The sequence below is a fragment of the Corvus hawaiiensis genome, chromosome 8 (genome assembly GCF_020740725.1).
Source record: "Corvus hawaiiensis isolate bCorHaw1 chromosome 8, bCorHaw1.pri.cur, whole genome shotgun sequence".
Lineage (NCBI taxonomy): Eukaryota > Metazoa > Chordata > Aves > Passeriformes > Corvidae > Corvus > Corvus hawaiiensis.
The window spans coordinates 15,851,641-15,964,333 of NC_063220.1; the positions used below are offsets into that span (position 1 = coordinate 15,851,641).

Sequence of the window (112,693 nt, forward strand, 5' to 3'; positions counted from 1 at the left end):
AGGATTTAGCCCGTCCCCAAATCAGCTGAAATTTACCATTCTTCATATTTGGCCAGGTTTTGTGTGTGTTTGTTTGTTTGCTTTGTGGACACAGAGTAAACCATGCTGTGACACACTGTGGCAAACATCCTGGAGGGAGCACAAAACAGACCAGCCAGCACCACAAGGAAGCTGAAGGCTCCTACAGCGGCAAGATGAACAGGAGTCAACAATATGCCTTGGCTGGCAGCATTTGGCCTGTGTTAACAGAGCCATAGCAAAAGTAGTTGTTATTATTACCATTTACTTACCATTTGTTGAACCGTATCTAGAATACTGCATCCGGTTTTAGGATACCCTCCTGCCCCCAGTACAACAAGGACATTGACTAATTGGAGCAAATCCACCAGAGGGCCACCAAGATGGTTAGAGACTGGATCACGTGCCTTTTGAAGAGAAGCTGAGTGATCTGGGCTTGTTCATCCCAGAGAAGATACAGCTCCAGAAGGACTTTGTAGTAGCCTTCCCTAACCTAAAAGCAAGTGCAGTGCTTTACACATCTCTGCTCTACCTCTGTACATGTAAATCCCAACAGATGAAACAAGTTTACCAAGTCCTCTGAATAGAGGACAATAATTTTAGTTACTTTCACTAGTAGCAATTGGCTGTTCATTAGCAAGAAACTGCAGCTGTGAAGTTTGGGCTGCTACCAAGATGGAATCACACTAGTCAAGTACTTAAACAAGAAGCACCACAAAGATAAGTGTCCCTGTCCCACGTCTGCAGACAGTTCTCCTCCTGGGCCACCCCTAGCAGACAAAGGCATTAACTTTGTGGTACTCTGCCTGGGCTGGCTCCTAATTGGCAACCCTAGATATTATATTGAAAAAAAATAATTCTGTGATGGACCTTAAGTTTGAAACGAAAAGGAACAGGCCACTTTGCCCTACTTAAATTCTGTGAATATAAGTAAATCAAAACATGTTTGACAGGAACAACAGCATATTCCTAACTGCTCTCCCTCCATCCCTGAGCTAACTGCACAACAAATAACCTTTACTAAATTCCAGTCAAATGAGCTGAAGCCTTCCAAGCAGGAAGTACATTTGCTTTAGATGCAAAATTCCTCCCATCTTTCTAGTTACTGACAACCATGAGTGTGACTTACAGAAAAGAACAACCCTCCAGTACAAATTATATCCACCAACATTCTTCCACTTCTACGAATGTTTCCTTCATTCAACACATTATCAAAAACATATACATTTACCCTAATGCCAAATAAACATTTATGGGTGCACATTTTTATAATAGCTTCCCAGAAGATGGGAAAATACTTAAAGCCAAGTTGTTCATTAAAATGCTTCATGAAAAGCATGTATCACTCAGGCCCGAGCATTCTCAGATGTTTTCTGTCTTAATAGCCATATTAAAAACTAAAGTCAACAGTTCCAAAGGATATTTACCAGCTCAGTTCAAATCTATTAATCACATTTCAGTAGCTATCTGGGAATTCAAATCCCCAGACAACTTTGAAAATCTTACCCACAGAGTACCTTTAGCATTCAATGCAGGATTTACAAATACAACCCCAGAGTACTTTCTGTAGGAGACTTCCTTCATTAATCCTTCTGAAGTGTTAAGACTTTTTACTAACATGGTGCATTTCATCTACAACCATGCTGCAAAAGAGCTCTGTGAGCAATTACTGTGCTGTCTTCAGGGTGATTCATTCCCTTTAATTAAATGCACTTGAAATATTACTGCTATGAATGTCATCAGATACAGTCTTTGTTTGAAAATAAGATCAAGAAGGACAGAACAAAAGCAGAGCTAACTTTCTCAGCCCCAAGAAACTCAGGAACTAAGTTTTGACTTTTTTTTTTTTTTTAAATAATTCTCAGTTCTACAAAACTGAGATTCTCTTACATTTTAATTCCAAAAAAGAAGTTCTTCAAAAAGTCTTTTAAGGAATTACCATGTCTTTATTCAGATGAGAAGCCAAGGACCAACAAAACAAAAGCAAGAACCAATAAACAAAACCCACAATTAACATAGCAATTGAGCCATTATTTAAATATTTCTTTCAGTGCTATGTCACCCCAGAATTTAGCTTCCATCCCGGGTGCTGCTTTTGTGTTGTTTTATCTCATTCTGTCAGTCAAGATAAATCCAAACTTCAGAGATGTATCATATGACAAGGGGCACATAAGTAGAACAGTGTGTCAGTCTTTAGAAACTTGTTCTCTGTGGCTGATGTACCATTAAAACTAAGAACAGTACACCAGAAACAGATCCTTTTACACTAGGAGGGGTAAACAGGTTCTAATATGGTTTCCAGGATCAGAGCATTTGCTGTACTTGGCAATTACTTCCAAGTTCTTAATTTGTATTTTAGAAGTCACATTTCTTTTTCCACAGGCCAAGAAGAACCACCAGAAGAAAACCAGGGGAGGAAAAAGCAGCTTAAACACAAATACATGCATCAACTCCTGAGATAGATTTAACCGCCCAGTAACTACAAAGAGAAGCCAGCTCACCCACCATGTCTGAAACTGTGTTAGGACTATAACCTGTGAATTACAGGTCCATAAATTGTAAGACTTCTGCAGCATCCTCTTTAGAAGATTCCACAAAAATATTACAGGGATTTTAGTCCAGATTTCACAGGCTACATTCTAGCCTGTTTTGGATGTAGTTCAGGGTAATAATTTTTCTTGGTGAGTTCCAAGAATAACGGTGTTTCTTGCTACTTGGCCCCTTTTCAAAGCACAGACAGCAGCTCTCACAGCCAATTCCATTCCCCCCTGAGACACACATATTTGCTTAGGTGAACCAGGGTCATTTACAGAAAGAGGATACCAATTTCAAAATGGTTCCACAATATTTAATTCTGCTGTTTTCTCTGGTTCTACATACTATGCATACTTCACGCTTTCAGTTTCCTGCTAATGGAAATATAACCATTGCCACTGAAAGTCATGTTTAATATCCTCTGTTTATTCTAAGGACTCACTGAGTTATTTTTGTTCCATCCTGACTTACATACAGGGGACTAAGGTAGGAATACTTAAAGCACTGTACACAGCCTTGACCATTAAAAGTAGATAAAATCTGGACCGGCTAAAAAACTCCAATGGTTAGTACATTTAGGATTGATTATAAGGCATGCAAAGAAGCTGTATTAACCTAGTCTCATTACAGTGCTACTGCATGCTACTCATTACAGTGCTACAGAATGCTACTCCCATTCCCATTCAAACCCCAAAACTGTGATCTTGCAAACTCTGAACTCTGAAAACAATCAGCCTCAGTTAGGCACTCCACGACTGTTCTCAAATCTTCCAGGTGGGGCTAAGGCATAAACTGAGGTCATAGAATACCAAGTTGGAAGGGGAGCTCCACCACCATCCATCTCATCCAAACTTTCTTGGCAAAAGTAGGATGTCCCAGCACCCTATCCCACTGAATCTTAAAAGTGTCCAACACTGGGGAATCCATCACTTCCCTGAGGAGATTATTCCAGTGGCTGATTGTTAACAGCTGATAGGATGCAAGCTTCCTGCAGATAACCCAGCTGTACTTAAGTGCTTTGGCTTTTTCAATAGGATGATTTTCTGAATGTCTCCAAGGTTAGAAAAATGCATGCCAGGAGCAAGCCTGGCCTTGGGCAGGATGATGAAGCTCTTTCCAAACTTATCTTTTCATTGCATGAAAAGCAAAAGATATAACGGTTCACAAGATCAACAACTCAATTAACATAGATTGTAATGTGAACTAGGAAAAAGAATCTGAAATTGGGAGTTCCACAGCTTACTCCACTTTGCAGAGTGGCAAGTAACAATGACATCATTGTTTTTCTTGATTATATATACATTAAATAGTTCTCAGAGTACATAGCCTTACGAGGATGGTGTTTCCTATCCAAGTCAATCAAGCATATATTAGAAATAAGCCATCAAGTATCAGTATTTTTTTCCCTGCTTAACAGTTCAGCACCAGACTAATCCACACAGTGTTTAAAAGCTCTAGAGGGAGGCAGCACTGCTAATAGCAATAAGAGAAGGAACATCACTTCCCTGTTTGGTCCCACTGTAACAGGTTTTAGCATGCGGGTGTTTATTAGCCTTCTCTTCATGCAGGCAACACATTTTTGAAGGCCATAAAGATGTTATAAAAGACAGTGTCTCCATTCGGAATTTGTTTTTGAGATTTATCCTTGAAACATAGAGTTTCATATCACGTTCTTCAAGGATAAACAATTTAAAAACAATGTATCTGCAAATATAAAAATTAGCTTGAGCATGCACTTACCTATAAAGTAATGTATAGAAATAAGACAAAAACCCATTGGACAAGGAAAATGCTGATTTGTCAATAGTCCATAGATCTCAGACAGCTAATCTAAATAGTTAAAATGTTTTTGCAATTAGGCACAAAAAAAATACTTTTCTTGCTTTTTCCTTCAGAAAACTATGTAGCATTTTATAGCAACATCTGTCATAAATGGAAACTGTCCAAAAACGTGTCCTCAAAAACAAAAGCTTTCACCTATAAGCACGTCTCCTCAGATGAAAGGGACCGCTGTGGTCCATAGGATTACCCATTAGACACTCATGTTGAAAGGAACTGGCTTTTACAGTTCCCACTACAGAGTCATTAAACTGGTTATGTCAAAAAGTTGGTTTCCATTTTCTTAATTAAAAGGAAAAATTCATGTCTGAGCAAAGGTAGAAACAAAAAATTAAATATACTCCCTCAACAAAAATTGCACCCAAAGCATTTCTTCTCCATCGCTTTGCATCACCTGTTGTACCAGGTTTTATATTCTCATTAACTAGTTGTTTCAATATTTATAAATTCAAATATGTAAAGCACTAAGTTTTATTTCGTAAGGTGTCCATAGCGGGGGGTTACCGGGGAGTATAAAGCACCAAGGAAAAGGCTCTATGAACACAGAGCAAGCGCAGAGCACCTCCTGCTAAACCAGGGGCACGAGTGAGAGCTCTCAGTCACCAGCTGCCAGGACACGGAGCCCTCCGCTCAGCTGAGCGGCACAGGCTATTGAAAGGCAGGATGCGTGCTCCTGCAAACCTTCTCCCGGGATTTAACCAGCAGGGAACCAAATCAATCCAATACTGGAGTTTCAAAGCTCCGAGGAGGCGTGTACGCCCCGCACTGCTACCAGAACAACGCGCCTGCAGGGCAAGAGCTGAGCGGCGCGCTGCCAGCGCCACGTGCTGAAACCTCACAGCTGAGCCCACTGGGAAAGAGCCGGGGGAAATGAGGGGAGGGGGAAGAAAAGAAGACGGGGGGGAAAAAGAAAAGGTGCTACCCGGCGCTCATGGGGGCCCAAAGACCGCTGTGCTGCGGCCGAGTGAGCCCCGCTGCGCCGGCTCTCCCGCCGGGCAGCGCGGAGGCCCCACAGAGCTGCCCACCGAGGGAGCCCGGCCGGGCCGCCCCGCCGGCACCTTCCTCGGCCCCAGAGCCCCCGCCTCCGGCCCGCGACCGCCGCGCGCTGATTGGTGCCCGGGCCGCGCTGTAAAGCGGCCGGCGATTGGCGCCCGTGGGGGCCGCGCTGTAAGGCGGCCAGCGATTGGCGGGCGGGCAGGCGCCTGCGGGCGCTGCCCGGCTTTGTACACGCGCGGCCCTTTAACAATGGGCGCGGCGCGCGGCGCCGCGTGATGGCGGCGGAGCCCCGGGGCCGCCGCGCCGCGCTCGGGTGTCCCGGGCCGCGCCCCGCCGCCTCCCCCGCGGCCGCCACCACTTCCGCGACCCCCTCGCCCGGCCGTGCCCCGCGGCGGGAGGGGGCGGCTTAACGAGCCGCACTTGTGCCCCGCATGGCGGCCAGCTGGGCCGGGGGGCTGGGGGCGCCCCGCGGCAGCTGATCGTGGTTAACCGCGGGCGAGCCAGAAAGGGGCGAGGGTGGCGCTGCCCGTCCCGCCCTCAGCGAGTGCTGCTTCCTCCCCGGTGCCCGGGCCCGGGCCCGGGTGCCGCGCCGCGCCGCCGATGGAGCTGGAGGCGCAGTGGTGGACAGGACAGCTGGCGGCCGACATCCACCAAGCGCTTCGATACAAGGTAGCCGGGGGGGAGCTAGGCTGGGGGGCGGCCCCGGCGCCTTTGTGAGGCTCCGGCCATCGGAGCCGCCGCGGGGGCAGCGGGTGGGACCGTGTGTGGGGCGGCCCCGTTCGGCCGCCGGGGCTCGGCGGAGTTGGCTTTTGTAAACTTGGGACTCGCTGTGTCTTCCCTCCGTGGGTGTTGGGGCCGAGTGTCCGCGGCCGTGACAGCTGATCGGAGCAGCCGGACTGTGCTCCCGCTGCACTCTGAAGGACTCACGGTGCGCCCGGTGCTGCTCTTGGGACGTTTGCGTGGGTCCAGGTTTAAACTCGGCAGAAAGCATTGTGGTGTTATTGGTACAAAAATACCTGACCAAGCAAACAAAAACCCAGTGAAAGAAACCCTGAGTGCATGAAGAACAGTCGAGGATTTAGGCAATTGCTTAGAAGTTGCTTCGACTGACTCAGAGTTGCTCTTCGGGACTATTTTCATAAAGCGCATCTTAACACCCGGGTTGAAAATCAGTTTACAGTGACTGAACCTACTAAAAATGTGCTTTTGCTGCCTGATGTTACTCGATGAGCAGATTACTTTTCCCGGAGTCGTGACTGCTTTACTCTTTTTCAGTGATAGAGGGAAATAAGGGAAGGACAGGATCATTCATTTGCTACCAAAGTTATCTTTACTAAAGCTAAGTTAGTGCTGTGAAAGGTGAATTATGAAGCTTAGTAGGTGAGAAGTTTGTTTGTGGGGTTTTTATCACTTCAGTAGATTGTTTCAAACAATATGAGTTTACATTAAAACGTGGAAAAATTTGTGTGACTCTATTCCGACTTGATGTCATTAAGTTAAATTAATCAAGTTAATTTTCGCTGGAAATGTAATTGTACTCAAAATCCTGCTTAAACGCAGCATGTGGGTGCACGGTCTATCTTATAAATTTATTCATGATAACAGAGGACGGCACTGCTGTTCCGCTGCATACAAGAGGAGGTACTGGCTGCTAGGCAGGAGCCTGGAGGAGGTGGGGTTTTTTTCCTACCAGTCCAAATTTTATATTCAAGATAGATCACAGTACAGATTTTTCTCCAATGTGGTGTTCATAGGACTTTTGTTTTGATGGGTCCTCCCCCCAAATCTGAGACCGTGTGATCTTAACTGCCTTAGAGCACACTGTAATCAGTGTCAGTGTGACATCAATTAGATTGTGTCAGTGTTTTAACGTACACATGAAGCAAATGTTGGTTCATGTACACCCCATTCCTCTTCCTAAGGTTCAGCTGCCTGTCAGTGGCCTTTTCCTGAAGGCATCAGCAGGAGATTTGACAGCTCTAGAACATGCAAACACTTAAGTACAAAGTCTGGTTGCTTAGATTGAGGTGTAGCAAGAGACGGGTTGAGTTAAACTGTTGAACTTTGCATTGAAGCAGCTGAGGAATACTTGCATGCCCTTGCTGTACAGCCTTTGCAGCAGAGGTAATACAACAGACATGGTAAAAGCTGAAGTCACCCTGGGGGATTGCCCAATTGAAAGATGTTAAATTTTAAGTTGTTAATGTTGTGCAGAAACAAAGTATTTTTTAGTTGTTCTGTAATACAACAAATGGATTTTGTTCACTGAAATGGGATTCTGAAATGGTGGGAACAGAAGGAAGAAGGGAGAAATCCTTTTAAATTTCCATTATAAATATTAAAATATCAGCTGTATTAATCTGATACCACTTCAAACTTATTGTTTTAATAAAATTACTTGCTGCTGTCCATCTAGGAGCTGAAGCTGCCGTCTTACAAAGGCCAGTCTCCTCAGTTACACTTGAGAAGATACTTTGCAGACCTGATTGCCATTGTGAGCAACAGGTTCAGACTCTGTCCTGCTGCGCGACATCTGGCTGTGTATTTGCTGGACCTCTTCATGGACCGCTATGACATATCCACACAGCAACTGCATGTGGTGGCTCTTTCCTGTTTACTTCTAGCAAGTAAGTATGTGGCACCAAACTTGAACTAGACTCATAGATTTTACTGCCAAATGCAAGGTGTGTCTTGGTGGGATAGAGCAGGTGGGGGAAACAAAGTAGTTACAAAAGAGGAGCAACATGTATCAGTTTGGCCCAATAGGTAGAGCATTTCTTTAGGTTTGTTTTGATTTCTGTTGGCACCCCGATGGAACTGAGGTAGGAAAAAAACAAATGGTGATTAAAAACTAATGTTTATACTTGGAAACAAGTTATTCTAATGTGAACTTTAAGACCTGTGTTGTAGGAACAGAAAGACTGTCTTTCTAGGGGTATCTCAAAATAGGTAGGTCCTGTGCTGGAAATTAGAAATTTGCGTATCCGTGATAAAGAAAGAAATTAAATAAACTATGTGTAGACTGCACTGCGTTCTGCTGATGGTGCTGTGTAGTTCTGGAATACTCCAGATTTTGTAAATTGCAATGTTATTTAAGCAAGTTAAGGCTAACATAAATCATGTATTGTCACATACAAAATGTAATATAGGTAAAATACATCCATGAATGCACAGTACTCTGAAGATAGAATTAATTACAAACACTCATTATGAACAGTGCTGCTTATATTGACCTCAGCTAGATTCTTGTGGTGTGTATCCATGTTTCAACATTTGTTGAAACCCCTTTTCAATATCCCTGAAAAAATATGGGTGCAGATTGCTGGGAAACCTGCTGGCACTTGTTCTTAAACCAATAGATGCAGAGAAACTGGTCCTGGCAGCAGAACTAACTGTTGGTTCAGTTTATGTTGATCTGTTTCTCTGAATCTATTCTCATTTTCTCCAGTAAGGGCTCTAGGCCTGCTTTGCTACAAAACTGGAGTGCTGTGGTGTTGGACAGTTTTCATCTTTTCACTGCATCCGGTGTCCACTAATACAGCTATTTAGTAGAACAGTTAAACCAGAAAAGGGTTGTTTCAGATTCTTCTGAGGGCAGACTTTGACTAGGTGCCACCAGCCAGTAATCTTCTCTTGGCAAAGGATGTTGTGCTGAGTATGAAAACGTTGCCTCAGAAACCACTGTAATCCATTTAGGAAAATGGATTGGCTTTGAACTAATGCCGGATTTTCAAATTAAATTCATGTTCTGAAGAGGATTTTAATTTTTTTTCTTTTAAATGAACCACTGCTATCTTTCATGGCAAGCTGCAAGTAGAGATCTGAAGGCCTCGGGTACTCACTCTTCTGAGAAGCAGTGTATGGATTGGTTCAGAGAGAACCAAAATGCTGTTTTAAACTTCTGCCCTATGTGGCTTAAACAAGCAGTTTAGTCAGTGGTGTAATAAGTTATGACATTGCGATATACCTGATAAGGTTAAAGAAGTAATAGGAGAAATTATTATGTGACTCCTGAAGTTTTTATTTCTGTAATTACTGGTGTATGGGAAACAAAAACTAACAGCCTGGCAGTGGTATTGGATTAAGTCCTATATATAAGTACCTCCACTGTTGAAAAAAGTAAATGTTCACGTATGTTCAGTCCTGCAAAACTCAAAGAATGTGCATTTACAACCTATCATGTAGTACTGAATAGAGAGTGTAAGATGGAAAGAATTTGCAATGAAATTGAAATAGCACAACCATATGTCAAACTGTATGGAAATGTGGCACTTGTTTCTCTTATTAATGGGTTTTCTACATACACAATTTTGCTTTAGGCTAAAAACATACAGGCCTGACAAGTTAGAAGTCCAAGGAAGGTGGAAACAGTGTATGTGGCAGAGGGGGTTTTCATGTTGCTGAAATCCACTTGTTTGCCAGATCTCAAATGTAAAACTGCACCTACCATAGCAGGCATTAAAAGCAGTCAGGTTGGCTGGAGCTCTAGCTATGCTCTAATGAGTTTTAGACACAAAAAGGGTGTGTGGGGGCGGGAGGGTGATTAAAGCCAAATGCTCTTGTGGTGTGTTTGCCAAGTCACATCAAAGTGGTATTTCATTGATGATGGAGACACATTATACAATAATTTGGTGACAAAAACTTGCATATGCAATGTCAGTGATGTCCTAATATTCTGTTCTTGGCAGCTGGCTTCTGTGTGCCAGCATGGGAAAACCAACAGGAAACATGGCACTGCACAATATCCTAGACAGTGTTTGACATTATCTGCTGAAATTTAGCCCGTTTTAGTACATACCCCTTTTTGTCTCTAGTGACATATTCCTTTTGAGCTTTGCATCTGCAGGAAAGTCTCAAGCTTGTTTGACATAGTAGAATTGAAATATGACCAACAAGACATTAGCTACAATCAATTTTATAGTTCATTTGTGCTGAACCTTTTTTTCCCTCCTCTTTCTGTTCATCTGAAGGTAAATTTGAAGAAAAGGAAGACAGTGTTCCCAAACTTGAACAGTTGAACAGCTTGGGTTGTATGACTAACATGAATTTGGTACTAACAAAACAGAATTTGCTTCATATGGAGTTGTTGTTGCTAGAAACATTTCAGTGGAATTTGTGCCTCCCAACTGCTGCTCATTTCATCGACTATTATCTTTCTATTGCTGTCCATGAGACTGATCTTCATGATGGCTGGCCAATGGTTTGCTTAGAGAAGACTAAGTTATATATGGCAAAATATGCCGATTACTTTCTGGAAGTATCATTGCAAGGTGAGTTACAGATTTCAGATAATGACTTCTTTGTTGTCTTGACAGACAGTGTCGAACTTAAATGAATCTTTTTCTCATTCCTTCCTTCTAGATCATGAATTTTTAAATTATGCCCCTTCTCTAGTTGCTACTGCATGTGTAGCTTCTTCAAGGATTATCTTGCGTCTCTCACCCACGTGGCCTACCCGGCTGCATCACCTGACTGCCTACTCCTGGGACTTCCTGGTGCCATGTATTGAGCGACTCTTAATGTGAGTTAACAGCAGTGGCTTTTCTTAAGCCCATTTCTGCATCTGTTGTTATGCTTAACTGCTGCCAACAGTGCAATTACATTTCTTCATAAATTTCCATTCCTCTGTTCCAAAAATACTGATGTATTAGGGCACACATAAGTTTGGTAGATACATATTGTTAGGAAATAACTGTTTTGCTCTTTTCAAAAGAGAAATCTTTATCAGATCTAATCTCTTTCCTGTTCTTTCAACAAATAAACTTCTGCCTTGCACTTCCACTGAACATGTGCTTTGAGCATCTTAAATAGCTTGTTCCCAATCTCTCTAGCTTGCTCAGAGAGCAAAGAGATAGTGAAGAGTACCAAAGACATAGGAGCTTTCATAGAGAAGACTGTATGCCTTGGAAGTTCAAGGCATGCTCCAAACAGATGATGGATCAAATGTGCAGACCATTTGAGTGACCAGCTTTGGCAGGAGGAAATGACCAGGAGTTTGTATTTATTTTTGCTGTATCCATTTTTGCACTATAGCTGACATGAGATAAAAATGCCAATGAATGCCAAGTGAACCTTCCTGGGAAGGCATGTTACATGTTACAGTCTGCTTTCTCTCTACAGAAATTTGCTCTTATCCAAGTCTAAACATAATTGTGATCAGTAGAAGCACAGCTGTATCTGGAAGAACCACAGCAGCCTTAGAAATGTGACATTTTCATCCCTGATAGCCTCTGTTGGCTTCACCAATGTGGATAATGAAAGGAGTAGTACCTAAAGCATGCAAATTCTGTTGCAGAAGTGTTTTCAGTATTGCTCTGGAACAGAGGGAGGGCACCATCAAAAAGTTAGCAATGAAAAGTGTAGGTGGCATCTGCTTAACATAGAATTGCATAGAATTGAGGAAGAGAGTGTGTCTAGATACATTCAGACAGGTGTAAATCAAAGGGAATTCAGGTGAGCTGTACTGAATAGGCTAGAAAAAAGGTGAGAGGAAGAAAAAAAGTGTTTCTGCTCTCCAGAACAGGATCCTGTATGAATATACATACGATTTTTAAGTACTGTAATGTAGATACTACAAACATTTCTGGTATCTTGTCTTTAGAAACCTTATGCTCTGTTTAACTTAAATGCAGTAGAAGCAGCAAGTTCAGGTTCTGGTAATCTGGCAATTTATTGGGCTAATAAAGTACAGTAGCAAACTATTTCACTGTAATTCTTGGTCCCGCTGTATTACATGTATTGTACTTGGCTTTTGTCTGTGTTTTTTATTGCTATGCAATGAAGTGAAATGCCAAAAAGAGAGACTGTACCCTAACTGAATTTTGAAACCTTAGGTGATTGTAAATGGTAGCTAAAACTATTTTATTTTTTTTAAAGCTTTGGAAGCTGTCCGATATCTGCAGCATTTTTAGAGTGCTCTTAAATGTTAACTCAAAAGAGTTTAAATTATATTAATATCTATTTTGATGCATTTTGTCTTTTCAATTTGTTTTAGTGCGCATGATAATGACGTGAAGGAAGCAAACAAGCAGAAAGGACAACAGGCTCAGTCTGCCCAACACGCTGTATTTCAGCCCCCAGCTCCAAGTGCCCAGCAGGCCAATGCTCAGCAGCACGTACCACAGTATCTCCAGGCTCATCAGTCTTCGTTACAGTACCACCACCCAGCATCACAGCAGCAAAGCTGCCAGCAGATACTATCATCCACTCACACAGCCTCTTACCCACTCCAGACTTGCCCTGCTGCCTTACAGACCAGTGCTCAGGCTCGAGGCCACGTACAGACCGGTGCTGCCATGTCGCTGGCTGTGCCGCTGGAAGTGAAGCCGTGCATAAGTGTCTCCTACAACCGGACATACCAAGTGAATGGACGATATTCCTGTATTACTCCCTGCTTTGAGAGGTGATAAGTACAAAATGGTTTTGTGCTTCTTTGTTCAGGGCGGAGAGTTGTGTGGCAAATGGTTTCATTTTTTTGTTAAACCTCAAAAAAGTTTGAGGGCAAAAAATTGAATAAAAAAAGGTGTCTTCCCAGAAAAAAAGCAGCTGGATTGGCAACCAGTACCACAGCTCAAATAACAGACTGCAAAAAATTAGCACACAGGCCATCCTCTAAAAAAGAATTTGTATGCTTGGGGATAATAAGTTCTTACTCTGACACTCAGAATATTCTGCTTCTAATGTGTGTTGATGAAATACTACTCAAAAGAAAAACTGCTGTGAACTAACTACAGACTCACCTTTTAATGAAGGAGATATGCAGTATTATTTTGAAGACATTTGTCATACCACCGTACAGTATTAACACTTACTTTGTACTGACTGAAAGTTAAGAATCCACTGAATGCCAGACTTCTACAGGTACATGGAGATCACAGGAAGAAACAATTCTCATGTGGCTAACTCCATACTCTTGCCCCTTTTTCACCACTTGTATTGGTTATTTGCTTTAGGCTAAGGCATGTGAATTAACTGGTATTTTGGCTAGTTTTTTAAGTTTTGTACTTTACAGGACAGACAATATATTTTTGCCTCTTTTATCCTCCCTATCTTTTTTGTGTTTAAAGTAACTCTTTCATACTAACTCAGGGACTTTTCTACTCATTACTCTGTGCTGCTGGTTTGTACACTATTTGGGTATAACTCGGGGAAGGAAGGCAGAGAGGGAAGAGATTATAGCAAGTGGAGTGGCTTTTCTTCAGGGCATCTATGCGGAGTACCAAAGGGATATGTTAGAGTTCACAGAATGTAGATGTGAACTACTGCCCAGCAGTGTGGTAATTGAAGAAAAGAAAGTTTCAGCTGAACTTGTACTGTACCAGAACTACTACAGTGCTGTGATTCCTCTGTATACACACACACACAAACACATGAATATTATTAACCAACAGAAAGCATCCTCCAGTTGTACTGACAGTATCATCCCTACAGAAAAAGTACAGTTCAATGCTGACAGAAATGCAGTTCTGTCAGGCTTATAGTGGAGAGAAACTCTCAGGTAATAAAGGGGCAACTTTTTCTTCTACTATTTGGGAGTTCTAGAACAAGATACAGAGATTTGCTCTTCCAAATGGGTGGATCAGAAATATTTTGCAGAGTGATCTGCTTCATCACAAGTAAGGTGCTAATTACATAACTCTATGGAATTACACTATCTCCTGTGGAGTGGATAGTCTGAGGGTAGAAAGCTTCATTCATCCGCCTCTTGGATGGAAGCTATGGTAGAGATATTAATGGAGATGGTTTTTGGGGTTTTTTGTGTGTTTGTTGGGGTGGTTTGTTTTGTTTTGTTTTGTTTTTGTTTTTTAAATACAAGAAGATATCAGACTTCCTCCTGTGCTAGAATACGGGAGGAAGTGGTATGAATGGCAAGATTCTTACTACTTTAAAATATCTTTATAGTATATGGGCTTAAGGCTTTTTTTTTGGTTGTTTCATTGTTCTTTTACCATCTTCCCCCCTGTCTTAGTGGCAGCACTTAAAATAGTGTACCATCGAATGACACTGAATTATTGTGGCTCTTACAGAAACTGTTGCAGGGGCAATTAAGTTACATTATCAATATGAAGATGAAGGCTTTATCACCATAATGTTCAGAATGGAGGGAAGACAGCTGTGTTCCTGGGGCTAAATTATAACATGCTACAAAAACCTATTTATTGTTTAGGAGAAGAAATCCTCTTTCTCTTTGTTTTGTCTTTTAAATCCCAGTTTTTGTTGTGGGCTTTTGTGGCATAGATGTGCAGGTCAAGAACAGGAGGGTGAATGGAAAAGATGACTCTCTTTTATCCTAGAGAATCAACTTTGAAATAGGCATAGTGTGATCAATTCCTCATTAAAATGCAAGTTGGTTTGGGTTCTTTTCCTCTCCTCTCTTCATCTCTGAATAAATATTTCCCCATGTCTGAGAGTAGTGTTAAGTAGAGACTTTCCACCTCATAAGATGCCATGCTTTTTACTCGGCACTGTTACCCATTTTAGAGGGAAATGGACTTCTTTCTGCTGGTTTCATTTTGTTGCAATGCTGTATCCAAGTCCTCAGTGCTCTAACTACCTCTGATGCTATGAATGTACAGTCTTGTAATAGACCATGACTTGAAATAACAGCAGATGCCTGTAGCATTTTTCTTCTGTAAAATCTTTCCATCAGCTAACTTGTCATCTTTTTTTGTGACACAGCAGTATAGGTTCTTCTTTTTGGGGGTATTAGTAAATTTATCCCATAGGCATTTGATATATAAAAATTTAACTAATACTTAACACTGGAATTATAATGGGTGGGGGGCTTATTCAGTTAGTTAATACCACAGATTTACATTTAATAGGGTATTTTTAATTTGACTATTTTAAGACATTAGGTCAGTTGTAAAAAGATACACTACATGCTGTTCGTTTTTAATTTATTACTTAGTCTGAGTTTTTTTCTGACACTACAGCTGCATCATGATGACAGAAAATGTACACTGAACAGTTTCAATCTATATTATTTAAAAGGGCTTTATCAGTGTACATTAAAAATACACTGTTCTTACTATTAGAACCAAAATGTGTTTTTTATGGCATAAATAAGAATGGTGCTTCTAAATGCAAAATGTCCAAAACAATGGAATCTTTGTGAGTGCTATGCATTCAACTTATTTTTTAAAATAAAACTAGTTTTGAGTAAGAAGGCTCCAGAGTGTATTATGCTTTGTATTATGTTTTTTTAAAAAAATATGTAAACTGTCTTGCCCTGTGTATGGGCTGAAGCTGTAAGGACTTCTTTCTCTCCCTCCCCCCTTGTTTTCTGTGACATATCATAAGCTTCAAGAACACTCAGACTTCACAATTGAAAAAAAAAAATAGGAAGGAAATCATGCAGGAAGGGGCTTTAAAACTAAGTGCAGCCCCAGCATATGCTAAGTATTGTACACTTCAACAATGAGTCTAGTACACAGCTGTAACAAAGAAATAAAGAACAAAAGAACTTGAGTAGTTCAAGAGCCAGTGGGTGCATTCATTTTGTTCTCATACAAAAAAGCAACCATTAATACTGACAATCTCAGATTTCTAATACTAGAAATCATTTAGGAGATGTGGGAATAGCCTCTTGTCAAGAGCTACAAGCACTTGTGTTATTTACAATAGCTGTGAAGGCTCAGTCATGCTGCAGGCTGCATAAAATCACATGATGTGTCCTAGCACAAATATTTTTGATTGTTTTGAACTTCTGATAGCTGCTGCTTACTAGAAGAAGTTCTATTTCTTCCTAACACTTCACACATTTCATATTTGTAACAAGGCTGTGATTATGGCTAGAGTCCCAAAAATTAATATGCTTGCTTAGAATTTAATTTGTCTGAAGTCAGAAAATGAAATTGTGAGGCCTCTTAGCTTTCATTCCATTTAGGAATAAAGCACTGATTGTGAAAACCTTTTTGGAGGATCTAGAGCCAGAGGGAGAGCAAGCTGTACTCCATCCCAGTGAGGAATGGGGGCAATGCTCTAATATAATGATGGCATGCATATTATATGGGTACTTTGATCTGGAAAGTTTTGTCCTCACTCTTGAAGTCAAGTCTGTCTAGACTGTGGCCTTGAAATCTCAAGTTTGCTTTTTTTTTTCACTGTAATTACAAAATAGGAGCTACCCATGACATTTATGAGTCTCCTAACAACTACAAGGACTGCCAAATAGTTTTCAACATTTCAGCAGAAGTCTCAGATTTGAAATTGCAAGTCTGAAGCTATTTTTGTGTTTGTACATAACAAGAAAAGCCTTATCTCTGCTTCCCATGACCCAGGTTCATTATTTATTTTAAATAGGAGGATATTTATAGTCTTCCAGCTTTACAAATTTAGGTTAAAATACAAAATTTAAAGTCAACATTTTAGTGACTGACACATCACCAGAAATAAAAACTTTTTGCAACTGTAATACTGTGGTTAAAATATATATAAGCCAGAAAGTGTCCTCCTTTAATAATTTATTAACTCTGCATTCTGAATGTTCACAGGAGCAAAAGTCTTGTGAGTAGATAAGGCCTTATCTGAGTGCAAGTGCCCAGTTGGTTGTCTTGTATTAAAAGGTTGTCAACAGCAATTTTTCAAAACACCAAGTAAAGCAGCAATAACAAAATACAGTTATTTTTAGTCTCCATCTCTGTGGTATTTTAGAAGTTAGGGCACAAGTACAGTTGTGAAGCTTACAGTTTGCTCTTTCCCAGAATTATGTAAGAAATTTCTGTAACTTCAACAAACACGACATGTATTCTGACAAAGGAAAGCATTTGCTACTGAACATTCAAAAAAAAAAAAAAAACCCCAAACCAAATAATGTATAACTGAATAACTAAAGAACATCTCTATAGAAAGTAGCTTCAGGTTTTAAAAATTCTCACTGCAACCAAGGATCTGGGATATCTCTGCCAGTCCTACCAAGAGAAGAAGGGAAAGTTAAGGAAGAGTTCTAGTGTTAAAAGTGCAAATCTGAGATTCAGCATATAATCTTCACATTCATCACAAGTCTGTTAAAATTGTTACCAGACCCATTCGCTGGTGTGTGCATTCAAAGACTGCTTACAAATATTACTTGCTTTTCTTTGAACACTTGAATTTATTCTCTTGAAAGAGCAAGATGAAGGAATACTTCCATAGAACAACCCATTAAAGCTCTCTTAAAATATGTATTTTCCATATTCTATGAATCATTTAGGAGACCACTCTAAGGCTATATATTCTATAGGAATTTTTTCATGCTAGTCAGTTATTAATTACTAGGAGATTTACAGCTATTAGAATACCAATTTATAATGTATTCCACAGATAATATATAGTTAGAATCTTCTTATAACAAATAACAAATTTATTTTGCACATTTGGCAACTGAAAAGCAACAGGAACTTCGTTTTGAGACATAATTTAACTAAAGGATACTTATTCCTGCTTGATCAGGGAAACTCAAGTACACCCACAAAGAAAGTATTATTTGGATATGGCTGAAAATGAATTTCAAGAGAAAATTCTTTGCTGGGAATTTTGGAAAAATGAGTGTCAGGTTGGCACTCATACTGCAAATGCATGTATAGCATTTATCAACAACCATTCTCTAGTTAAAACCTTTTAACATATAAAAAGTGCTCTACTGCATGTACAGTGCTTATAGTTAAAATGAAGCATTTTACAATTACCGGTTATGAACTTGGTTACTTATCTGGTAACCAAGCTCTAACTTTTCAAGAACTATTTTCTCCTTAAACGCCTTTTTCTATGCACCTTCAGGTATCTAGGTATCTTTACCATATTTAAGAAAACAAAGAATATATGTAAAGCATTGCTTAGAAATTTTCAGAAAATTAAAACATAAAATTGAATAGAAGTAACTGAAAATTATTGTATGCACAGTTACACTATGGATGTTTCAGTACTCGGGCTCACCAGGTTGGGTACTTCAACACTTGCCCTCCCTTCAGTTTGACCTACAGATTTATTAATGAGACCCCATGCAGAAGAGAAAGACAGATTGTCAATCTGCCTGTTATCAACACAATGTCGTGAAAGACTTTGCCAAATGCTGTTCTGCTTTACCCTCTCCAACCACCTACCAAGTACGTTACTTATAGAAGAGTTCTCTATTTATTTTGTTTGTTTTTAAAACACCAGCAGCAGCAAGGCTTTGCTAAGTACTGCTGTATGCTTGGATGCACAGATTTTGCAGGAGGGTGGATGATTCTCCAGACAGCATTGCTGCAGATCTTCAGAGGTGGAGAAATTCTTCAGAAATACCGCAGAGCCTGAGTTTTCAGGGAAAGTGCCTGTATTTTGGAGAGCAGTTCTACGCTTCTGACCTTGCATCCCATCTCAGCGCTCTTATCTTATCTTAGCTCATGTTCGCTGTGGTGCAGTAAGGACAACCTCCAAGGACTTGGATATTCCATACCCTTTTAGCAGAGATTATGAATACCTCGAAGACTATCTGCATTGAAAGATGAAGGAGTGGGTGTGTGGCCACGCATCCAAAAGACTGCTGAATGACAAATGTGAAAATTGGATAAGGCCCTACTGGGAAACAGGTTCTCTAACTAGTAGGAAAGTCCCCTTCACACTTCTATACCTGGGTTTAGGTTATGTGCTCTAAAGGGATCCTCCCTCAACACAGAGGTGGTTGTAAGTCTCTTTTGGGAATTTCTTGTAAACTATCCTAAGACTTGAGAGAACTAGTTGGTAAAACTGTAGCAAGCATGCAGCACTACACCTATGAGAGACTATAAGGAATTTTTTCCACTTCCTCGATCAACCTGACTGTGAGAACACAAAACTAGCTTGGAAGCACTTCCATTGCCACTTTGTCTTGGAAAAAACTGCCTGTTTTGTTTGTTTCCACAAGCCATCCCTGTTTATATATTCCTGTTTACGCTTAATGTTAGTACATGCCTTGGTTTATTTTCAACAGGAAACCATCCTATCTCCACATTCCTAAATTCTCCCCATTGACAAGCAGTCAATATTTTGGAGAGGATAAAAAAGTATCAAACTGCCTATAACGTGTCCCCTTGCAACACAGCCCCATTAAGAGATTCCAAAAGAATTTTTCTAGAGTTAGTACAAATGCCATGTTCCCTCCTGTATCAACACAAAATGGATAACAGAAATTATGTGTACTTCCATTAGAAAAGAAAGTAAAAAGGCTGTTTAGCTTCCTTACATACTTGCAGTAATATAAAACAGATTTGAAGCAGCACTTTCTTCCACAACCTTTTACAAATTATTCTCTTTCCTCTGGAAAAAAGGTGCAGGACATCTCAGAATAAATCTAAGTCTTTCATATGTCAAAAGAATAATTACAGCAAAAATCACAGCTGTATCAAATACTACTGTACGTTGAAAAAACAGGATTAAAGGCATCAACTTCTGTAAGTGTTTAATTTTACCTCACTTACAATTGCAGTCGACTGCATAGACAAATTGAAAAAAATGGTATTGCTTAAAAGCAGATTCTAAGACCAAACAGCAGAGGGATGCAAAATAATAAGACAAAGACAAAACTGGTGTTCTTATGCATCTCGCCATTATTTAAAAAAAAATAAAAGCAAGGAACGTTAAGTAGAACTGAAAGCAATATATTTAAATCAAAATTAACTAGAACAAATTATCATAGCTTTCAATGAGGGCAAGAGCTTAGCAGGATTTCCAGGAGATTAAGCCCTTACATAGCTAATGAAATCATTCAGGATTTAAGCCAAATACTAATGGAGGTAAGGAAGAAATATCTCTTAACGCAAATTAGTCAATAGGGTCTATGATGGGATTTCTTGCACCTTCCACTCAGTGAATCTGATTAAATACAGAAAGCAGAGGACTTTCCTAGACTGGACACAGTAAAGCAGTTACTTTTCAATACAATTTAATAGGTATAATAGGTTCAGTTCTGCTGAGCACTGCATATGCTGTGTGTGCTTTCCTAGGCACAGAAATAAAGATGTGCAAACATTTATTGAATTAAAGACTTACTTCTAAAACAGACATTCCCAAAAGCACACATTCTTTAAAAAACATCTATAGGAATTATGATAAAAATTACATTTTACTGGTTCAGCTTCCACAGCCACTACTAGCAAGTTGTCAATTACAGTATTAAATTGTCAGTCAAAGACTGGGACTCAAAGATCCTTGTGGGTCCCTTCCAACTCAGAATGTTCTGTGAATCTGTGAAATTCACAAATTCTGCTTTTTTTTACTTGATGCTAAAATAACTTATTTAAGTTGGGACCAACATTCAATAGCTCTTGTGGCACATTCAGCACTTTTAATACAGTTCACTAATAAAACTCTTTTTCCTCCATTGTTAAACCTCAAGTTATTATTTATTCTGTTTGGAAATTGTGCTTTACATTTCCTTTAGAAATACATGCTCTTTGAAGAACTATTTCTTTTAGTATCCTATAAACAAGAACAGACAAATTACTTTGATTTGAAACTTCAAAGCCTGACTACAGAGGAAAATTATGTAGGTAAATAATATTATGTGCTCCAAGGCTTTAGGAAATAAATGTCTAATTCAAGGTGCATCCAACTAAAAGTTGTGGTATAGTCACATGAAATGCTCTACAATTACTGTATTTTTGCTCACAGGTCTGCATTATATAAAATCATTTTAGTACAGTGTAAAAGATGGTGTTTAAGGTATTCAATCCATTTGATTCATATTATATCACTTTAAATAAAAGGAAATTTTCATTATTTATATCTTCCTCAAAGGATTCTACTTGCTAAGTTCTGTAAAAAGACACCAACACTTGACAAGAAGAACAGTAGTGGACTTTTCCTAGGAGGACATGTCCTGTGACAAATTATCTTGGGAAGCACTCTTCTAGTCTCAGAGAAGTAGAATAGAAATCTTGGAATGATGCATTTAAACATTTACAATCTAAGGAACTTGTAAATTTAAATGGACTTGGCAGTGTTAACTTTACAGTTGGACTTGTTGAACTTCAGGGTCTTTTCCAACCTACACGATTCTCTGGTTCTATTCTATCATGCTAAAACATCTAATATTCTACAATTCACTTTCCATGACCCTATTCAAATTGAAAAAGTTAAAAGTTGTTTAAATCTTACTTAAATAAAAGGACTCTAAAATAGCCTATTAAACATTTTATTGCAAACAACCATTTTCTAAATACCCCTTAATTCAATTTTTTCTTCCAAACTTCCTACTGTGTATATGCTCAAGATAGGCATCAGCTATGGCTGAACACAAAGTCTGGAGCTTGAATAGAATAGGATCCAAATATTGTGAGTGAACTTTCTATTCTTCTTGGAATTCTTTGTGCTGCTCAGACAAACTTCATTTCAGTTCCTCCTTGAGGCCTTCATGCTCTTCTCACCATGAGGGAAACCTTTCATTGTAGTCACAAAGAAGTGTTTCCTAAAAAGGTTTTGGGAAAAGCTGGTTTTGGAATCCTGCTACCAAAGTGGGGAGTTGTCTTCCTATCAGCTAGAAGACATACAGAGACACCAAGAGTTCTCACAAACACAAATACCCACTGTAGCTGTTGTTACAATATGTATTATTGGACACTGTAGAATGTCATCACTCTGGAAACCTTATCACCTTGCTTTTATAAAAACCAAATCTCCTACAGAATTTTGCAAGTACCACAGAAATATTTTGTATTTAATTTTGCATGACTTTCAATTGCTCCAGAGGAGCTGAGAAGAGAATGATAACTGATCCAAGCCAGTTCTTTCTCATAGGATTGGCCACTGTGAAACTTAAAACACATCCTATCAAAAGCAAAGATGATACAACTGCAAACACAAAGTTAAAACTATTTGTTGGCAGACTGAACAAGAAGCAACCGTACTGCTGGTATAGATACCAGAACTGGTTCCTCATATGCTAGCTTGGATCTAGCCAGTTTTCTTATCTCAAGACGGAGCATAGAGTTGATGCAGTTGTATAATTTCCAAAGCCCGCAGAAGTCAGACATAACTTTCATATACTATTGTACTTTGAAGTAAGCACTGCTGGATCCAAAATGATGCTGTGCAGATCAAAGACTCAAGAGTCCTAAGCTCAGAGTTCACCTTTTCAAACTGATACAAAAATGACCTCTAGCAAAAAAAAAAAAAAAAAACCATAGAAGAGCAAAATAACTATTCCAAATTATAGTTGCAGTATCCTAGAGCAACTTCAGTATCAGTTGAAGGGTTTTCAGTGTTGTGAGCACTTTCTCATTTCACCACCCCTCAAACCTCCCTTCTCATGTAAAGAGAAGCTGTCTGCTTCACATCAAAGCATCTGGAAAGTTCCCTCTGATGACAGATTTGAACTATCTGGAGAACAGTAACACAGCAATATAGGAGAAGGTTGTCATAACTGAAAATATGGAAACAGAAGTCTTGTAAAGGCATCTGGAGCTCAGCACAGAGAAAGGGCAAAACTTTAAAATACTATAAAGGCAGAGATGTCAGGTTCTGGTTATACAGGTAAAGCTACAATAGTAGTGTTTTTCTGCCACCTATTGATGCCTTCCAACTCCCTTTTTACCTGGCAGTTTACTCATAAGATATTCTATAGATGAATAGGTGACTCAGCTGCTTCTGACATCTGCTCAAGCAATTATAAACTTCTTTGGAATTACTGGAATTTTTTCATTTACAGCCCTTCAAGTAAGCACGAGATGAATAGCTCTGTGCATGGCTGCTACTGACAGGACAGCACTATTGCTGACACATATGTTTAGCAGAAAGGTATAAAAAATTTTATAATGTCTATAAAGATAACAACTGCGTAATTAGTCAGGAAGGGATTTATTTTTAAAGGACACCATGCTACAAATTTGAGAATTGAGATAGTAGATACCTCATACTATCAGTCTATGTGTCAGTTGTTTATATCAATCATCACAGGTTTTATTTCCATTTACGTTCTCTATATGATTTGGGAACCCACACTATTTTTTCTGGCCTCATCTGCAACTATCAAGAAAAGCATAAACATTGGCGGGAAGCTATAAAAAAATCTCCATAAAAATGAACCTCAAAAACTCGTAACTCCCAGCATATACCCATCCTTTACATGAAAGAGTTTAAAAACCATTGATTTCATAGCTAATCTTGCCATAAAGACAGAGCACTATGAAAATATTTATAACCCAAAAATAATCCCTAATTTATTTGTTCAATGAATGGAAAAAGCTTCAGAAACAGTTGCAAGAAAAATTTACAAGAAAACTTGCATTCTAGAGCCAGAGTGAAGAAAGGCAATTTAACTTCATAAATACAGAGTGCCACCAACAGCCTATCTGCATCTGCACAAGAAGAACATATCTAGTATGGGATCCTGAACTAGCAGATATGGGCATACCAAAAAAGAGTCCAGGAAGTTGACTCTTGATAAATTTACATGTACATGACAGAAATAAAGCCTTGTGATATCTAAGTATTAGGACAACTCTTCTAGGGGTGTGATAGATATTTCATCATGATATCCAATTTTTGAAACGACTAACTGAAAGAGGAGCTATAACACTTTTTTTAATGAAGAAAAATACAGAACATATCAGTTGGCTTAAAAAAAAAAATCCAGAATTTCAACTGAAAAAGTATTTCACAGAATGTCAGGTTCCTTGGGAAATTCTAAATGCAGCTGAAGAGTTCACAGTTTAGAGAACTCAAAATTTTTCCCAAACCAAGGAATAATGTCCATACTGCTGTAGTGCCATTGCCTTTGCTGACTCTTGCTCTGCCTCAGAGCTCCATCTCACGAAAAATTGGGGCAGCTCAGTGTGAGGGCTCACAATGTTTCATGGGATATACAGTCCCATTGATAGAGAAGGTGACAGAAGTGTTGCAGTCTACAAAAATCAGCATTCTAGATGCAGTATCTAATCAAAGTCTTAGGTTTCAATTATATTTTAAAGTTTTTACCCAGATCTTCACCTTGAGTACATTTAAGGGAAAAATAGTTAATTTTGTTCAAAATATCATAGCATCTAGCTTTATATCAAATACCTATAGTAAAATTTTGCAAGCTATAATAAAATTCTTATTGGATTTTGATCACATAATTTGTACTGTTAACTAATATATGTAATATGCTTCTAATTGCAGTTAATTCAAATGTGTTAGAAGTATAGATAGGTCTGACTTGGCATTTAGGTTGATAATGGACAAAATTCTCTGCTACATAAACATATAAAAGAAAGGAAAGATGGATTCAGAAAATATAAAAAAAGTCAGAGATTAAATGTAACACAACTTATCAAATGTAAGTTTAAACAAAGACTGTTTCTGAAATATCAAATTCCTGAAATACTCTATGTGGTATCTCCCTATAAACAATAGTTTTACTACTGCAACAGCTGGAAGCATTTACACATTTTAATATCTTCTTCAGTAACAAAGTTAAATTATTCTTGCAGCTGTTCAAAAGTATTTTGGAATGGTTTGTTCCCTGGATCCTGCATGCTGTGAAAAAATATAAGAGCAAGGCTGGAGGGTTTTAAAAATTGTCTCAATTTCAAAATAATTTTTTTCTTAATAAACCTTTACAGACTTTACACAAACTTTCTCAAGACTTCTGATAGAGCTTTCTGACTAGCACCAGTAGCATAAGCATATGCTAGTTCATGGCTAAAATTATTTATCTGGTCTAATTGCAATGTCTTTTAGTTTTAAACAAATTCATATTTTTTTACTGGAGTGAATTTTTGAAAAGTAAAAGAATATGTGTACTTTTACTTTAAATTGTACGTAAATATTTTTGTGCATAACAAAAAATTTTTAAATGCCCTTTTCTAAGAAGTAGTATTACAAATTAAAGATGTTTCTTACAAAATCATTTGATTTAGTTTTTCTCTTTTCACTGGATTATCAGATACTACTGATAATAACCCATTAGTCATGAGATGAATCAGACATGTGGAGCACAAGCAGGTGAGCTGTACAGGACACACATAAATCCAGCATAGCCCTCACACATCAGAACTGCAGCCTGTGCTCTCCAGGGTTAATCTGAACTTGTGCAATAAACCCACTGCATTCAGAACATCCCAGAGTTACTGAGTGTTCACAAGACATCTGTGTGTCCTGGAGAGGACAGGACCTTTATCCGAGGCACAGCAGTGACCTCTGTGCAACTGCAGCAGAAGATACAGCTTCCTCTGTTCGGCTATTCTGGTACGAGACCTAATCTCGGGCAACAGTTCTGCTCTGGGGTTTTAAATAACTGTGATAACTACTGAAGTTTGTTCCCATGCTTTGTTTTTATCTATTAAACATTTTAAAAACATAATGAGCCTTAACTCAGTTCCTGTTAGTTGTAATCCAAAGAACTTGCATGAAAAATATTAAGAGTATCTACAATTACCCTGTCTCCTAATACAGTACAGACAATATGTATTTTCTTCTAAAAAACATGTAAGCTATTAAAATCTGCTAAACATTACCATAATCAATTCCATTATTTATGAATACCCTCATACATGAATAGTTAGGATATTTGGGATCAAAGTCGACTGCTTTAGCCCATTTGATAAGTTTATATGTGACTGAGCCTTCAAATTCCGGTAGCTATTTCTGCATTGATATTTCTTGGCACATTAAAATAAAACCATCTAGCATTAATTGCAGAACATTTAAAGGAACAAATGTTTATTGCAACAGAAACTTCTTATAATGTAGACAATTTTTAGAACACATTTCAAATTCTGACAGATTAATGAGGTTACCTGGTTTAACATCATAGCTATTAAAAAAATCAACTAGGAAGCACTAAGAAACCCTAAACCAACTTACAAACAGTTCCCACAGATATGAACATGAAATTCTAAGAGATGAGAACCCTGATAAACCTTAAAAATATACAATTCATTACCACCTGCATCAAGCAGAATTTATCAGCTGTGAAACAGGTGCTACAAGAAAGCACTTCCTTCATCAGGTGCCTGTGATAAAGCATACATGAGTTCGCCTGACATCAAGGCACATAGTTTCTCTTTTTTGTCTAGAAAGAAAGGTACATCTAAATCAAAATTTGTTGACAGAATACAAAAAGCCATTCAATAAGATTGTGTGTGTATATATATATTTTTAATATATTTGAAAAATCACCCTCTGTGCCCCTCCAAATTGAGTGAAACTTCCACTTTATTTTAACGGGCCATAGAAACTATGTGGCTTTCAAACAAAATTTACACTGTGCTACCTCACAGCCATAGCAACTCACCTGCATTTTAACATCTGAATTGCTGATGAGCTTCTATTTCCCTGAGGAGGATGTTTTCTTGAATATAGAGTTAATGGGGGAGAAAAAATGAATTCTCTAAAACCTTCAGAAAACATGATTCACAAACAAATACTTAACAAAACAGCTAGAGGTCAATATTGACAGTCTGTCAGATCAGAGTTCAAAGAGGACTCTTTTTTTGTGAGGAAATATCATATTCCTTGGTGTCTCCTTTCAGGATAAGGACATGGTGTTCAGAACCCAGCCCAGATTTGATATGGTTTTTTTAAGCTGTCACCTACTGTAGCTGTAACACAGCTTACTACAGAAAGGGTACAGTCAGGGACTTGGGCACTTCTACTACAAAGCATGCTACTTTCACTTCAAATCATTTTACAAACTGTAAAAAAAATGTAAACTGGCCCATCTTGAGTGGTGTAATTTCAAAACCATCTGAGCACCTCCCAGGCTTCCCTGTGGTAGTCTCAGTAACACTTCATCAGTTAATTAAGTGCCACTGGGCCATTTCAGTACAAAAGAGCAGAAAGACATACCTATCAAAGCATCAGCCATTTTTATTCAGGCATTAGTCATTTGACACCTAAATTATTTTCAAAGTGACTATCAAGAACAGTTACATTTTGTAGACATACCCCCTGTTTCTTAAGTATTAATGACTTCTTAATGGCTACAAATCCAAATTTTCATAACTGAGTCATGAAGAGATCTGCACCATTATGTATGAGTGCCTCCATCCCGCAGTGGATTTTTCCCAGCAATTATTTTAGATAATTTTCAGATAAGTGGGAAGAAAAATAGTCAAATTTCAGATTATCAAAAATAATGAGCTGTGGACTCCCCATTCCTGGAAGTGTTCAAGGCTAGGATGGATGGGGCTCTGAATAACCTGATCTAGTGGAAGATGTCCCTGTCCATCGCAGTGGCTTTGGAACTAGATGATCTTTAAGGTCCCTTCCAACCCAAACCACTCTATGATTCTATGATTATATGATTCAGACTTACTACTGATTTCACAAAAAGCACTTCTGTGTGATAACAATTTATCCATCTGGTGGCAGTTATTTTAAGGTCTAATATTTATCCAAATTTTCATACATTTAATGTATGATTACTGATACTATACATGATAATTCTTCCTGAACTATTATTTGATACTAACACATTAGTAGTCTTAAAAGATATTTAATTAAATTTATCAGCTAGTAATTGTAATTTAAGTGATTTTTAAAGTAAGATCTATATCAGCTGAGCTAATCATATTCTGTCATTCAGTTATTGATACAATCTCTTACGTTTTCAACTCTTGAGGGTTGATGTCAACCCCCCTACAAGCAATAGTATTTCTCTGAACCTTATTACATCAGGACCATGCAAAGCAGAGACATTCACAGTGAGAGTAAATTAGATAACTGTATTTTAGCATTAAGATCAATTTGGTACCCAAATTCTAAATATCTAATGAATATCTGATATTCATCAGATAGCACTTTAAAAACTAACTAAGGAAGATGCTGATGTGCTGAAGACGTGCTTATGATTTTAAAATATTTTTATGAAATAGTTGTAGCATTTACAGTTAATTGGTGTTCCAGCATGTGGTTTACAATCTCCAGGAGCTAGAGAAGAAATGAGAGGAAGAGATTTAGTCAGGAAACAGAAACAAATCACCACAAGATGAATGAAGAATGTCTGAGCAGAGGGGAAGAAAGTCAACTAGAAATTGCAGAAGACTGAATTTAGTACTGGTCCCAGCTTTCAGGAAGGATACCTGGCAGGTAGATGTACCTAACCTGACCTGGGTAAAAAGAGCACAGTTGCTGTAGCAGGCACTGTCATCCTTGACTTGCTCCAAGAGCAGGGGGATTGTGAAGAGAGGTTGTTCGTGAACATACACTTAGAGAAAACTTAAATGGGGTCACAGGCAGCTCCAGCAGGACCAGGACATCAGGTTGTCCTAGTAAGTTCCACGAAACCTCCTTCAACTACTGATACAATACAAGTGAGCAATCATTTGTATACTTTTTTTCTTTTTTTTCTATTTGTTTAATAATACACCTAAATACATACACAAGTTTCCTTACTGATCTCAGGAAAATAAATACTTACACGTCCTAAGGAAAACTTGTTCTACCAGATGCTACAGAGTGGTACCATTAAGTATAGAGCAAGGTACAGAACTGTTACTCTAAATGCACATAATGTATGCTAGACCAGATTTTCCAGTTAATATCAGTGCCATTTGTCTTATGACACAGTGTAAACAGCAGAGAAGCTGGAAAAAAAAAAAAGTAATGGGTCAGATTACAGGTCTGTCTAGGCACTATTCAATCTCCAATAAAGACAATAAAATGCATTTGCAGAACAAGTGAATGGTATTTTCTTTAAGTACTGTTTCAACATTAGGTAGGCTGTATTTTGCATACTGCTGTACCAACACTGCAGGTAGGTGCAAAGTTGAGGCTGAGGTGATGAGGATGGCCAAGACAGCAGCACAGGTTCCTCATTTAGGGGAGGGAAGGTATTTACAGAGGTTTGGAAGCACCCCTCCTCAGCAGTAAGACCTTACACACCACCTGAAGTTAGTACTACTGCTGCTGAGAGAACAAGAAAAATAAATTCATAAACCTCTACCTTAAACATGAGAAATGCCACCAAGTTCAATGGGACTATTCAATATCAGCACGTAAAACTAAAATTAATACACTCCTAACTGCTTGTTAAGTTTTGCTGCACAATAGCAGGAAATATGTAAATAAGTATTTTTATTGTATTACCTTCCTGCAGGTTCTGATTTGCAAGTCATTCTAGTTGTCGTCTACCAACATCCTCAATGTCTCCAGCAAACTAGAAGAAACAAATCAGGACAAGCTTCCAGTGAAGCATCAACCCCATATGATTTTTTCCTACATGCTAACTGCTTGACCAACTGCTGTCACGTTTTTATTAGCGAGGGCAGATTTTACCCAGCTGAAAGGCCCGGCGTTCCCGACCCGTGAGGCTGAAGGCGCTGTCAGTGTGGGGGGTCCCGAGGCCGTCCCGGCAGCGAGGACGGGGCGGGGCCCGCTCCCAGCGCGGAGCCCGCGGCACCGGCGCCCTCTGGCGGTGCCGGACAGGGCTGCGCTCGGGAGTGCCCGGGTCAGACCGGCGCGTCTCACACTGGAAATGAAAAGAATGCCTTTCTTTTAATCTACATTGCTTCCGGTTATTACTGTATTCTTTAAAAAATCAGAGTAAAGTGAAGGCTTCCGTGAAATGCTGTATTCAGACCAATATTTAACACTTAATGGATCAGAAGTATTGGGTAGTGGCACACTGTACCATCGAGTAGAGAACACGGATTCAGAGGGCTGTTTTAATTTTTTCCTGAAAGTCAAGGTTACCTTTCCAAGATCTTTGGTTTACAGCACGGCTTCAGCCATGATTACTTCGTCTTTCTTCAATCTATCAATATAATCAAACTGCCCACAAGCATCCCAAATATTTATTTGTAAAAAGTCCAAGTCAAAACAATTGATGCAAGTTTTCTCTTTTCAAAAAGGACTCTGCTCTCAGCTACGGTGATGCAAATCCACACATTCAAAAACGTAAGCTACTACAGACCTATACCAGCATTGCTATTAACAAAATTTTGTCTTTTGTCCTTTTTAGTTTCCACTCACATCCCGAAGACTCAGATTAAAATGAACTTCAAGGAATGATTCAATTAAAAATATAAGTGCTGATGTTTCATAATTACACAGGAAATCGAAAAAATGACGTAATACTAAAAGAAATATGCAAAAATGAAGAGGTATGAACTATCACTTTGTACTGAGCACGAAGAGGACTAATCCAATATGGAATGCATCCCGAACAGTATATGGAAAGGGGATTTGTAAATACCATAAATGCAGCACCTCAAAACTGCTGCACCAAAGCACTTACCGAAGGACAAGACTGAATAGTCTTCGAGGTAATAAGACACAACAGAGCAAAGAAAAACATAGTCAAAAATATATGCCTAAAATATTTAATGTACTTGTTCCACGGGGCTAGTTAAATGATACCGTATCAAGTAGATATAAAAACGTATTAACAAACAAATTATGACGATCAACTTTACAGCAGCTCTTTTACTGTAAATCATGGTTTAACTTTTCAGAACGTGCTTCTAGTACGGACAACCATCCTGGCTGCCACCCACTGACACCAACTCAAGAGTAGTGTGCAGGAGTACATGGGAAAAATAACTTTCAAGAACTTTTAAAACAAAAATAAATTGGCTTAAGCAAGAGAGATGATTAGCTGGTTTTTAAATCTACATCACTTGCACATCTTTGACTAATGAAGCCGGTCTATTTCGAAAGATCTAGCTGGAGAATAATTTGGCAAAAGCATCGCCCGGAGATGCGGCAATCCCGGGATGCCGAGACTGTCCCGGTCCGTCCCGGCCGCTCGGCGCGCCCCCGCACCGCGCACGCGCGGAACCGGAACCGCCACCGCCCCTCGCCCCATTGGCCCCCGGACGCGCGGGCCCCGCCCCCGGCGCCTCAGCGGCCGCGCAGGCGCAGCCGCGCTCCCCGCGCCCCTCCCTGCCCCGCCCCGCCCCGCCCCGCTCCGCCCGCCGCCGCCGCCGCGCAGGCGCAGTCGCGGCTCTTTCGGGAAGGTTCTGTGTCGCACCAGCCTTTCCTTCCTCCGCCAGGGAAATCCTGTCCGGGTACGGGCCGCCCGCAGCCCCGCTCCTCCCCGCCCCGCCCTGCCGCCGCACGGGCTTTTCCCTGTCACCGTCTGCAGCCCGCGCCCTTCCCCTCACAGCCCGCCCGCCTCCTTCGACAGCTGCCTGCCCGCCCCCCGCAGCCGGGCCGCGACCTCCCACCGCCCCGGTCTCTGTTTGTCCCTGCCCCGAGCTCCGCCGCCGTCGAGCCCTGGGTCGGCACCGCAGCCGGTCCTGCCCCGGGGACATGCGGCTGTGAGGGGCAGCCTCATCAGCGTTATCTGAGGAGCGGGGGGGGTATGGGGGCCGCTCCCCACGCCCCTCCGCCCGGCGCCCCCCGCCCCCCCCCCCCCCCCCCCCCCGAGGTCGCTGGGCGCTCGGGGTCCGCCGGGATCGGACCCGTCTAGGTTAGGGGGTTAGATCGTCCTTCCACCGCTGAGGTGCCGGCCTCGCCTCTTGCAGCTGCCCGGAGGTTCTTCTTGAGACGTGTTCTAACTGGGAGCGCAAGGGCGGAATAGACCGCTCGAGCCGCAGGAGTGGGACAGAAAGGACTGCCAGGAAGATCTTTGTGCCTGCAGCGCTGCTGCCAGAGTTAGAGAGAAATCCGCCGCCTCTCCTCTCTCTGTTTTGTGGTCACCTGGAGAGGAGAGGTGAGTTGTCTTTCCCTCTTGTCGTGCTGTAGCAGTGGAGAAATAGGCTAACTTGCAAGATGCAGAACTTCAAGCCCCAGATGGCTGCTTGATTTGTTCTACTTGAGACTCAGCCCTGTGAAAAGGCCCACTGATGGAGAAAGAGATTAGCACCGTGTTAACCGCGCGGTTCTCTCTCCTTTGCTGCAGTGCCCACTTTCACCGCTGCCTCCTGCTCTGCCTGCTCCTGCTTTCAGCATGGTAAAGAAGAATACTATCCCTGATGGGTAAGTATCCCTCACTAAGCAAGAGGCAGGAGCGGGCATCCCACAGAGAAGGGGCACTGACTGCCCCAGGCGTTTTCTTGCCTCAAGCATCTTCACCACCTACAGACAGGTAAGGTAGGTATTTTCTCCAAGACAGGAACAGCCCAGCCACTCATCCCCCAGGTGAGTATAATGCTCCAACCTGTCTGTGAACACTTCTCCTTCATCAACCGCACACAGTTCCTTCTTCCTAATCTTTTTACCCCCAAGTGTATGTTTTTGGAGAAATGGGAGAGTAGTCTGTACTTCTGACTTCTCACATGTTTGCTACTAGGAATGGAGGAAGAGTTGATAAGATGGAAGCAGGTGGTTGCATGCATAAGATCAAAGAATATTTTTGTGAATTCAGATCCAGAAAAATCCCATGTTTTTGTTTCTAACAAGAGGACAACAGAAATGTTGTATCAGTAAAAATAATCCCAAATTAACCCAAATGCACGATACAGGCTTTCTGATGACTTGATTGGGAGTACATATGTGGACCACAGAATGACATAATTTAAAACAGATAAAGTTCTATTCTTCAGCTCTAATAAAGCACAAAAAAAGAAGGCCAAGTCAAGAGTTTTAACCCATGTGTTTCTGATGACATCAATACAAACTTTTTGGATAGGAGGGTATGCTGAGATATAAAGGCACACTGTAATGGGGCAATAACTTGCAGTTTATACACTATTTGAGGAAATAATTACGTTATGCTGGTTTCAGCAGAAGTGTTAAGTAGGTTTAGGAAGAGCATTCTTAGGAGGAGCAATAAGATACAAAAAAACATGCATTCCTGTAATATTTGTTGGTCTAAACGCAGTAAGTAGAAACAAAAGATGAACAGAATTTAAAAAACAAAGAAGCTGAAGTTTTTTTACTAGCTGACAAACTCAGGGATTAAAATTAGAATAAAACTTTAAAAAAAAAGCTGTTTTAAGTATGTCTTTCTCTGAAAATTTTGATGAAATTTCAGTTAAATGTTGAATAAAAGTGAGCTAAAGTGGGTTGGTTTTGTAAGTAGCGATTCAGAAATCCAAAAAGAACTACCTCTCCTTGTTTTCTTCATCCTTGGAAATTGTTACTACAACTTTGAGAATCAGGTGCTCATTTCTCCATTCTTATCCCACCCCCTGCATTTGAACTAGAGAAGCTTTCAGGCTATGTGGATTTCTTAAGTATGGAATAATCAGTGGACTGTACTTTTGACTTCTACAATTGGAAGCTAATACCTTTCAAGGACAGAAACAGCTACTGTCAAGTACTTGGTTAAAAAGTTGGTATTGCCTTCTGACAAAGAGCCTGATACTGAAGTCCTTTCAACTCCTCCAGATACTTAATTTTTATACTGCTGAGAAATCAAGCTAGACATCCACAGGAACGGGGATTTGGCAGTAAAGAAGTTTAAGGCCTTGTCAGCCCCTCAGGCTCATGCAGCAGGATACGGATGTCACCCTTTTGCTTGCACAGCCGTTGTTCTTCACTGTCAATTCAGTAAGCCAGAAAAACATAGAAGTCCCTGGAAGGGACTTAAGGAAAACTAATTTGAATCTATGATCCTGCACGTGCAATTTAGTGGCCCCAGAAACAGTTGCTGGCAGAAGTGAGAGTATGGTACACTGCAGCATAAGGACAAGTCCAGACGGTGCAGACTGTGGAAGTACAACCTCAATCACCATGTTGTAAAGCAGTACATCTACCAGTAACTCTTTCGGTCTAACGGTACAGCAAGAGATAAGGAAAGTGACACTATACATAGGCATCTTTTAAGATTGTCTTTCTGTTAGTGCATCAATTCTTAACACTTTTAATCCAAATTTCATTATGCTATTACAAGTGATACACTAAATTGGAGGTTTTGGTGAAGTTAGTAAGTAGGAATAGGGCAACTAAACAAGAAATGGTGAACTTTGTTTTAGGACAAGGCGTAATGACTTTAAACTGGAAGAGGTTTACATTAGATGTAAAGAAGAAATTTTTCACTGTAAGGATGGTGATGCACAGGAATGGGTTGCCCAGAGAAGTTCTGGGTGCCCTTCCCTGCAAATGTTTTCAAGGCTGGATTGGATGGGTCTTTGAGCAACCTGGTTTCATGGAAGGTGTCCTTGCCTGTGGCAGGAGAGTTGGAACTAGATGATGCTTAAGGCTTATTCCAACCCAAGCCATTCTATGATAAAGAGTATTTCTCTATTTTCCCAGTAATGTCTTGAAGCATAGCTATAGTGTACAGTGTCCATTGAGGTCTCAAACCTACAAGGTAGTGCTGGTGAAGTAATTTTGTAGCAAAAGGAGATAGCAGTATAAAAGAGGGATTCAAGTGACCCCTTGCACTGCAGTTTCCACATGGAGTCAAGTTCTGATTCTTCACAGCGTCTCAAATGGTTTTATCCTTCAGTAGTTTTACATTATGATGTTTTAGTGGAGAACCAGAGAGTCCAAGCTGCATAACAAGTCATAAAATACTCTGATGTTTTTACAGATTAGTACACATTTGTGCTTCAGCATCCAAAATCCTGCCATGGGTATAATTACATAAAGTCCAGTTCAGTTCTGAAAAGCATCTGCAGAAATGTCACCTTCCGGCATGTTTCCCTTGAATAGTATAAAATAATACTGAGTGGGATTTTTTTGTTTGAAGGGCAAAGCTGAATTATTTTTGCCTATGCACTGTAAATATGCTTCTTTAATTGAATTTTTCCTGTCCAGACTTAAAGCACCAGCATTTTCATTTAGACAGGAATATTAAATACTGTAGCATAAGGGATTGTACATGTTCAACGATGAGTGGGAGAGAAGGGTGATACTTTATTTGTATTAGTGTTTCTTATCAGTTTTGAATCTGGTGTCTAAAGAGGTATAGAAGTCACTTGGAAAATAAGGCTGCATGTATATCATGCAGTATCAGTAGCCAAAAAAAAAGAAGAGGTTCCATGTAGTATTTTCTAAACAATCTTGCTAGAGGTGACAGTATTTCAGTAGTTGAAGTAAATCTTACTCTGAATCAGTTCTAAACCAGAAAATTTTACTGGAAATTAAAGCTTCCATATGACCTTAATAGTAGTGTTAAACTAAGTTATGAAAAAAACGTGTGTTCCACATCTGGCTCTAATAAAAGTTTTAACCAAAGCAGATAAAATATTCAGGTGGATGTAATCCATAATCAGCAACTTCATGCCAGCTTGTTTTTCATTCAAGCCTCTGTTAGCTCTTAGTCACTGGTATGGGGATGATGATGGTGCCAAGTCTTGTGATAACACCTTTGACTCCTGCCTTTCTTCCTTCCACTTAAGTTCAAGCAGGGTACAAATCACACTTCACAAGTCTCATTCTTACTTGTTAAAATGCTTAGTTAAGTCTTTGCTCCTGTAATTCCTGTTTATGTGACCACCTGCAGCTCGTCTTTGATAATTTCTGCCTTTATCTATACTTACTCTCTTAAGAGTTTGACTTTCCTTAGTCCAGGCCATTTTTGATTGCCAACCATGTTCCTTTGTTGACAACAGAACAAATCTGAATTTATTTCCTTAGCTAATCTTTGGTTAATTTCAATCTGCTGGTTTTATTTTTAGTTCTGCAGCAGTATGCTGAAGTTTCCTTTTTAAATACCATTTTAAAGATAACATGGAACACATACCCTTTATATTTTTGATGAAAAGTGACTTCTGCTCATTTTCTACCATAGAGCTGTCAGCAGCTTTTGAGTTTCTTGCTGATTGTGCAGATTTTTTTTCTGGGAGGATTTAAATGGCTTTAAATACAAGAGAATAAAAACCCAAGTTTATTAACGTCTGACAACAAACTGGGTAATCCTGGGGTATTGTTCTGTCAATCCCCTAATATGAAAAAAAGTTCAGAATTTTTGCAAAGCCTTTTTTACATTGCTAATTAAAATAAGATTTAAAGCCCTTTTTTGATCATCTCTTTTTCACTTCTAAACGCTCCTATGATAATTATGGTTTATTTCCACTCATAGTTTTCCAAGAGAAAGCAGGCTAAAACAGCACTGAATTTCTGATCTTAATGGATTCACGTAAAATTTACATCTCTTATATAGAAGTAAATGGAACATAGTCTCAGATTTTTGTTTCCATATTTTACAGCAAGCATAAAGCTACCAGACTCCAAAGTTTACAAACTTGAAAATTCACTTGGGAAGACTATCATTGTAACACTTAGATAATACATGTTATTTACTTGCAGAGGACTGTTTCTGTTCCCTCGTTGCAGTTAGGAGATACAAAGTCCTGCAAAAATCTATCATTTAGTAAAAGGTTTTATTTGAAACAGCTCTCAGTGATCTCATCTCTAGCTTGCCCTTACACCTGCTCACCTTGTATGTCTTCTACAGACCAGCTGTTTGCAACAGCCTTCCTAATGATGAGTTATTACTCCTATGTTGCTTCATTTGTTGTCCATTAAACTAAGCACCTATATGTCTACACTGTGAGCCTTGATCTGTTCTTTGCCCCATGATGAAGATTACAGAGATAAATTAGTGTTAAATACATGGATGTAGTAGATTGTTACATGATTGGTTAATATCAAATACACTTTGGTCACCGTGCTTTGTGTTTCCGTTGTTAGTTTCAAGCATCTGTGAATGTTGATGTTGTTATTTATATACTATGACAAATATAGGTGTTTCATTGAGAATTTTCCCAGCCAACTTCTAGTTTTTGTTACAGTCCGATAGGGGAATTGCGAACAAAGCAAAGTACTCAGTGGTTAGAATATTTTAAAATCTAGTATTATGTTTATTTCATAAATGGTGTAGTTTGATGAACACCAGAAAGGAATCTAGAAGCTGTTGGCTGCTCCCTTCAAAGGGAGTATTTAAGCATTAATTCAGAAAATTGCAAGGGAATGGACACCATTGTTAAAGAATCTAGTGGAAATGTTTTGTATTTTAATAGTTGAGGTATTAGCCAAAAATGCAAAAAGCCTGTGTAGATTTTAAGTCACTCAGCTGCACCTTGGTAGGTCATAGAGATAATTTGCACTTGCAGAAGAAGAAAAATTAATAGTTCTATATTTAGTAAGTTACCTCTTTGAAGGTAAAATTGATCTGCTGATGAACTTGTTTTCCTCTTCAGATAATGCTTTTCATCCTTTTTAAAAAATTGAAATCTCTGAAATATTATAGATCAAGAGCTTTTTCAGTACAGTGTAGAACTTGTGCATACCAGTTCTTTGTGGTTTTAGAATTGCAAGTGTTTTGAGTGTTGTAACAAGTCTTCGTATTGGTGATTTGTGCTAGGTTTTGGTGTGATGGAATATCCTCTGTATTTTTCAAAATGTTGAGAGAAAGTTCAATCAAGAGTGTTTCTTTGAAAAAGAAGCATATTACAAAGGAAACATTTTTGGAAAATACAGATGATTTGTATTGCTAATGGAAGTAAACTTTGCATTTCATTGTCAACTAAATGATTGATGTGTGCCTGTGGCTGCTTTTTTAAGGTGTTTGATTCAGTCAGGTTGAAAAATGTCCACCAACTACAACAGTACATTTTAACCTGTTGAACCTTACACATCTGCTTTGCTTTAAATTGGTGCTACTTGTTTGTATATGTTATCCTGCCATTTTGAGGAGAGGAATTTCTTGGAAGTTGAAGAAGAAGGAAGGAAGAAGACTCTTTTCAAATGTCCTGGTGATACTTTGAAACCACTTCATGGAATAATTGCAGATTTGGGGACCTAATTATACTGTATGTTAACAGCAAGTTTTATGTGCTTGGTACTGCGAGTGTCTTCTGTTGAATCATGTAACTTGAAAATATTTAAAAATTAATATTTCTTTCCTTACAGATGGCGGAGTTTGACACCAGTTGGACAGCCTATACCAGGAACAAGATTTATTGCGTTCAAAGTACCTTTAAAAGGGGTATGTATAATAAAGTAACTGCAAATTGGCTGTATTAGATAAACTGCTCAAGTAATGAAGAATAGCATGACTATACATGCAAATTTCAAGAAAGTTTTTTAAAAAATAGTTTTTTCAGATTTAGCCCTTTCAGCCATCTGGCTTTTAAAAATAATATTCTATATTTTTCTTATTTTGGTTTATATTTGATGTTACTCTCTTTATTTATCTTTACAAATAATCAAGCTTCTAATCAATCAGCATAATTCATTTGATCACTGTTAAGTGGCCTAAATTCATAATCTTATTTAACATCTTTTCATGGCTGTTTTAAGAAAATCATATGGAAGGGGTTATGATATGAATAACAATCCAGGCAATGTAAGCCAAAGTATAATTTTATGGAAATTAAGCACTCATTGAAGAATACCAGCCACTGCAGAACTTTTAAAATTACAGATCCAGATTGCCAATTTCATAAGCAAAAAGCTTCAGTGATCTGGTGGAATATAGTATAGCTAAAAAAGAAGTCTTCATAGATTTCTTCTATTAATTAAAAGTAATAATTAATTAATTGTAAAGTATTTTTATTAGTATTTCCTTTAGAGTCTTACTGACATGAAGAGCCATCCTAAGATATTATATACACTGAGTGAAATCTTTAAATTCTTCGATTCTAAAAGATGTGGAGGTTGTCTTGTTGAGACTGTTGAGTTCTTTGGTGCCTATGCCTTTTTGGAGGCATTGGGCAAATAAGTGTTAATTTATACAGAAGGGCTAATAGGACAAGTGCTGCATAAATTAACTTCTACAAGTCCTTGCTTTAGATACAGTGGAAATAAAAGTTTCTAAGCATTTTTAAAATACAGTGGCTTGATGTAACCATAGCAGTTAAAGGGGAAATGTTCTGTCTAAGCTTTTGTCTACAGATTGCTCTCTAGTATTCATACATAAAAAATTTGGTTCTTTGGGTATATTAGTACCCATTATGTTTTCAGTCACCATTCAGTTCAGTTTTATTAGCAATGACTGAAGTGAAATGCTTGCAGGATTTGCTTCCTGCAGCTGCTTTTACAGCTTTAGGATGATGGTTTGGTTCCTTGGACACCAAGGCTCTCATGCTTAACATTGGTCATGTTCTCCAAGATGTGGATGGATTGTACGGCAGTTGTGTGCCTTTCCACCAAGACTGCCGGTCAACAAATCAAGCTGTGAATATAAAATCCAGTAGATTTATAACTGGCTTCCGTGCTCTTGTCACAAAGACTACTCCACATCAGCATGTTGCTCGTTTCCTGTCCTACTGATCGCCCTGGGGCACAGATCTCTGTTCTGGGAAGCTGTTTTGGCCAGACATAAAGTCTGATACCCAAATATGCAAAATCTGTATCATTTCTATCCCTTCAGTTTGTTCAGTCTCAACTATGCAAGACAGAGAAATGACAAGTCTGCCAGAGACCGTGTGCTTGGAGGTGATAGAGTTTGTGGCAGAATACACATAAAATGTGTAGCTGGCTAGACTGTGATGTTTTTGCAGAGGTGGTCAGTAAATCTGTGTGAAAATGCTGAAGACCTGATTGGTTATAGTTTGTCAGAAGTCCTATTATTTATTAAATTGGTGGAACAGACCTCTTAAATATGCAGCAGTTTACTTCTTTGCTATGTATTGGGAAATTGACAATTGGTGATTTTGCCCAAAGGGAGAAAACACACTTTCAGTATTTGAAGATAGAAGGGTTATTGTCTTAGAAGATGTGCTGTTAGTAAAGATCATATGTTTACTTGGAAGGATTTTCTGTCTTTCCTTTCACATCACCATTATAATGCTAGCAGTAGCACTGTAGTGTAGTAAGAATTGGGCAAGTTCTTTCCCATGCCATTAGGAGGATTTTTAGAATTGATTCTCACGTTCTCAAAGCCCTATTAAACACCTAAACTACTGAATACTCAGCAGGAGTTTTTCAGAAAATTCCAATGAGCCTTTCGAACCATAGTGTTTCATAACAGATTTAACTGTCTACTCAATCAAACAATACATTTGGAGATACCTTATTTTTGTAAATTACATTCCTCCTCAGTTTGTGTCATGTCACATAGTAAAAATTCTTTAATATTCTACTGTAGACCTTTTGCAGATTCATCTTTGTCACCTCAAAGTTGTTAAGTTCAGTTTCAGATTTTACTAAGAGTTACTGCTGAGTAGCAGTGACCTAACTGACTCATGTTCATTTTGTTTAAACTTCTACAACCTCCACTTTTTTCAGCAGTGCACTGGTGTCTGAAATACATAGGACTGAATACTTTTATTACATGCTTTCTATCCTCCTCCTTTCAGCTCAAGCTTCCTAATCACATACCAGCTTTGATATGACTGCCCTGCTGTTTATTCTTTACTTTGGTTTCCTGTCTCTGTTTCCGGACTTGAGACAAGAGCTTGCTAGTATTTTACATTATAATCTGTACAGTCAAAACCAGGAATGGTTAGTTACCCTATAGCATCTGTGGTTCTGAGAAGTATGTGGTCTGTGGCTGCCTTCCTTTCCAATAGTTCTGAGTCCAGTCTGCTTGAATTTCTTGTTGATGAAGGAACTGACAGGTGGTTGAGGCTGCTGCATCTTTGCCACTGTCTTTATTGGTTCTGGCTGAGCCTGTGTCAAAAGGCTCTCACAATGGACAAGTGCACTATTCAGAGAAAATCCAGTCTTGAGTATGTGAGGCATTTTCATACCTAAAGTGAAGAACACATTTCAAAAAACACAGCTACAATAGGGTGAGTAAACATTTTTCTCGCTGTTTGTCAAATGAAATGAATTATTCATTATCCACCAACACACAGCTTTCTTAGTCACGATATTTAGTCTTATTTAATATTTCCCAGTGCTAAATGACATGCAAGTACACTGTCAAGAGATGAAGCAGGGATAAAAATGTCTGCATAACATTTGTGGGAAGAAAGTCAAACCTTTAGAAATGAACTCTTGTATCACAACTTCTAATATTTTATGTGAAATACACTTTTAGTTTTGAGTTACTGTGCAGGACAAAATTTGTTTGGGGGAAGTAGACTGTAGTGTTTTGCTTTTTAGTGTCTTTAGTTACATAAAAATCAGTACATACATGCTGCATTTTTCAGAATTTTTGTGTCTATCAAATCAGAGCTCATTTTAATAATGTTTGTTAACATTTTACAAGCAGAAATGCTCACATTGTCTTGCATTTTCATCTGAATAGGAATACATAAATTTTTGCTTTCTTTTTGGTTACTCTTACCTGTATAATATATGGATGTGGTTCTGATAATTAAACTCTCCCTTTTAAATATTGATGTTTCCTAGTACTAATTGAAACAGATGAATATTACAAATGTCTTGTTATTAGAACATAAAAAGAAAATATTTCTTTTCCATTTTCTTTGTAGGCAATTAACCAGAGGCTTACCCCAACCCAGAAATTTACACCAAAAGACTTAATTGCTGCAATGAAAGCCCTAAATGTGGAGCTTGGATTAATTATTGATTTAACATATACCACACGATACTATGAAGTTAAGGTAACAAAAGCCTAATAAAAATGTAAATAGTTACTGCAACTTACGTTTTAAAATTACAGATTTGCTTACCTTGGATTGGAATAGACACATAAGCCATCTAGACTAATTTTGTGTCTCCAATAGAAAATAAATGTTTTATCACAGAGGAATTAACTCATTCTCCCAGCTAGTTACATTTGTGGCTTGTTTGTGTTATGCTAACTCAGTAATGGACAAAGACTTCAGTGCCAGGCACTGCACAAAAGATGCAGAATAGTTACACCCTGTGTCCTGAAGATATTCTCATTTATTCCTAGGTGGTTCTTTTTATTGATCCTCAGTGGAATCCACTAAGAAGGTCTACATTTTTAAACTACTTTATCAATTTAAAAATTTTTAGCTGTATGGTCCAAACAATTGTGATTAATCAGCCTCCTGTTGAAAAGGAGAATAAATGGCAGTGTTATAACAACGCAAATCTTTGAATGCACATGGGCTCTAAGCATTAAGGGAGTGAATATGTGATTATATGTTGTGGATAGGAGGGACAAATACTGATAATGATTGTAAAATGGGTTAGAATGGAATGACAAGAATCAGCTCCCTTAGTTAATGTGCAGCCTTATTAGCAGGGATAAATGAATCTTATGTAGGAACCTTGTTTGAGATGGTCTTTAATGTAGAAATGTTACTGGTAGTTTCTGAGAGCGTATCTGTATACAATTGTGTCAAGATTGTTTTCAGTTTTTATTCGGGATTTGAACTACTGGTTTACATTGTCATTATGTTACATACTGCTTAAGGTTTCTCATTGTTGCAAGACTTCAGTAATTTTTACCATTGTTTTTTTCTTTTTGTTGTTAGGATTTACCTAAAAGTGTGCAGTATAAGAAACTTTATACTGTTGGACTTGAAGTCCCTGATAATGCTACTATCCTACAGTTCAAAAAGTGGGTCAGAAAATTCCTTTGGGAAAATGCAGGAAATGGTAAATATCAGCATCCTAGGATGTAAAAGAAAATCCCTCACCAAAAATTTATTTCAATACTAACTGTGCATTTACTAATTTCAATATTCAATAAAATTTATGACGCCAGGGATCTCAGACTTTCTACAGCACTTTCCACTTTATTAGCATAATAAGATCCAGTATGCGAACCACTACGTATCTTTTTTTTCAAACAAAACATATTTTTTTAAAAATGACTGCTAACTTAAATGCCCTTCCCAGTAGTGTTACATTTGTGTTACGTGTCAAAGTAACTGCAACAAGGCCTTCATCTGTCTGACCCAAATTGTTTACCATCAGCTGAGTGTTGTAGCTGCCAGCCCTTGATGGATGTTTTAAATAGCACTGGGTCTCTGATGGCACTGGGCACTGATATGTGTCAGCAGTTTCAGTCCATTTAGTCTGACGTAGTGTTTTTTTGACTTATGAGTCCATTATTGCCCTCAGATCTGAACAATTCTTGAAAATCTGATTACAGACCCAGTGTCAGTGTTTCCACAGTGTGGCTGTGCTGCTGTTTCAGTGTCTGCAACAGGACAGTTTTTGCTAAGATTGGATAAGGTGCTTTTATGTGAAAATAAATTAGTGTGTATTTTGCCACAGTGTGTTTGTAGCTTTTAAGTTCTCACTTCTTTTGGTAGCGATTCTTTGTAGGCAGCTGTTACTTGTTTGCTTATCCAATAATGGTGGACCATTCTTTCAGGCCTTTTCATGATATTTGCTGTGGTTCCTTTGGCATTCTCTTTGAGAAAATAGTGATAGTAATTGTCCGAGTGCGTACAGGTTTTACTGCAAAGCATAACAGGGTCTTGCTGTGGGTGGTCAAGTGTTTTGTGAAAAAGTTCTGACCTAAATTTCAGGTATGAGAGCCTGAATTAGAACTACTGGGAAAATTAAAAAGTATAAGAAAAAGCCTTTGTCCTTGCTCAGGAAGTTAGTTTGTAAATTCTTCCTTTGCTCTTTTTGAGCTTAAGGAAATTACCTGGTGATTATTAGTGTTCTGCTGGTTTTGATCTGTTGCTTTATTGTGTGATAAAGAATAGTCTGTATCTGAATCTGATCTTGAGAGAATCAATTCTTGATTTGTTACTGGATGTTGACCTGCAGTTACAGCTCGTAAGAGCATTTTGGCAGAGCCTATGTAACTTCTGACTTGGGAGAACTTTACTCCTCATAATTTGGCCTCCATTTTAGATTATCCCTCTAATATATAAATTATATAAATAAATATAATATATAAATAAATATATAAAATATAAGATATAAATGATAAATAAATATCTCAGGATTCTTTTTACAAATACTTCCCAAGAAGGGGGGTTTTTTTTAGTGTTTGAGTTGTTAGGACATCAACTTGTAATGAACTTACGTGGCAATTTGATTGTCCTGATCTGTGGCAAACAGTTATATTTTGTCTCAGTTATATTTTATGTAATTCAAAAGTTTATCAACATCCTGTTTCAAAGACCGTCTGTGAGTACTGCCTCTGCCAAAACTTTTTTCTTCTGATGATGGTAATTTTTCTTCTAAAATCTAGATTAAAACTCTTAATCAGTTATACATTTATTCTTATACCAGCTTTGCCCTTTAAGTATCGTTGTTCTCTGTCCCCACTATTACATTCAGCATCTCAGATTTGGTTTTACAGACTAAATAAGACAAGCTTTCTTCTTTTATGACCATCATAGTATGCCACCCTTTCTATACATATTGAAATTGATTTTTTTTCATTACATTTCAATATGAATATAAATACTCTGGTTGGGGTTTACCAGTGCCTTGCATGATTGTATTAGAGTTTCCCTATTTCTGTTGGAAATCTGTCATTTGAAACACCCTAGCAATAGTAAGTTATTCTGCTTTTTAGCCTTTGGCCAATTAGTATAATCTTTTTTAAAAAGAAAATATTTCTGTAAAGATTACTGGTCCTTTTTTTCTCCATGTATTTTATACTCCTAGGCGTTTCATACTTCTAGGTGCATTATGTGTTAGTTGAGTTCCTCAGTTCTACATATGCTTGTTGAGATTTGCTTTCAAACGCATATTTTATTCTTTTTCTCCTGTTACTGCAGTGGCTGAGGCCTGGTGCTTTACCTGGCATCACTCTTTTTTTTTTCTACATTCTGCAGAGTCAATCTCAGCCGTCACAAGTTTGGAAGTAGTGATCTAACAGCTGCTAGAGATCCAGCATAGAGAGGACATATGTCTCATCTGGATGTGTCTGTTTTACAGGCGTGACAGTAGAATTTGTAAATAGCAAGCATTATTTATCATGACCTTGCTAGAAAGGCAGAGATTTTTTTTTCTTGTATTGTGCTAACTTTCTATTAATTTCACTTTCTGAACTATTAAAGACTCTTTCCTTTTTTGATAGAGAAACTCATTGGCGTTCACTGTACTAATGGAATTAATAGAACTGGCTACCTTATATGTAGGTAAGGCTGTATGAAAACAGAAATCATTGTTCACAAAAAAGTAGCATCCTTATATTACTCTGTATTCCCTTTGGGACAATAATATAGTCATGTTTTTCTTCAGGTATCTTATAGATGTTGAAGGCTGGGATCCAGAGGCAGCAATTCAAGGTATGTATATAGTTAGAACTAAGGCACATGTCAGGTTGTACTTCACAATTACTAAAAACTCACAAATACTACAATTCTATTTTAGTATCTTTTCAGTAATTTCATGTGCTGGCTTATGTAGAAGATTTTATCTGACTGTTGATTTTATTCCAGGCAGGACTTGAGCAATAGCAAATTGACAGCATAGGAGGAGTATGTTTTAGCTGCTTAATTTTTTTTTTTTTTCTTGATAGAGTTTTCAGTCATAGTTTGCTACCACTTCTAGTTTCAGGGTTTTTTAAAAAAAATGCTGCAATGATGCCAGCTTGCTGAAATACTTAATACCAAGTTGGAATTTTTTCAAATTCAGCATCTCATGGGGAACAGAAACTTGCCTTTCACATTTTCTTGGCTCATTTTGAGCACATTTCATTAGACTGTATGGGTTTTGTTTTAGCTTTTGGCGATGCCAGAGGTCATCGCATGGATGGCCTTGTGTATCTCACAGATCTCCGGACACAACCGATGCGAAGGTAAACAAAAGCTTTTAGTTGCATGCTTAAGATTTTCCAGTGTGTCTCCTAGCATTTTTTAAAAGTTCACTTCCAGTCCTAAGCCAAAATTATTCCCTCTTAAACCTTTAATATGAAACTACACATAGATTGTAAATATGTGTAGTTGTTTGTGTATTCTCAGATGAATAACATGAAGTGCAGTGTACTTTGTTCATCTTTTCAATGTATATGGTTCGAAAGCTCTTTCAATCTGACAACTACTACTGAATGCTGTTGTGCTTTTATCATACTGTGACGAGTGTATTGAGTGCGTTCTCTCAGAGGCTGAAAGAAGTCACTGCAGAGATGTCTTTATAAGCTGTGTGATCTGCCTGCTGTTGTTGGCACTGTAGAACAAGATATTAAAAAAAATAGTAGAACGATTTTAAGAATAAAAAACCACGGGAACATGGAAGATTTTTCTCGTCCCCTCTGTTCATAGTAGTTGTATTCCTGATGTTTAAGAATGTTATGCTTATCATCACCTTTTCCTAAGAGCAGCCAACCTTTACATCATCCTAAGGTATTTGTGCCAATGATGCCTTGGAGCAATAAATTGATTTTAAAATTAATATCTGAGTGATTTGTTTCTTTTTAGATTATGAAGGCCCTTTGTTTTGCTCCTATCATTTTTTCATAGTCTGTGCAGGATTAAGTTAGACTCATGTCAGATTTTTAAAATAAATTTACAAGATCAACATTTTCTAAGTTGTCTGTAAGTTTTACTTAACATAAAATTTCTGTCATTCAGAACTGAAGAATTTTAAGGGGGTGGGTTTTTTCTCTGTCAATAGTATGTTTTAAAAAAGGAAGCTTATGTGAGATGGTTTTTTTCGCTCTTAGTAACCTTGGAATGGATGTATGGGATGCAGATGAAGATATTATCCCACCACCACATGCAATGGAAGGATCTGTAGAGCGGTTCCCAAATGAAGATTTTCAAGGGTAATAGGCTGAAACATGGAATTAAAAACAAAACCAAAAAAAAAGGACCACAAGGGAAAAAAATTGCTTCTTACTGAAAATACTATAGATACCCCAAAGAGATTTTATTAATGTAGCCTACTCATGTAAAATGTATTTACAGAATTTGACAAAACAGTGACAAGATAAGGGAAAGAAAGGGAATGTATGCTGTTAAAAGTCTGTAAGTAATTAGTTCACTTAGGAAAATTCGGTTTTACTTTGCCTGTCCTTCTTTATTATTCTACAATAATATGCAGTTATTTTTAATTAATTTTGAATCACTGTTTTTGCTTGTTTACAAGTACTATAGAATTACAATTGAATGTTTGTAACAGCTTCTGCTTTAACACTGAAGGTTTTATAATCTTACATACAGTTTGGATTATTAGTAGTTTTGATACCTTCATACTTGCAATGTCTTTCATATAAATTCTTGGTTAAAAAGGAATTGTTTTCATTAATGACTTGTAGCACTTCTAAGTATGATACTGAATACTTCTTAACAGGTCTGGGAAAAGATTAAGAATTTATGATGACCACCCTCACAATGACTTGCAAGGACAGATGCAGCTGCGCGATTTTGACTTCATTAATAAGGGTCCTGGACAAAGACGAAGACCATTTCATGACCATCAAACTCAGGATGAATTGAGAACATCAGTGCAGATGAGAAATTGGGACTACAACAGGGGACCAGAACAAAGACAAAGAACCTTTACTGATCACCAGTTTTATGATGATTATCAAGAAGATACACAGCTGAAGGACCTAGACTTCAGTAACAAGGGACATGGACAAAGTTTGAGACCTTTTCATGGACACCAGTTTCATGATGATTTGCAAGCAGACAGACAGTCTCTTGACTTCAGCAGAGGCCATGAGCAAAGGCAGAGATCTTTTCCTGATCATCCATCTCCTAATGATTTGCAGGAAGACAGGCAGTCAAAGGGTTTTGATTTCGGTAGCAGGGGCCGTGGCCAGAGACGAAAACTGTTCCATGACCACCAATCTCGTGATGAATTTCAGACTCAAATGCAGTTAAAAGAATTGGATTCTGCCAGCAGAGGTCCTGGCCAAAGACTAAGATCCTTCCATGACTATGGGTCACAGGATGACTTGCAGACACAGATGCAATTGGGAGATTTTGAATTTGTTAAGAGGGGTCAGGGGCAGAGGTTGAGACCTTTTAATGATCACCAGCCTCGCAATGACTTAAAAACAGAGATGCAACTGAAAGATTATGATAATAAAGGTCCTGGACAACGGTGCAGACCTTTTCATAACTCTCAGCCTTATGATGGCTTACAGGAACAGACTCAATTAAAAGATTTTGATTATGGTAATAAAGGGCATGGACAAAGGCCAAGACCTTTTCGTGATCATCCAGGTCACAATGACTTGCCACGTGAATGGTGTTCAGACAGGTAAAAGCATCCTTGAGCTGTAAGAACAGAATTACAGAATAAAAGTGTAAACCTCACCAGTTTTAACTTAAATTGCAAATTAAGTATTTTTAAAAGTGAATTATTTTAAAATCAATTAATCATCCTTTTAATATATAAATGATCAGTTCATTAACTTTTCTTGGTTTGACTTACGGAAGAGTTTGCTGTAAGCTGGAGTGTTGCAGCTTCGAAAGCCAATGTTTCCTAAATTAGAAGGTTGTGCTTTTTTAAAGTATGTGTTTCCTTTACCTTTTAGCTTGAAACAGAACTCTTGTCCCACTTTGTTTTGTATAGAAACTTACACTTAAAAAGCTGTCCTCTGGACAGAAGAGGATATTAAATGTTATTTATCCCGTCAGCCAAACACAGATAAATGGGAATGCTACAAGGAAGTTTGATTTCCCTTTGTTTATTCCTTGAGTTAATAATTTGTTAGAAATCTGTTTGCTTCAGAACTTGAATTATAATCTCACAAATACATGTATCACTTACTAGTAAACCTGTTGGGTTCTGACATATTTCAAAATATTTTTAATATTTCAGAATGTATTTCAGATTTATTGGACTAGTTAAGTTTGATTTAATTTCTTCCATTGTACACTAAAACAGAGGACGTTATTAAAATGAAGCATATGATTTTGAGGTATTAATACAGTTATTACCGTTTTTATTAAAATTTTAAGTTTTATTAAAAGAAGAAATATGTTTATTTCATTTGATGTGTATTTTTTTTCCAAGTCTTAAAACTGTTGGCAGTCTTCTTAACATGCAATTCTCTTGGTTTTTTTCAGAACCTTTTCTTCCCATGAAAATATACCAGAACCTCATTTCTCCTCATCTCCTTTACTTCACAGAGATTATGGGTCTGATAATGATGACTTTAACAGAAATTACAGGTAAGCATCAGATAGCATACATTGTTTTCTGACTTACCATTGTAGTGTTACTCCCCCAGTTTCCTAGCTAAAAAATATAAATTAACTGCACAGCATAAAAATCTGTGTTAATATTTTTGCTTAAATGCAGTTTAACCCATTGAATCCAAGCACTGAGCAAATAATGTGACTAATTTGTGGTCCATTAATACTGAGTTTTGAGTGTGATTATTGTGTGAATCCCTGATACAATCGTTGACATTACAAGCACAGTTCAAGCTAATGAACTACGTAATATGAAAATCAACTACCAGTAAGCAAAAAAGCAAAACACAGATGCTATACTTAAATCTTAGGTGCTGTGTACAACGAGCTAAGGAGTTGTACTGTGCAGGATGCTCAGACACTGAAATGGGTTGCCCAGAGCCACCATCCCACATTCTTTAAGAATGGACATAGCCCCTGTACAAACTCATCTAATGAGACTTAGTTTGAGGTGGCCTTAGGTATTTCTAGAGATCCTTTCCAGTCTAAGTGAATCTATGGTTCAGTTAGGGAGAAGATTTAAAAGTTTTAAAGATTGTTTTGAACTGGGTTTATACACCACTTACTTTACCAAGTAAGGAAGGTATTTGAGAGTAAAGAGAATTGAAGCCAATATATCTATTGATGCCTTAGGATTTTAGCTTTTATATTTTTCATATATTTGTAATCCTGCAATTCTTTAGTGTATAACTCTAAAATCCACATAGAGTGTTAGCTACTGTTTTCCCATTTTGGTCAAACGAAACAATTCCTCTCTAGGCCTGGTAATCAAGGGCACCTTACTGTCTCAGGCCCCCAGAAATGAAAACAAAAGTAAGTTGGGGGTGGAGCAAACTTGGGGTAAATGACTTAATTAGCCGAAGCTGTAACTGGAAGATTAACCCCCAGTATGCAAATGGACCAAACTTATAAAAGTATGAAAACCCATGACCCATCATTCATTTTTTGGGTGTAGCCCCTGGGGGCGCCTTCGTCTGCCCTAAATGTACCTGAAGGCCCTTCAATAAATATAACCACTTTTTATTCTCTTAATTTTGTCTGGCTTCTGTTTTAGGTAGTCCCAAAAGCCATGAGTTTCTGGCGACTCTGCCAGGACTACCTAAAACCCACCCTAACCTAATGTATATACATTTTTAGATCCTTCCACATGTATTTTGTAGGAGAGTGAGTCTTCTATTGCAGAAAAATTAATAATTAAAATATTTTCCTAAGTATATTATTGCCTGTTGAGACTATGTACTAGAGAGCTATTGTTACATATTATACACAAAAATGAAAACATGGACTTAGGAAAAAACATCCCCTAGGTAAAGATATCCTCAGTAAACAGGTAATTTTAATTGTAAACAGCACTTGAAACAAAACTTCCTCTAGTAGAATTACTTACTGTAAAGAGCTGTAATTTTAATCACTAGAATTAGAAAATTAATACAAACAAGTTTGCAACATCCATAGAGAGGATTTTCATTTCAGGGGGTAAAAACAAGAATGAGGTTTTGAATTGTTCTTCCAATGTTAGACACAGTTAATTTCTAGTGGTGGCCATCAACAGTAAATCAACTGTTTTATTTCTAAGAATTTCACTGTTCATATTTGTTCTTACAGTAATCGACCGAATTGTCCTGAAGACAATAGGAGAATGCATCCCTCAGAGGAATTTAATAGAGGAAAAAACAGATTTGCACCATACTCCTCACGAACAATGCACTCATCTTCATCCATGCACCAAGAAGATAGTTCAATAGACTATGAAAGAAAGCCTTTTCAGGGTGAAACTACCAGAAACATGGAACAAAGTAAAAGATTACCGGTTGTAACAGTTGATTACAATTATGGTCTGCCACTAGATTGTGGACGTGAAGAGGAAGAGAGATCACATTATGATTTAGCACCAAGAGACCACTACAACTGGAACTGAATAAAAAGGACAGTGTATGCTCAGCTTAGAATTACATTTACCCATTTTATTTTGTATGTGGACCAATTTTGTTCTAGGCAAATTAGTTACATGAAAATTTCAGTAGTAGAGAACTGGTCTCTATTGTAAGATTAGCTTCTACTGATGTTTGGTTCTTTAAATTTATTAGGCTGTATTTGTTAAGTGTAGTTGGAGACAATGTCTCTGTACACATGGAATTAAAGTAGTCCTTCCTTTTAGTGAAATTGGAACCCTGACACAAACAACCCTTTAAAACAAAGAACTTTCTGAGTTATTGTGGTTGTTTTTTGTTTCACAGTTCTTTAAAACGTATGTGATTTCCAGATGCATAATAAAACACTGCACTATCAGGTAAACATTGAAATTATAGGAAAAATACTTAGAAATGAATGAAGCAAAGTTATGTCCAGTTCATCCCTTAATTTAAAAACAGAAGTTTGAATTATTGCTAACAATCACTGCAGCATTGCAATCATCCACTGAACTGACCTAGTTGCATTGTTTTTCACAGCAGAATTTTTTACCAGATTGTTAAGAACATGTAAGCAAGTGGAGTTTGAATATTCTAAATGCCAAACTTCCTCTTCAGTAATTCAAATGTCTCAGCCTGATTGTATATTTTTCTCCTGATCCCTTAGGTTACCTATGTTTCAGAATAGCTACTGTAGGTAAATTTAACCAGTTTCTCAGGAACAAATCCCAAGGAAGGTAGGTCATGTATGTCACCTTACCTGTCTCGACTAGCCAAGGGCTCTGGTGCCTATATACTTGCACGTCCTTGTTTGTCAGTCATATCTGTCTTACTCCACAGTTCTGTTTTTTACTAGTTTCTTCTTACAGCAGAGCAATGTAATCAGAAGGATAACTTCTTCAGGTGAGGTCCTTTTAAGAGTCATGTATTGAACAGTCTCCTGAACTGCCTGTGGCTCTCACAAAGGTACTACAACAAACAGTAACTGAATTTATGCCAGCGCTGCACAGAAGCACCAACAGCTCCTATTGTGGATAAAGAAATTATTCCATAGGATGGAAAACAGTATTACTGTAATAGTTAGGTAAATTAAAATACCTACATTTTTCATTAATATTGCATTTTAATAAAGTAATACTTTAAAAGGCATCACAATAAATAAGGATAAAGGTAGACCATTACATTAAAATAAACAATTGAATGCAAGCTACTTAAGTCATACAGTTAAGACACTGCCTCAAAAGCAAAGCTGTCAAGCATCAAGCAAGAGAGCAAGAGGGTGTAGGTATAGAGTAGAAAACTGGGGAAAAAGAAGTGTTCGTAGCCAAAACCCACAAAGTTTTTTTGCCTTTTAGTGGTAGCATAAAACTCAGATTTCTGAATTCATGGTCCTGTACTAAATAAGAACTTGAATTGAAAAGTTTGGAATATCTTGTAACTCCTGTTTTGTAACACATGCAAACAGTTCTCCTAGTCAAAGGACTCCATGGATATAAATTCATACTGCAAATGCTTCATTGCCTGTGCAACTGGTAGAACAACTTTGGCTTTGTTCATTGTACAAAGTAAATAGTTTTCTCATTTTCACAGCAGCTTTGTATTTCCCATTAAATTGTATTTGCCATTAAATCTGATGGTGAGCTTCATTCATGTGGTCGCAGGAATGAAGCTCTGTCTATATAAACTGGTGGTGGAACTGAACACTAAATGTTAAGAAAAGGCATTTGTTCCTTCACTTGCCTTTCTTTTTTTTTTCCCAAGCTGTAAGATGAGAATCTTTATCTAGACTTCTTTATTTGGAAGCAAGAAAGATCAGCAGTATGGGCTACTATAGTGCTAGATCCTTTAAAAAATCAACACAAAACCACCCTTCCTGGTATTCTCCAGCAGGGACCCACGAATTACAGACTGATATTACAAGTATTTGTTTGGGGCTTTTTTATACTATGTATGCAGTATTCATAAAGTGAATAAAGAGTAGCAAACATTTGTCCTTTGTATTTTTGTTTTGTGGTTTGTTATTTAGGATTGCAGTGACCCTACAGTCAATCCTTTGTTACTTCAGACTGGAGAGCTGAAAAGCTGGTGCACTGGGGAGCTCAGTGAAGAAGAAATGTTGTGGCATAAGGAGTTAGGATCAGCAGTAGCTCTTACCAGCCCTTGTCAGTTCCTGCAGGACCCTTGGAGAGTTGAGGTGCAAACAATCAGGTGGAGTAATTCCTGTTATCTGACAAAATAAACATCACTTTCCTACCTATGCTGAATTTCTCTCTTCAGGGAATATTCTTAGACAGGATCTTTCCACAAGTGGTTTTGAGAGGACTGTATGGAAATAGACATAGTTTTGTTTGTTTGTTTGCTTATTTATTTATAATTTAGGATAAGGCTTTCCACCCTATTGTTCCTAATGGAATAAGTCAGAGCTAAGCCCACATAATACTTTACAAATTCCAGCTGACATTTATCTCAAATTCCACAGTTGATTCATCACTGTATATTCACATCTGTACTATTTAATTGCTAATTAAATCCACATGGTGGAGAATGAAATTAAATAAAATGTTTCTTGTTTTTTAACGGAATATTGTATAAATAAAACACAATACTTCTATTTATTTCACAGTTCTACAAAAAGGTCATAAAATCTTGCTGGTCTCTTTTGTGTATGTTCTCAGCAAACCTAGAAATAGCTGTTGTTGTATCACAGAGCATAAAAAGCCAGATAGGGTTGGTTTCCCACTGCCCTGAGTGTGAAATTTTGAAGAAAAACACAAGAATACAGAAAATCCAGCTTTATCACAAAATTATTAAATGAAGTTGTAACAATAACAGCTCTAATATATGTAACTGTTGAACTCAACTCTCAGAAAACTTATTTTTCTGTTGCTGTCCTGAAGTCATGTTTCCATTGGATTTTTATCAGATGGTGAAGCCTTGGTGCCAGCTTACCCTGAGGCATGGTCATCCTGAGTTAGGAAATGTTCAGGTGATTTCTGGAAAAACACTGAAAGTTCAGATGAGTTCTGTGCATAAGGCTGACTCCCAAGAATGGCTTGGGAAAAGAAGAGGTCAGCTCCAACCGAAAACCAGAACACAAGGATACAACCAAATTTATATGTAGTAATCTGCAATGCACAGTGAATTTAGGTTTTGTGTGAAGAACAGTTACCTATAAAAGGCCTAGAAAGGTTTGCATGTGACTCTTTTTTTCTCTCAGCTGAGGTGAAAGGTAAATTACCTACAAGGAGCCACAAGTGTAACTTGGATCCTTCCCTGTTTATTTGCCTCTGAAGTAACGGCTAGGAAGCTGCAGGCTTTCTTTTTGCATGTGCAAAAATGAGCAGTGGTGTGTTACGCTTCAAATTTGGGGTGCACTACTACAACCAGTGTGCCAGGACCAGCAGTTCAATGATGTGAGCAGCAGCTTCTCAAAGAAGATCAATTGTTTCTTAAAATGTTTTATGTGAATCATCCAGAAATGTAGACACTCAAAGGTGCTCGATGCTGAGAAAGAAAGGTTTACCCCATCTGGGGTTTAGCAAGGGGTATGAATCGTTGGCCACTGTGAAGAGCAGTTTATTTAAAATGTGTGTGCAAACAAAAAGCAATAGCTTCCATGCTGTCCCCAACCACTAGAGCTTGTTTCCTCTCCAGGCTGACTCTTACTTTCTCCAATTGTCAGCGTACTGTGCCTTACTGGTTCCAGTGGATGGCAATTACCCAGCCAGCAGCTCCCTTTCGTCTTCTCGTGGGAAGCCAGAAAAACAGATGACAAAAAGGAACCAGGTGAGGAAGCAACTTGATTCTTTGTCCTCCTGAGATGAGAAGATAATGCAGGGGTTGTGGGGGAAGGACAGGAGAAGAAATGTTTTAAAAAAGAAAAATTGAGGAGGGAAAATGAAAATGCAGGTGTTGGGGGAGAGAGTTAACAGTGTGAGGGAAGAAATGTGCAAAAGGTGCATGTGTAAAAAGCTGGTGAAAGATTACTGGGTGTAAAAAGAGGGCACATGCTGGAGGAGGAGTTCCTGGCAACTTCTTATCTGGGTCTTCTAAGCTGTGCTGGTGGCTCGTGTGAGTTGATGTAAATAACCGTTATCAAAAAAATACAGGAGCACTCAGACTTCTAATCCTACAATAAAGTCATGTGGGATCTTAAAACTAATTAAGTCTTCTCTCTAAGCTTTAAATCTAGTCTGTGTGTAGTATAATATCCTGAAGACATTCCCTGTAGAATCCAATGGGAATTTCAGACAATCATAAGAAACTACTCCACAAACCTATTCCACATTGAAAACAAGCTCAGTTTTTACTGGGTGTCAGGAATCCCAGCATTAGAGGAATCCAAGAATAAAATTCAATTTATCTATTACAGGTACATACCTGTCTTATCTCACACTTTCAGGACAGCATCAAAACACACTATAATGTTGCTATTACTGTACCCATCACACAAAACTTACAGTTATAAATTAATTAAAGTGTAACAAACAAATCTGAAGTAACTGCCTCTCTAAGAAGTACAACAAGCAAGTCAATACAGAGTCATACTGAAAACAGGAGATATTTATTCCTTTATGAGGAACACCCAGGACTGAATGTTCCACAAAGGAAGATGAAAGAACCCTCAACATAGATAAACCTGATAAAGTTGTTACAGATGAGGATGTTCCCCATGTAGTTCTTGAAAGGGCCTCTTCTAACATAAACAGAAAGTAGTTTTTACTTTCAGAGTTATACTACCAAACAGAAGTCCAAAAAACAAAATTAACTCTTTTAGGAGAAGAAAACAAAATTCAAACTATTGTTAATATCTGTTAATCTCAGTCCATCTTTGAGATGCACAAAGTAAATAAAAGAAAGTATAAACTGGTATATCAAAATGCTAGAGCTGATTGATACTTGTCTGCACACTTCAGATGAAAAATGGGACCATCACATCCTGGTATCCACATCATGTTGATATTCAGTAGCAATTCTGGTATGCAGTAAATGGTAAATTCTGATATTCACACTACATGCTGGAAATCTTTTATAGGCCTAAAATATATTCTGAGAAATGGTATTTGCAAATTAAAGTAAAAGAAAAACAGTAATTGCTTTCTATCACTTAAATATAGGAGTTAAAATATATAGAGAGCAAAGGGTACATGCACCAGACTTGTTTTTAAATCTAATTTAAACTCATTAACTGCTGCAGAACTTGTGATGATGGCCACAGATTAGCTTTCTTTTTTATCTTTGAAAAGCAACAGCTTTTGGAAAGAGCTGGACTAGATGTGAAACCTCTGGCCTTGTTTATTCAGCATTATAGTGTGTTTCTGAATCCTTATGTCCCTGATGACAGAGGTGCTTTTCTATTTATGCTCTTTGTATTCAGTTTGTGCACACTGGAATTATATGCACTTTTTTTTTTTTTTAACTGCACAGACTGATGTCCCTCTTGCATTAGCTCATGAAAAAATAAAGAACAACCAGGCTACTGAAGTTAAATAAAGAAAAAACCCTTAAAATCACACAACTTTAGATAATAGAAGAACTTAATAAAAGGTCTCTGGTTGTTTCTCTCATGTTATTTTCATGCTGCATTTTTCCACAGGCCTATGTAGAAAGACCAGAAGATTTATAGGAAGAGTTTGACCTCATTATTTCCATTTCTTTTTGTCTCTAAGTGGCTCCTTTGTGTCTGTTACCTTGATCCAAACAAGCCCATTGACATGAGCTTTTCTCCCCTTCAGTTTTCTTTTTGGATATGAAATACTAAATTCATTTTTTATATGTATGTATATCTATGTATAAATGTAGGTATATGTACATTATAAACATATATATAAATTTCTGCATATAAATGGAGATCTCTCCTCTCCTAAATGTCAGTGAGAGAGCAGGTATAAAGATGCAATTGTCCATGGAAGTTACTACTGTTAATCCCTTAATACTTCAGTATTAAGTTTATTTACTGAATGTAAATTTAGTTTAGTTACTTTCTTGACATAGAAAGTGGTGGAGTTCCATGCACAGAGAGGTCAAAAGAGGGAGGCTTTAAATGTAAACATAACTGTTTGAAAAAAAGACCAACTGTATCAAATGGATAGGTAATACCATTTCCTAAAAAACATGCCACAGGAAAAAAAACTACCCAAACTATAAAATATTTATTTAACTTAGGATAGCATGGATAACTGCTAGACAAAACTAAGAAACTTAGTTTTTATACATAAAAGGTTTCCAAAGAATATCAGTAATTTATGTCTTTGTGTGTTATAAGATAGGGTGGAAAGTAGAGCTGAGTTAGAAAATGGGAAGTTCGGGATTATGGAACTAAATGCTGAAGAAATCAGAGACAAAAACAAAAACACGGTGGTGGTACAACCTTGTACAAGGTTGATCAGTTGTACAGAAATATGTTTAAAATGGAAATGGGCAAGAAGAAACACTTCTGAACAATTCCATGCCATCTCATGAGATAAAATCCCTGGGAGCAGAAAGTCACAAAAAGAGAATCACAAGTTTTCTCTCTTTATTTGTCATATGAGGAGCCTCTCATTCAGGAAAACTGTCCCAAATTGGCAGCGTTAAATATGATCGGAGGTAATGAAATCTAATTAGATAATTACACAGCCCTAGTGACATTGGGAATCTTTTAGATGTTGGTGGTTTTCACTACCTAAGTGTTATTGCAACCTGTTTGACGTTGAGAAATTGGAGCCCATCAAACTTTTTTCAGAAATGTTGCTGCTGCGTGTTGTGGGTGGCAGTGCTTTGCCCTGATTTGTCTCTCAGAATCCAGCATTTCACTGGTATCTCTGAGGTGTTTTTAAACTACAAGAGCTATCAGTCTTCATCCAGCCTCCAGCCACCAGCACTTACTGTGAAGAACTTAAAAAGAAGGCCATGTACAAGTTGACGTTTTTTTAAGAGTCTTTTGAGAAGGTTCTGCAGCTACTAAAAAAACCTCCTTGGAGTAAAAATAAGACAATTAAAAGCCATGAGAGTTGGCATGGAAACTAGTGAAGCTTAGATGATAAAAAATAAATATACCTTTAAATAAAAATTAAGCAGAATAGCAATAGAAAGTATTAGTTAGCAAGAAACAAGAGATTACTCAAGAAAAAAAAACCTTCAGCAATCAGAAGTCTGATTTTAATAGCACTTAAAGAGGGCCTAACCTACAGAGATAAAATGTCAAATAAAAACAAGGAAGATTAAATAATAGTTGAAGAAGAAACAGTTAAATATATAAAAATGAATAAGAATTTTAAAGTCTAAATGTTAGAAATAGTCTACAAGATATCTAGTTAGTTTTCAGACCTCAGAACAGAAAGCATTATTAAGAAATACATGTTGCAAAGAACCTGCACAGTTCATCTGCATAAGTTCATAATGCATAAATGTATCTCAGAGAAATTTTTCCCCAAATTATCAAAATAATGATAGTGACTAAGACACCAGCAGAGAAGCTGTCTGAGCAAACTGCTAGGCAGGGACAAGCTTCTAAGACTCGCTTGTCTTCAGACAAGATTTCCAAGGGAATTTAGAAATCAAGTAACATAGACACTAAAATACATGTAAACTATTATGAAAATAATCTTTTTTTATCAGACTAGAAGGCATCAAATGTTACACCTACCACTAGAGAGAGGCTAGTGTGATCCTGAGTAATACAAACCTGCAAACCTCCAGGCCACAAAAAACTAACTGGAAGTTAGTCTTCTAAAAGTCCTGAACATGTAGAAGGTTATGTAATGTCAGGTCTAATCAGGAGGGATTCCACCTGAAAAACTGTGCCTCTGTCATCTGCTATTTGCACAGCTGAAGCACTTGGAGGCTGCACCACTTTTTGCCTGGGCTCTGGCAGCTGACAGGGCACGTACTCGAGCTGCTGTCCCTGTGAATCTGCAGCCCAAGCAGTTAAGAGTTCACAGGTGAACACAGCTGGCAGGAGGAAGAAAGCTAAATAAGAACAGTTGAGGTGAATGCAGGATGTATTGATTGAAACAGACCAAAGGAGTAAAATTACTGAGTATTATCTAATTTAGGAGCAGGTTGGAGAGAGTATACTGGCACACAACAAATTTTCAGGGGGGATTCTTTTAACAGAAGAAGAAAAAGGAAGAAAATATATAGCTGCTCCTTGAAAAATGGGTCGAAAGAAAACATGCAAAAAACATTGGTGTGACTTACAGAGCAGCTGAACAGATGCATGGACAAAGAACAATTGGTTGTCATAGGGTGTAGGGAAAGGATTCAGCAGAAGATACAAGTGAATAGTTAAGTAGGGATGTGCTTTACATAAATGTCACATCGAAATACAAAAATATATGGTGTGAAACTTGAATGAATTGTGTTTTGGTCTAGAATGCCTACAGTAACAGATCATTCTTTCTGTCTTTTGCAGATTGTTTACCTGAAAGTGCAGTTTATCATAATTTCAGCAAGTACTCAGTGCATACGACCCACGACCAATATCTTCCCTGCACTTATTTCTATCAGGTAGGAGCTGTTCAAAACAAATTTTATTGCATGTTTGATGTGCCCTCTGCCTTGACTGCTATTAACACAATGCACTAACTGTTTCTAAGGAACCTAAGAGGAAATAGGATGTTGGAATTGGAAATATCACCTGAAGATCACAGCAGGACAGGATGGCTGCTGATTCCTGGCTAAACAAACACGGAAATATTATCAGGGATGTTTGCTATACATCCATGTCAACAGCATCAAACATACAAGAAAAATATCTCCACCCTCAGTCTGCTCCTTGCTGCTCCCAATCCCAATTCTCTGCTGTTCCTCCCCATCACACAGCTAAGTGCAAACATGTACACACATGGGATAGGAGCAGGCATGTTCCTGGGATCATGGTCAGGGACCCAGGCACCTGCAACACGAGGGCATGGGATGGCAGAAGGGAAGGGCTGCGGAGTTTTTGGAGTACTTTGGTAAGATGCTCTTGGCCTCCAACTAAACACACTGGACTTTTTCTGTGTATTCAGCTACAGAAGGTACATTGAGCTATTTAAAGTTAGTTACTGCACCAGTCATGACAGGCAAAAGGCATCACCTGGGTGGTTGGCTGTAGCACTGTGACAAATCCCCCGTCTAGCACTGAAAACCGGGTCTGTGGTTTGCTCTGGCCACACTGTGCTCACTGGCCTCAGGCTGACTCACATGGCCAGTGTTTGGGGCCACTTTAACGCCAGTTTCCAGTTGCCACAGAGCTCCCACCAAAGGACAGGAGAAGAGACAGGCAGGAAAGCGGCACCCCAGGCAAACCTTATGGAAGACTGAAGTACAGGCTGAACCTACATGGATAGTATAGATTGAAGCATTATATCCCAGTATCTTGTGTATAGAACTGTCAAAAGACAGTGATAATGCAGACAGCACTAGAATGTTTATTTGGAACATGTGCTCTTGGGGAAGGAAGATGTGAGCCCATACACGAAGAGTTAACTCTCCGGGGAAAGGGAGACCAACCAGAAAGGCTGGGGCCAGCAGAAATCCCTCTAGAAGGGTTGAGTGTGAAACACCCCAATGGGCTTCAGAAGAGAACTTTATCATACAGTGTTACGCAAATTCATGTGTTTATCCAAGTTTATGCCATCACAGGAAAGAAAAACCTATTATTTTGTTTCCAACTTATCACATGAAAGGTTACGTACGTCAACTAACTTTTATGTACCAGTCTGGGGCCATTAATTTAAATGATTAGTCGAACGCTAACTTCTTAATCTGGACCTGATGGAAGCTGATAGCGTGCACTTGGAAGCTTGGTGTGCTTGCCCGGAACAAGAGGCACTACCGGGCTGGATCCCAGGGGTCTTTCAGCATCGCCCGGGGCCCACCGGGCTGGGAGGACGGGCCGCTATGCCAGCCGGGGCGACGGCAGAGAGCGGGAAAGAACGTGGCCCCTCACGGAGGCACCGCGACCGGGCCGGACCAGCGACCACCTCGCTGACCGGGGTGGCTGGCCATGGTTAATAAACCCTTGCGTGTTACCACCCTCGTGTGCTATAACCCCTCTGCGGTACCACCCGTGTGTGTTACAACCACCCCTCGCTGTGGGGGCTCCAGGGCTGCGCCCGCCCGCTAGGACAGCAGGGCCACCCGACCCGGCTCGGCGGCGCGCGGGGCACGCCGGGAGCTGTAGTCTAGCGGGCAGCGTCTTCACGCCGCAGCACCGGGCATGGACGATGGGCGGCGGACCTCGGCAAAAGGGGGGTGTGGCTTTCGTTCGGCAAGTACCGGCCGCCCTCTCCCGCCGCGTTGGCGGGACAGAAGTGCCACCACCCAGTGGACATGGAAGGAAAGGCCTTTACTCCGCGTTCTGGTGCCCTTCTTCTCCCCTCGGGGTGCGGGACTGGGGTGCTCTCCTTTCAGTTCGCCCCCCCCCCCATCGCCGTGCAGATAGAACGCCCCGGCGGAGGCCGGCGCCCCCCCAGCCGGCCCGGCGGGCTCCACGGCCGATCCTGCTCAGTGCGGGCGCTGCGCGCTCCCGCCCTCCTTGCTCTTAGAAGCGCTCCCGCCATTGGCTGCGGCCGGGCGCTCTTGCCAATCAGGAAGCGGCTCTCATGGAGGAAGGGAATAAATACAAGATGGCTGCTCATATAAAACGAGGCATTGGGCTTCGCCCCGGCGATGGGGGAATCGGGGCTTTAACCCGCGCTCCGAGGGTCCTTTGCCGCTCCCGCCCACGCCGCCGCCGCCTCGCCTGGGGGAGCGACACTCCGACCGCCGCCGGCCTCTGCCGCGCTCAGCCGCTGCCCGCGGATCGCCGGCGGGGCCGAGGCTGGGTGCGGCGCCCCAGGCCCGAGCGAGGCCCAGTGCCCTCCGCCCGGGCAGCACCCCGGCCCCCCCCGTCCCGCCGCCCGCCGTCAGCCAGGCCCGGCTCCGGGCGGCCATGGCCGTCTCCAGGTCGGTGGGAGCTGGGAGGAATGGGGGAAGGAGGACCGGCAGCGGCGACCCGGCGCTCCCGGCTCTCCGTGTGGCCGGGGGGGGGAGGAGGGGTGCCGCTTTCCATCTCCTTTTGCTTCGGGAGCCTGCAAAGGCCTCGCCGGGGCCGCCCCGCTGGGGTCTGGGGGTGGCTGCGTGCTCCAGCGCCTAGGTTTGCTTCCTGGCCTGGGGTAACTCCCGTGCCCCCTCCCTTCCTCGGGCCGCAGGGGCTCTGCCTGGGGCGTCTCGGGCTTCCTCCCGAATTCGACACCTTCGTTTTGTTGGCCAGTGGTGGCTAAACTTCTAGAGAATAGGAAATTATGATATTGAGTCGCAAAAACTGGCGAGAAACCGGTTTTGCCTTTCAGACCCCTTAGTTGTAAAGTAACCAAAATAAAACAGGCTTTCATGGAGAAAAGTGATCAGCGTATTCTGGCTCTGCCTCAAAATGTTGGGCAGTATCTGCTTGCACATATGTGCTCTGGGGTGTGCCAGCGTTTAAAGCATTCACAGATATAGAGGTGTGTCTTAATAGAGCTGGTTTATAAAAAATGCTGAGCACAAATTCCTGCCTTTTTTTTTTTTTTTTTTGTACGTATGTGTGTGTGTGTGTGAAATGGGCGCGTTAAGCTTCCTAACAGGATAGTTGAAAGGAAACCATAAATCCAAATTAAGCTGGTGATAGATTAGCTCCAAGTCACGTGTTGGTAGTATCTCTACTTCCAAAGTGCTATCACAAATGTATATTTTGTTTCAGAAGCTGTGTGTGAGTTTACAATTCTGTGTAGCAAAGTTGAGGTGTGCGCACTTATAATGGCAATCCACTCTTCATCAAAATTCATGGCAGCAATGCACCTTTTAAGAATTCTAGTAGCAGGTGTTTGATTTTAAGGTTTGTAGTTTCTACACGGTATCCTTTTGTTTTATTCTACTCTTGTTTTCAATTTGTTGTATGTTTGTAGTGGTTTTTTCTCATCCTACAAATCTGTCCAGAAGAATATGAAAGTAGTAAGGATTGCTGTAACAAGATTACTGTGTACATTAAAATAAGTAATCATGTAAAATAGAGGAGTCGTCTAATTACATTAGGTCTGGTCAGTCTGCTTAACCAACTTTGGTAATGTACATGTGATATGGGGGCTAACAGGAATATCAAGATAGAGCTTTTCTGCTGCATGCTGAGGCTGTGTCTGCTGTAAAGGCTGGTTTCCATTTCAGCTACCAGAGTTGCTTTAGTGGAAAGCAGCAGTACAAAGATTTAGTTAATACCTTTTGGGAACTGAAAGGAAAACTAGATATGGCTCATTCTAAGATTCAGTGTGAAGCACTAAAGGAGTTGGTGTGTTAATGATAGTGTTACATATTGCTTCAGATTATAGTTTTAATATCCAGATGTTACACGATTGAACACAAGGTATAGAACTTCAGTAAAAGTGCTGTAATACTGGTCAGTTGGTACAGAATTGTTCCAGCTTCGCATTTTGGAGTGCTGTAACATCTTGACTATTCCTGGTGAACACCAATGTTTCTATAATCATAAGAAGCGATAATGTGTAAATTTGGCTTTGTGCTTGTTTTTAATAGAGCAAAGCCTATCTATGTCCCTTTGAAGTTACACAGCAACTCCTGACAAATGGACCTTTCTGCTGCCGGACCATAGGAACACTGATACAGTGTCAGTGCTGCTTTTGTAAATAAAGATACCTTGTCTTCACCTTTTACTTCAGAACACTGAACTTCAAAGGTCTTTTCCTTTCAGACATATTACAAATAATTGTTTGTGTACTTGTGTATGTAACCACATAACTATCTTTTTGTGAAAGTTTAGTTGCTCCAGCTTCTGTACTAATTCTGCTTTTCCTCTATGTAGTTACAGTTACTTTTTTTTTTGATGACTAACATAATATTTTATTGTTGAATGCCTCTTTTCTATACAAGTTTGGAGAGTGAGGAAGAAGCTGACTTAAATTAATCTTTCTCTAAAGCCTGCAGTCCTTGTGGAGTGCATACCAAGCATTAATGTTAACAATAACTTCATTAGGCATAGTTCTATATTGGAACCATTATTTTAAAAATAACTTTTTTTGGAAGTAAGGGTTGGAGTAGTTTTACATTCTCAAAACAGTAAATTATCAGGTGGTGGTTTTCCCAGGAAAGTTTAGTTTCTGCTCTTTGGCCAGTTGAAAACCTTTCTCAAAACCCTAGTCTGTTCAGGGAGATCCAAACAAACATAGGGAATGCTTTGAAATGCCTCCAGATTAGGTTGAGAATTTGCAGCTTTGGTATTAGTAAGGTCATCTTAAAAGTAATTGTGTAACTAGTTGTGCACTTTAAAAAGTCTGATATTTAATTCTGCATTTTATGTGTATGTGCTTGTTTGACCAGATCCTGCTGTTACATGGATTGAAGGCCTCCTCCTATATAACATTTCTGTGTTGATGCTCTAGAAAACAGGCATAAAGCAAAACAACAGTAGATACCTCATACCAGGAGATGTTGCAGAATATTTACATTGTATGTGTTCATCTCTTTGGTAGTTTTATGCTGAGGAGACTAATGAATCCCATCCTCCAGAAGTAGGGAGAGGTGGGTGGGAAGGTTGATATTCCTTCTGTGAATGTGCAAACTCACTTAGTAGGCTTTAGTTTCTGTCACCAGTCTTAGAAGTATAGATGAAGTAGTATAATGTTTCCACAGCTAATAAAAAAATCCCCATGTTCTTGATAGTGGAAGTGAGAAGGAAAAAAAAGAAGTGAAAAGTTTTGCTTCAGCTTCATTCCTACAAAGTTCATGATCCAAGTGAACAACCGCAGTGGCTCACAAGTGATCTTTTGAGATACTTTTCCTTCTGAAGTAATACTTCCAAGAGAATGACAGCTCATAGATTACTCAGGCTGGTAGAGTTTCAGTAGGTAGTAAAATGATGATAGTACTTCAGTATCTAATAAAACTTTTTTCCAGTTTCTTTCATGTGTTCAAAGGCATGTCATGTATTATTCTAACACCAAGGTGTTAATGGCTTTCTCCTCGTTTTGAGTGCCTTTGCAGTATGAAGGAGAACCGATGTCCTTTTAAAATATAACAAAATAAGGGAGCTGGTAAGGTGCATTGAGACTAAACAGTTTGATTTTAGTTGGTATATCCTTTTAAGCTCTCCCTGATATACCTTAAAGACAACCTCTTCAGGGTATGTTCAAGACAGTTCCTTACAGAAATATAGGAGAGCATAACTTGCTGCTCTTGCAACGCATTCTTGATTTGATCTGTGTAAGATTAATACTGTTTTCTAGAGTTTTCAGTGGTTTTGTTTACTTGAATTTGTGTATGACTGGTAATATGTAGATTAGGAACCTAGTTTTTATTTTAAAATAAATAATGTTGAAAGGCTGGGAGACTAAAGCTCCTGTGAACTAAGCAGGCCTCATCTATTGCTTTCAGCTTTTGAAGTGTAGGGCTTTGACTTCACAAGGGCAAGTGGCTGCACTAGCTGGCATCATTACTTATGTAACATTTCAAAATGAATACTGCATCAAAAATCTCTTCTGTGCACTGTATACCTTTTAGAAATGTTTTTTTGGGGTTATCACAGACTTCCCCTATAAAGAATTCAGCTTTTAGCTTCTTTAGAAGCTGTTACTTCATGGCTGCTCTTGCATGAAAAGCAGGAGTTAACCTGAGCAAGTATGTGTTCACTAAAACTTAAAGGCCTGTGTCCAAAGCATTAGAATAGATGTTCTATAACCAGTGTGCTTATGGGAGTTCAGACTTAAAAGGGGGGTAGAATAGTGTAACTCTTCTTTTGTTGGTGGAGATTACCTTGAAGACCAGAACATTGGACTGCCTTCTGTGAGCACTTTGTGGGGGGGCTGATACAGTTATGGGAAGAGGGGAAGCAGAAGTAGCGTGTGCACTGTTGCCCAAATGAGATAGAGCACCCAGTTTCTCAGACACACTTTTCTAATGGACTGAAGTGAAAGTCAGATAAGAATGCCAGCCTGCTCCAGCAGATGGAATTTGAATTGTCACTGAGGTGTTCTCTTTGTAACTTACTGATACACATCTTGTATTAGTCTGTCGTTGCAGCTGTTTCAACTTCTGATTTTTTCTGACAGGTTTTGTAATATAATTGATCTCACTTTGGGGTGCACTGTTAGTTGTAGCTACATATGTAATAGTTTACAAGTAAAACTTGTACAGCATAAAGTTGTAGATAATACATGAAATATACAATCCATATGGAATTAATTGTACTAATTTTAGCGTTTGGTTGGCTTCCATATGCAGTATAGAATACTGTGACCCAGTGTGGTCGTGGAGCTGTTGTTTCATTCCGGATGCTCCTTCAGGCTGCTGTGTAGGAAACAAGATTTCTTCACTGTCCACAGTCCCACCTTCATAACTATTTACACACCTAGGAGAAGTAAAATCACAATCCATTCTTTGTCTATCATCACACTTCTGGGTTTTGTTCTGAATACTGTTGAGTGGCTTTTTCCTCCTACTGGCTGATGGTATATTTGGAAGTTGCTTATTTGATTACTTAACCATTCATGTGAGCAAGTGTTTAGAGCTGACCAAGCTGGGATTTGACCAAATGATGAAGCGACAGCAGAGGACTGTCCGGTCAACAAGAAAAGCTCAGACTCTGTTAGAATTTAGGTTGAATCTCACCCATGTCAAGTCTAAAATTTAATTTAGGGATGTTTTCAAGGTGTTTGGGCTATTTCTGTACTAAGAAATAGTGCCTGGCAGGAAGTTTCTGGATGTTGAAAATACCAACTCCTAAGAGTATTCTCTTGCCTTCTGATGGGTGCTAGCTAGCAGCTTTTCAAAGAGCTCTAGGCAGAGCTTGACATTACTGTTCCAGGGACTGTGCCAGTAAGGATTTTTTGTACAGTCACACAAATTTAATGGGTTGGAGGATATGCTAAGGTAGTTACAAGGTGTTCATACTAGATGGCCTTTACTATTAGAGATTGCTCTCTAGACAGTTAAACGTGCTGGTGCACAGAGATGTAAAGTCCAACCAGATCATTTCACAGGCAGCAGTGATCAGTTCACTGTCCCTTTTAAGCCTCCACTCATTAAAAGCAACAACTTAGAAGTTTCATCATCTGAAGTCCTGTGGGGACCCAGTCCAGTCAGAACACTTACATTGGGACAGTGGGGATCTTTATAGAATTCAGCTGCACATGTGTTCTTCTTTTGCAAACATTTTGAAAATACTGTTGCTAGCACCTGTATCTTGACATTAATTAACCAGCTACTAGCTTTCTAATGCCTGTGGAGCTGAAGGGCTTTCAAATCCACATCATTCAGTTTCCACAGGAGTGCCATATGGTTCACTTTGAATAGTATGACAACTGTCCCTAATCAAATGGAGATCAGCCCTCTGTTTGGGGGCAGCAGCAAAGAACTGCAGATCAGCATGAAGAACAGAACAGGTCATTTGTTGCAGCATTTGCCCCCTGTGCCTGGGTGAGGGTCATGTCTAACGTGGTTTAATGCTGAGTGTGCAAAACTGGTGACCAGAGGATGGAATCACTGTGGTACCTGGAGAGTGCCACCACTTAGTTGTGGTGGCTCTTCTGTAGGTGAAGCATCTCAAATGCTACTGGATGCCTGTTCTTAAGCACCTGCATTGATGTCTGTGTCAGAAGCATTTCTAATGGACTCTGTCAGTGTAGAAGGTGTTTCTTAGAAGAAAAAATAGTTAATTTGAGTGGAGTGCTGATCATAAGAACTTTGAGTTGTTGCTCCCAGTCGTGTCTTGCTGATACACTTCAACAGGGACTAGAAAAATCTTGAATTTATAAAGTGAGAGGAAGAAATTATTTACTCTTTGAACAAGGTTGTGCTTTGTACTGAGCTCGTATGGCATGAGTTCACACCAGGGTCGTATATGGTTGCTGTCCTGTTGATGAGATGTAGTTGACATGGGATTGGAAGACAACAGAAGGATCTAAACTCATTGTTTGAGTTAAAAGTGAAGAACTTTGTATTTTTAAGTTCTGATTACAGCAGTTAAGTGCAGAAAAAGTAATTTTAGGGATATATTTATTTTTTAGTGTGCATTAGTATTTAAATTTTCATAATAACTTAAAATTATTTTTCATAATAATTTATAGACCTGTTTTTGTTTTTAATCTTTTTCTTCCCTGGAATATTCTTTATGTTTCTCTTGATTGCTTGTGTCTTCTGTAGGCTTACAACAATTTTTTGGACAGAGTTGAAGTATTTCATAAAATAATTTAAAATTTTATCTGCATTGTAGAGCATCTCTCTACCACATTGCTTCACACTTCTAGGAATGATGTGAGGCACGTGGTGCCCTGCTTACAGCACCGTCTGGCATGAGGAGCAGAGAACCACATGCCACTAGAAAACTTAGTTCTCTTTGGCTTTAATAACTTGTTTAGAGACTGTTAGTTTGCTCTGAGAATGAAAACCTTGTCAGAACTTAGGAAACTTCTTTTCAAACTGCAGGTACTCAAAACTAATTTGTTTAGAATTTTTAGTGGGTTTTTTTTATTATCAGTGGAACTCAGACTGAAAGCTTTAGTTTACAAAAAACCAGCTAGCACTAATGGTCGTAGACAGCTTTTTCAGTGCTACCCTTCCAACTCATGCAGAATTCAGGCTCTGCCATATTCTGCTGCAGCAACACCAACACTTAATTTGAAAAATCTTAGTAGCTCCAAAGTACTACCAGTTTGGGAATTTTACATCCTCCTGCAGGAGGAGAAGAGAATGATTAATGTGACCAGGACTACTGTTAGTCAGATGTTGTTGGCTGTATTTGCTAATCCTGTTTCCATGTATTTTGCTGGAGTTGAAAGCTGAAACCTTCCTGTAGTGATGTCAGACAACTGAAAGGGGTTTTTTTTGTTGTTTGGTTTGCATTTCTGTGTAAGTTAAGCGTATTACAATTTAATAAATTACAAACCAATCATACTGTAGGTTTAAAAAAACCCCAAACAAAACAAACTGTATTTTGTAGCTAACACAGCTTCAAAAAGTTGTGGGTTTTAGGAGTGAAGATGTAGTGTTGTAACTAAGTCTGGAATTCAAGTTGAGTTTTTGAGGGGTGGCTGACTTAGTGGTTTCCTCCTGTTTTGACACATGAAGAGTTCTAGCTGAGGAAGTGGTCAAAGTTGCATATTGTGCTTGACTTTGAGATGAAAAAAGGTAATTTCATAGTTAAAGGAGTGTGTGGTACTAGATGGCAAACTTGAGTATGGAACACTGAAGTTTCACAGAGATGAAGAATGAAAGGAGTGAGAACAAGAAAGCTGGAGCAAACAGTGGTTCTTCTGAAAGCTACCATGCTTTGTGTTGAATAATACTGACTGCTGCAAATCAGGTTGGGTTATTACTGTCAAAAGCACTAAAGAAAAAATACTGGCAACTAATGAGGTACCTAGTATGTTTCTCATGACTAGTCCACTGTCAGTGATTTGGAAGAGTTGGATCTGTAAAGCTTTTTTCTCCTTAACTGTCTAATCACACAAAACTGCTGGATTAGATACATCTGGGGTTTAATTTTTGTGACTTTAAAACAACTTACTAACTAGTAAATCATAGCAGTTGAAACTCTAGTTTTATCTACAGAAATTGAAATAAGCTCGCCTATTTTAGTAGGAAGATAATTATTTCTAAGATGGCAAATATCAGAATTGTGTCTAAAAAATTAAAATTATTTTAAATACTTTGAGCTAGAATTTTTTAAATCTAACGCCTCCAGTTATGAGAGTGCTTGGGTTTTGGGATTGCCTTGGCCCTGCACTGCAGTTTCTATTGTGTTGTGACATGTTGTAAGGTATACTCGGGATTAAGTGCAATTTAAGCGTGCCAAAGAAAATACAAAATCCAGTGATGCTGGAAAGAGGTTTTGGTGGTTTTTTCTTTTTAAATTATTGGAGCTAAAGTTAAAGGCAATTTGTGTGAAATGTAATTAGTAGCAACAGACTAACAGGGGCAAGGCATTTGTCCTTTCCTGTGTGTGCTCAAATCAACAATGTGTATTTGTGAAGATAGGCTGTTCAGGGTACCTATATCTTTATTTTGCCAGGCTGGTCTAGGTGAGCTTCACTGCTATGTAAGGTCTAATTTTGTTTTGTTGCAGTTTTTGGAGGAGTATTTTTATGATAAGGCTGGAAGGGGCAGTTTTGATTGCACTGTGTGGACAGGTTCTAGGTTCATACTCAGTAATAACCTCATACTGTCCAATAACTAATGGATAAACTTGGCACTCTTTAGAGTGCTCTAATCAACCCACTGATAGTGGAGGGAATAATGAACACTTGTAACTTCAGTCATAGATTTGAGTATCTAGATAGTTACCATGTAAAAACATATGTAAAGACAGACTTTATTTCTCATTCAGTAACTCTAAACAAGAAATAAGTGAACTGTTCTACAAATAGATGATTGGAGTCTTTCACTAAATACAGCGTTACTGTGGAAACAGATCTGCTGGTTAAATCCCTGTGTTTTGTGGGAAGGGCAGAAGTATCAGATGATTTCCAAGCTCTAAATACAACAAGACGTTTGGTTTTATATATTCCAGGTAATTAGGGGGAAAAGATGTGAAAAGTAAAAATTTGTCATCCTGGAGAAGCAGAGTTAGGTGTTACAGATAACAGGCTATGTTGTCAATAGAAGTGATAATGCACAATAGGAGCAGCTGAGCCCTCTGCTTTTTCTGTCAAATAGGATTTGATGATCACTTACAACATATTTATGCTTCAAGATTGAAAATATTCTATCACAGAACAAAGACAAGAACAATTTTTTTTTATGTAACTAGATTTTTTTAACTAACATTTCTTACAATTACTCTTTTTTTTGTTACCAAATTAAATGTGCTTTTAGAACAACTATGCTTACTATTAGAAAAGTAGTACATTATTCACCCTGCCAACTGACAGTCTTCAGGCAGACGTCTCTTCTGTTTGAGTTACATAAACTGAAAAATGTGGGGGAATATTAATAGAAATGGGCAACTGAACTATGAATAGTATAACTTTTCGGTTTTTGTCAATCACATTTAGGCTTGATCGTCTCTTCATTTTACTGGACACCGGTACAACACCAGTAACAAGAAAAGCAGCTGCACAGCAACTCGGGGAAGTAGTGAAACTGCATCCTCATGAACTGAATAATCTCTTATCTAAAGTAAGCATATTTGATTTTCCCTAGTACTTTAATGGTGAGAATAAAACTAGTTTAAAGGGATGTGCTTCTGTGGGAAGAAGAAAAAGCATAGCAGTCTTGTGTTCATCGTAGGAGACTGAAGAAAATAAGGGGCTGCTTCTGTTAAAGGTGCTGTTCTGTCAGCTTCTGAAATGGTTACATAACTGAGGTTTCACTTTGCATTGAGTATTGATATTCAGCATTTGCTGTAAGTTCAGATCTTCTATAAAGAGAAGCTCTACTGCCTTATAAAGATTTCCGCTCTTGCCTTTAAAGATTATTACTTGTGTGATAAAGCAGTAAAAATATCAGAGGCTGCATGTCTTTAAAAGGGTTGGAAAGTGGAAAGAGTTTTCCATTAGTTTGAGGCTTCAATCTGGCCAAGTCTAGTAAAACCACCAAAAATAGTCCGTATCTGACAGGTGGAGATAGAACAGAACTGAGGTCACTGAGCCTATTGAACAGGTGCTCTCATGACAATTGATGCTATCAACAGAGTGGCCAAGGAATCATGAATATCAAACTACTTTCAGAGAAATAGTTTTTCCAAATGTGTGACATAGTGATAAATTAGTTTAGAAGAACGTATATTGCTTCAAGTGACCCATGTCGTATCTCTTCTTGGGTTAAATGACTTTGGGGTTTTAAGGTCTGTTAATCAAATTTGAACACTTTTAGAAAAAAAGCCAGCAACAAGCCAACCGACCAAGCAAAAAAATAAAAATACGTCTCAAGCCTTGTTCAGTATCTGGAGGAAACCAAGCTTCAGTTTAACTGATTGGGCTAAATATATCTTGTAAAGTCTTAAGGTCTGGCTCTGGAAAGCGTTTTGCTAAGCAGTGAACAGTATAGAGAAGGCTGCTGGCATTTCTTGGTTTTTCTTGTCCTTTGGGGTTTTTTTTTTGTTTTGAATGTTGTATTAATCCATAGATTAAAGTAACTGTGTTTTAATAGAGCATAACAGCTAATGGACTTTTTTGGAAGTATATTTTAAGGAAATACTTACTTATCTATTAATCTTTCCTTAAAGGTGTTAGTGTACTTAAGAAGTACAAATTGGGATACTCGTATTGCAGCTGGCCAGGCTGTCGAAGCCATAGTGAAAAATGTACCTGAGTGGAATCCAACTCCAAGATCAAAACAAGGTGCTCCTTAAATTAATTGTGTATAACTCTTTTTTTATCTTCTGCAAATGGTCTGTGATATGAAACTTTTCAAGGCAACTGTATCATTCTGGTTTTTTTATGAGCATAGACTTTTATTTGCATGTAAGTTGTTTGGAGCAGGGTGCTAATAATGCCAGCATCATGGGTTCAGTCCCTGTGTGGGCCGCTCACTTAAGAGCTGCACTTGATGATCCTTCTGGGTCCCTTCCAACTCAGACTATTCTGTGAAGTAGGACTGTAAGTAAACCTCTTTGGCTTTAGATGTTCCTGCTCAGTTGTACCTGACCTTTGTTTCTTCCAGAATTCCTGTGCTTGTGCTTTGTACCCTCATAAAACTTTCATAAATAAAAGGAATAACTAGTAAAATGGTAAAGCATTTAATCAATCAACTTTGTCATGATAGTTTGCAGAAACTCTTCTCTTCACTGTTCCCTTACTTAGAGCACCTTTCTGAGGGAGGTGAAATGGCAGCTTGCTGAAGTCTGTTCTGTTATTTTGCATCTGAAATCATCATGTTAGGGATGTTAGTTTCCTTAATTGTTGAGTTATGGACTAAGTGATTTTGTCCAAACCCACTGGTAGTGTCTATGTTCACAGCTTTGTGGCACAGGTTCCAGAAATTCAGTGACTTGTTTAAAAACAGGCATGCATACACTGCCTAAAGCAGCAACAATGAAACTTACATCTGTTTGAGATGATCTCATATTTGTTTCACTTAGTGCCTCCCAATTCTGTTGGTTTTGAATTTGACAAGCAAGTTCTGCATTTTCCTTGTACATTGTCTTTATTTTTGTAAACCATCATACTTGCTCTCCTCCAACAACTTCTCTTCATATTGAAGAGTTGCAGTCTCTTCAGTCTTTCCTCACAAGACAGCTGCTTTGTCTTTTTAATAACTTTCTCTGTGCTTTCTCTTGTGTCCTTGAAATGCACAGAACTCCACAGCTTACCTACATCTGTAGAGTACTGATACTTACACATAGTGACAAAATGATGTGCTTTGTCTTGTCATCAGTGTCCTTCCTGGTGATACTTTGTGGTCTGCTCTGGCTTTTGCTGCTCAGTAAACAGATGAATACAGAGAACTATCACAAATGCCTTCAAGATTTTTATTGAATGTTAACTGCCAGTTTTGAATGCAGTGTTGTGTAGGCATGGTTTAGGTTATTAATTTTATGCCTTATGTGTTTCCTTCCCCATTAGTCTGTTCTGAGAGTCCTCCTTGGATTCCGTAGTGCCATGGTGATTTCGGGCTACCCAAAAGCGCTTAGTGTTACCTGCATGCTTGGAGAAGAGTGCATTAGTGACTGTCTTTGATTAAGAGAATTGGTGCCAGCACTGATCCCCAAAGGACTCCAGAGCTAACTTATGTCTTTCAGTTTGTAAAAGGATGTTCTCCCCAGTTCTGTGCTAACCTTGTTCTTTTGATTTATTTTTTCATATGAATCCTTGCCAAAAGCTTTTACATGTATTATGTTCACTGGATGCCCTCTATCCACTTCTTGCAGTGTTCTAAGGACATTGATAATCAGGCTATTGAAAGGTGGTTTTTTTTTCCAGAGCACATCAGGGAATTCAGTAAAATTAAATACCTAATAATTTCGTTACAGAATCATAGAGTAGTTTGGATGGGAAAGAACCTTAAAGATCATCTAGTTCCAACCCCCTCTATCGCAGGTGGGGACTCTACTATTGTATACTCTATCTTACCAGGGCAGAAGTTCATTTCACTTGTCTAGTTCCAAGGATTGCTTCTAGCATGCCTTTTGTACATGGAGATTGGGCAACCTGTTAGAGTACAGCACCTCTTTTAAATGCATTGTACACTTCTTGTACATCTGTCTACCAGATTATTAATGAAATTGAAAAGATAATTGTGTGCTTGAGGAAAAAGGTACTGTTTGAGAAGAGCTCACAGCCAGGCTTCAGCAGCCCTTGGTAGCTGACTTTCTTCCATACCTGTTTAGACCACTCTCCAGCTCCCCTACTTTAGATGCTTGGCTGGTAGGGATACACAGTAGTGTTGGTGTGCTACTTGTGATACTATTTGTGAGCCATGTGCAGTTCAAAACTGTAAGCTGGCCAGATGTGCACATAGAAGGCCTAGTGGTAGGTCAGTGTCCAAGATTTTAAAAAGCTAAATTTATCAAGGGAAGAACATTAAATTTTTTTTTCTACTCAGGTAAATTTAGTGACCTATTTCAGTTGTCTTTGTGAAAATGGAGCCTTTATACTTCGTGAATCAAAATGCTGTGTGTCTGATGATTTTTTTGGAGGAGAGAAATTATTTCTTGCTTTTCCTTAATCTTCTGCCAGAATTTTGAACAAAAATGTTTCATCACGTTGTCCTTAATATTATTTTTATTTCCTATCTAGAACCAGGCTCAGAAAGTCCTAATGAAGATTCACCTTCAACAGATCGGTTGCGTTTTGACAGATTTGATATATGTCGGTTGTTAAAACATGGTGCGTCTCTTCTTGGATCTGCTGGTGCAGAATTTGAAGTCCAAGATGATAAATCAGGTATCTATATTTTACTTGCAGACAAGAAAACTTCCTGATTTGAAAAAGTTTGTTGTGGCAATATTATGACTCTAACCATCCATGGATTCTCAGAATGCTAGGAAATAATGACAGAAAATATTCCCTAACATAAGTTCTTTTACTTTTTCTCAAGTTACAATTTTTAGGGAGAGGGTGTATTGTTTCTTTGGATTTTTGCCTTAACTGGATTACTGTGTGTACAGTGGGGAAGAAGGAGTGGAAACCTGAAAAAGCAGTATCAGCTTAGACTTAGAGGGGCAGGCACTATCACCGCTTGTTCTTCATCTAAACAGTGTTCCCACATACAGAAGTAGGATGTGGCTTATTTAAAAGCTTGAAGGTTTCAAATATAGAAAGATTGCATGAAAAATACTGTGATAAGACTGCGAAAGTTGGAAGTTTGTTTCAAGTGACTTGTCTAATATTTTTTCTGTAATTTTTTAGCTGAGAGTTGGTTTATCAGTGTAATGGCACTGAATTATTTTAATCTAAGGTATTTTTTTCCTATTACTGTACTTCCCTGCTCTTAATTCCAGGCCATCTACCAGTTTCTGCACAAAATTAAGTGATGCTATAGATAGGAATCTGACTGTGTAGCCCTCATTCTTTGTTCCCCGTGTGTGATGGATTCTGTCAGGGTACACAGAAGATCAGTAGCTCAGCAAGGAGCAGAACCTGTGGCTGCTGAAACTTGAGCAGTGTCCTGTCTCTTCAGGCTGGCTGCTAATTTATTGCTTGCCATCTTTTAAGCTAGATCAGTGAGGTGGTGTACAAGTTTCACCTCGTCTAATGAAACCCAACACTTCAGTTCATAGAAGCCTGATATTTATCCCAGTGTCATATGATTTCACATAAAAAGCTTTAAGAAAGAAAATAAGTGAGAAATACAGTATCAAAAAATAAGAAAATGGAACAAAAAGCTTTAGTTGCTGCTTTTTTAGCTCATGGGAAAGTATACATTCTGCTTTCTCTTCTGTGTTTTATAGCAGCTTCCCTTTTCAAGTAAGTAGATTATGTGAATGGACATAATGTAACTAAATAATCTTTAGAATTAGCAGTCTTTGATAATTTTTCCTAAGATGATGTTATGAAAGGAAAAATATTTTATAAAGAATGGAAGTTGCTTGTATTTGCTTGTCAGTTAAATGCAGTTTAAAAAAACATGCTGGTGTAGATAATATTAACTATTAGTTACTACTCAACCTGGTGTACACCCCAAAATCCTGCCTATATCGGTCACCTACTTAAAAGTTTGTGCTGATAATTGAAAAAAAAAAAAACCACCCCCACAACACCAACAAACCAAAATAACAAAAACCAGCTCCACCTGACTGGTTTCTGTACTGTGCATGTAAGGAGTGAAGTCTGACAACCCTACCAGCTGCAAGTTTTGGGTTGTTCAGAGGGTTTATTCTACTTGGGTGCTAAAATATTATATTTTTTATGTAAATGTAGGTGCTCCCAAAGTTTAGGTGTTCTTCAGTTAGTGGTGAGACTTCACACATTCTTGAGGTGGCATCTGTTCATTTCCAAAATGAACCTTGCTTGATCACAGTTTAAGTACTTGTGTAGTTACAGTAACAGAAAAGGTCTTCCTGGGTATCAGTGTGATTTGTTTTAGAAGGTTGTTTTAGCCAAGTACAATTTAATCCTGTAAATTTTGGCCTCGTTATGTACATTGAGCTAGTCTTCAATAATATATCTGGTTGTAAATCTGACACATCTTCTTTTAAAACCTTTTTTTAAGGTGAAATTGATCCTAAAGAGAGGATAGCACGACAGAGGAAACTGCTACAGAAGAAACTTGGCTTAGATATGGGTGCTGCAATTGGAATGAATACTGAGGATCTGTTCAATGATGAAGATTTGGACTATTCTCCTTCTTCAGTTTTACTAGTAAACAAACAACCTGTAGGTAAAACCTTGCGCTATTTGACTGCAAGGAATAATACAGTGGGTTTGCTTTATTTGAGCTTCTGTGGTTATAATATTTGTATTTTAAATAAGATGATTGGCATCTAATGTGGTGTATGCTTTGGCCACCTGAGTGCCTACATCCCATAGTTGCTTGTTAGTATTATTTGATGTCAAACTGCTGAAATGTTTGAAATGGAGGGTTGGGGAAGTTGAGAGCATTGTGGGTTTGAGAATTTTTCAGGACTTTCATTGTAAGAAGAATTGACAATGAATGACTTTTATTTCAGACTCTTCAGGCTGCTGAGTTAATTGACTCAGAATTTCGAGCTGGTATGAGCAGTAGACAAAAGAATAAAGCCAAAAGAATGGCTAAGCTATTTGCAAAGCAAAGATCCAGAGATGCAGTGGAAGCTAATGAGAAGAGGTATAATACTGAACTGGTTTCCTTTTATTTCAGTTAAGCTGGGATTGTGATTTGATTCATCTGTTGAGAAACTTCCTACAGTCTTTGCATCTTAAATCTCTTGTGTGCTAATTGTGCTGGTGCTGAAAAGCTTGCATGCAATGCTTGTTCCCAGTAGAGCTCTATTGAGGACTGAGCTTCAGAGGCATCTTGACATAATGGGATGCTACAGCTGAAATGAGTGTTTTGTCCCTGTTATTAAATATGGCTTGAGAATAATGCATGAAAATGAGGGATCTTAAGATGATGAACAACTAAAAATTTAGGATACCATTTTCTAATATGTTCTTCACTGTAGTTTATAGTGGCATATTATTGTATTTACTGTGTTTATAAGTGGTGAACAAAATTCCTGATCTTATTTAGGAATTGCTGGATCTCTTGGAAAAATCTGAGACAGATTGCAAATTTGGGATGGCATTCTCCTGTCTTCTCACTGCGTTTTTTGTTCTTACATGTAAACTTACCTATCTTGGCTATTCCATGGTGTTAAACCTCTTTGTTTTGTATTCTTGCCATACTTTATTGTATATGAAGACTTCAGTTGTAGATGTAATTACTTCCCTTAAAGCATACTTCCAGTTCATAAACATGTACTTGCTCCTTCTCAGCAATGATAGCACTGATGGGGAACCAGAAGAAAAGAGAAGAAAAGTTGCAAATGTTGTCATCAACCAACCTGCCACAGACTCAAAAACATTGGTAGAAAATGCTCAGGAAGAGGTATGATGTATTGTTCTGCTGTTAGCAGGAATGATCATTCAGTTTGTTAGCAGAGTAATTTAAAACAAAATTCCTTCATGTGCCTAAATTCTTTAGTCATTGTAGCATGCAGGGAAATGGAATGAAGAGTGTCATTGCCAGCTTACTTTTATACGTAATGAAGCAAATGAGCTTCTAACTGTGTTACAGCACTGAGGAAGAAAACATATTTAATCCTTTGGTAGCAGTTTGTGACCCAAATGAGCACAAGTAGGTGGCTACAGGTGTCAGACCTGGGTATTAAACTGGAAAACTGTGCTAAACACTTACATGGTAGGATTACAGTGAGCCACAAATAATTTGATCTAAATGCTTATTTAATCTTTATTTAATCTTTGCCATACTTTAATTAGGCTTAATTTGGAACTAAGTGCTATCTTTAATAGTTGAAGATTAAAACAATTACCTTAGTCTTGGAAAAAACTGCATTTGTTTCAATAGACTGAAAAGCTAAAAATGAGGAAATGCTAAGCCAGAATATAACTGGTGCATAGAAGTTTATTTGAGAAGACTTTATCTAGGTAAGTCTGTATTCTACAAAAATAGTTTTCCAGACATAGTTAAGTAATTAAATTTTTGTTTGTGTAAAAATGGTTGGAAAACTAATTTGAAATATTAATGATAACTACAGGCTGAATAGCTGCTGGTTGCTAGCTGCCTTTCAGTTGCTCTCTGTATGTGATGATGTGAACTTACTAATGGTAGTAAAAATTCCTTTCCACAGCCATGTCATTTTCCTTGTAGGAAATTTTGGGATAGTGCATATGCTTTGGTTTTCAAAAAGTGGAATGTGTTTTGAAAAAGATGCTGTTCATTACTGGATTCATTGACCCAATTTCATTATGTAGTGTGTTTTCAAACTGAGGCTTGTCTATTATGTTCTTTAAAGGCAAAATTCATAAATTTAAAGGATCACTGGGTAGAATAAGAAACTTTGCTTAATTTTCTGCCTTAGGATGGTTTGTAAAGGAAAGGTGAATTCCAGAACATCAAAATTAATTCCCATAGAGAAGAGGTCACACTGTTAACAGAAACTTCATAAACTTCTTAAGAATCCAGTGCCAATCAGCAAAGTTTCTGAGCTGGGGAAGAAGATTTTTTTTTTTCAGTTCTGTCCAGTAATGAAGATAAATACTGAAGCTTTTGGAGTTTTTTGTATGCCTTTTAAGTAGGTGAAGACAACAATATAAGAAGTGTTCATGATTCCTTTCTCTTTTAATCTCATACTTAATTTTTTATGGATTTAGGCAAATGAATGGCCTCTGGAAAGTTTTTGTGAAGAGGTGTGCAATGATCTCTTTAACCCTTCTTGGGAGGTAAGACATGCAGTATTTAGGGTGAAACTATAAATTTTTTTAAAAGGGCTTCAACAGAAATGCGGACATTGTATGTGTAGAACTTAAGAGAATTTTTCTAGATATCAAAACTTAAATCAGTTGTGCATATAGATTACACAGCCAAGACAAATTTGCTTTTAACAAACTTAAATGTTTTTTAAGACTCATTTAAAGGGAAATGGAAAACAGATATGTAATGTATACTTGAGAGTGGGAAAGCTATGAAAAAGTCATTATATAAATGAGAATTATGGGAGTATTGAAATTCAAGCAAAATAAAATCACATCAATCTATGGTTAAAAAGATTAAGCAATTAAAACAAACTTGGATTCATCAAGACTTTGAGGACTATTATATGAATCTGTTGCTGGCAACAGTGGCGTGTTTGTCTAAAGCTAAGCTAGTAGAAAAGGGAGGGAATCAATCGTTTAGTAACTACAACAGCTATATGTTTGGTTGCTTAGACCACTTATTTTCAAGGTTTAAAACTGTTCTACTCATCTTTTTATTCAGTCCTTATACGATTTTCCACAAACTTTGGTAGAAATTTCAGGTAAAAATATGAAGTAGCTGATAATGATTTAACTTCCTTGTGCAGAAGATAGAAATAACTGTTCTCAACTAACTTCATTTTCTTAAGTTGGTCTTTTGAAAGGTTAAATATTAACAGCACCTCTAACATCCTTATGTGTATCTGTAGCACAGTCTCAGCGATGTCAGTATGGGCAGAGCCAACTTGCTTTCAGACTTGGAAACACAGAGATAGATCATATGCAGCCAGCACAATTATTTTGGTCCCAGAAAAAGAATAATTATATTTGTGTGGCACATCACTGCATCTGAGCTTAAAAGCCTCACCTTATTTGAAAGCAGGCTGTTTGCAATTGAAGGCCAGGTCCACTTGTCTTCTGGTATGTAGACATTCTCATAGCTTTCTTAGTACATTCGATATAAGGCACATGCATCTTAATAAGGGAAGTAGATCAATACAGAATAATTATTACAGTGTATTCTGGGTGAAAAACAGGTTAACCTGCCTCAAAATGTATGTTTAAAATGGCTCTCTGGCAGCATTTTGCAATGTCTAGAGGTTGCCTGGGTGACTTCTTCAGACTGCTTGCCAAGCTTACAGGCAGCTGAAGTCAAGCAGGATGAATCCTACTACTGGTATTTCCTTTATACATTTATGTCTTGCTGGTTTGTGTTTGCAGAAGCTGAGACATTAACTAGCAAAGTCTCCTTCTTTTGACTTGTAAAATCTAGCTCATCAGCCCTCTTGGACCAAATAAATTGTTGGTGTATGAACAATTAGGATTTTAAGACTAGACTCTGGCTGGTTTTTATTGGCTTGCCTATAGCTTTAACCAACAGCTGCTGAGCCGTACATAGGGGATGTGTATGTTTGCATTTCCTGTAAGGAAATATTCTGATGAAGGGAGGAGCTACCAAGTACTCAGTTCTACTTGTTACTGCCATGAAATGAAATGCAACAATTTTCTGCTAGCAACAAGCATGTATATGAACTGTTCTTAAAAAAATGAGTTAGTTCTTTTCTGACTTATGTAAAGGCCTCTCAGTGAGAACCTGGTTCAAAACTCTGCTTTTGCAACTTTGCATATCTGTTGAGTGAGCTTTTCTTGAGAAGCCGATTACTAGTCCAGTTAGGTATCAGAAATACAAGAAACATGTGAGTCTGTAGCACACCTTTCTACTGGTCTTTTGTTATTTCCAAAACTCTTCCTAGTGTGTTCAACTGTTCATGTTTGGTGAGAACATGCAAGTGCCTATAATTTGCTTTCCCATATCGCTTGCTCACTTATTTCTAAAATCCAGTCAAGGAAGGCAGGTTTGCAAGCTATGCAGAATAGTATTTCCCAGAAATTTGTTTTGCAGACTCCAGAATACTCAGTCAGGATCCAAACTCTGCTTGAGTTACAGAGAAATATTAAACATTAAGTGTTTGAAATTACAATAATGTTGATTTGCTTTAGATTTATAAACTTAATAAAAATAGTAGTATATTCAAATTTCTGTGATGACTAGTGCTATATAGAATAGTGAGGTAAAAGTAAATCAATGTTGGCTGCATTATTGCAAATATCATTGCATGTTAGAAAATAGAAGCAGTTCCTAATTGCTTCTGTTCCTAAGCTGGTAAATACTTGGGAAAAAGGAGGTTGGTCTTTGGACAGGTGAATATTTTAATATGTGATTTGATCTAATAATTCCCACAAGTCTAAGTAGTAGTACTAATTCTGCAGCTCTTTAAATATCTCTGTTAAGAATACAGTAGTATTATTTCAGTTTTCAAACATGGGTTTTGTCTTGTGTTCCCTCGTATTTTAAAACTGACTTTTTATTTCACTTTCCTAGGTTCGACATGGTGCCGGTACTGGACTGAGAGAGATACTTAAAGCTCATGGTAAAAGTGGTGGTAAAATGGGAGATAGCTCTTTAGAGGAGGTAAGTTTCCAGTTATTTAGATGTAGTATGTTGCTTAAATGAAGTTTAGAAAACAGACTTCTTAAAATATTAAACTTTGCAGCAGGTGTGTGATGTGGGGGAATATAAAGACTTTTCTGCTCAGAATCGTCTGAATGACATCAGTGTATGCACTGACAAAGCATTCTTTCTAAAAGGCCTGTGCAGAACCCAGTAGTACTATATAATTAGCTATTAATATGCTGGTTATGTATAAAGTTATTAAACATTAGCTTCCATGTTAGAATAGACTGTTTTCAAGTCCTGGTAAGGCTGTGCTGAAACAAAATTGACAAGTTGGTTGTTTAACTCTAGTAGTGTCTCAGGCCATCTAACTCTACTTGTTTAAATAGTAAGGGGACTCTATCAAACTGCCTCTCTTTATTACGAGAAAAGGAGTTAAAATAGTCTTTTTAAAAGGAGAACAGTTTTTAAAAAATATCCTTACAGTAATAGCTTGTTTACTAATAGTGAATTTCATCCAGTGTCCTACTGACTCCCCTGCTGTAGAAGCAGCTGGAAGAGCTTGTGGCTTAGAGTGTGGAAGAATGAGATGTAAATCATGAATGTGTTCTTCAGCATACTGTGTAAATAGAGAAAGCAAAAACCTCTCTCTCCTTGCTTCCCTGTAGAGTAGTATTTGTTCCATGGAGATGGCTGGGTAATAATAGCATAATCTATAATGATAAAATACCTTAAGCCTTTTCTTAACTAGTTATGGAAAGTGTACTCCAGCTAGCTTCAAAGCCTGCTTGTGTATGGCCTATGCTGGGTATAATTATTTGGTATGTATGGGAATATGAAATCCATAATATGCTTTAAGTTTTGTTCTCTAAAAGGGTAGTTCTCAAGGGAAATGGTGACCTAGTAGGCAAAAGAGTGGAGATGAGAAAGATGAGGCCTGAGCAGTTGTTTTTATGGGCTTTCTGCTCTGAGATAGAAAATTATAAATTGTTGGTCTCTAACAGAGGCCAGAGCTTCAAGATGAGCTTTGTTAAATCTGGAGGAGATGGGACTGAAAAAAAAGTTTCTTTCACTGGGTCTCCCACGGTGAGGTACTGCTTTATAGTTTGTTTACTTGTAAATATGCTTCCAGCATATTAATTGACTTGCCTAGGATGTGTTGCTGTTTGTCAGTGTAGATTATCTGAATGACTTTACTTTGTGTGCTATGTAGGAATAAAATTGTCCACCTTACAAGGTGCTCTCCAGCTGTTGTATTTTAACTTCAGCAGGCAACTAAGCATCACATAGCCTCTTTCTCACTCCCCCCTCTGATGGTATGGGAAGGACCATCAGGAAAGAAGAAAAATTCATGGGTTGAGAAAAGAAAGGTTTAATAATTGAAACAAAATAAAATATTGCAATAATAGTACTAATTGTAGTAACAGAAATAACAGTAATGAAAAGGAGAGAGAGAGAATTAAAACCCAAGAAAAAAAAAGCTGCACAATGTAATTGCTCACCATGCACTGATCAATCCCCAGCCTGACCCCAAGCACCACTCAGCCCCTTCTAGGTACCTCTCCCAGTTTATATACTGGGTGTGACATTCTGTGGTGTGGAATGTCCCTTTGTCACTTGTCCCAGCTATGCTCCCTCTCTACTTGTGTGTATGTCCTCATTGGCAGAGCATGAGACACTCAGAAGTCTTTGACTTCGGGTCAGCATGTGGCAGCAACCAAAACATCAGTGTGGTATCAACATTATTCTTATACTGAATCCAGAACACAGTACTGTACCAGCTACTGAGAAAAAAACCTAATGCTGTCCCAGCTGAAAGCAGGACACTGCCCTTTTATTAAAGGTACTGTGTCTTTAGAGAAGAAAACAACCAGGTTATGATGTTTACGGTAACCTAGGTGAGTTGAGTTAGTGCTCACTACTTGGCCTTGACTGTCTGTGCAAGAGGACTATATTGAGTCAATGTGAACATTTGCTGTTGTCTTTTACAGATTTTAGCTAAAGTAAGCATATCAGAAATGCTTTTGCTTTACGAATAAATACAGTTAAGGTGTTCAACTTTTCTCTTCTTACAGATGATTCAGCAGCATCAGGAGTGGCTAGAAGACTTGGTTATTAGACTTCTTTGTGTGTTTGCACTGGACAGATTTGGAGACTTTGTTTCAGATGAAGTAAGTTTAAGTTACCTTTGCATGAACAGGTAGGTCAGCAGGCTTCTGCAGGAGATAACACTGCAGCAGCTTGGCTGTGCCTTGTGTAGTGCTACTGCATGTGCCTGTTATAACTGCTCACAGATGCTTATTAAAAAGTAGCTGATACATAAACTTCACCTTGTTTGTATAGCAGTTTGGTCATCTGACTCTCTAAGTCAAATTTCATATAGAAGTATCTGTTTTATCGTTTACTTTTTCCTAGGTAGTAGCACCAGTACGTGAGACTTGTGCTCAGACTTTGGGAGTAGTATTGAAACACATGAATGAAACTGGCGTGCATAAAACTGTGGATGTTCTCCTGAAGCTGCTTACACAGGAACAGTGGGAAGTGAGACATGGTGGTCTCCTAGGAATAAAGTATGCTTTGGCAGTACGTCAGGTAATAACTCTCAAGGCAAACTGTAGAGAAGTTCGGATCAAAAATCTCTGCTCAAAGTAGAGGATGTGGCTGAACAGTAGATAGATGTGATAAAGCAAGCTTGCTTGCTCTGCAGTCTGCTGGGTTGAGATGTGTGACTGCACTTTTATATCCATGCTGCAAGTATATAGTGAATCTGCACTGTTGTAACTTGATGAGTTACTTGCAGAAAGCATTTAAATAGAGGATATGCCTGCCTGCTCTTGGTCATACTCTCCTATGTGAGGTAACAGAGCAGAGTGTTACAAGAAGCTTAGGCTATCTGTGGTGGTATTCTACAGACACTCAGCTTTGTTTATACCAAAATCAAGCTGACTTAGAGTTCATTAAATTTATAACCTATGTTTAATTTCATGAACAGTAACTTAAAATATTTAGATTACAGTCTTGGACCTGTACCATCCCTTTGAAAGAATGGGGTTCATTCACACACTTAGAGTACATCTTAGTTGATTGGATCTTTATAAGCTTTTCAGGTTTAAAAATGCTTTTGATCTTTTTGGCAGGACATGATCAACACTTTATTGCCTAAAGTGTTGCCTGCAATAATTGAAGGTCTGCAAGATCTGGATGATGATGTCCGAGCTGTTGCTGCAGCATCTTTAGTACCAGTAGTGGAAAGCCTGGTACAACTTCAATCTCAGAAGGTGACTGAACTGTTTAAGTTCACTTTTGGTCTAAGTGAAGAAAATAATACTTAAAGGCAGCACTGGTTTGGGTTTTTGGATTTTTTTTAATGATAACCTCCTGTGCTTATTTGTGTAGGTGCCTTTTATTCTTAATACCTTGTGGGATGCACTTCTGGAGTTGGATGACTTGACAGCTTCCACAAACAGTATCATGATCCTTCTTTCATCCCTTCTGACTTATCCTCAGGTCCGCAAATGCAGGTAACTTTTCAGTTAGTATTCCTTCAGTATTACAGGTTTGAGTGTCTACTTATTTTCAAATTGGAATTACCAGTTTCTTTCAAATCATGTATTGAGATGATTATTTAACCCAGTATTTTAGTTCTACTCTGTTTTTTCCTTAAAGTGAAGGTTAGGACAGTGCTTCTATTTTCATTACATTAGTGAAATGCAACAAAGGAATTAAGAAGTGTACTAGACAATGGTTTATATGTGACTTTTTTTTCCCCTTCTCTCTCCATTCATCTTGGGTGTTTTAGTAAAGGGTATTTGCTCCACTTGCATGGTGGTCCTGCCCACAAACATTTTGTTAGTTAACAAGGAGCAGACAAACTTCAAACGAGACCAAACTGTGTACATTAAAACTGTGTACACATTCATGAACCTGTAGAACTTTGCTATTGGAACAGTTCTGAAGAAAGCTACAAACATAAATTCACATCAGCAGTATAACCAGTAATTCTGTGACTGGTTGATGACACTGCCTAGTTGCTATCTCTTTGGGACTCTGACAAATCAAAGGAACTGCATCTTAGTATATTAAATTTTGCATAATACACGTGGTAAACTCTCAGTATCTGCACTTAAGGTAGATGCTGTATACATTTGATTTTTCTTATCCTGTATGATTGGCACTGCTGAAGGTGATGGTTGCCCAAATCCAAAAGAAGAATGAAGTTTTGTTACTAATGCAGTCTTTATTTCAGCATGTACTACTTGCATCAGTTGATATGCCAGTTCATGGAAAAAAAGATGCAAGCTTGTTTTTAATTATTTGTAAAGTTGTAAGTGCCTAATAGCAACTTCAGAACAGAAACAGCCCCTCCTTTTTTCTAAACAGTTGAACAAAGCCTAAAGTATAATCTGGGAAAAAACATGGTAAAAATACATGTTTAAATTGACTAGTTCTCTAGTTAAAAAAAACCCAAACCAGGATTTTCCCGAAAAAAGATACCAACTCAAACTTTTTCAAATGTATAAGCTGTAGTAACTTGGTCCTTCACTTAGAATCACCAAGTATATGCAATAATACTTTCCTTTCTTAAAGCTTTCTTTTGGATAAAACAAGCATAAACAAAATTAACTTAGCTCTGTGTGTGTGTGGTGGTTTTTTTTCCCATCACTGCCTGTACATCTCTCTTTCCTGTAGTATTCAGCAGTCCCTGACAGTGCTGGTCCCACGTGTGTGGCCATTCTTGCATCACACAATATCTTCTGTGCGAAAAGCAGCACTGGAAACATTATTCACACTGTTGTCTACCCAAGACCAGGTAAGAATTAGTTATTAGTGTCTTACTGTGATGCATATTGGGATATGCTTGGTCATGTGATATCCTTGTTTCAGAGTTCTTCAACATGGCTGACTCCAATTCTGCAAGACATGTTGAGGCACATATTTCAGTTTTGTATCTTAGAAAGCAACCAAGAAATTCTGGATCTTATTCACAAGGTATTTGCATGACTTACCACCTAGATATAGTGCTTGTGTATTCTGCTCTTTCAAATCTTCGGTACTTTTGTGCAGATGAAGAATAGTGTGCTCATGTTAAATACTTCGCAATTGCCCTGTGTGATGCTGTACTATAGAGTGAATGAGAGAGTGTTCCTGCAGCTTCTCAGCATGTGTGTGAGCTTACATAGACCATGTACAAATTTGTCATGATTTCTGCTGTGGTTCTTTCCCAAGGTGTGGCTGGAACTGTTAAACAAGGCATCTGTACAGTATGTTGTTGCAGCTGCTTGTCCATGGATGGGAGCCTGGCTCTGCCTAATGATGCAGCCATCTCATTTACCCATTGACTTAAACATGTTGCTGGAAGTGAAAACCAGGTCAAAAGTAAGTGAAATGTGACCTCACAGACTGTTCTGAGGAAAGTAGGAAATTGCTTAGCTTCTATACAAACCACATACTAAAGCTGTTAGAGTGGCATGGCAGTGCCATTCTACAGTTCTACATGTAAACTGTCTTACAAGCTGCAAGTCTGTAGAGCAAAAGGGTTCTTGTCAGGTTATCCATGAGAATTAAGTCCTGCTGTGTAGCACTCTGTGTGGATACTTTATAAATAGTCTTTATTTACATGGTTCTGAAGCCATCTGTTTGCAGGACTGAGTTAAATCCAAAAGCATTGTGTTATTTATGAAAACATGTTGAGAGAGGTTTCCTTTTTCCTCTGTGTGTTCATCAGCTGTATCTTGAGTATTAACCTTAATATTATAGTGAAGGAATATAGCATACATTTAATTGGACTACAGAATGATGTTAGTGGGGAGATGATTTATAAGTATTGACTACTTTAAGAAGTCTGTTACCCAAGAAGTATTCTCTTAGTCCAACTTTTTCATAGTGTGGTGGTTATTTGGAATGTTATGGAATATTAACTCATCTTTTCATTACAAACACACTTTCAACCTCTCCTTTATTCCATAGGAAAAGGCAGGTGCTAAACTGCGTCAAGGTCAAACCCAGAATAAGGAAGTGATTCAGGAATACATTGCTGGGGCAGACAGCATTGCAGAAGATCCAGCAACCAGGGATTATGTTGTCATGCGTGCTCGGATGATGGCAGCAAAGTCAGTTTACTGGAAATATTAAAAGCAATGTATTTTTTCATAATATATAGTGGTTTTGCCAAAATCTCATAACTATTTTGGCATCTTCATTTTGAATCATAAATTACAAATTAATTGTAACATTGAAGTGACTGTTCTTTTTCTTCTTGTCAGGTTGCTGGGAGCACTTTGTTGCTGCATTTGTGACCCAGGTGTAAATACTGTTACTCAAGAAATAAAGCCAGCTGAATCATTAGCTCAGCTACTGCTCTTCCACTTAAATTCTAAATCTGCCTTGCAGAGGATTAGTGTTGCGTTAGTAATCTGTGAGTGGGCAGCCTTGCAGAAGGTAGGATGTTTCTGCAGCAAAAATAAATTTTACTTACTATCTCAATCCACTGCTTGTTGTGTGGTACTTAATTTGAAATAAGATTTCAGTAGGTAAGCTAAAATGGTATTTATACATCTAAATACCAAAATCTTGATTGTTAGACAGTGGAGGAATACGGTACTCAGTAGATAAATGCCAACTGTCAGAACCATGAATCAGTAAATATGCTCACATTTTCTCTACAAATAAGGTCAGTGATTCCTTTTATGATGACTGTATTATGTCTACTTGCTATCATTTCTAGTGGCAGACTTCTTGTTCCTAATCATTTATCTTTAATATTCTGGGTTATGAATGTTAATAGTCCCTCTGGAAATTGGATTTATGCTAGATTGAGCTGCCCAAGACTGAACAAAAGAAATTGTGATTATTCAGAAATGCAAATTGTGTTTTTCTTTTACAGGAGTGTACAACTGTGGCTATTTGTGTTCAGCCTCGTTTACTTGGGGTCCTTTCTGAGCATCTCTATTACGATGAAATTGCTGTTCCTTTTACACGAATGCAAAATGAATGTAAACAACTCATCTCATTGTTAGCTGATGCACACATTGACATCGGAAACAGAGTTAACTGCAGTGTATTTACAATAGATCAGGCTAATGAGCTGGTAAGTAGAGGCATGCCTGCCATTCCTTCAAATCTGTTCTTGTCTTGAAATGCACCTTCAGCATAATTGTTACATAGACAGTAACTTGCAGAAATAATGTGGTGACCTTTGCATATCTCATAAAAAAGAATGTGTAAAGGTGCTTACTGTTTCCCCTGAGGTATGTTTACAGTCTGACAAAAATCAAGTGCCGTGCAAGGTACATACTTAATAGGAGAATAAAACTGAGTTTTCTGATTCCAGGTGGATTCACTATTGAAATCTAGACACAAGAAAACAAAGTGGGCTTCAAAACCATTGTCAAAAGACATGTAAATTCTAGACCTTCTCCCCCCTTGCCCCTGACCTCTTAATCTGCTTTTAATCTTGTTCCAGTGAAAGATTTAAGCAATAATAGTCAACCAGTTGTGAGTGGGGAAGGATATGGAAGATCCTGCAACTACTTTGTTGTGCTTTTTTTGTAGATTTTTATCCCAGTCTCTTTGCTCAAAAGAAAATAAGCTCAGAAACAACTTGTTCATGCATAGGACCTTGCACATCCTTTCTGGATTCTTGTGTTCACATTGTGCTTTGCTAATCTGTCACATGCTTACATATTTCCAGAGTATCTGGATAGAACCAGCAGATATCAGACAATCTAAATTTGCAGGAGTACATAAGCTGCTCTTGTAGCTTTGGGAATCTAGACTTCAAATGTCTGATATGCCATATTTTCTCTTTGATCTATAGTTCAAGATTCCCAGAAACTACATTTTTGAGCATTTCCTGTTATTTACTGGGAAAATGGAGATTGTGATATATGGTCAAGTGACTCATGTTGTGCCATGAGGATATCCCGTTTTACAGTAAATGAAATATATTTTTAATTTTTTTTTCCTTTCTCTTAGGTTACTTCTGTTTTCAATGAGGTGACATCATCCTTTAGTTTGAATCCTAAAGTTCTGCAACAGTTGGACAGTAAACGGCAGCAAGTCCAAATGACTGTTACAGAAACAAATCAAGAATGGCAAGTGTTGCATCTGCGAGTCCATACTTTTGCTGCATGTGCAGTTGTGAACTTGCAGCAACTTCCAGAGAAACTAAATCCTGTTATAAAACCCTTAATGGAAGCTATCAAAAAAGAAGAGAATACACTTGTACAAAACTATGTGGCTTCATGTATAGCAAAGTTACTTCAGCAGTGTACAACAAGGTCTCCTTGTCCCAACTCAAAGATTATAAAAAATCTCTGCAACTCCCTCTGTGTGGATCCACATCTTACCCCACTAGCAGCATGTCCTGCACAGCCTCAGAGTAGCCATGAAAACTCAAAAGGTATGACATCTAAGACTGCCAGGGTTCTTAATAACATGTCTGTGCTTATTTCTGAGCTGTTGAAATGCGTATTTGACTGAGACCTGTTTTCAGTGATTTTTTTAAGATGCCAGCATCTGAGTATTTATTTATTTATAATGATTTCATTTAGGTATTTTAAACTGTGTGCAACTAATGTGTATTGTTTTCAGAAAATACATGTATAAAATACTTTAATTCCAATTTCCAAGTATTGATTCTTGTTCAGTTACTATCCAGTTATGATCACATTGTACTTACAGATGTGAAATTGAGTAAAAATGGAAATTAAAGTAGCCTGTGAAAAATGTGACTTGTGTTACATTCCATATGCTAATTGTAAGATAAAAAGATGAGGACAGTGTTCAAAATGAATGAAATAATCCTATGCGTGCAATGGTCGTGGATTCTTTAAATGACCGTCTATTAGTATGGATTGAATGAACAACCCAGATTAACCCAATTAAGATCTTAATGCTCTCAAAGATTCTAACCTGCTTTAACGTTTGAATATTGTATATTTTACTCAATTAATGTGTCCTCCTTTATCTCAGAGTAGAATAATATTCATATCTGATTGAAAATGAAGCTCTTTAGTATAAATAGAAACATCAACAATTCCAAAGATACTGATGGCATGTTTTATTGTATCATGACAGAAGTATTGAACTGCTTGTAAAGGACACAGAACATAAGTTGGTTTAAACTTTAGAACATAATGTGCTTTCTATGAAATAAAATTGTGCAAACATCTTATATTTGGTTGAAGTGTTACCTGTGCTTCTTGCTGAATAAGAATTTCTGGCAGTTTGCACACTTAACTTTTTATACCGAGTCTGTAATGTGCTCCTAGCAGAGTAACTCCTCTCCGTACTGAAGTGTCATCGTCCTCAAGGATGGAAAAAATCAAGGGTTTTTTAAAGCACAGTCAGCAGATGACTTGTAGTTTAGCTCTCACTTCCCCCTGTGTGTTAAAAAGCAGCTTAAATTGTTGTCAGCTGTTCTCGCTTTTCTTTTAGGGCCCAACTCTGATAAAGATGGGATGCAGCACACAGTTACTAAGCACAAGGGAATAATTACACTGTACAGACATCAGAAAGCTGCTTTTGCCATCACAAGTCGACGAGGTCCTACTCCAAAAGCTCCAAAAGCCCCTATTGCAGATCTTCCCACAGGCAGCAGTGGAAGCATTCCTACAGAACTTGATGAGGTACATTTCAAAAGCTTGAATTTGCAACTTCACATCCACCCCCCTCCCTTCCAAGAAGTTTTGTGATGCAAGCAGCTTATGTTTGGTGTTTTAAAATGTTTGTCATTAATAACTCCTGAAATTTTATATTTACTGTAGAATATGAATATCAATATAAGTTCATGCAGATGGATTTCCACAAAGTGTGGAACAAACACAAGAGGATGCAAACTATGTCCTGCCCATATTAGCGTTGGTCATCTCAGTGCCTGCTGGATGCCTCTGAAGCATTAAAACCAGTAATTGAAATATGACAGTGAAACAGGATGTCTGTGTGATTTTCATACTTGATGTTTTAAACTCCTCTCTTTTATTAATTTAGAACCTTCAGCATGTTTTAGTAAGATTCTAGGCAGGACTGTGATTCTTAAACAGTGTTGTGGGTTTTGTTCTTAATTGTTAGTGTGTTTTATTAGTTCTGCTTGCCAGAGAGGGTGGGAACAAGAGAGGGGGATAAATAACAGATCAAGTATTGTTCCTGGTAAGATTTTTAGTATGTTACTGTTCTTGCTATCACTGTATTGGCAATATCTGAGGTTCTGGAACTGGAACCACTTGGAAAACATCTTGTTGAAATGGACCAGTCTCAGCAGAGGCCAAATCTCATTAAATAATTGGCTGTAAAAGATTTTTTGTTTTTTACATGTATAAGGAATAAAGTAATTAACTTGGGAAAAAACCTCTTGGTGAATGTGTTGTAGGTAGGTATAAACACAATCAGAATTGAATGCCTATGTAATGAGACGTCACCCTTGACAATAATTGTTATTCTTAAATGTACCTGACCTCACTACTTTGTTAAATTGTTTAATTCTAGGCTCAGAAACCTTATGTTGTACAGAGAAGAGGAGCTGAATTTGCTTTATCTACTATAGCTAAACATTTTGGTGCTGAAATGGCAACAGGATTGCCACATCTCTGGGATGCTATGGTTGGTTCGTTAAGGAACAACATTCACATAAATAATTTTGGTAATTACACTTCTGATTTAAGTTGGGAGGGGCGGCAGGCTGGTGCCAGTATGTCAGTCTTAAACTGAACACCTTTTCTGTTTTTACCAGACCGAAAGTCATTACTGGAAAAAGGAGATGCTCCTGCCCAGGAGCTGGTAAATTCCTTGCAGGTTTTTGAAACAACAGCAGCTTCAATGGATACTCAGCTACATCCTCTGGTAACCAGCTTTTGTATGAAACACTTTAGTCTGTTTATTGCTAGTGGTTCAAGTCTTTATTTTTTCCTTTTTAGATGTTTTTCTGATTTTGCTCAAATGGTATTTTAGTCACTCCATAGCCTGCGTGTTCTCCAAGTCCTCTGTTCTAGTCTTGATGAATTGAACGCATTAGCCTTCAGCAGTTAAGCTGTGCAGTTTTAAACCTGTTTTTTGCCCTGTATTCCATAGGATGTTAAATTCTGTAGTTTGTGCAGGTTGTAGAATAAACCACAAAAGCGAACAGCTACCTAAAAATTTAGCCTTGGCCTACTGTTTTTTGGATGAGATCCCAAAAAAGTTCATGTCCAACACTTGAGTTATTATAATATTTATGCTATTATGTTACACTTGAATCAGCATCTCAGCTCTGCTTTATTCTAATTCTGCATATCCTAAACCTGGAGAACAGACTGATAAAATTATGTCTTCTGTTTGTTATGAAAGTACAGATAAAAATGTGGTTATGCAGCACTGTGTGGCTGACTGAAATGGTTTGACTTAAAATAGTCTGACATGCAGTTTGTGCGGCCAGAGTGGGAGCAAAATGGTAGTAATAAAGTCAGTTTACTGCCTGGCTACTCTGTACCAGGCTGAAGGTTGTCAGAAAGGCTGCCTGTGCAGGAAATGCAAAAATTATGGAGACCTCAGTTTACCCCCAAGTAGACTAGATTTGATTATTTAAAAAATGGTTTCTTTCTCTGAACTGACTATTTCTAGTCAGGAGAGAATCCTGGAGTTGAGATAGTTCTGTGAAAGTATCAGTAAAGTACTGGTAAAAAAAAAGTTGAGGAACAAGCAGAACAAGAAAGTCACCTTTATGCCTGCTTCTAACACAGTTTTCAGTACTAGCATATCTGCAGTACTCTATTTCAAAATAAGTGTAGTAGCTCTGGAAGAGACACAGAGAAGGGCAGCAGGATGACAAAAATACATGACAAGGCTCCCATGCAAGGAATAAGTAGGCCAGAACTCTGGAAAGGATGGGTATAATGAATGGCTGTAGAATTCTGAGCAGGTGGAGAAGAAACTTGGGGAATTTTTTCTTACTTATTTTAATAAAATACTGAAGTGATTTTTAGTGCATTTAGCATATGACATGGAAAGACTTTTTTAATATGTGCATTTTATATATACACACATATATATGGCATGTAGTTACTGTGTAGATTGATTTTGGTGGTGCTAATAGTGTGTGCAGTTTTAAAAAAATTCATAGAAAGTCAAAGAGGCTGAACTTGGTTCATCAAAGCTAGTATTTCAAGACTTTCACATTAGGAAAAACCTGACCATCTGTTTAATGTATCCCATACAAAAGCATATCTGCAGTGATTAAAAAGAAGACACATACGTGCACCAAAGACATATATGTATACCCTGCTGGGCAGGTGCAGCTTTCCTTCTGGGTGTCTTCCTTGTCACAGAGAATTACTGAGATTCCCAACATGAATAATTAATCTGCCTAAACACAAAGGGGATGAGTGTAGGACAGATTTGCTAGCTGGAAGGAATTCTTAAATCTATGTTTCTGTATTTAAGAAAAAATTATTTTTTTAATAAAAAGTTATGGGTATTTAGTTCTGTATTCTCAGTGTGAAACACTTCCTTGCTAAACTAAGGGCTTCATCAATTTTCATTTTGACTATGCTAAATATTTTGAAAGCTAAATATTTTGTTACTCTGAATTTTATCTGTATTGGGGAGTAAGTAATACATGTTCAAATTGCCTTTTTCTTCTGAAATTTTTTTTTTTTGTTTTAAGCATTTATATCTTGCAAAGGAGCCATTTTAAGCATTCTTAAGTTACTTAGAGACACTAGTTCCAAAAAAAACCCCACTAATTTGTTTATAATTCATATTAACCTTTACTTCCTGCACCTTTTTCTTTTATTCAGTTAATACAGCATTTGCCTCATCTTTACATGTGCCTTCAACATCCCAGCACTGCTGTGAGACACATGGCTTCCCGTTGTGTGGGTGTTATGAGCAAAATAGCAACCATGGAAACAATGAATATCTTTCTAGAGAAGGTTCTACCATGGCTGGGAGCAATAGATGACAACACCAAACAAGAAGGTGCAATTGAAGCACTTGCCTGTATCCTTGTGTGCGTATTCAAAAATGCAGAAACTTATTTGCTGTTGCTTCATTCGGGGGAACAAAAACGGTTGCCTGAAAAAAATTAGAGGAGGAATTAAATAAAATACTAAGCTGTTTTTTCTCCTCAGGAAAGAAATAGAAGAAACTTTGATTTCCATTGTCTGTATTTTATCTACCAAGTGATATTTTGGTGGAGGTAATTCAGTTTCTCAAACCATGCACTTTGCTGGCTGAAAGTAGTTGGGTAGATTGGATTTTCCTGCTTCTGCATTGCTTTGTTACTAGAAATCTCATTCACCTGGGTGTAGCAATTAATGACTCTTACTTACTGAGTGTGGAATCTCCTGGGTATATATTTGTCAGACAAACCTGAACTGCAGTAAAAACTGTTTCCTTAATAACCACTCCAGGTGTGATGGAGCAGCTGGATGTTGGTATTGTTCCATACATTGTTCTTCTAGTGGTTCCAGTTCTGGGTAGAATGAGTGATCAGACAAACAGTGTACGTTTTATGGCTACTCAGTGCTTTGCAACACTGATTAGACTGATGCCTCTTGAGGTAAGCTTGAGCTGTAAGTATATGGACTATGTGACCTGTCCTGGATCCACTCTTTCACCAGCTGCAAAGTCCAGGCTTCTGGCTTATTAAATGCTGAATGAGTAACTGGTTTTATAGGTGTTGAGTCCGTATCAGATAATCGAAGATGTGTCCATTAGAAGTAAAATGAGCAAAATTGGACCCTGTGTTAGCAATTTTCTAATTTAATGTTAAAATTTATTTTTATAAGGAGCTCGTTTCAACTGTGTACATAAATGGTAGATTCATTAATTTTGTGTGTAAGGCTGCTTTTCTGAGTTTGGTCTTAAAAGTTTTAGGAGTTACATGTGCACTCTCCTTAGGTATGTGTGTTGCTGTGCATGTTGTCAAGAGAAATGCACAAAAGCAATACTGATTTAAAAGAAAAATCAAAAATAACAGTCATAGAAATAGTGTGGAGATGAGTAGAGTCACTTATTACTAGTTCTTAAAATCAAAAAGCACCACCCTACATATTTGGGCAAAATATTGTGTATTATGATGCAGTAGTGTTTAATTAGTACAGATCTGCTTCAGTCTTTCACTCCTGCTACAACTTGCATACCTCTGACACCTTCCAGTGTTGTGCTACAAGGACTACAGTGCTTTTAAGTAACTTAATGTGACCACCAGATGGTAATAGAAGACAGGTTAGATTTTCCACGTCAATCATGAAAAACAGTTGTCAGCATAATGGGTTTTTTATTATCTCAGTTTTTAGTTTAACATAATAGAACCTTAGAATCTGATAACTAGCAGTCTGCCTTAACAGGAGCACTTATGGTGTGCTTACACTGAGATGTTGAATGGGAACAGAGAAGAACTAAATTTCTAGCATGTTCATTGCGGTGCCATTTGCACCAGTGCCCTTCTTCATGTGCATCTTAAACACAGTCCTTTGGAATACATATAGCTTAGGGTTTGGGGGGTTTTACAGCTATTTTAATAAAATTTAGTGAGCATCTCTTAAAAACTCTACTTGTTTTATTAATTGCATGCATATGTGTGGTCACGTCATACTTTTCCTAAGAAAGTTCAGTATCAGTTATTGAACTGTATTAAATATGAAAGCATAGAGTGAAGCAGATTAATAATGAGAGAAAATAGTAGTATTGTCATGGAACAGTATTTTGAGTTTTATTTAACAATAGATAAATAGCATTAAGTGAGTTGGGGGAACTTAACTATGCTCTGTTTCCTGCATCTATATGCTCAAATTGATTATTCCTTCAACCATAAAAATGTAGTGACTGAGAGAAGGATTGTAAGATAAATGGTTCAACTTGACCAAACCTGTATTGATAACCAATCCTGCTGCAAGTTGACGACGTGCTTGAGATTACCTGGCACAGTATTTATACTGCAGATAAGTTCTTCTGAAAGGGGGTTGTAGGCAGAGCATTGAACAAGGAGGCTGTTGTCTCTGTGTATGTATGTACTTAAATACCTTGCTGAGGCACTACTAACATCCCTCTTCCTTACTAACCACATACATGGTGGAATTATTTGATAGAGGTATTTTTTTTAGCCAGGAGCCCTCTGTAAGTGGCTCCTGGCTAAAAGTGATTAGTAAGTTGGGTTTTGAAGTAAAGCTGACTAAAGATGGAGGTGGCCCAGAAAAATGGGATGACCCAAAGATGTGATGGTGGGAAAATAGCAGTGCTTCTGCTGCTACTGTATGTTTTTAGCAAGCAAGAATGAGTATATTTGGCCCCCAAATGCCTTCTTAGGGCTTCTGGGCTGGTATGGAGAGTACCTAGGAAGTAAAACGTCTGCTGCTACAAACCTAGAGGGGTTCAGGTTTTTCCTTCTCCCAACAGTTTCCAACTGCTTGAATTCATCTTACGGGTTTCAGTATCGCTTGAGATCTAATTCTACTGAGTAGGAGAAAAATCTCTCAAACTTTGGATGGTAGCTTGTGGCTCAAAAGAAGTGGGTGTCATAGGGTTCCTAGCCAGCCAGATAAACTCTCTGATTAGAAGTAGAATAGCTCAGTCTTTGTAGAATCTTAAAAGCCTGACCAGGATTTTCCATCTTCTGTGTGATTTCTATCAATCTTTTCAGTGTGTCCTTTTGGGGCAGGATTTGTCTCTTGCACCTTACAGCCCTGCATGTGTTGACCTGCAAGTAGTCAAACAAGTATAGCTAAATATAGTATTTAAATCCTGAGTTTAGATTCTTACAGTTGAGAAGATTGCAGAACTTTACTGTCTGTTTGTTGAAAATGTCTAAGTGATTATAAGGTTTAATTTCTTCTTCTTCTCTGTGTGGCAGTTAAGTCCTGTAGCCCTTACATGACTGCTTTAAAAATGTTCTCCTAGGCTGGAATACCAGACCCACCAAACATGTCCGAAGAATTAATCAGAATGAAGGCTAAAGAACGTCACTTTCTGGAACAATTACTGGATGGAAAAAAACTGGAAAACTATGAAATCCCAGTACCAATCAAAGCAGAGCTCAGGAAATACCAGCAGGTAATAATTTAGACTTTTGTTTTAGAAGTTCTAGTTTGATGGAATAGTAGTCATGGAAAAGTAGGAGTTGTTCAGGTACTGGCATTTTTCTTGTGGATTTTTTGAGTTTTTTGGTTTCAGGTATGCAGTGTGTATCTTGGACTCTGGATAAGGAAGAACAAATGAAGTAATGCATGCCTCTTATACTGTTCCAATGATATTTTTTTCCCCTCTCTGGATTTTGCCTTTTTTTCTGGCAATGGCCAATGGGCTGTGCCTTGCTCACACAGACTGTGGCAGCCCACCACTGCAAAGCCAGGCTTCGCTGTACCATTTGGCTGTTTTTTGTTCCCTTTATTCCCTCCTGTAGTGGATGTAGTGGGTTGGGCTGTAGTGGATGCATTTATGGTGGGAAACCAGCTCCTAGTTTGGCAGTGCTGGGTGATAGAACATACAGATGTTTGAACTGAAGCTTAACTAGCAAAAAGCCAGTTTTTACTTGAGGCACTCTCCTTCTTTTCTGATTTCAGGATGGAGTGAACTGGCTTGCATTTCTCAATAAATACAAACTTCATGGAATTCTTTGTGATGACATGGGCTTAGGAAAAACTTTACAATCCATTTGCATTCTTGCAGGTGATCATTGCCTCAGGTAAGCTTAAACAAAGTCTAAGGCAGTTCTGTCTTAGACTTTAATGATAGGTCTTATCTGTGGTATATGAATCTGGACATAGTCCTGGGTAACTGTAGGTGGCTGTTCTTGAATGGGGGGGGTTGGACCAGGTGGCCTCCCCAGGTCCCACCTCAACTCTTCTGTGAAAAAGAACTTTTTAAAAACTCTATTCTATGTTTTTAAAGGGCTCGGGAATATGCAAGAACAAAACTGGTGGACAGTGTTCCTCTTCCCTCCTTGGTGGTGTGTCCTCCTACACTCACGGGACACTGGGTGGATGAAGTGGGCAAATTCTGCTCAAAAGAATATCTTAATCCATTGCACTATACGGGACCTCCTACTGAGAGAGCAAGGTAATCCATCTTGCATTCAGAACTGGTTTAGAGTAAAATACCACACATGGCATTTTTCAATTCAGTTTACTATTACTACTGAAGGATAGTTTGTGGGCATGGCAACACTTGTGATGGTATCTTTAAAGGTTGAAATAATAACATGCTTAAGGAACACTTCAATTAACTCCTCATTTTTTTTCCTAAGATTGCAACACCAGGTGAAAAGACACAATCTCATAGTGGCTTCATATGATGTTGTAAGAAATGACATTGACTTCTTCAGGTAAGAATTGGCTTATTTTCTGAGGTTTTTAATAGCTTAGAATTTTAAATGCTACTTAAGTCTGTGTTTTTCTTTTCTAGAAATATTAAGTTTAATTACTGCATTCTTGATGAAGGCCATGTAATAAAAAATGGAAAAACAAAGCTGTCAAAAGCAGTAAAACAACTGACTGCTAATTACAGGATAATTCTTTCTGGGACACCAATCCAGGTAACTGATTTTCTATTTTGGATGAATAGTAGAAAATAAACAAAATACACCTATCTTGCACTCCATTTTATTGAACCTTTTATCAGTCATCATGTTCAAAGTATCCATTGTAAAACAGCCTTTTACTGCTAAATGCTCGAAACAACATCTTTTCCCTTTCCTGGTATACCTGTGTATAGGGGAATGAATGCAGGTTTTGTGGTACTAATGGGGTTCAAAAGTTGGCAGCAAGACTTTCTCTGCCACTTCTTCTGTAAGTGTCAGGCAGGGAAGCAGGAAATTAAAATTAGCAGGAAACTCAGTTCTGAGATCTCCAGATTTTGAGCTTCATCCCAATGATACTGCCCGTGCAGTATCTGTCTCACCCAGGACTAAGACCACTGGTGTGTCCTGGATTTTGTTAACCAGAAGAATGCAGGGTGTGGCTTAAGGCGTTGGACGCAGTGGGAAGTCCATTTATATATTCCAAGTGTATGCAGAGGTATTCTGTAACTCAGATGGACAAAAGAGCCAAGCTCCAGCTGCTTGGAACTGGGTTGTAGTGTGAGGTTTGTAGGGTTTTAAATATACATGGCAATTTTTTCTGATACCTTGCAACAATTTATTACTTTTGAAAATAATCTATCAAATGTTTCTTTTATGTTCAGAACAACGTCTTAGAGTTGTGGTCGTTGTTTGACTTCCTAATGCCAGGATTCTTGGGCACTGAACGCCAATTTGCGGCTCGTTATGGCAAACCAATCCTGGCAAGCAGAGATGCCCGAAGCTCCAGTCGAGAACAAGAGGCTGGTAAGGATCAAATGTTCAGTCTTTGGGTTTTTGTTTTAGCCTTTTAAATGAGAACTACTAATGAAAAGAAAGTGTGGTCAGTTCTAACATCAGAGATTGAGGGGGAGCTGAAAGTTTTGAAAAAAAATGTTTTTCTTCTCAAACACTGCTGCTGTTGCCCTCACTAGGGGTGCTTGCAATGGAAGCACTGCACCGCCAAGTCCTGCCATTTCTGCTAAGGAGAATGAAAGAGGATGTGCTGCAAGATCTTCCACCCAAAATTATTCAAGATTATTATTGTATTCTCAGTCCTCTGCAGGTATGCATAAAAAGTGGCTGAAAGTTTATTTTTCAGCACAATTAAGACCACAAAGGCATGAATTCTGTATTCCTGTGTCAGTCTGATATCAGCTCTGACATTCTCTGGATGTGCTAAAAGGATTTTCTAGTATGTGTTTAAAAAGCTAATTCCAGTCCTGTAGTAATAGAGTATTTCTTGAGCTTAATTTCAGGCATTTTTCAGGAACAACACCTAGGCATCTGCAGATTGGTTTTTAGTAACAGTTTCCAAGTTGAAAGAAAATAAATGGCAAGAGATTGTGTTGTTAGTGTTTATCTTGTGTCAGATATGAAATAGCTTTCTTGATGTATGATAATTCAGAATTTTATCTTGAAACTAAACTCTGAAGAGGATTGTCTATCTTCTGTCAGGAAAAAACACACATTCTCTTGTCTGGTCTACAGGTTCAGCTTTATGAAGATTTTGCCAAGTCTCGTGCCAAATGTGATATTGATGAAACAGTTTCTTCAATTTCATTGAATGAAGAAACTGAAAAACCAAAGCTTAAATCTACAGGTCATGTATTTCAGGTACAGATTTTTTTCAGTAATATTACCTAGTACATACGTTTTAGGTAACTGTATTTATAGGTTTAGTAAAAAACAAAAATCAAAATAGTGAACTTAGACATTTGTGGCCATATGATCTAAATAGAGTATTTATGGCTGGAATGTGATATATAGCTATTATGTTGAGATTTTTGTTTGTGTCTTATGAAGCATGACACTGTTGTGTATTTTTAATGTGATCTGCTCAACTGGTGTTCAGCTGTTTTGTGGATCTTGTAAAAGCTGAGTACTGAGAGAGCAAAACTTCAGAATGAGGGAAGTAGTTCTGATTTCATCAGCTGTTACACTTCAACATTAAGATTATAAAACATGGACAAAATGTTTCCTTACAGTTAGATCTGAATTTGTGAAGGTTCATGATCTTACAGAATTGCAGATTAACTCTTGGTTAATAGGAAACAATTACTCTCAAAGGCTCTGCACTGCTCCCAACCCATTTCCTCTATTGTAGACTCAGATGAAAGTGGGGGAAGTCGTAATCTGCACTTTTCCTGAAAAGAGGGACCCAAGATCACAATGAGTGTAACAGTGTTTGGATACAATTTGAAATGGAGGTTTTAAATGTGCAATTCTGATGAAAATACACCATAAGTCCAGATTGTGGAATGTGGCCAAATGACCCCTATACTTAAAATCAATTCTGTTAATCCTTTTTCTGTAATTGTGTTCTTGCTAATTATTTCTTTGAACTTCATTTCTTAAATAATTAAAGGCATTGCAGTACTTACGGAAGCTCTGCAACCATCCAGCATTAGTGCTCACAACCCAACATCCAGAATATAAAAGAATTACAGAGCAACTTGCAGCTCAGAATTCATCCCTTCGAGATATCCAACATGCACCTAAGTTGTCAGCTTTAAAACAAGTAAGTGGATGCGTGTTGTGCCTTAAATTTCCTAAATGTGTCTACTGATGTTACAGTTTAGGATTTTATTTAAGATTTCATCAATATGAAAACTCTTCTTAATAAAATTAAGTAGCAAATGAAAAAGAATGCAAGGGTGTTTCAGGATATGCCTTATTTTCCCTGATAATTCAAGAGGGAGGGGAAGCACAGTCTTCATGGCGATGATGTTTATATAACTTGTTGGCATATGAAGAACCTTACTTCTGTTTTATTTTTGTCCCTCTTGTTGCAGATCTTTTTTTTTTCATATTTATTATACAGGAGACAACTTCCTTGATAAAGTTAGATTGCATTACATAGCTTTACTTAAAATAGAATTTAAGTAAGTGAAGAAAATGGCTTTCTGGTGACTCTTAAGTTTTTCAGTTTGACTGTGAAGCCAAACTTTGCCTTCTTATCATTTAAGTGACTGTCATTTACATACTTCCTTCTGCAGTTTGTCTCTCTCATTTCTACTTTTGATAATCAACAAATGTCAATGTTTACGTGAGATCTGCAGCCATTTTAATGACACACCTTAATGTCTTTTACTTAAAGCTGCTACTTGACTGTGGTTTGGGGAATGGTGGATCTTCAGAAGGCGGTACAGAAGCTGTTGTGGCCCAGCACAGAGTGCTTATCTTTTGTCAGCTGAAGAGTATGCTGGATATAGTGGAGCATGACCTTCTCCGCCCTCAGTTACCTTCAGTTACTTACTTACGACTTGATGGCAGCATCCCTGCTGGGCAGAGACATTCCATTGTTTCCCGGTATGTATTATCTCCTAATAACCAGTATGAGGCCAAGTTTATTATTTAGATGGTGCAGAATTGGGGTTTTGTCTGCCTCAAAGCAGATGTGGTTCATAAATTCTTTATTTAAATGAAACTTACCATACTTAACTTTTTGTTGTATACAGGTTTAATAATGACCCATCTATAGATGTACTGTTGCTCACCACTCATGTTGGTGGACTAGGACTTAACCTGACAGGGGCTGACACGGTCGTATTTGTGGAACATGACTGGAACCCAATGAGAGACCTGCAAGCCATGGATCGGGCACATCGCATTGGGCAGGTGAAAACCTCTTCATTTCCCATAAGGGTGGCTTCTTTCTTGCTGAACTCGCGTGAGAGAGAATGTAATGTATAAGAAAGTGACATCTGTGGGTTTCTACCAAGCTTCCATTCATACTTATTTCTTGCAAATATGCCAGCTGCTGAAGTGTGTACTTCCTTATTCTGTCCCCAACTTGGTAAGTCTTCTCTTCCATACTTCCTGAGCTGCTGGGGAGAGCCCAGGGAAGAATCATACTTCAGTGAAGGAAGAGATGACTGAGGAGTGAGACAGGGAACTGAAGGGGCATCCCACAGGTTTGTCCTTCTCTGGTGCTTGGACAGGGCAAGAATGACTGCTGTTAGTCTTCCCCTAGAGCTGTAAAAAGCAGTGAATTCTTCTGGAGTACAGATGCAACTGAAGATGCCTCTACTATATAGTGGCACAGTCTTGTGCTTTCCATCTGTCTGTCAGACTGAGTACAGTTACTGAAGGGTAACTCCAAGCCAAACTGCCTCCAGAATGTCCATGATAAACACTAAAAGTTTATGCTTTCCAGAATACCCTAAGATGATACTTTTTAGCTAAGTGTGCTTTTTTTCTTTCAGAAACGTGTTGTTAATGTGTATCGCCTGATAACCAGGGGAACTCTGGAAGAGAAGATCATGGGTCTTCAAAAGTTCAAAATGAATATTGCAAATACAGTGATCAGCCAAGAAAATGCAAGCCTACAGAGCATGGGAACAGAGCAGCTTCTTGATCTGTTCACTCTTGACAAGGTAAAGAAGCATTTTTACAAATACCTACCAAAAATAAGAGTCAGCTTAGGGAAAAGTTTTGCTTTGAAATATAAAATTTAATTACATGAACGCTAAAGTTGGACTGATTAATAGTAGACAGCTCTCTGAGCAGCAGGAGGAAGTGATATTTCCCCAGAAGAATTACCAGACTTGAAGAATTTGTTAGATTCCTGAAAACATTATTCTGTATATTAATAGGAATTTTTTTTCCTTTGCAAAGGATGGAAAAACTGAAAAAGCAGATACCTCTACCTCTTCTGGGAAAGCATCAATGAAATCAGTACTCGAAAACCTTGGAGAACTGTGGGATCAAGAGCAGTATGACACTGAATACAGTCTTGAAAACTTTATGCATTCATTAAAGTAACCATCACATGTTTGTAATACAACTGCTGCTAGTTCACATATTTTTCTGCTGATATTCAGCAAACTTCAAAGCATATAGAGTGAACCTTTAGCTTAATTTGTAAATACTTACTGAAAGAAGAATCTTCAAAAGACTGGCACGAAGTAGTGTCAGCTGTTTCACTGGGAAGTTATTCTGTCTTAAACGTTTGCACTGTATAAAAACTTTAAATGTAAACATTGAGGTGGTTTGAATTTTACTTGTTCTGAACAGCTGCAAATTCTTACTTGGTAGAAGAATTAAAACAAAGCAGGTTTTTACATTTGTTAACAAGTGTTACTTGTGTTTGCAGTTAAGTCCACCATTATTTCTTTCTGTATCTATAATAGTTTTGTACAGTTGTTTCAGTGAGTACTTCAGGTTGTTCAGTGTACATTTTTCTTTTAAACACAACTTGCTTTTATGGTGTATTAAAAAACAATTTTCAACTTAAGCTTTCATTCAGATCATTTCAGGACTTACACCACCAGAGGCAAAGCCTAGAAGCCTTGAAAGTATTGAATAACAGAATGGCACTAGGCCCATGAACCCACCTTTGTACATTGACTATAAATATATCATGCTCTTCAGTCTTTTGACACCATCTTGTGAGAACAGCTGACTTGAACTTTTTAGTGTAATGAGCTCTATTAAATACAGGTAATGGCCTATTTGAGGCCATGTTTGCATCCTGTTAGCAAGGGTGTACTTTTTAAATTTATCTATAAGGCTAGAATATAGCCACTTTGAGAGATGCATGTATTCAGTATGTTTCAATCCTATATATTTTTTGTAACTAAAAGAAGAAATTAAATATACAGACAGACATTTTCCAGAAGTAGATTTTACACTGTCTAGGATTCTAAAATCCATGGTAAAAGTGACTGTGTACTAAACTGATGCATGACTTAAAGCTTCTTAAAGGAATAGGGAGGACTTCTTTTCTTTAGGAGAAAATATACATAGAAATACCTACATCAGTTTGAGGTAACTGAATAGTTAAAATTGTGTAACAAAGATAGTAAAAGACTTTAATAGCAGTGAGTGAGAATAATATGGCTGTATGTTATGCAGCTTTTTATAAAAAAGGGAGGCAGTAGTAAAAGTGTGTTTCTAGATGTGCATATGTACCAATATATGCACTTTTTATAAATATTAAATTATAGATGACTTACAGCAGTTGTCTGAATACATAGAATATATGTATAAATATAAAACCTAAGGTTTGTAGCTTGCTGTGTGCTTAAGCATCAGAGCTTAAAAACCACCAGAGACCTCAACTATTGTAAAATAAGATTGTTTTAAAACTATATAAATCAAGACAGTTCTACAGCATTGGAGATGAATTAATGTCACATTTCAGTAGTTATGAACTGCCAGATTGTAACTAAATTAGCATTCCATGAAAATAAAACAAACTGGGAATATATAAGTTGTATGTTGAGTTTGTCCATGTTTAGTTTTGTTTCTGTAGAGAGGGCTTATCTGGCCACATAAAAAACGTAACGCTTTTAGAAATTACAGCTGGATTATGAGTATTATATTGGTTAATTTCTACCTTCAGACTATTTCTGTTGTGCTTTCAGCTGATGATCCAAGCAGGGGAGACAAGATGGGGCGTGGTGGTGTTTGCAGAGAAGTTACAGTGCTGGAATAATGCGTACTTGAAGATAACTTGGTGCAGTAATTTGGTGATAGTGCCTAGAAATAATGAGATATTTGAATAAAGAAACTTCTTTAGTCATAAAAACTGCATATGTTTTTCTTCAAAAGTTTTATTAGGTGCAGTGGTAAGAAACTGTTTGGGTCCTGTTGGAAAAGAAATAGACAGCACAGGACTGTTTTAAACCAGTTATTTATCACACTGACGTTGCTATGCAACCATAATAATTTTAGCAATGGCTCTCTTGGATATCACATCAAGAAGACTCTTGCACCTGGAAAACAGGGGAAGGCAGAACTTAGAATAATTTTTTCAAGATTATATGTACTGACTGCTCTTAAGTGTTCTGTGAATTAATGCTTTGAAATGTAAACCAACAGGAGTGCTGCACCAAGTATATAAAAAATGGGGGTTTGTTACCTTAATATTTAATGAAGAGCTCTTCTATGCTTTTCAAACTAGCAGAGCATTTGCCATGATCTGACTTGCTTGTGCAGTGTCCTCAGTGCACAAACTGGATTCATTTATAGCAAAACTCCAGCAAGAAATAGCTAGCTCGTGAAGTGCCTCTAACTGCATTTGATCTCTTTGATGGTTTAGCTGGACCAGACCCAGGTCTGGGCTGGAACAGAAAAGTTTCTTTATTTCTAGGCTGAAATGAAACCTTCAAGTATGTGAGAGATTCTTAGCACCAATCATTTTGCTCTCCAGCTCTGCCCCTAGTGCAGGTTGTTAAGTGCTCATGGGGATACAGCCTGAGCCTTGACTGACTGCAAGTGGAGTCACTGGAGGCCCAAAGAAACATGAACTGAGTAGAGCCACGCAGAGACTCAGAATGCTTTGGGTTGGAAGCAACCCTAAAGATCATCCAGTTCCAAAGCCCTTCCATGGGCAGGGACACCAGATTGCTCCAAGATCTGTTCAGCCTGGCCTTGAACACGTCCAGGGATTCAGCAGGCATAACTTCTCTGGGCAACCTGCTCCACTGCCTCATACTCAAGGCTTGATGCATTGTGTGTAATTTGCACTGAATTAAACTTGTCTCTCATCATTTAACAGCATCAAAAAAACACTAATAGTCACCAAAGACAGATGCCAAATGAATGTAGTTCCTGATTCAGAGGCTGCTAACCTGTGAAAACTTAAGTACCTCTTACTGGTGACCACATTCTGGGCTGGGAAGAACGACTTTGAAACAACTGTACACATAATGCTGCTTTTCAACCAAACTTAAGGACTGCTTGAAATTCTACTTAAAACTAAATGGAGAACTACCTTCTGCAAACATGGACCAGGTCTGCATAAACACATCTTCTGCCATCTTCTGTTGTACTTGGTTTAACTAAGAATTCAATCTAACAAGTCTGTCTTTCTCCATGCGTGTTATCTTTGGAATCCATTTAGGCAGGAAGCTGCTTGCTTTCTGCAAATTTACTTACGCCTATTGCAGGTTTCTAGGTTGTTTTTTTTATCCTTCTCCCTAATCCTTTTGGAAGTTTGTTTTTTTTTTTACAAGCTTGCTGAAAGCAAAATTACTCTGAATATCCAAGGTATACATAGTGCTTTAGTTTAACTCAGATTAGTTCAAGTTGAGTGTGTTGCTTTAGTTCATTATCTTTACAAATCTTATCTTTTAGATTAAGATTGCCAGATTTAAAGACAAATGCTTACATTTACCATTACCTTTCCTACTACCTCATAGTTCTGCAGATTGTAAGGCAAAGAACACATATTTCTAATTAAGCAGAAGTAGGGCAACTTTTAAGCCATGTTAGAAACTATGGAAAACTTCTAAGATGAAAACATATTCACATACCAAAGCTTTTATTAACTTGCTTACAAATGGTAAATAACGTAGTGTTAAATCTAGCTTGGTGTGCAGTGTTAACAGAGCTTTGGCATAGGGCAAGCTTTAAAGCTTTTAAGGGCCACAGCAGTAACTGACTTGTGCTAAGTTGCTTCGTAATCAAAAGCTTGGAAGATGGAGTTCTTTCTTTAAACCAGGCAGAGAGATGCTTTAGAGTAAAAATTTTTTCACCTTTTAAATCACATTTAAGTTAGTTACTTTCAAGGACAGTTCTCTGAATATAAGTATTTTATAGAGATGATAATCCATCTAAATTCTTTCAGTGGTCTATTAAAAGACATGGCCTTTGAATTTGTGTCAGAAACCCTTTCAGTTGGCTGTTTACCTTCTAGTGGCTTCACTAGTTCTCCAGTATTCTCCTCTACAGCAGGTTTGGAGGCATCTGTTCAGTTACACTGTCTATTTTTATGTTCAGGAATCACGATTTAGTTGATACTCTGGCAGCCAGACCAGAATCAGGGATTCTGCCCAGCAAGGGAAAGCTTCCTTTGGTGAGACTGACAGCACTGCCCTCTCCAGTACAGGAATGCCACTCCCCTCCTGGGAGGACCACATAGGAGCAGAATAAGAGAGCTCTAACTTCACACTGATATAATTCAGTGATCTTGGGTGTCACTCAAACAGGAGCTGCTCTTCTTCATCTGTTCTGTGTGCACAGGCAGAGCTCTGCTGGTATGAACCCTGAGATGAGCTCCATTGGTTGGAGCAGGCATGGTGCTCATAATGCCAAGTCCTCTCCATTCATAAGCCTTATGCAATAACAACAAAAACTCTTTCTTTTAACAGTTGGGTACCTTTAACATAAAGAGTAGAATGCCTGTGCCAAGCCCCTCTGTATCTTTTTTCTTGGGCAACAGCTAAATCCACTATGCTTACACTGTGTATACTGCAGTAGATATGCAAGAAGACAAGAGGGAAACTCTTATTTTAAAGTTGTCCTTTGCCAAGGTTGAGATTTTTTATTAGGTTAATTTTTATTAACTTCCTGCAGACACTGGGATCCAAACCTGCAACTTAAGATGTAAAGTTGTACCCACCAGCCTTGCATCTGCACAAACCATCACACATGGGTTTAGGAAATTTGTTAGGCAATCTATCCTTCCTTAAGGCTATCAAACGTTAAAAAGGTCACATGGTAAAGACTTGTTCTGTTTTCTTAGCTCAGTCATGTGGATAGCTAACTTGGGAGTTGGGCGTCTCTGACAATTTACCAAGTAATCAACAAAAACAAACTCTTACAGATTATGACCTTCAGTGTTTTCTTTTAAAGTAAAATTTAGACCAGGATTTGCTAAGTTGTAAGAGGAAAATTCCACATGCTAAAGGAAAACATTTACTGCTCAATTTCCCTTTTCAGATGAGGGAAGGAAGTTGATCTAGCCAGCAGAAACTTGAAACCCATAAATTCAGCCTCAGGTGCAAAAGCTGCAGGAGTGGGGAGAAAGGAAGGATACACTGCATCCTGCCAAATGACTGCTCCAGGGATGCCATAAGTTGAACGACTCTGCAGTTCAGTCAGAGGCTCAGAAATAGCTGAGCTATCGGAACATGCTGGCCATGTCTCCAATACACTCCAGTTCCAGGGGCCTTTGCAGGGCTATGCTGTGCTATCCATGCCAAGGCTGTGCCTGCCAGAGATTTCCCATATGTCAGGGTAATTACATTTCACAGTTTATGCAGGCTGGGTGCTTAGATGCTCCATTGAGAAAATAGGAATACTGCTCCGGGTAGCGGCCCAAGCGGATCGTGTGCTTAACTTGTGTGCTTTTTGCTGCTTTTCTGTGTTAGCTCTCTCCAAGTAAATACTGCACTCTCCAGATACACATTTACGTATTCTGACCCTGTTTCTCATGACTCATACTGCACTTGCAGAGATTTAATTATCAATCACAGCCCAGCATCTGAGAAATAAAGCCTCCAAGTAGAAATCTGTAATGGTAAGCCAAGGGAAGAGCTAACGCAGATGTTAAAATCTGCTTTTGCAAGAACAGAGCTTGAAAAAAGTCAGTTGAATTTGTCATGATCTCTGCTGTAGTTGGAGAGGGAAGACATTAAAAATACATCAACTCCCAGAGAACGACACATTCCAATTCCTGCCTTTCTTCTGAATCAGAGCTGCCTCACTTAACAGCAAAATTGACTTTTGACTTTGCATTACCAAAACAAGTGTGCCTTTAGGAAAATGCTGCACTGTATTCTGATCTATTTCTCCATGCTGCCCTCGCCTCCACACAGTCCAAATTACAAAACACTTCTGGGACACTTGCAACTGTTCATTCTTGGTGCCTCTGTTTGCAAACAGCATCACTCACAAACCACAACAATCTTGTCAACTATAGGTACTCAGGTGCTATTTCATGTTCATCTGGACACATTTGGATACCTATATAAATGGACGAAGCTCACTTCTGGGCATAAAGTCAAAATGCGGCCCATGCTCATATTCAAAATTATGTGTTTTCAAGAGATGGCAGAGGAAGGAATAGTGCACAATAACAAAACCAACAGTCGGTGCCAGCCCACCAGTGTCTCTCTCTGTTTACAACTAATTTAAAGCTCACCCACTTAGGCATCATATCAGTTTAATAATCAGTTTATTTGCAAGCCGGAAAGGACAACGTGGCAGAATTCAAAGCTGATACTTCTGTTTTCTTTGCTGCCCTGGTGAGAGCTGCAAGATGTGATCAGCATTTCAGGCTTCTCATCGGCCGGCACACTCAGCAGTAGTTAATTATTGTTTATAAAATGCAGAACTCTGTGTTCTCACAGAAGTTGCATCACTCTTTGGCTGTGCCTATTATTTATCAGCTGAAGAGCAAGGCAGCAAACAAAGCAAGGAGAGTGAAAAAATGCCAATGACAGTTTACATGGGCTGTGTAGGGGCAGGGAAAGCAAAGGAGGAGGAAGGGACATGGGATGCACTTGCTGTCAGCCTGTTTTCCCTAGCTCTGTTTGGTTTATTTCTTCCAGTTTCCCACTGTGCAGTATTTTTGCCTCCAGTATAGATGTGGTCACAGCTGGCAAAGCCACTGCAGTACTGCTGTGGAAGAGATTAGAATGCCTTACCCCTGGGAGCCTGGTGTGTGCTGCTTCATCCCCTTCCTACTTACCCAGGAAAAGTAGCTCTGACCACCACCACAGGAGCCTCCTGTGCCACCCCAAAGGAGAAAGCAAACCAGCCAGTCTCAAAGTCCAAATAAGTTAAAGTGGCAGATGGCTATGAATGCCCAACAGTTTCTTGCACCTGTGCAGAAACCGAGAGAGAAACTACAACCCTTCCACACGAGCTGCAAGGCCCAACACCGGCCCTGAGGATGCAGCAGCCAGTGCTGCCTTCAGAGAGTCATGAAACTATGGAATATCCTGAATTGAAATGGATCATTGAGTCCAACTCCTGGCCCTGCAACTGCCCTAAGAGTCACCACGTTCCTGAAAGCACTGTCCAAACAGCTCTTGAACTCTGTCAGGGTTGGTGCTGTGACCACTTCCCTGGCGAAGTGTTCCAGTGTCCAACCACCCCCTGGGTGAAGAACCTTTTCCTAATACCCAGCCTAACCCTTCCCTGTCTTCGTTCTCTTGCTATCCCTCACACTCCAAATGGCATAACAGAAGAAATGGCCTCAGAAACACGAGTCCCTCCCTGCTCCTCGGGCTCCTGCCACCGCACTCACGGGGGAAGGGGATGGAGGGACGGACCTCAGCGCCTGTGAGGCCGCGCTGGCTGCCGGGGCTGGGCACAGCGTGGGCTGACCCCCGCCCTCAGCGGTCCCACTGATCGTCGCTGCCCAGTGCAAGCCGCCTTCAAATGCCCCCTCTTTGCATTTCATCCCCCTCTTCCCATCTCATCCCCCTCCCGGGTTTGCCGTTGTGTGCCCAAAAACCAACCCTCGCCTCAGACCCCGGAGCAAGGCGGGCAAGGCGAGCACGGCTGGGGGTTTGTGCAGGCCCCGGCAAGGTGGGGCCCGGGGAGGTGGCTCTGCGCTGCTGGAGCGTTTGCAGAGCAGCAAAACCGACGGCTTCAGCTGCGGCTTTTTGGATTCCTGCCAGGTGAGGATCAGCCCGGATTTGGGGTCGAGTTGCACACCTTGCGGATTTCTCTAGTTACCCACCCAAGGTCTCTAAAGGCGAGGAGGGCTCCTCTCCGTTTCGTTAGTCTGCTGCTGATCTGTCACAGAGTAAGACTTACATCCGTGGCACATATGTATTCAAGGCACTAAATGGCTTTTGCAATTATTAGATGCCTTTATCAGCTTTGCTTTGGCACTTAATCAGCCGCAAAAGCTATTTATTGCCTCATAAACTCCTCTGCAGCAAACATTATCCTTTAATTAATCCCTGAAAATTACAAAGGCTGATGAGGTAACCCCTTTTTCACACCCTCCAATTAAGTTGAGGAGAATTTGTTGCTGTTTTCCCCTTTCATTTTGTTTTTAGAGATTTGTCAGCTGTCTCAGTCAGAGGGCTTGTTAGGACAGGTAGTAGCAATTTAGCAGCATGTCCCAGGTAACAAATACCAGCCAAATCACTGAGCTGTGAGGATTATTCACAGATGAGAAAGTTAGGAGATGAGTAAAAGTTAAACCCCAATTTAACTCACATTAAAATAGGAAAGGCAATCTGAACAGCATGTGGCTACAGAGTTCAGTGATGTAATAGACTCATTAAAAGATTGGACTGGTTGCTAATTAGGATATTTTGAAGCTGAGGACACAATGGCAGAAGTAGATCTCTTGCATACTGAGAGACTTCATATGCATACTTGCTTTGTGTATCATTAACTTTTGTGTATCAGCACTCACAGGAATTCAAAGTAACCAAAAAGCATTCAGATCTGTCTGTCTACAACAACTCAATACCTTAAGATTTCCACTAGAATAGTGTTTTGTAATCTGGATACAAGTTTCTTTACGTCATAGACATAAAATTTTGCTATTTCCACGTGTCCCAACCCATACCTCCACCAGATTCAGACATTACTTTTGAAGTAAAGCAGTTCAGAAAATAACAAAAATGTTAGGCATCACCATTTCAAACTTTTATCTGGCCTTATGAGGACTAGAATTCTATCTGGAAATTCAATGT

At 38.6% G+C, this 112,693-nt stretch overlaps 3 protein-coding genes and 1 long non-coding RNA gene across 6 annotated transcripts; 3 read left to right on the top strand and 1 right to left on the bottom strand.

Annotated features, from left to right (window-relative positions):
• Positions 1–5,726: 5,726 nt before the first annotated feature.
• On the top strand, positions 5,727–15,553 carry CCNJ (cyclin J). The gene is made up of 5 exons (XM_048311821.1): positions 5,727–6,057; positions 7,805–8,015; positions 10,359–10,658; positions 10,750–10,909; positions 12,383–15,553. The coding sequence occupies exons 1-5, from the start codon at positions 5,989–5,991 to the stop codon at positions 12,792–12,794; spliced, it is 1,152 nt and encodes a 383-aa protein (XP_048167778.1). The 5' UTR covers positions 5,727–5,988; the 3' UTR covers positions 12,795–15,553.
• Positions 15,554–25,339: 9,786 nt separating this feature from the next.
• LOC125329763 lies at positions 25,340–29,683 on the bottom strand. Of its 2 annotated transcripts, XR_007205266.1 has the most exons (4): positions 29,611–29,683; positions 29,395–29,464; positions 28,727–28,892; positions 25,340–28,236 (listed from the first exon to the last, which is right to left on the bottom strand). It is a non-coding gene; the product is annotated as an uncharacterized LOC125329763 (long non-coding RNA). The 2 variants fall into 2 exon arrangements; XR_007205265.1 differs by having other exon boundaries at positions 25,340–28,892.
• Positions 29,684–31,236: 1,553 nt separating this feature from the next.
• Positions 31,237–53,005, top strand: LOC125329557. Its single transcript, XM_048311704.1, has 12 exons — positions 31,237–31,316; positions 32,153–32,229; positions 38,056–38,131; positions 41,529–41,660; positions 42,504–42,627; positions 45,023–45,083; positions 45,187–45,233; positions 45,670–45,745; positions 46,610–46,711; positions 47,239–48,156; positions 48,969–49,073; positions 50,703–53,005. The coding sequence occupies exons 2-12, from the start codon at positions 32,201–32,203 to the stop codon at positions 51,013–51,015; spliced, it is 1,983 nt and encodes a 660-aa protein (XP_048167661.1). The 5' UTR covers positions 31,237–31,316; positions 32,153–32,200; the 3' UTR covers positions 51,016–53,005.
• A 122-nt stretch (positions 53,006–53,127) lies between these two features.
• BTAF1 (B-TFIID TATA-box binding protein associated factor 1) lies at positions 53,128–105,510 on the top strand. Of its 2 annotated transcripts, XM_048311702.1 has the most exons (40): positions 53,128–53,215; positions 54,662–54,793; positions 59,403–59,497; positions 70,993–71,116; positions 72,165–72,279; positions 74,677–74,823; positions 76,592–76,755; positions 77,049–77,185; positions 77,836–77,947; positions 79,234–79,302; positions 81,698–81,787; positions 83,845–83,940; positions 84,185–84,361; positions 84,907–85,047; positions 85,166–85,290; positions 86,459–86,579; positions 86,654–86,758; positions 86,996–87,145; positions 87,737–87,879; positions 88,033–88,207; positions 88,653–88,856; positions 89,744–90,170; positions 91,208–91,398; positions 92,255–92,408; positions 92,499–92,608; positions 94,540–94,741; positions 95,155–95,303; positions 97,643–97,795; positions 98,305–98,426; positions 98,633–98,800; positions 98,988–99,065; positions 99,146–99,275; positions 99,923–100,064; positions 100,232–100,362; positions 100,788–100,913; positions 101,665–101,817; positions 102,397–102,608; positions 102,758–102,917; positions 103,505–103,675; positions 103,917–105,510. In XM_048311702.1, exons 2-40 carry the CDS (start codon positions 54,776–54,778, stop codon positions 104,061–104,063), a joined length of 5,634 nt encoding a protein of 1,877 aa, XP_048167659.1. In that variant the 5' UTR covers positions 53,128–53,215; positions 54,662–54,775; the 3' UTR covers positions 104,064–105,510. The 2 variants fall into 2 exon arrangements, with proteins under 2 accessions (XP_048167659.1, XP_048167660.1); XM_048311703.1 differs by lacking the exons at positions 53,128–53,215; positions 54,662–54,793; positions 59,403–59,497 and adding an exon at positions 61,595–61,921.
• The last annotated feature ends 7,183 nt before the right edge of the window (positions 105,511–112,693 follow it).

Excerpts from the sequence above, each read along its gene's own strand:
- CCNJ (XM_048311821.1), top strand. The coding sequence starts at position 5,989 with ATGGAGCTGGAGGCGCAGTGGTGGACAGGACAGCTGGCGGCCGACATC. Across the intron at positions 8,016-10,358 it reads TTCCTGTTTACTTCTAGCAA|GTAAATTTGAAGAAAAGGAA; the intron begins GTAAGTATGTGG and ends GTTCATCTGAAG. Across the intron at positions 10,659-10,749 it reads TCTGGAAGTATCATTGCAAG|ATCATGAATTTTTAAATTAT; the intron begins GTGAGTTACAGA and ends CCTTCCTTCTAG.
- LOC125329557 (XM_048311704.1), top strand. The coding sequence starts at position 32,201 with ATGGTAAAGAAGAATACTATCCCTGATGG. Across the intron at positions 38,132-41,528 it reads TCAAAGTACCTTTAAAAGGG|GCAATTAACCAGAGGCTTAC; the intron begins GTATGTATAATA and ends TTTTCTTTGTAG. Across the intron at positions 41,661-42,503 it reads CACGATACTATGAAGTTAAG|GATTTACCTAAAAGTGTGCA; the intron begins GTAACAAAAGCC and ends TTTTGTTGTTAG.
- BTAF1 (XM_048311702.1), top strand. Across the intron at positions 86,759-86,995 it reads TTCTGGATCTTATTCACAAG|GTGTGGCTGGAACTGTTAAA; the intron begins GTATTTGCATGA and ends TTCTTTCCCAAG. Across the intron at positions 88,208-88,652 it reads AGTGGGCAGCCTTGCAGAAG|GAGTGTACAACTGTGGCTAT; the intron begins GTAGGATGTTTC and ends TTTCTTTTACAG.